Source organism: Netta rufina (assembly GCF_964035555.1).
Source record: "Netta rufina genome assembly, chromosome: 2".
In the NCBI taxonomy this organism is placed as follows: Eukaryota; Metazoa; Chordata; class Aves; order Anseriformes; family Anatidae; genus Netta; species Netta rufina.
In genome coordinates this window covers 73,931,272-74,075,450 of record NC_140124.1, presented here as the reverse complement: position 1 = coordinate 74,075,450, position 144,179 = coordinate 73,931,272, and positions in this window count along the sequence as shown.

Sequence of the window (144,179 nt, the reverse complement as noted above, 5' to 3'; positions counted from 1 at the left end):
GAACCATGCAAAACATTTCGTTCATTGACCTATGTGACATTAAACCAATGGAATTATTTTATCCATGCCAGAAACAGAACCATGGGCTTACAAAGCACAGCAGTGACTGTACTTGATGACTGATGATCACATGTACACAGCACCATATACACATGGACCCAGAAACACTCAATTTCCTTTCCTGGGGCAGTTAACTGAGAAGTAGTTGTAGTATTGTCTCCTTCGAACACAGGTGGTACCAGCCTGTAGACTCATCAGAACCGGTTCTGGTTTTGAGTGCCCCTCACACTGTTTCAGTTTGTCAAATGGGTATGAGTTCTGGAGTTTAGTTATCATAAAACAAACAGCCTAATTTAGATGGTGGTTGTTTTTTTTTTTTTTTTTTCTGAATATTTTGTGAGTTTTTGTTTTTGTTTTTCCCCTCATGTTATAGTGTGGTGGTTTTACCGTGCTGGGCAGCTAAACCCCACAACCGCTCTCTCACTCCCCCTCCTTATTTAAAGGAGGGGGAGAAGTAAAGCAAAGAACAACTCAAGGGTTGAGATAAGGATAATTTAATTAAAGGGAAATAATTATAATAATTAAATAAAGACTACCATGAACTAAACAATTTAACAAAGGGGAAATAAAAGGGAAAGGGGAAAAAGGGAGGAAAACAAACAAACAAAATAAATGAAAGCGATATGGAAGTGCAGAGGAAAGAAATTACTCTCTACTTCCCACAAATGAGCGATGATTGACCACGTCCTTGAAGCAAGGCCTCAACGCACGCAGCCGGTGTTCGAGAGGAGGACCGACGTCTTCTCAACGAGAGCCCACCCCTCCCCTCTTCTTCCTGTTTCCACCTTTTATTGCTGAGTGTGACACCACATGGTATGGAATATCCCTTTGATTGGTTTAGGTCAGCTGCCCTAGTGATGTTTCTCTCCTCACTTTTTTGCCCACCCCCTAGGAGGGTTAGAGAAAGGCCCAATGCTGTGCCACTGCTGCTCAGCAGTAGACACGACACTGGTGTGATAACACTGCTGTTCCAGCTACAAGTACAGAGTACGGCACTGAATGGGCTGCTGCCGGGAAAGTTAACATTCCAGCCAGACCCAGTACATATAGCAAAACATTTTACTATCTCAAATTTGCTGTTTTTCTTTATTTCCTGCCTTATAGCATCTTACATGCAAATCATCCAAAAGGATTAACCTTAAAGTTAGATGAATTTAATTAAAAATGTAGTCTTTTCTATTGGGAGAATCAGTTTTGAACATCCACATCTGTTTTAACATTTAAACTTTCCTTTAAAAATTTGAGATAATTAATTTTGGCTTAAATAAATAAATAAATAAATAAATAAATAAATAAATATAAAGATTTCTGAAACTTAGTAATAAACTGAAACTTAATACCCATGTACTTTTGTGCCCAGAGTAGATAAAAAGTGTGGCTACTTATAGTTAGTAAATCCTTAGGAGAAATTCCCGGGCAAGTCAATCATTTATTTATTCATAGTTGTAATGTTTTGTTTTTTGATAGAAGTGCAAAATTTTTTCAGCTCATAGCCCCAATCAAAGAATTCCTAGTTAGACATTACTCAGGAAAGGAACCTCTTACTGAAATATGCGGCGTTCTGAATACAGTTTAAGTACCGAAATTTGATTTGTTCATGTAGAAAGCAGCATTAGCTGAACATATAAATATTTATATTCAAGTTCTATAGATTTAATTGAAGGTAGAAATTCAGACTATGGTGGCTATTCATTTTCCGGGAAAGAAAACATGTTCCTGTACTAATGGTGCTTTGCATTCTTCCTTACAAGAATCGGTTCAGTTTTCTTTAACATACTAGATGCACTTTATGTGTTTGTTTGACTGATTGACTGATTGATTGTTGATGTTCTGATCCATTAGCAAGGGCTTTTAGTTGGAGACTGGAATCACTCTCTCCCCCAATGCTGTTTTTATATGTAATTATTTATGTTTTTAGTTTCTAAAGAAAGGGTTGCCCTAAAAATATTTTGCCACTGTCTAATAGATACAGTAAAACAGGTAAGAAGGATAGATAAAATTTGAATACTTTGTATACTTATCACATATCCAGCTTACAACAAACAATTTTCTCAAAGAAGGGATTTAATAGAGAAACATTATTGCATGACATTTTTATATTGTTTTAGCTACAGCTTTTGCAATGAGATAAATACCTTTAAAAACAAAAGCTGAAAGCATGAGTGAATTAGTAACACAACCTGTGATATCCCTGATCCAGATAAAAAGTCCAGCTGTTGAATGCACTTTAGACATTTAAAGATTGGCCATTTTAGAGTAATATTAGACATACAAATTCTCCCCATTTAAAATTTCCCTGTAAAAGAATTTTTCTGTCTTTCAAGATTTTTTTAAAGAAAGTCTAAGTAAAAACATCAGGATCACTGATGAAAAATACCTAGCTTGGCAGAGACTGTATATCGTGAAACAATTTAAAAGTCCTCCAGAAATAAGTTTTCCCTAGAAAGTCAATAGTAAAACACCATCTTTCTTATATTGCAAGCACTATTTCCTGATAATTTCAGCTGGTAGAAACAGAACTGTATGTATGGTGAATAATTACAGGAAACTAATTTAAGGGGTCGAAAAGAGTCAAATGCAGAGCTATTTCTGAAAAGTGAGAATCATTACCTGCTGAAAAATAAAAAATGACAATTAGACATGGCCCAAGTGAGTAAAGATAATAATCTAGATTTTCTCTCTGATCTTTGTGTAAGACTAGTAATAAATTAACTTGAGTGACAGGGTACAATGAGGCCAAAGTCAATACCCTAGATCTATCATTAGAATAAGAATTTGTTCTTATCTGCTAAATTGTCTTTTCGAACAATTAACCTTATCAAAACACCTTATTGAAAGATCTAGAAATTCTTTATTTATGATGACCTTCCTACCCCCCAGCTATGTGGAATATCTTGAAGGATTTCAGTAAAATTTTTATATTTCCATAAGTACTATAACATAACAACATAAAAAATTAGCGGATAAAACAGCTGTTGAATGTTTTCCACATAACAAAAATAAGACAACATAAAATGACAGTTTTAGGCAGGCTTAAAGAAAGCAAAAAGTTGATTTTTGTAAAGGTGTGAGATTAAAAGTACATCTGATTTCCCAAGAATGTTATCAAGGCTAAAAGTAAATGTATGTTTAGTAGTTGTATAGCAGTGACTAGTAACAGCATCTAACTAGAAACAGCTTTTTCTACACTGTTCATTCCTGCAGTGTCAGTTACCCCTCTCAGGATTTCAGGCTACACAGACTTTTCATGTGGGCCATTAAAGCCGTTTTCATGTGCACTTTATTCCAGCTCTGCTCTCTGCCTGATTTCATTCATCTCTGTGGAAATTCATTAGACCCTAAACATCCGTAATGTCGTTTCTCCTGGTTAGATTCAGTGTGTTCCTTCCCAAGTTGAGAGTGCAGTTACATCCTTGCCTATTTTCATATTTACATGATATTATGTCCTGAAAGTGACTTTACGTCCAACTTGTTCTCATTTCTTTCAATCTGTATAGGGGTGTAGCATGTGGGAATTACAACAAGGGCTTCCAAAGATGTCAGCTTAATGTTTCTGAATCGGGGGAGCTGCTAAAATACTGCAGTGTTTCAGGTTTGGTTAGGCACAGTAGTCCTTATACTTTGATACTTTAGTCTTATACTTTGATAGGGACTATCCTTGGGCAGAACAACTTCAGTCATTTCAGCCTCCTTGCTGAGCTAAGCATAGGCTCTGCAGTGGCATGGGGCTCTGTGGCAAATGGCAGCCACTAGCAGACCAGCAACCCAGTAGAAAATGCAGCTCCCAGAAAACAGCAACTACAAGAAAAGGTTCTGAATAGCCAAGGCTCAAAGTCTTTGTATGATCAGCAAAACCTGATACAAGTTATCAAACAAATGCAAATGCCATGTGAAGTACAAGACTATTTTTCAATTTAAGAGGTTGTACTTATCCTCAATAAATTATCTCAGCTCTTGTATGGTAGAAAATATGTAAACATGTAGCTATTAATCAGTAATCAGGAAAAACAAAACAAAACAAAAAAACAATATTGCTTTCTGAGTTTCTGTTTCTGAACCTTGAAAAATTTCTGAAGGCCAGGAAGTGTCATCCTTTTTTTTTTTTTTTTTTTTTTTTCAACAGACAGTAATTAAAACAATGGAATATAACAAGCTGCCGTATGTGAGTCATTTCTGAGGGGATTAGCAAGAATTTGAGTGCCCGGGGGTAGGACTTTTTGTTTTACACTATATTCCTGTACATGGTGCTTTCTTTACCCTTCTTCCCAAACCTAACAGTTCTTTGATTATTTTAGGTTGCCTGTTTTTAAAACAAAAGCTTCTGCAGTATTCAAACTTCCATGACCAAAAGTTGTTTTTAATGAATTTTGTCCATGATTGATTATTTTTATTTCCAAGATCTGGAGTATGTGTTGTGTTAACAAAGTAGGGAAATAGGCCAACGCAGACACACACACAATTTCTCATGCATATATTCTGTATGTAAAACAGGTAAGCCCTTGTGTAACGTCTTTTTATAGAATTTAATAAGGATTACATCAAATGCAAGCTCACTGGGATTCTTTAGTGATATACTCAAAACCTGTGGGATTTAATGAAGGATTGTAATAATTTATTTAAAGTTTTAAGCCACCTTTAGTCTATAACATTAAATTTGAGATTACAAAATGTTGTCAGTTGGTTTGAAAAAACCTATAGCAAGGCCATTCTCTATTAAGTTCCTAGCTTTTCTTTTTTCCAATTGTAAACATTTTGCCTTTCATATATGAGTGTTATTAGCTGATGTAACCCATGGCCTAGAGGTTCAGATGCCTGCGATGTCTAATCTTGGAGTGGCACAGCTGCATGACCTTAGTTCAGTTTTGAGAAAAAAATTACAGCTGAGCTTTTTTAAAGTATGTAAATTAAATCCATGCAAGACAGGCATAGTAAAAAACAGACCAAAGTGAGATGGTTCAGAGATGAATAACAGCTCAATAATTAAGGAGGAAATAATAGAAGCATGAGGAGATGCAGAACTATAAGAAAAATGCAGGGAACTAGAAGTCAGCAATACAGCAAAATCACAGATTTTGCAGGTCCAAGGAGCAAGAGAGGGCAACACTTCCTCAGCTGGTTGGTGACTACCTGACCAGCAGGCATTGAAGCAGCCCCAATGAGCATTGTAGTGCTTAGTCTATCAGTCCCTTGGTCCTAGCCACTGCATGTGTTGACCAATATTATCAAAAGTATTTTTGTTATGTACTTTCAAGTTATGTATATCCTGCTGGCCAAGTCTTGTCACACAGTAAAAGATATCTAAACAAAAGTTATGCAGTTAAAGTTACATTTACTTTACAGACAGGAGAGGGGAGAATGAGTGAAGTGACTAGATAAGCTTGGAATAAATTCAGTTGCTGACAGATTAAGTTAAAGAAGAAAACAATTATTGTCATAATTATATTTCTCTGTTTATTCCTCATCGATTTAAAGAGGAGTTATATATATTGCTATATAACAGCTAAAATGTGTATGGGTATTTGGAATACGTTGCCTTACAAAGAAAAGTGGTAGGATTTTATTTCTGTGGTGGACTTCAGAGAGAAAAACTGTGATTATTTTGTAAGCACAGGAAGAATCTTAGTTTCAATAAGCTAGTGGTTTTCCATCATGTACAATGCTATACCAGATTTCTTGTTGATTATTTTTGACAAATGTTTTCTATGCTAGGATTTGGGGAAGATGGTATGTGCATAACTGCTATCATCATGTTTACAGACAAGGAACTGAGGCAGTACAAGGAAAATTTGAAGAAACTTAAGTTTCATTTTCAATTAATCCATGTAAAAGCTGTTTGGGCTTTAAACAAGAATTAACTCGCTAAATTCTCTATATAATTTCCACTCATCTACCTGAAAGTATTCAAGACCTCCCATTCTGAATTCTTTGGAAAACAGGCACCTGAATAAAGAGCCCTGGGGGTGTGAACATCAGTTATTTGAAATACATTGTCCAGAACACATAGCATGGAATAAAACAGCATTAATTTTGACATTAAGAAGTTTGTTTTTCTACATGTTGAAGTATGCATGCCTGGTGGCTGTCTAAGCATTCTTTATCACCAGTGGAGATCTGCTCAATATCAGCAAAGGAAAACAAGAGTTACTGAGTTCTCCCCAGCATGAAGGTCTCCTGGCTGGTCAGCTGAGTAGCTGTCTCATATCCAGAGACATCTGGCCCACATGCTTGCACACATGTAGAAATCCAAATATAGTATATTACTCTTTTATTTCATCACGTCAAGCAATTTTTAAAAGATAGAAACACTGAATGTTGTGCAAAAGGTTACAATGTGCCTTTAAATTTTCTCTTTTTTGTCATCTGAATTTTCTGCAAATGGATTTTTGGGAAATGCAGATTGTGTCTAGGCTTTAGAAATTCCACCTAGAACAAAAATAAGAAGTTGTTCAATTGGATGAGTTTTGGCTGGAGGTAGAGATAGAAGAAAAGTTTAGGACAAAACTAAATGAAGAGCTCTGAGGTGGGAGTGGGGAGAAATGACTGGAGTGACGGGATGCAGGATGTGAATCTCAGACACCTTTGGGAAACCGATATTAGTATTTCATGGTTGGTGGTTGGGAGAAGAGAGTCATGGTCATTATTCCCTCTTCTCCCAGAGTCAGGATTTTTGTTAGGGCCTACGAGCAAAGTGAACACCTGCATGGGACTGCTGTCCTCTGTTCTCCCTCTCTCCCACTGTCTCCTTTTAAAAATTAAAGAACGTTAGCACACTTGATTAAGGTGTTTTCTGTTTCTATTCTGTCCTGGTTTCAGTTAGAACAGAGTTAATTTTCTTCCTGGTAGCTGGTAGAATGCTATGTTTTGGCTTAGGATGAGAAGAGTGCTGATAACACCCCGATGTTTTAATTGTTGCAGAGCAGTGCTTACACCAAGCCAAGGACGTCTCAGCTTCTTGCTCTGTCCTGCCAACGGGCATGCTGGGGGTGCAGCAAGAGCTGGGAGGGGACAGACCCAGGACAGGTGACCCAAACTAACCAAAGGGGTATTCCATACCATCCGACGTTATGCTGAACAATATATAGGGGTGGCTAGCCGGGGAAGGGGGGGCCAGACTGTTCGGGGTTAGGCTGGGCATCGGTCAGCAGGTGGTGAGCAATTGCACTGTGCATCACTTTTTTGTACATATTATTAGTGGTAGTACTACTATTATCACTGTTGTTATTATTGTTATTATTATTTTCCTGTCTTATTTAACTGTCTTTATCTTAACTCACGGGCTTCACTTTCCCGTTTCTCTCCCCCATCCCAGAGAGGGAGGGGGAGCAAATGGCTGTGTGGTGTTTAGCTGCCGGCCGGGTTAAACCACGACATATTCCTTTTGTGCTTTCATCACTTATGTTGATTTAACCTGAAGGTGAATTCTTTTTTCAAAGTCCTTTTTTCTTACACATTTTATTTAACACTGACCCAGAGGACCTAGTTTAGCCAGTTTTTAATCAGTTTTAGCCACGTAATCAGTTTGTAGATACAAACTGATTAACTGTAGCTACAAGTTTTTTGTTGTTGTTGTTGTGTTTTTTTTTTTTCCCCTCAGAAGTTGAAAATGAATAGGATTCTGATGCTGGTGTTCTAAACAACCAAATTTGTTCTGAGACAAATAAAGTACTTTCCAAAATCAGCCTGCAGATCAATTGTCAGCCTGTCATTACTTTCACATCTGCTGCTGCTGATAGAATCTGCTGCATTGGAAATGTTTGCTTGAAATGAGAGCTGCACACAAATGACAGGACATAAAGAATTACAATGAATGTAAAGGAACAATAAAAAAGCACTTTCAAGTGCCATTTATGGGCTCAATCCTGCAAGTTGCTTGGAGATTTCAGGAAGTAAAGGGCAACCTGTATCTCTTGAGTGTAACCTCTGGTTATCTTCTGCAAGGTTGAACTCTCTCTGGTCATTTGCTTCCCATGTGGTATCTTTGTTTAAAAATTGTATTCTTAACTGTGACATCTAGCCACAAGCACAGCTTATTTATATCTTTTATGTCATAGTACTATCTGGTTCATAAATCCCGGTAATATCAGTTAGGAGTATCAACATTCAATTTTGCACTGTCTTTTGTATCATAAGTCTTTGTTTTCATTTGTGGTTAGTATCAAAAGAATTTAGCTGGGGATAATATAGTCCCATGTTTTCTATCTGCTTAAGGTTTACTTTTAGTGTAACAAAATGCAAGATCTATTTATTTATCAATTTATTTATTTATTTATGCATCTGGGTGCTAGGAAATAGTATTTTCATCAGGCCAAATTCCAGGGTCTTTCAGCATGAAGATCCATGGAGACCACCATCATTTTTATCCAAAAGATAATATTTATCTCTGAAAATAATAATTTGAATATTGTTATTATCAACTTGATTATCATGAAATACCAGAAATTAGATGCTCTTGAGTGTTAACATTTCTACAGTCCTGTGCTAAGTAGTGTGCAGGTTCCATTTGTGTCCCATGTACAGTTGGGCACAGTTAGATTTCTGGCAGGAAGTAAGCATTGGGTGGCTTAGTAGTTTGTCAACCTTTGTTAGTCCAGCAGGAACTGTGTAAGAAGAAATAGGGTAATCAGACTGTATGTTTCAGTGCAGACTTCTCCATTGACTGGCAGATGTTGAAGGGTCTGTGTGATTTAGGTGCTTTTGAGTTCTGACTTTAGGAAGCTCTGAGTGTCATTTCAGTTGCTGATATTGGTTATCATATCAATTTTTCCAATGCCAGAGTTCCACAGATAATTTTTTGCAGAGATCTGTAATGTCATGTTGTTTTCACCCTCCCCCCCAAGTTTAATTAGCCTGCCTGAAGTTTAATTTATTCAGTGAGAAAGTTTTTCACTGTGATGTGATAAGCCTATGAATATGTCTCCACTGTCAATAACTGTAGACTATGCTTTCAAAGGATGGGAAAATTGTCTGGACGTTCTGGGGATCAGAAGTTCTCTGTGTGTGTTGCAAGCAGTTTTTTATACTGAAGTAAATGGTCTGGAATGCTTCATCTCTCGTCTGGATGCCAGAGCTCTTCCATACGGTATTGCTGCCATACAATATTTTTCAAATATTCAAATAGTGGAGATCTGCACAGGTTACCTAAAAAGTCTGCTGAGTGGAATAAGCTGGATATCAGGAGAATATGATGTTGAACCATGGAAATACATGAAAGGGCGATATGGGACAAAATGTGTTTTTCTGTGAATAGCACTCTGCTTTGGGCCAAATGCAGAGTCCCATCTTTGGGTCTTTTATTGAGCTACCAGCATCAGACCAGGCAACACAGAATAAACACACGTACAAAGGGACAAGGCTGCAGAAGCAACTTTGTCTGGTATTTCCATATTTCTGTAGTTTTGTTTTACCCTCTGCATTCTTTTAATATATCATTGAGTTTGGATGACTTCAAATGGAAGACTAGGTTCCATTTTATTAATAATAAAAGGCCTTGTTCAGGAGATGTGATACCTTGTTATTAAATTGTAAACAAAACAATGTGATTGAGCGGTCTGTGTTCTGTCCTTCTATCCTGTCCTTCTGTGTAACTGAAAATTTAGAAGTTCATTTAAAAGCAAAGTCAGCAGGAGCCAGACTGAGTTTATGTGGGCTTTAAATTACAACAAGCAAATAGAAAGAGAACAAAATAGGAAAAAAAAAAAAAAAAAAAAAAGCATTGGGGGGGGCTTTGTAAAAAGAATGAAGTCTCTCCATAGGCAGTGACAATATCTATAATTAGTAATATTGGTGATGGCACTTAGTCTCATGAAAAGGCTCAGGCTGGCAGGTGCTGCTTCTATCCTCATCCAGCATTATAAAGATAAGAAACTTGGGATTTTATTAGTCACTTGTTTGCAGTTGATCAAAATGATACATGGACACTATGCATTTGATAAGTGGGGGAGTATCAGTGGAAGGAAAAGACATTAGCATGTAGCTGGCAGGGAAAATCCTCCTCTTTATAAAGAACAGTAAATATGCATGAAAAATGTGTGCAAGCAACAGAAAAATGCACTCAGAAGTTCTTCCCAACAGCAAAGGGTTAGGCAACTTCTATTATTGCTCCTCTATACTTTCTCCTTCATGCCTCAGAACTGCCGGAGATTTCCAATGCAAATTTGGCTCTGTACCCTAACCCAAAGGTAGACACATTTGTTTCCTATGTATAAAATAATACATCATTCTTTAAATGACTTTTTGACTATGTTCTAGCTTAAAAAGTCTGAATTCAGGATACAGAGAGCATCTTACTCCTGGAATTCCTGGCTTCTCTATGCTAAATTCAAAATTTTGAAGTCCCAGTTTATTGTTGTACATTATCACAGAATCACAGAATTTCTAGGTTGGAAGAGACCTCAAGATCATCGAGTCCAACCTCTGACCTAACGCTAGCAGTCCCCACTAAACCATTTCCCTAAGCTCTACATCTAAACGTCTTTTGAAGACTTCCAGGGATGGTGACTCCACCACTTCCCTGGGCAGCCTGTTCCAATGCCTCACAACCCTTTCAGTAAAGAAGTTCTTCCTAACATCTAACCTAAAACTCCCCTGGCTCAACTTAAGCCCATTCCCCCTCGTCCTGTCACCAGGCACGTGGGAGAACAGACCAACCTCCACCTCGCTACAGCCTCCCTTGAGGTACCTATAGAGAGCGATAAGGTCGCCCCTGAGCCTCCTCTTCTCCAGGCTGAACAAGCCCAGCTCCCTCAGCCGCTCCTCATAGGACTTGTTCTCCAGGCCCTTCACCAGCTTCGTCGCCCTTCTCTGCACCCGCTCAAGCACCTCGATGTCCTTCTTGTAGCGAGGGGCCCAAAACTGAACACAGTACTCGAGGTGCGGCCTCACCAGAGCTGAGTACAGGGGGACGATCACCTCCCTAGCCCTGCTGGCCACACTGTTCCTAATACAAGCCAGGATGCCGTTGGCCTTCTTGGCCACCTGAGCACACTGCTGGCTCATATTCAGCCGACTATCCACCATCACTCCCAGGTCCTTCTCTGCCTGGCAGCTCTCCAACCATTCCTCTCCCAGCCTGTAGCTCTGCTTGGGGTTATTGTGCCCCTGGTGCAGGACCTGGCACTTGGCCTTGTTGAACTTCATGCAGTTGACCTCAGCCCATCGGTGCAGCCTATCCAGATCCTCCTGCAGAGCTTTCCTACCCTCAAGCAGATCGACACACGCACCTAACTTGGTGTCATCTGCAAACTTACTGAGGGTGCACTCAATGCCCTCGTCCAGACCATCAATGAAGATATTAAAGAGGACCGGCCCCAGCACCGAGCCCTGGGGGACGCCACTAGTGACTGGCCTCCAGCTGGATTTGACTCCATTCACCACAATTCTTTGGGCCTGGCTATCCAGCCAGTTTCTAACCCAACGAAGCGTGCGCCAGTCCAAGCCATGAGCAGCCAGCTTCTTGAGGAGAATGCTGTGGGAGACGGTGTCAAAAACCTTGCTGAAGTCAAGGTAGACCACATCCACAGCCTTTCCCTTATCCACCCAGCGCGTCACTTTGTCATAGAAGGAGATCAGGTTCGTCAAGCAGGATCTGCCTTTCATAAACCCATGCTGACTGGGCCTGATCGCCTGCTTGCCCTGCAAGTGCTGTGTGATGACTCTGAAGAGGATCTGCTCCATGAGCTTCCCTGGCACTGAGGTCAAACTGACAGGCCTATAGTTTCCCGGGTCTGCCCTTCGGCCCTTCTTGTAGATGGGCATCACATTTGCTAGCCGCCAGAAAGTTCCCAAACAGGAAACAAACAACCAAACGAACCCTGAGCAATCAGTAATTCTTTCAGAGTGAATTAAGCTGATTCACATTTAGCTGAACCAAAGAGTTCAGGCCATCAGATGTATAAAATAAGCTTTTTTTCCTGCATGCGTCAGTCTAGGCTGTTATGCAGACTGACCTCTGAACTGGTCAGCCATTAGATAGCCAAGAGGGAATTTAGGTAATAGCATTTGCAGTTTAGGATTACAGGCTCTCAGTCTTTATGGATTTCTGCGAGAAAATACATGTTGTTAATTATATATGCTTTCTCTTGCCCCTTCCCCCTGACTCTTTGCCTAATCTTTTGCTACCTATAGCTCTAATTCCCTCCCTTCTTCACCTTTAATCTGTACTATTGCATTTACAGTTCTTACTGGACTTTTGTGTCCACATCTGTTGCCTGCAATGAGGAGTACTGAGAAAAAAAAATAAAAAATAGTGTTATAGGCCAACATCTAGATATTCTTATTATTGTCAATATTTATTTAGCAGGAAGACTTAAATGTAAACAGTGCCTGGAAGGCTTTTATTTATAGCTTCACATCTATAGGATATAGGAGGATATAGGCTATAGAAGGTGCTACTGCAGAAATATCACAAAGTTGACTTTTATTATTGGCTTTATTGCTAGTCACATTTATGGAATGAACTCTGTTTCACTAAATACTGCACAGTCACATAATAAAACAGATTTTCCACAGAAAGTTTATCTGTGATATGTCTTACTGAGCATTTCAGACTGAAGAGTTTTGGAGATAATTAATGAAAACATTCGAAATCTAGAATGTCTTAATAAGGTACTGAACATTTTTCTTTGAACCTTACAAATTTGCAAATCGATTACTAGTAACATCATGATGCCTTCCCATTTCAAGGTCTATCTGTTATTCAAGTTTCATCTTTTTACATAGCTGTCCTCCTGCTAAAACTATGGCAACATCATATTCTTTCCTGGTTCTTTGATGGTAGGCATGGGCTTTAATTTCTAAAACCAAAAATTGTAAGTGCTTTTGAGTTTATACCAGACATTAGATAATGGAATAAACCACCATACCGCACAGGTTTGAGTCTGCTTACCTGAACTCCCTATATCTTTATTGCTTTTCTTTTTACATATTTTATAGAGGAAACTAACTTTCTTCATGCTTTCACATAGAACCTGAATTCACAGATACAATATTTCTTATTACTGCTGCTATCTATTACAACAAAAGCATTTTCATATATTTCCATTGAGAGCAAAGTGACAATATATATGTTTTTTCTTTTTCAGAAAAGTAAGATGCGGAGGTTGATTCGTAATTCAGAACGGTTAAGAATAAATTTCAATATACAGAGGTTTTACACTGACTAAAATAGTTGACTTTTCCAACTAATTCCAAACTGACGGTGCCTATTTAATCAGAAATGACCACAACAAGCTGCAATATTTATCTGTAATTCTGTGTTTAGCTAATTTGCTAACATATAACCTCCACAGATTTAAAAGCCTAGTTGGAGAAACAGTCAAGTCTGTTACAGTTCTTAGCATTTGATAGTCTATTCAGGCTACTGAATATTGATTAACAAAGCCCTTTAAAAAATATAAACAATTAAAAATACACGAGTCTTTTGCTTTATATCTTTTTCCTGCTCTTGTTAACAAGCAGATAGCAATCCTGACAGTATAGCAACATGCACTGTGTACATTTTGCAGTTGGAGGTACACCAGTGTATTTCAGCTAGGGGTCACATACGATATTGCTGTGGTTATCATGCATACACTTTAAATTTATTTTCTTTAGTTTAGTTTATTAGAACTCAGTTCAGTTCTGTTATGTTCAGTTTAGATTGGTTTGGATTTGATCTGATTGGGCTTTGTTTCCTCTGGGGCTTGCTTTCATTATAAGAGGAATAAACATACAGGCAACTTCAGATGAATAGTTCACTCCAAAGATATTAGAATTAAGCAGTAGATGGTGGGGAAAAAGGACAGATTAGTAAAGGCAAAACAGATATGAAATCTGTGTTTTAGAGCTCAGTAATGAATAAAGTAAGAACTGCTGAAAGTCAAGTTTGCAGAGGAATTAAAATGAAAAGCATGGTTTCACCAGTTATATGCAGAAAATAAGGAAAAAAATGAAAGAAGTAAAAAATGAGAGAAGCAGTGGGACTGCTATTTAGACAGAAATTAATGAAAATCCATGTTTGCCTTGATTTTCAGTAATAAAGGAGAGCATGGAACCAAAACAAAATGGCCTATAAGACTTAGCAAAGAAAGGCAAAAAAAGAGACATAAGACAAAATCAAAAATGAACAAATGAGTTTAAGGTGTTAAGGGGGTGGATGGAACAGGGGAAAACCAAACCAAACCAAACCAAAACAAACAAAGAAACAAAAAAGCAGTTCTGTTATTCTGTAAGAAGTGACATATTAAATTTCAGTTCTTGTTTCAAAGGAGACAACAAATGATCTTTTAATGTTTCTATAAGTGAACAATAGCATTACACGGTTGAAGAATATCAAATGTAATACTTATTTTGAAGTAAAAATGTGTCAATGTCTTGAGTTCCCTAATAAGCCTTAATATCCCTGACCAGCTCCATATGGGAGCCTCCACTAACACCAGTGGGCCCAGGAGCTCTATTTGAGCTCAGCCCTGGGTATTTAGCTCCAATCTCCAGCTTTGCCACCCCTATGCCTTATGGCACCACCTGATCTAGACATCAGACAATGGGCCGATAGCCTGGCCTTTGCCCTGCCTTGTCACTATGAATCTGCCCTGTGATCACTGGACTTGATCTTAATTGTGACCTACAAATTGATTTCCCAGATTGATCACCGAATAATAGAATGGTTTGAGTTAGAAAAGAACCTTAAAAATCATCCAGTTCCAAACCCCATTCCATGGGCCAGGACACCACCCACTAGGTCAGGTTGGCCAGGGCCCCACCAAACCTGGCGTTGAACACCTCCAGTGATGGGGTATCCACAGCTTCTCTTGGCAACCTGTTCCAGTGTCTCACCAACCTCTGGATGAATAATTCTCTCCTAACCTCTAATTTACATGTACCCTCTTTTAATTTAAAACTTTTCCCCCACATCCTATCACTGCCTGTCTGTGCAAAAAGCCCCTCTCCATCTTTTTTATAAGCCCCCTTAAGTACTGAAAAGCTGTGATGAGTTTTTCCTGGAGCCTTCTCTTCTCCAGGCTGAACATTTCTCAGCCTTCGTAGGAAGCTCACGTTGAGCTTTTCATCCACCAGCACCCCCAGTCCTTCTCTGCTCTCAATGAGTTTTTCTCCCAGCCTGTACTCATGTATGAGATTGTTCTGACCCAGGTGGAGCACCTTGCATTTGGACTTGTTGAGCCTAATTAGGTTCATGTGGGCCTACTTTTAAAGCTTGTCTAGGTCCCTTTGGATGGCATCCCTTCCTTCTGTTGTATCAACTGCACTACTCAGTTTGGTGTTGTCAGCAAAGTTGCTGAGGGTGCACTCGATCCTAAGGTCTTTGTCACTGATAAAGATATTAACCAGCACCAAGATATTAACCAAGACTGACACCTGAGGGATCCCACTCATCCCCAGCCTCCACCTGAAGATGGAGCCATTGATCTTCACTCTAGCTGCATCCACACAGACAATTCCTTATCCATTGAGTTGGTCCACCCTTCAAATCCATCTCTGTCCAATTTAGAGATCTAGGTGTCATGTAAGACCATGTCAAAGTCCCTTACAGAAGTCCAGGTAGATGACATCAGTCAGTTGCCTTGTCAGCTGATGCAGTCACTCCATCATAGAAGGCAACCAGATTGGCCAGGCACAATATGCCCTGGTGAAGCCATGATGGCTGTCTTAGATTATTTTGTCTTGCATGTGCCTTGACATTGCTTCCAGGAGGATTGGTTCCATGATCTTGCCAGGCACAGAGGTGAGGCTTACCAGTCTGTAGTTACCCAGGTCTTCCTTTCTACCTTTTCTAAAAATGGGAGCGATGTTTCCTTTATTCCACTCACTGGGTACTCTGCCTAACTGTTATGACTTATTAAGTTAATTATACTTAATTAAAAAAGTTAATTATACTTAATTATGACTCTGCCTAACTGTTATGACTATGATAGAGGGGATCCATCTTGGACCAGCCTCATTACCGTGATCTTGGACCTCATCATCATAATCTTCGACCCACCTCCTCACTGTGATATTATGATTCACTCTTTTTTGGACCTGGCCACCATCTCTTGGGCTGTCCTGCTCCTTTGCTAGGCCCTGGATGGTGAGGCCCCTGTCTTGCTGGCAGTGGGATCCCCCATCACCCCGGCTTGCCTCCACTTACAGAGCAGTCCTGCTCTTGCTGCTCTCTGCCATGAAATGAATTAAGCAGATACGGATCCAATAGTATGCAAAACCTTAAACTTTTAAGGAAAGCATAATTAAAGATATATGTGAAAAATGCAGTAGAATTGAATAGCATTTTATTGAGATAAACAATACTAATGGCTAACTTGATAGTTTTTTTTTTTCTTTCTTTCTTCTTTTTTTTTTTTTTCTAAGAATAGATCTCACCTGTTGGAACTTCAGTAGAGCATTTAGTTCAGCTTCGCATAGGAATCTACTAATTTAGCTGCACAGATGTAGAGAAAGTATTAATTGGGACTAAAATTCTGGCTAAATAGGAAGAAGCAATGGATGGTTTGGAAAAGTTGGGACCAGCCTGGCTATGAGCAGCTCTGCAGAAAGGGAGCTGTGAGTCTGGGCAGACATGAGCTGGACATGAGCCAGAAGCATGCCCTAGCTGCAGGAAGCAACCTGCAACTTAGTACCAGTGGAAGTGAAGTGAAAGTAAGGACTGAGAGTAGTCACTGCCTCTGCTCATACAATGTAGTGGGAGTAAACAGAAGGACACGTGGTAGAAAGCATTATTGGCCTAACAGCAAATAAATTTATATATATATATATAAATTTAAAGTGAATTCAGTCTGGAATTACAAGATTTGTAGCAACTAGAGACACAAAGTTTTTGGAACAACCTTCCAAATGACAGTAGTGAGGCCCAAAACTCAACTAGTTTCATCTTGGAACTTGACTATTTTATGGAAAGGATTATAGTGCTTGCCTGCTATAGCATATCAATTGAGTCCTGTGCCTGGACAGATCTTTGCAAGACACATTTTTTTTCCCCAAAAAATTATTTTGATGTGACTTAATCTTTCCTTCCCAGGGTTTTCTGCAGTTCTCTGTAAAAACAATGCAACAGGTTTGTACTGATTTCCCACCTTCTCTCCCTGTAGTTGGCCAATTGTGGATGTTATTAGGAGGTAGTTGATACATATATTTACCGAGAAAGGTAAATATTGTTTCTAACAGTCATCCTCACTTCATTCTCATCATAGTCAGTTCAGCAATATTGTGGGGTATAGGCTGCAAAGCTGTTTTGGAGCTACTGTTCAAGGGTTCAATCCTATTTGGTTGATATCATTACTTAATGATCCCTTGAAGAATAAAAACTAAGATTGTTTTTGTTAAATAAAGATTGGTTTTCATATCCTTCCCTTACCATTAGAAGTGAAGATGGTGATTTGTTGCATTTTTAAGAGTTCTTTCATAAAATTCAGACTTCTTTTCTTCTTGCTGAAAGAGGAAGAGAGACCTGCTTTCTAGGCTCTCAAATTCAGTTCTACAAAAAAAAAAAAAAAAAAAAGTTCTTTAAACTTTCCTAAAGAATTAAGTTCTAGATCTAGATCCTTTAAAGCAAGTTTTTTTGCTTTGCTTTGTTTTGTTTTTCCAGAATTTGAGATAATCAAAATATAAGTATATAAGGGAGAACGACTGAGATTTTCTGTAGAATTATTCTTTTCAGTACTCTTCTGTACTTATATGTGGAATAATTTTTTAAAGAACAATCCTAAACCATCTGGTAGCATAGTACTTGGTTTGTGCCTCATGTCTGTGTACTCGGTATACAGAAAAGCTTTGATTCACACAATGTCTTTCTGAAGCAAATGAGGTACACAATGCATAATTCATGATGGTATGTCTTGGCAGTGGATGGCAGTCTCAAATATGATGTTAGAACCATTTTATTTTTTTCAGAAGTTTATGACTCTGTAGGAGCATGATTACAGTTAAGAACACAGATGAATGTCAGATACGATGAGAGGTTGTATCTCTGTATCGTACGAATATGTTGTTTTAGATACCTGGCCAGCCATAAGCTGGCCCTCATGCCAGGTAATGAACTGTGGATAACTGACGTATCAGTGCAACTGCAGACAAGCAATGAAATTTAAGCGGGGTTTGTTCTGATACTTGGGACATATTACTGGAAAAAAAATAATTAAGTTAAAAAACAAAAAAACAAAAACAGGCAAACAAACAAAACAACCAACCAAAAACAAACAAAAAACAAAAAACAAAACAAAACAAAAAAAAAACACCATAGCTTTAGAAACCTTAGAAGATCATAGCATTTGAATGTAAGCCATATTAATTCAGAAGGGTTTTCCTGGTGCGCACCTGGTTCATGTCACTTATTAACCCTTACATTTCCTTTAGTCTGAGGAGCACATATAGGACTTGGAATGGTCAGAGAGGTGTTTTAGGGCTGGTGTGCTTTGCACTGGCACTGCCTCCTGGCTGACAGATCAGTACAGGGAATGATTTTTCCCTTATAAGTTGGGGATGATGCTAGGCTAACTAACATCAGTGACTGTCAACATAAGCACAGTAATGAAGGAGCACTTGTGAGGGTTGTCCCATCTGTTTCAAAAGTGTGGTGCCTTCCATTGTGAAGAGAAGAGAATGCTTTCTCCACACTTTTTTTTTTTTTTTTTCTTTCCAGTGAATCTCACCGTATTTCTTCTCCTGATTCCTCTCCTTTCTAGACACTTTTTTATATTGTCTGTTCACTCCAGTGATGGGAACACCTCCTGTATGTGCTGTTTATGCCTTTTCTTGGATTATTAATGTAGTTGTTACATAAAATAAATCCAGCCTCTGCAAAATGCAGTATTCTAGCAGATTAATATCCTGACTCATGATATTGTAATGCCCGTCAATATCTTTTGTCATCAGCTGCAATGATATAGTCTTTGTTACTTCCTAATTGTCCATAACATTTCCCCTTATTTTCCTTATTAAAGATAGCTTTAAAAAACAGCCCAATAGCTGAGATAGTTTAAGTAAAAGATTTACAGGGTTGTCATTGTGTGGCCTTTCATGAAGAAGGTTACGTTATTGATGATTCTGAACTAAGCAAAGCATGACACAGCCAGCACTGAACATGTTTTTTCCAAGTCCCCCCACAACCCTGAGGGGTGATTCCCCAGGCTTATTTAGTCTTTGGCTTCCCTTATGAAATTTCTTACAGGAGTGCAAATTAACTTGCTAATAGTAGTGAGGCAGACCACCTGTACATGAATTCATAAATAGCTTTCCTACTTCTTAATAGAAATTTTTGAAGTCATCAAAGTTAGCTAATAGAGTTAACATTGTATTTCTACAGTAACATTTTTGTATTAGATGTTTCCCTCTTAACTCTACTCAGATACCCTTGTGTATCCTGCTAATGTTCCCTTTTTATTTGGGAAAATTTGGGGGATCTGGTGGTTTACTATTTCCACTGCACCTAGAGAAAAGATTCTCAGAACACTGACTGGAGTTTCTGGTATCTTTTCTGGTAGCATAACAGATTTCACAGCATGCAACATGGCAAGTAATCACTTTCTTAAGATGCATCAAAGTAAAAAATAATCTTATGTTATGTGTCAAATACGAAAGAATAAGCCCAAGAGAGACCAACTTTTTCATCCTCTTGCCCCAACTGTTACTGACAGAGTAAATCCAAATCCTGCTAAATACCTCCAGTGATGAAAATCTCACAGTCTCAATCTAATTTAGTGCTTAACTGTCTTTATAGTTACAGATTTTCCGAATGTCTAATCAAACTTAAGGCTTTGATTTAAGTCTCTTACTCCGTGTTCTATCCCCACTGGATGTGAAGAACAATTTATGCACTCCCTGTGTGCAGCATCTATGTCAATGTACGAAGCAGTGCATCATCCTTTTGCTCTCACTGTGAGTCATTCAGTAACCTTTCTCTTCATTTATTGCTTGGCCTGTAATCAGTCTCTTCCCCTTCAAATGTAGATATATTTTGGACTCTGAAGACAGACTATCCTAAATTCTACATAAATGATTTTTCCTATATTTGGCCACTGAATGAACTTCTTATTCCAAAACAAATTCCTAAAAAGGAAATTCCTAACTTTCTTCTTATTCCTCAATTTTTATTTTATTTTTTAGCTTTTTAATAATGATTTCTAAATCTTGGATTTATAAATCATGGTTCATAAAGCTTAAATTTTCTTCCTTCTTGTACAATTCAGATTATGCTTTTTCTGAGTTTAAATTGTCTTGAAATTAGATTCTAGTTGTACAATTCTAGAAGTCAAACATTGCTAAATGACTTGAATTAGCAAATTTCTCTATTAGCTATGCTTCTGTACATCCTGTCCCACTGGTATGTTTATCTGTGTTTAACTGAGATCAGAATCTGGAATAGAATTTTACAAAAACAACTTTTTTACTTCAATTAATGTAAGTCAGCCATTGTAATGTGAAGTGAGTATTTGTCAATAAATCTGAATTTAGTAGAGTATGCTACTAAACATTAAACTCTTTGTAAAACAACAGCTTAATCTTGGTAGCCATGCATGCCACTTACATTAAATTCACTTGTCGCTTGCCCGGGATAAACATTAACTGAACTCAGGGTATCAAGTACTAAACTCATTTAAAAATATGTCTGTGTATAATGGGGCATTAATAGATCTGCTTATATCCCTGAAAATCTATAAATTTGAAATGTTTTCCTTGCATAGGACATTAATGAGGTACACGGAACAAATAGATCAATCTGACTGGTTTTGCTATGCAAAGAGTAGGCTGAATTATTTTCCTCACTCAAAGTTTAGAAAAATCAATATTAAATCAGTATGTACCAAGGGTAAATATTTACCAAGTTTCCTACCTTGCCAACCGGAGTGTTCATATGGTAAAATGACAGGTTTGTAGATGCTGCTTACCTTGGCCTTGTCTTTACAAATTCTTCTGTGTCTTCCTTGTATCCAAATTAGCATGTTATGGTCCAGATGGGTGGACAAGTGCAAACATTGCTGCACCCCAGAGACAGTGATTAATTCTATCCTACCTGGAGGACTGTGACAAGTAAAATACAACATGAGTATGTCCAGGAACCTTTACAAGTAGTAACATCATTATCATGATCTGGAGGAGGCAATGGAGGGCAGTCTTGTCAAGGTTGCAGATGATGCCAGACTAGAGGGAACAGTTGTTCTGGAGGGCAGTGCTGCCATCCATTGGGATCTAGGCAGGCTGGAAGAGGCGATCAACAGGAACCTTATGAAATGGAACAAGGATAATGTCGAGTGCTGGCCCTGGGTGCGAAGCACCAGAATGAGGACAAAGGCTGGGGCCAGCCTGGCTTTGTGAGAAGGGAGCTGGGGGCCTGGGCAGACATGAGTTGTGTATGAGCCAGCAGTACCCTGGCTGCAGGGAGGGCCTGCAGTGCGCTGGGGTCTGTATTCACAGTGCATGGCCAGAACAGTGGTGCTCAGTACTCATGAGGTTACATCTGGATACTGGAAACTACTACGCAGTTCTGGGCTCCCAGCGTAGGGAAGATGATGATAAATTGGAGTGATTTCAGCAGGGGGCCCCCTTCCTGGCAGGTGGCTGGAGTGTGTGCCTTGTGGGAAGAGGCTGAGCAACCAAGGCTTGTTGAGGACAAAGGAGGAATGGCTTCAGTGGGACCTAAAAGCAGGCTAAATCTACCTTTTTTTTCAGTTTAAAAACATTATGCCTTGTCTTATCACTCCACTCCCTGACAAAGAGTCCCTCTTCTGCTTTCTTGTAGGCCCCTTTTAGGTACTGGAAGGTTGCTGTAAGGTCCCCCTTCAGCCTTCATCCTTTGAGGTTTTCAAGGCACAAGTCGATAAAGCCCTGACCAACCTCATCTGACCTTGTATGTGCCCCTGCTAAGGGAAGAAGAGTAGACTAGAGACCTCCTGACACCCCTTCCAGCCTGAATGACTCTGTGAATACAAATGATGCAAAATTTAGTCACTGTCATTTCTGAACTTCCCGGAAAATGTAATGCAAATGCAGTTGCTTCTGTGTTTGCTTTGGGCATTTACTTCAGGCTCATTTCAATTTTTCTTACTTTTCAGAAATCTTTTAATTGAATTTTCACTTATTTTGGAAAATGAAAATTCCCACTGATGTGGCACCTTAAAAAAAATCATTAAGATAATCTATAATAACACAATCACTTTTATTTTTCCATAGATCTGGATTCTTCTCTAATGCACAGCATCAGCCATATTTAGAGATTAGTCAGATTTATGAAAGAGGTTAAGATGTTTATTGTGGCACCTCAGTATGTTTGCCTGAGATAGCAAATGATGAATTCTTAAGAACCTGAAGGCTATCATAAACAATTGTATAATCTTTCTGTCTCAGTCACTGATTTTCTGTGTAATTGTGAAAAAAACTTAGCTGAATGAGTCTTTGAACTGGATACTTACTTACTTTTGGATACTTAAAAAGACTGATTTGCAGAAGCCCTGATACATAAAAACTGAAGTTAACCAAAACTGTGTCTTAAACCTTTAGGACTATTATTATGAGAAGTGTTTTGAAAACTCATATGGCTGATATATATTGCTATATACATGTGACAATTTTGGCTTTATTTTGACATCTGTAGAACGGAACTCTATTTCCATGTCACATTACAGAATTGTTTATAGTAATGTTTCATGATTCAGTGAAAGTTTGGAGATTGTTTAGTAAATAAACTCTGAAGAAATGGTGCAAAAAAAGACATATGGAGTAAGTGCCCTAGTCATTAGACAAGGCAGGGACTGTGGAAAACAGATTTATGGGATAATGGTATACTCTGTGCAAAGTGGCAAATAATAAATGGAACAGTTGAACTCTTAATATTTCTTAAATGTGGAGTCTTAATAGTACTAGTTAATAATAATGCTATCTACTAAATGTTGAAGAATTATTATTTTAAAAAGAAATTATTAGAATTTGTTACATAGTTTTGATTAAAAAATCCATTATTTGATAAAATAATGGGAGCACCTAATTCCAGTTTAAGAAACTTGTATCCGGGTTGTGCAAGAGAGGCTTGCTTTATTGTGTCAGCATTGAAGAAAAGCTTCTTAAAATAACCAAACCTTAATTTTCCTTTGCTTTCTATGTTGGTCTCTTCTATGCAAGGGGGGATTCAGGTGCTCGCACCTTGTTCATATCTGCATCACTACTTCGCAAGTCAATTCACTGTATTATCTTTCACTTCAATGCACATTTCATATATTTCTCCAGTAGAATACACAGCTCTCTGCAAGGAGAAGAGCATATCAAAGGAAAAACAAACACAAGCAACAGAGGCCATCACTAGCCAGACATCACAGGTCATTAGTATTGCTGCTTTGCTCTCATCTTGTTTTTTTCCCTGTCTTGTCTCTCCTCCTGGGTGGAGAGAGAACATCTGGCTGTAAAAAACAAAAGGTTTTGTTTACAGAGAAAAACATTTCTATATTAGAAATTCTTGAGTCTTTTTTTCCCCACTGTCATCAGTCACCTACCATCTGTCCAACAATACCAAAAGGAATGCTTGAAACAGTATTCTGGAGGACACATAATTCACTTGAAGTTTTTTTCTAGAAATGACGAGCTAAAGAATAGATACCAAAGCACGTACATATAATCTGCCACCCCTCTCATACCAAACTCAGAAAATGATTGGTATAACTGAGCTATTCCTTGTTGCTTCATACCTCTGGTCAGATCACCCTTTTAATACTGGTAATTCTGTAGCAAAATAATGGATTTTTTTTTACATTGTTTATATAAGCAAACAGAAGTTAAGCACAGCATCTCTCAGTCTAGAAATTCATGTTAGTAAATGTGTGTTGAGATTGTGCTGTTAGATAAGAAGGGTGACACTTTGATTTCAAGTGTTGCCACCTAATGTAGCAGTCAAAACTTGTTTTCTATCAAATATTTGGTTTTTGTAGATTTACAAAATCTCTCTTGCTTTAAACCAACCAGAAACTGTATGCACAGTGTCCATTTACATTATGTCACCTTGAATCTTTTCTTCCTGACAATTTAATGTAATCTGCTTTTCAGTTTCATGTGGAAAGGAGTGCCATACAAAAATTCATCACCCTGTGACAGGTTTCACTGTAATGTTTACCCAGTATTAATACGCCCTCCAAAGTGCTATGCTAGTTTAACCTTTCTCCATTATTGAATTCACCAATTGCCTAGGAAGCAATTCAGGGTTAACATAACATATTAATACTGATGTTAATTTGAGTATATATTGATATGAATTTTGGACCTGACCCTACATCTATTCTGAGAAAAAAATATGGAAGTGCCAGATAAATTGCAGTTCATTAGCTTTACTGGGCTGTGAGTTTATCCCTTCTCAGTAGTTCTTTGAGCACAACCAATCTCAGGGAGGATGGGTAGAAGCGGAAAGGCTAGCCTTATTCTTCCTTATGCTGGACTGACATAAAGGCTGATGAAAGGCATGGAAATGGTCCTGTTCATCACCAGAAAACAAACAAACAAACTGATTATGGCAATTCTAAGTAAGAGGAAGAAATGGTCTTTCATTAAGGCATATGCATTTCGGATAAGTCAAGAGAAGATGTCAACTCATGTCCTCCAGGCCTAATGACATTCAGGTCATCTTTCTAATGCTGTGACCATAAAAATTCTTAGAGAGTCAGCAGCATGCAGCCAAATTTAAGTCATTACAGAGACAGCGTAAGAGGAAGGTACGAAGTGATTATAATACATTCTTCAACTGTTTTAGTTCAAGGTTGTCTTTTAATAAGGAAGCATATATGTCAACATATGTGACCCTGTATTCTTCCTGGCAGTCTTTACTCGACAGTGTTAAAAGTTTTGAAGGACAGCAGACTGTTTGCTATATACTCACATTGTTCTTCCCTTCAGGAGTTTTCTGTAGTTGTCTGCAACTACACCACTGAGATAATTCTCATGCTTTTCCATCCAGTCAAAATACAATTACAGAACTGCCTTCTTTGTTTCTGAAACATATTACAAACTGGTAAAATTTTTTGCATTCATATCTTCCCCTAGTCATTCTTCTTCACCAGCTCACTCCCATTATTTAAAGATCTCTTATCATGAAAGATATTATTCCATAAGGATCGAATAGGCTATATTCTTAGAAATAATATTTTATTTATTCATCAATTTTTATTTTCTTTCAAATGTTAATTTTATTTCACCTACAGTTGCTCACCTATATTTGATCATATTTCTGCCTAACTATTAACTATTTCTAAACCTTTATAGCTTTGTATAAATGTTATCATCTATGCTGAAGTCTTCATAATCACGTTGAAGAGAAACCAGGTTAGTATTATGCATAGAAGTTTCACAGTTTGATCCTGGAATAAAGTCCTTCTGGGAACACAATTTTTAATTTTCTGATGTTAAACCTGAATATATGTATATATTTATCAGCTATGGAATCAGAATCACTGTGATGGCAATAATAAGACTGATATCACTGTTTACCTTTAAATCTTAAAATTAAAATTTACTAAGTTCTTTCATTAACAGCAGACATCTTTCTAATGGTTAATTCATGCTTATTATTAGTTATTACTGCATATACAACACTGTTAACACTTAAATGTTAAATTAGCTCTAAGTACAATACTTTGAGCTGAAACAGTGTAGTGAGCTCTGATATTTGTGGCCCTTGGTGGCTCTTTTAGCACCAAGGTCCAGGTAAATGAGCTTGAGAGTTCATCAGATGTTCTCATGCAATTGCCCTGCTCCCAAAACCAGGGGAGTTTCCTATTCTCTTGATTCTGCTTATCTCATTTTCTTTTTTTCTTTGACAATTTTCTTGTGTACTCAGGAGGATGATGCGCTTATTTGTAGAACCATGTCCTTATCTTGTCCTCTTTATGGCAACTTTATGTTACTTGGATACTTCCTGTGAGCAGCTACACCTGTCTCTATCCCTTTGATGGTCACATTGCATCTGAAGTTACTATGTATGGTATGTCTTGCCTATGTCGTATGTTCCTTCTTTACTCCCTCTGGTACCCCTTAATTTGTTTTTGCCCATGTGCCAATGTTGCATTCTATTCATGGCCTGTAATGATCACTGATGAGTTGTTTATAACTTTTATCCTGTGCTCATATTCACAAGGCTTCTGCCCCCATCCTATGCTTCCACTCCACCATACTGTTATCCTAATGGGACAGTTTGTTCTACACAGAACAAACTATAACTACATACTATTACTATTTACTACCTATCAAAATATATCAAAGTTATTGCAATAACAAGCATAGCATACAGTTGCACAAAGCTAAGAAAAACTGAAATAAAAAATTATGCAATAATCACCTGATTACTGTTGCTAATTGAGCAAAATATGCTAAAGCAAAGATCCTGGGAAACCTGAGGAAGGCCAGAAAAAGTGAGATAGACAGGCCATGGTCCTGAGGCATTGCAGAGTTATTATAACATTACTACATTATTACTAGTGATGGCAATATTTTATTTGCTGAGCTAAAGGGTGACACATTTCTTAAAATATGGATTTCACTTTTTGCTTGTAGAAGCTGAACTGCATAACCAATAGGTAAAATAACAATATATTTAAGGCTAAATATTCATTTATTACAGGATATTTTTTAGAAAGGAGAAAGAAAATACATGTCAAGTATTCAGAACATTGACTACTTTTATGCTATTCTTATCTTAGTTTAAGATACAAAAACTAAAACTTGATTTCACCTTTGAGCAGAGGTTAGTTAAGAGGCTGGTCAAGCTCTACATGTACACACAGCTCTGGGAAAGGAATTTGTTTGTCCCTGTTGTAGGATCCCACACCCACAAGGGACCCTAGTGCTGCAGAAGCTTATAGGGACAATAAATACCACAGAAGGTAACCAAGAAAGAAACATAGCTGGAAATAGTGCAAACTGAGCTTTTGTTCATTGTATACATATTAGAAAGCCCCATACCGGGCAGTTCTTGAATCTTCCATCTCTTAGGCTCTGCCAAGGCACCACTTTAATTCTCCACTTCTCAGTTAATTGCATTTTTGTATTTTCTTCCAAGTTCATTAATTCTACTATGTATTCACATAATAATTGCTAAGGACTCAATGGTTAAGACATATATCTAACAAGTCTCTGTGCAGATTTAAGATACTTTCATATTGTGGAAAGTGTCATTTGGCTAGCTTAGATAATTTATTATAGTAGAGAGTAGATTTATGTGTTATTGTAACAGTGTTTTGTGGTCTTAGAAGCTGATTGATTTGGTACACTATATTCAAATTTAAAAAGTGAAATTATTTAGGTTTCTTAAAAATGTTAACACATTTGAAAAATTCTGATAAAACAGCTTAAAGTTCAAAGCTAGAATTTCAGCCAAGAACTGTATCTATCTTTAGATCTTAAAGAAGAAACTAAGTTACAGTGAATCTAAAGTAAAGGAGTCAAGCTTTAAGGTAAGATTTGTCTCAGCAAAGAAAATCTAGCTTTTTGCTACTGCTGATTCTGTTTGTCTCTCAATTCCCCTAAACTCTTCTTCCCAACAAAGTATTTATATATTAAAATTTACTGACTGTGTGAAAACAAGTGATCCTCAAAGGCTACAAGGTCTGAGGCTGATCATTTTACAGGTGGATTATTTAACAAATAGGACTTCTTATAAACAATTCACTGCCTTTGCATTGTTTCTGGGCATTGGTGCAGCTGTGTAATAGATGATTTCATTTACAACAATACTTGCCCTGAACACACACTGGAGTCTTCCGGCAGTACAGTGGCTCAGGTACTGACATGATCCAAATGAGTCTTTTATATGGAAGAAGTGCACAGAGTTGCTCTCAAGAACTGCCACTATGCTTGGGAGAATTGTTTGGGAAAATAAGAAAAAGCAATTTATAAAGTATTTTAAAATGGGCTCACTTGGGGAAGTGGAGAAACCTTCAGAAACACTGTATGGCAGCTGTGGCCCAGATTGGAGGCTGAGGTGTAGGACAGGGGGTGAGGGGAGAACAAGACAAAAAGGGAATCAGACAGTGGGGCAGGTAGCTCCCCACTGACCTAGAATCCAGCAGGGGCTCCCCTGCCACTTAGGAAGGGCTAGAAAAAAAGGGAAAAAATTGTATATTTTTTCCTCAGAGCAGTCAACTGGAGCTTTCACCGGACTAAGACTGAGATATTGTCTGTAGCAGTGGCTTCCACCTCAATGGACTGATACCTTGTCTCCTGTTATCCATCTCACTATGGTAACATTAGTCTATAAGAAAAGTGCTTAGATGGTGTTCGGAAAAGTTTCCTGCAGACTAAGAGTAAGAACAGAAAAAATATATGAAAGTATATTTTAAAAAGAATCTGAGAATTTCTCTTCAGACATCTTTTCAATTTTCTTTAGCATATTCTGAAAATAGGAATATTTGTATACACCTATTGCCTTCCAATAGATTGAAACTGGAGAACTGTGGAAAGGAGCCCCACTACTCCTTTTTTTCTAATTCTTCCTTGTCTGCTCTCTCAAGAGGAAAAAACAAAACAAAACAAAACAAAAACAAAACAAAACAAACAAACAAACAAAAAAACAAAACAAAACAACAAAAAAAAAAAACACTGAAAAGAGACAGAAATTAACTAATAGTCTGAAGTTTTTCAAGAAGCTGCATTACAGTCAGACACATGGAACTACAAATTAGAGTGATGTTGAATAACTTCAGTATCTTGTTGGAAGTGACTGTTGATTTTTTCTCCTGTATAAACTAGACCTAAGTATAGTGAATTCACATCATGGTATAGTATTATAAACATTTGCATTCTGACACATGGAGAATTTACAAGTAAAAAGGGTGGTTTCAAAATGTCAATGTTCTAGTTCTGTTTCACTCAGGTTATAACCCCTTCTTATTCTTCAGTTTCGTGTTAATTCCATAAAGGGAGAAGAAACATAAATTTATTTTATCCATAATGCTCAATTTCCTTTTTACATTGTTTAGGAAATGACAATTTAATAAGGTAGAACCAAGGACTTTGATTTTATAGCAATGAACTTTGGAGTGTTTTTGTTTTTTTCCATTTGTTTGTCTTTGTGATTTGTTCCATGTTCAAATGAAGTGCATGAATGGTGGAATTTCACTTATTTGCTTCAGGTTATTGCCTCTCTCACACCTTACTAGATTACATTCACACTAACCAAAGTCACTGTTTACACTTCTTTAACTTCAGTATTGACTGAAGTAACACTGAATCTCTCCCAGTGAGGGCAGATTTAGCTACAAATCATTGTTCCAGCACCAAGATCATTAATCAGCCTCAGGCTAGCTCCATTATGTGTATGTTCAGCATAGAAGAGATATTAGCTGCTCCACAGAAGAAATGTTACCATCATATTAGCTCTGACTCCCTGCTGGAGAAGCAAATTACTCTGAAGTAATAATTATAATACATTAGTAGAAGTTTAATTTCCAATAAGTGCTGTCTGTTTAAGGGATGGCAATCTCATCATGGCTCAGAGAACAACAGATCATATTATCAGCAAGAACAAACCTATATGGAATTAAAAAAAAATAATAAAAATCCTAGCTAAAGTTTTTTGGGCAAAACTATTTATGCAGTTTGCTAAACCCTTCCATTATTAATCTGGAGGCAAGGAAATATCTTTTACTTGTAAACAAGGCATAGCCATGCAAACTCTAACCTTCTTTTCAACACTCATTTCTGGAACAGGCTAACCTTTCTGTTTTAGGGTATATAAAGAGCAAGAAGAAATGAAGTTGTGCTACACCCTAATTATTTAGGCTGAATGAACATAGCCCATTGTTTTTAATGGAGTTACACCAGTTTACGATGACTGAGGGTTTGGGCTTTTATGTATAAAAGGATATGAAAGGGTTTGATTTGTCTATACAGAGCTGCTATGAAACTGCAACTTGGAGTTTTTTTTTTGAGAATCAGCTACAGCTAAAACAATTATTGTGGATTTTTTTTTCTGCTATATCTCTGTGTTGATATTCATCAATTTAAAAATTTTCAAGTCAAAAAGTCTGTGCTCAGAAATGTTTCAGTCCTCATCATGGTATTGTGGGGAAGTAATACAAACTTTTTGCACAGCATGGTGTCTTTGAAATATTCAGTACAGCTCAGATCCACACTATTTTTTGAAATGAGTTACAAGAAACTTTTGAAGAAATCAGTATCTGATAGTTTCTGTTCCAGCAGTGACCCAGTGCATTGGATTAATTTTCTCCACTCTACATTAGTTTCTTTGTCAGGTGTGGGGAAGGGACTTTTTTATGTGAAGATGAAAACATTTAGCTACTAGCTATTTACTACTGTAACTTCAGTTGCAAATGTCGTATTGTCCTGCAAATTGGTCATTACATAAGTCCCTTCAGAGAGAAAAAAATAAAGTTCTTGGGACCTGCGGTGGTGGAAAGCTGGTCACTGGATATTATTGTATTATGGAGTCAGGTTAAATAAACCTAAATGGCAGTCACAGGACCTGCCATCTCTCCTTCAGATGAGACCAGAAACAGGGACAGAGATAGCATTTCCTCTTCCACTGAAGACAGCTTGATAACTAGAGTCTGAGTTGCTGCTTCAGCAGAGGCAGCTCTCTGCTTCTCTGCACACAGGGACTGATGCCTGAAATGTGTTTCTAGACAGGGAAAAAAGGTAGACCAGCATGGAAAAAGCCATTGCAGGAGAGGTCCCACATGCTCATTCTAGAACAAGAATGACATGATTTATCTCACCCTACTGCAAAATGAGAAAACTCAAAAAAAAACACTGTTTTTTCGAAGCAAAAATGTAAGAATCCTTGTTCAGTAATACACAATCTACTTTAAATTTAAATCCTGTTTTACTCAGGCATATTTTTTCATGTAGACAAACAGGTTTTGAAGGTAAATTTGATGCATTCAAGGTTAGTGAGTTCAAGAACATTTTCTTCTTTCTCGCTCTAATTTCTACATTTACTTTTTACTTTTTAAAAAAAATATTATTACCTATATCCCATTGATGATTGTTCTCCAGGTTCATTCAAACCTTGATTTGTGGAATTCTTTGTGGTTCTAGTATAGCAGATTGTTATTTTTTAATCCTGAAGATTTCTCATTTGATTTATATCTTTCAAGAATGTATACATTTGAAGGTTTTTCCCCTTTTTTAATTTTGGAAAAGAAAAAAAAAAAAAGCCATATTGTTAGATACGGATTAAATAAAAACTGTAATGTCTGGATTTGAGCTTTTATGGCAGTCAGAGGTATAGATACTGTATTAAGAGCAGTTTGGGCACAGATCAGCTCTTCAGAGTCTGCATTACAGGACTGAATTCATTTATTTCAAAAAGGAATAGTCTTCGCAGTTCTGCTGAAACTGAACCTTCCGAGATACAAATAAAAATGCACATTTTCTTTTCCTTTTAGTACTGATACACTTTCAGACTAGGCAATGAACTGAAAGAGACTATTACAACACTTTAAGTCATGCTTCTCTCTTCATGTGTGTGGTCAAACCAAAATTATTCTTTGGACAGTTTATGCTCAGATTAATTCTTATACACATTAATAGCCCTGTTATATTAAAAGAAATTATTCTGCTTTAAAAGACACTCCAATCTGGAGATTTTGGCTTAAATCATCAAAACCACATTCACATTTCCATCTGTAATATATTCCCAAATGGAGGTTCTGTGAATTGCTAAAATATTAGAATAATCAGATTGTTCTATGATCTGAACAGAGATGAACAACCCTAGGAAAAAAAAAAATAATCCTAAAATCCAGTATGTATGTAGTAATTTGACATATCACTGCATGTACTTCTTCCAGCATGAATTCATCACTTCTGTTGTTGTATGTAGATATGAGTTTGACATTCAGATCAAAATAAATAGTAATTAAAGTTTCATTTTAATTAGATTAGAAAGAAGATAGTTACAAATTAAAAAAGCTTCACTTCTTCTCCTGTAATAGTGGAAAGCTAAAAAGTTCTGAATAACATACTGTGCACTTCAAATACTTGTCCAGAGAAGCCTATTTAACTCCTTGTAAGTCTCACCATATTTTAATAGAGGATTATAAACACGTTCAGTTATAGAAATCCATATCATTACATTTGTTCTAATGGGTAATTATACTTCAGAAGTATGTAATGTATAATGTATGTCATACTTTTTTTTTCTTTTCTTTTTTTTTTTTCTTTTTTTCCAAAATCATAGTTACTGCAAAGTGTGAGACATGGAATTCATGCAAATGTATAAACGACCAAGTATTTTACTGCCTAACCTACCTCAGGAAAACCATGTTTCATTTCTTTTAATAGTATGCTTTTTCTACCTGAATTGTGTTTTCTGAACTTACATGCTGTTTACACAAGTAGCTATTCTGTTGAATCCATGCAGGTAGTAATTTTCATGAACAGTGATCATAAATACTGAAGATATTAAGTAACAGGTGAGTCACTGTATTTTCTTTGCTGAGTCAATGAAAATTTTTATTACTATGTTTTTACCTAAAAATAGTTAGGATGATTTTCAAATTTTCTTTTTTTTTTTTTCTTTTTCTCTTGAAATGTACATTTTCTTAGAACAACTCCTTTCCTCTACAAACAAATAAACAAATAAATATAAGACCTTTAGATAGCTCTAATGAAAACTATTTATGAAACAGGAATATATCAGGAATGAAACAGGAATAGATCAGAAAATAACAAAAGATTTGATTTCAGCTGACTACCTTCAGTTCCATGCTCAAGAGCTGTAATTTCATGCCTCAGAATTGTCCCATATTGTTGTCACACAGTGTTTCAAAAGACATTAACTTCAGAACAAAAGAAATGTTCAGAGAATTCAAAATTAGCATTCACAACATTCAAAAACATTCAGACCAAAAAACTTCAATATGCTTGCTATTATTCAAAATAGGAGTTCATACATGCATTGGTTTATTAAACTTTTTGATGGAGGAGCTGCAATCCATTTTCGTGTTTACTAACTTAGGTTAGGACTGGTCTCTCTGTCCTCAGGTGAAAACCATCATCTGAATCATCAGCATTTTTTATCCTTTTAATCTTTTGGAAATATGTCAAAGACTGATTGCTTTTCAGGAGAATGATACAAAAATATACTTGATACATGATCTGTTCCAGCCACTGGGAATTGTCATTCATTTTGTTATTTTGGCCAATGAACAGGAAAAACAAGTGCTTGTGGGCCCCAAGGGATATATAGGCATGAATTTATCTCACCAAGACCTGAATGCTCCCCTAGAAGTGCCTTTTTCTGTCCACTGACTACAGACGAGAATTACAGTGATTACAGTCCTGTATAAGTCCTGTATAAATTGACATTACAGATGTATGTTCTAATGTCACAAGCCCCAAGCACATGGACAATCTTCCACATCAAGTCAAGGCAGTTAGGCTGCTGGCTGCAGCACTCCTGCCGTCACCAACTGCTGCACCTTCCAGCCCAGCGCTCACTGGACAACAAATTAAATCTTTCTGGGCAAATCAGTCAGCCCCTACATCCTCCTCCCCTCCCAAAAGCAAACAATCCTACATAAAGAATTTAATGTTTTATACACTCAGCACACTGCAGCTGCAGCCTTTGATTTCACAAAAGCAATCATAAGTGTTTAGTGTACTTATTTTTTTTTCTTTCTCTTTTTTCTTTCATTTACTGTAGGTGAGTAATGGATGTTTAATTTACCAGTGATAACAAAAACTGAGCAATTCATGACCATTTGATGACTGTGATTTGGGGGTCAGCCACTTTCCATACATATTTTAAATTTAGTTGGATTTAGCATACTAGCTTGACTATTGTCAGGAGCTAATCTGAATTACACTGTGTGGTCCTGTACCAAGGCTTAAGCTTCAAACCTCTGAATCTGGCAGAGTTATGAAATCCTCTCTTGATCTATCACTGTTGGTAACCAGCAGGGTTCCTGCCTTTCAAGAAGGGTCAGTTATTCCGTCAATCAGTCTATAAAAATGTGCCTGTGAAGGTAAATATTCCTCTCTAAAGGTGCTGGCTGGTTTTGTTATGTGCTCTAAGGTCTAAATACCTTTCTCTGAAGTTTATGCTCCTTCTCTCAAAAGAAATACTTGAAAGTCTTTTCTCTGTCCCACTGTTTAGCTAGTATCCCCTTGTGTTTTGGCAGATGTAGAGCGTTTCTGTTAAGGCATACTCTAGTGGTGAATTTTAAATCCACTGCATGCCATGATCCATACCCCATCCCTCTCTGAATCTATTCCATGCAGCACTTCCATTTCAGAGCTCTAGGAGGGGTGGGGTTGCTCCATGATCTCCGAGACTGTCTGAAGGTTATTTTTTTTATCAATAAATAGAAGAGATTATAAGGTTGAAGTATCATTTTTAGCATTATTTTTAAATTGTATTTTTCAGTGTCTTTGTTACCTCTGGTACATTTTCTTGGAAAACAGTGCCAAAATCAAGTAAGATATAAAGAGTAAGATATAAAGTGTAAAATAAAGTAAGAATACATTCTTCATAAAGTAATTGTACAACCACATCAAGGGCAGTGAAACAAAAACTATTCTATTTACAGTTTTTAGATTGCATTCTAATTCCTAGCCTTTCGGGGGTTTGCTGTCTTTGAATACTGCAATTACTTGATACATATTGATATGCTAAGAGAATGTGACAAGAAATTAGAAATATAACAGTTTTATTGTTAAAGGAAAATAAGAGGGAAATATATTGGAACTAAGGAGTTACCATACTACATTTTTTGTTTGTTTGTTTGTTTGTTTTTTGGTTTGGTTTGGTTTGGTTTGGTTCGGTTCAGTTCGGTTCGGTTCGGTTTGGTTCGTTTCTCCTTTAGGAAGGAAGAGAAGATAAAATAGGGAAGGATAGATCACCAACATCAGAATAGAAAAAAAAGTTCTGACACAAGGCAAACAATGAAGAGGCATACTTTTTTGTGTGTGGAATTTCTTATTATGTGAATGGATATGAGAAATTTATTAACAAGCAGGTAGTTCTAATTACATATGAAAAGAATACTGTATTTGTCTTTGGTTTGACTATGACTATTGCTCAACTGTCTGGAAGAAAAAGAAGAAGAAAAAAATGAGGCCCCTATCTGCTTTTTGAAATGACCATTGGAATAAGATTAGTTAGTCAATCCTAGTTCTACTTTTATCAGATTTAGTCTCTGAGAAAAATCATATGGAATTTTCTTTTATTGCAACCAACTGCTCATTGTGGCATATTGTGATACCAGAACATGTTTAAGTAAAACAGTCATATGAGGTCTTCACTGTAATATCTGATTGCATTTAAAATATAATATTTCATATTTATATAAATACTGAGGTTATAAAAAGGTTACTATCCTTATTGGAAGAATCAAAGTCAGTTTTAACAGTGTAGGAATGATATCCACAGCTCAAGCGCAACAGGTATGTGGTGAATAATAGAGAAGATGCAAAGTGATCTTGAGTGATAGCCTTTCTTTCATAACCCTCTTACCTGTTTTAATCTGCACATTCACTAGATGTGTTGTGTAGCTATAACCCATAGAAAACATGGAATACTGTATTTTTTTAGGTATTAAAACTTCATTCATATGCACATAATAGTGACATTAGGTGTTGCTTATTTAAGCTTTCTCTGTTTTTTTCTTTGCTTGAGGATTGAAAGGAAAGATTTCTAAGATGCTGGCATATCTAAGTTATGTTTTCACACTGTCTTATCTAAACTGCATGATTATGATTACCACTTGCCTTTATTTAGTCAAAACAAATTCTGATTTGGACCTTATGCAAAGCCAGCTTTTCCATTGCTATAGTCTCCAGTCTAATGAGGTCAATTAACGTTTTCCCTTTTGACCAAGTTGTTGTTCCTCATGTCCCTTCACCCAAACACTAGCTTTCACTTTCTAAATATCTCTTTCTTGTTTTGTTTTTCATTATAACTAGAATTCTTACAAACAGACAGCGTCACTGAGAACAAGGGCAAACAGTCATGCTCCCAGAGACAATTCCTTCCTGGATACCATCATTTTTCTTTCCATTTACTGAAAATCAGGTGGAAAAGGCATAACAAAAAGGTTTCACTGTGTAGATTAACAAATGAAAGTGGGCCATCTGATGCGCTGTGTCAAAGAGAAGTGATTACTTTTCATCTGCTGTTAACCAGCAGAGGGGGGAGCAGCTGTGGGCAATAGGAGGGGTAACACAGGTGATTTTGAGGAGGGTTGGATATGGGGGAGACTCTTCTGAGTCTTCCTTTGTAATGCTGGGTGCTTCCTGGGTGGAGGTGAGCTCTCTGTCTGTTTCTAAGGCCTTTTGCTTTCTTATGCAATGGTGTCATCTGGCCATGAGGTGAAGGGGATGGGGTCATTTGATGCTTGTGGTTTTGGTGTGAGGGTTTCTCCATAGAGAGCTATTTCAGAGCTGCTGCAAGGGCTATTACTGAACAGCTTGAGTGGGGCTGGCTTTGTCTGGCAGGCTTTCTGGAGGGTTTAACGAGGATTTTCTTGAGAGATTGATTCTCTAAGCTTCTGGTTGAAGGCTGTAAGCAAGGGGGACTTAAAAACCTGTCTGTAGTTCATATGAGGTGGCTGTGAGTTGTGTTTATAGCTTGAATTCTTTTGAGACTTTTTTTTCTGTTAAGCAACAGGTTCTATTCTGTGCTTTTACTTAGTTCTTTTAAGTAACTAAGTAAAAGTTACAAGTGTGGGCCTCAGATAATCATTGCACCTTCCATGAGTTGTGTTTAAGCGCATTGTTCTAGTGGCTTCAGTTTCTCCTTTTCTTATTTTTTGAATGTTCACATGGTTGGACTTCAGATCTGTTTAGCTTTATTCCTGTCATGGAGACTGTGTACCGCATATAGTGTCAATCATAGAGGCTGCTACTCTTTTAATGAAGTACATAAGCAATTTTTTGATGTTTGGCTTTTTTTCTTGAAAACATTTTGTTTAAAAAACCAAAACTTTCATTTACTGAAATACTACTCTAAACCTCCAGGTTTAATGCAATAACTCCGGTTTCTCTGTTTTGATATAGTATAAACTCACTTTAGGATAGAATAAAGCTTGTGGTTTGATATTGTATAAACTTACTTTAGGATAGAATAGAACTTGTGACTAAAAGTTAGCAAGGACAAAGTAAACAACATCTTGTTTGTAGACCCTCTGTTATGTTTAAGCATTTTGTTATTTGAAAACACCCCATTATCCGTTAACACTCAGTCAGGCTGAGACTTGAGATAACTTGAGTCAACTGTCTGTTATGTCTTGTTAACTGAGACATCCTGTTATCTGCCGACCCTCAGTTAAACCGAAAGACAACTCAGCATTCTTACAGCCTGGAAAACAACTGATTAAGAAAGTGCATTACGAGGAAGACCTACGGCCTTCCTCCCAAAGACCACTGCCCACATCCTGGAGACCCTGGCCCACAGTTCTTGGAAGGCTTTGCGCAAGCACAAGGACTGATAAGCTAATTAGCATACGAAGCGAGGGTAGGCGGGGTTAGGTAATGAATATGTATAGGTGCTAATTGAATATTCATTGTTTCGCTGTATAAATATGAGATAGTTTGTCACTTCGAACATGCACGATAGGCGGAAGGATCCCCCGTGCATCCAGCGCTGCAATAAAGAATATACCACTTAAAGAAATTTCGGCTTTGATCTTTAAATCAGTTTCTAGAGTATATATAGGATTCTCATTATGAAAGGATAATAATTCCACCAAATATTCAAATATGTGAAAAAGTCCTATTGATTTCAAAAGTAAATATGCCTAATTATCTTGATAATTAAAGCTTTAAAAAAAATACAACAAATATTTACAGTGTTAGTAGTTTGACTTCATTAATAGGATGGTACTTTTAAAATTAAGTATGTTCCCATGTGGCTGATTGGATATCTCAGAAATAGCTTCTTGCATGTGTTAAGTTCTTCGTTTTCTTTTTTGGTTTAATTTTGGGAAATGTTTTCATGTCAGTTTATTGGATGTTCTGGAAAGCAACTTTAGTTCTTTCTGAAAATCCAGGCTTCTATTGTGCATCTAGTTCTAGACTTTACTGTTTGATTTTACTGACTTTACTGTTTGAAAGGTGGTCTGCAAGATAAAACTCATGTTCTAATGCTGCAGAGTGCTGACAGAAAAATGCATTAGGAATACTTTCAAATCACTCTGCTTCTCTTTCTTCTAGTGTGCTTTCAGTACCTGCAAGAACATCTCAAAAACAGTAAATATTTTGACATACTTTCTTTACTTTTGCTTTTTGAATTGGAAAAGTATTCCAAATAATGAAGTTAGTTATAATATACAGGTATGCTATATGCTCAATTTTTATATTTAATTTCAGATAGTAAAAATGCAGCCAAGTTACTGTGGTGTTTGTTTGTTTGTTTCTCTGTTTCCATATCACTAATTTTTATTTTTATTTTTTAATCCATCTCATATTAGCACATCTTGGAGCTTTTGTTGTGTGTATGCTATGTCTTGTGGAACTGTCTGCTAGAATTTCTTGTCATCAAGTCAGGCTACTATTTAAATCAAACCTTTCTGGGTACTTAGGTGCTAGTTAAACTAAATGACTCTGCTTTGGTATCATGATCATTAATCTATCACTATCATGTTTTAGTTAACTAATGATTTGTTTTTTTTTACTGTTAATTGAGTTTTATATTACACAGTTTTGAACAAAACAGCCTGGTTCCTGTTGGTGATAGTGTAACCAAACTAGTTCAATCTAGAATGTTATTGGAAGAAAACAGGCCCTCTCACAGGTGTTTTAAATGTCATTAACAGCTTAATCATGGAGAGCATTAATCTCTGCTCATATGAGAATAGAGGGTATTTTGAGCAAGTTTGCTGATGACACCAAACTTGGAGGAGTTGTGGACTCAAATGAGGGCGTAAAGGCCTTACAGAGGGATCTGGACAGGTTGGAGAGCTGGGCGATCACCAACCGCATGAAGTTCAATAAGAGCAAGTGCCGGGTCCTGCACCTGGGACGGGGAAACCCTGGCTGCACGTACAGACTGGGCGATGAGACGCTGGAGAGCAGCCTAGAAGAGAGGGATCTGGGGGTCGTGGTAGACAGCAAGTTGAATATGAGCCAGCAATGTGCCCTGGCAGCCAGGAGGGCCAATCGTGTCCTGGGGTGCATCAAGCACGGCATCGCTAGTAGGTCAAGGGAGGTGATTGTCCCACTCTACTCTGCGCTGGTGCGGCCTCACCTCGAGTACTGTGTGCAGTTCTGGGCACCACAGTATAAAAAGGACATGAAACTGTTGGAAAGTGTCCAGAGGAGGGCTACGAAGATGGTGAAAGGCCTTGAGGGGAAGACGTACGAAGAACGGCTGAGGGCACTGGGCCTGTTCAGCCTGGAGAAGAGGAGGCTGAGGGGAGACCTCATCACAGTCTACAACTTCCTCGTAAGGGGGTGTCGAGAGGCAGGAGACCTTTTCTCCATTAACACTAGTGACAGGACCCGCGGGAACGGGGTTAAGCTGAGGCAGGGGAAATTTAGGCTGGACGTCAGGAGGGGGTTCTTCACAGAGAGGGTGGTTGCACACTGGAACAGGCTCCCCAGGGAAGTGGTCACTGCACCGAGCCTGTCTGAATTTAAGAAGAGATTGGACTGTGAACTTAGGCACATGGTCTGAACTTTTGGGTAGACCTGTGCGGTGTCAAGAGTTGGACTTGATGATCTTTAAGGGTCCCTTCCAACTCAGGATATTCTATGATTCTATGAGCCTTTGATTTAACTGGAATTTTTCTTGACTTGAGCTGTAGACAAGAATTTCTTGGATGACCACAATCTAAAAGATGTCATCTGAAATAAATACTTCTGAAAAGCATGATTAAGTGACCACATGTGAGAGAAATCTCAAATAATTTTATTCAGACAGGATCTTCTGTGAAGCTATTTTATTCGCAATCGCAATGGCAGGCATCCTGTCAATCAGGAGCGCATTTTAGTAAACAAATCATAACCTTTATTCCTGTGGTGGTTTTACCGTGCTGGGCAGCTAAACCCCACAACCGCTCTCTCACTCCCCCTCCTTTAGATAAGGAGGGGGAGAAGTAAAGCAAAGAACAACTCACGGGTTGAGATAAGGATAATTTAATTAAAGGGAAATAATTATAATAATTAAATAAAGACTACCATGAACTAAACAATTTAACTAAGGGGAAATAAAAGGGAAAGGGGAAAAAGGGAGGAAAACAAACAAACAAAATAAATGAAAGCTATATGGAAGTGCAGAGGAAAGAAATTACTCTCTACTTCCCACAAATGAGCGATGATTGACCACGTCCTTGAAGCAAGGCCTCAACGCACGCAGCCGGTGTTCGAGAGGAGGACCGACGTCTTCTCAACGAGAGCCCACCCCTCCCCTCTTCTTCCTGTTTCCACCTTTTATTGCTGAGTGTGACACCACATGGTATGGAATATCCCTTTGATTGGTTTAGGTCAGCTGCCCTAGTGATGTTTCTCTCCTCACTTTTTTGCCCACCCCCTAGGAGGGTTAGAGAAAGGCCCAATGCTGTGCCACTGCTGCTCAGCAGTAGACACAACACTGGTGTGATAACACTGCTGTTCCAGCTACAAGTACAGAGTACGGCACTGTATGGGCTGCTGCCGGGAAAGTTAACATTCCAGCCAGACCCAGTACAATTCCCTATTACCCGATGACTGATCACTTCCCCTGTTTCCTCAATGGCTGAGTACAACAGGTTCACAAGCTACTCGATGATCCTCTATACCATATATGTACAATTTTTCTTTTTTTTTTTTTATAAAAAAAAAAACTCCTATGCTAGAGTTTCATTTTATTTCTTAATTTGTTATCCTTGAAATGTCTGACCCTGTTGTACAGTCGTCAGGGCTTTGATGCAGACAGCTAAATTAGTAAGTGATTGGGACCAAACTTTAGAGCTGTACGTAAACAGGAATGGATAAATGTTTCATTAAATCTTTGCTATATTCCATCCCTGCTGACTAATACATGTAAAAGAAGAATAAAGAGGGAATTAGGAAGGATAAAAGAAATAGATATCCCAAGTTTTCATCCTTTGAAAATGAAACAACAGGAGGGGGAAAAAAAGATTATTTATATATATATATATGTATCTATATATAAATAATCTTAATGTTTTGTTTGTTTGTTTATTTGTTTTTGCATGTACAAAGAAAAACTCCAGACAGTTACTACAAGGCTTTCTTTTTTCATGGAACCTAGAAATGTAGCTTTAAATAGATACCTTGACACTCCCACATGTTTCCCAGACACTAGGGGAAGCAGAGACGTGTATGTCAATCATTAATTATTCTGACCACCTAGCTGGCAAACCTACATCTGAGACATCACCTATCTGTCTTCATTATCTCTGAGCTTTATGGTGTTTCCTGCTGATTGACTTTTACATTCAAGACCTGGCTTTTTCAGGAGAGACATTAAGAGGTTCTCCTGAGCGTGTTGTAAGGCAATTCCAATACATGCTCCAACACTAATCTGCTACACTTTACCATTACAGGAGGCTATAGATTTAAACAATACAACTTTTCACGGGCTTGTCTGGGCTACAATGCATATTAGTGTTTAGCTAATTTTCTAGACAATTCAGTTATTTAATGTCAAATTTACTGTAATACCATAGTGTTAGAAGGGCATATGTGCTATTATATGTTCTTCTTAAGGTTTTCAAATAATATAATCTTTTAATTGAATATATTGCAGAGAAACACAAGGAAAAAAATCTGCCATTTCACCTGTAATCAAATTCCTCAGGATGGTTTTGACGCGTAGTATGCTATGATAGAATCATAATACTTCCAAAATAAGAAACATTAAATACTGCTGATGCTTATAAATTTTCAGTGTCTCAGTGCCTAGTTAGATCAGCTGCACACTTAAGTACTGTTGTTGTACTGTGTGATGTTGCATAATCAGAATGTGATGCTGCTACAGCTATAGGTCTGTCTTTATGGTAACTGCTGAATGACGGCTTTCAGTGCTCTGTATTCCCCTCCAGTGAGTACTGCAGACGTGCTTTCTACTCTGCAGCCCTGTTTAAAAACACATGAATCTTCCTTGCATTCAGCGTGGGCTTTATTGTTTTGCATACATGAAGTTAGAAGCACCAAACAAAGAAATTTGATAGAGGTTCTGTTACTATGAATACGAACAATTTTGAAGAGGGAACAGAATGTATCAAAAATAAGAAAGTATCACTGACTTTTTTTTTGTGTGTGCTTATTTACCTTGTTTGGGATCAGAGGGAGGCTAAAAGGGAAATGAGCATAAAAAAGCAGTCATGTCTTCATTTCTATATGGTTGTTAGTTTAGGTGAAGCTGCTGACCATGAACAAACCTGTAGGATCAATTTAGCAATGGCCATGTCATGTGTTAACTCAACTGAGACCACAAACTCATTTCGTATGCAGTTGTCTGACTAATATCTATCAGAGGCAAATGACAGGTATTGTCCTTGCACCTGCCAAACTGGGATTCCTAGCCTAAGTGAAGAAGGATCCTGTGTCTCCCTGCTCTTAGTTTCTCTCAGGTTGATTCTATGATGTGAGGGGTAGATATGGGTTGTGGGGAACACAACTTAGTCTCCTTATCTTTTTTTTTTTTTTTTCCAGAATAATCTAGTGTCTAGTGATTGAAAAGTGTCAGTAACATCATAATTTAGAAGAGGATATGAAAGAAAACTGCATTCATCTTCCTAGGCTGTGATTTTTCCCTGTCCTCACCCAGACCCGTATTGCTGAATATTAAGAGGAACTGAGAAACAGCACTTTGGGAATACAGAATTGAATATTCTATTGGGAAAAAAAAAAAAAAAAAGTATTAAGTAAAGCAAAATTGTTTGCTGATGGCTAGATGTGTATTGTGGCCTGATACTGTGGGTGTTTTGGTAATTAAATTGAAACCAGCTAATGGGTTTATACACAAAATACAAACATAGCTAAAAGGTACATCTTATTTCCTAGACAAATGAGTAAGATATTTATTAGAAAGAGAGAAGAATCTGGTCACATGCATAGAAGGGAAAAAAATAAACACGTTAGTGTTTAAACAGGTTACTGTTTAGCTATACAATATTGAGGAAAATGAGAATGAGTAAATTAATGAGAAATTGAGGAAATAATGAAAAATAAAGGGACTAACTACTAGTTTCAGCGTGGATGAAGTTTGTTGTGGTATTGGTAAGTCCAATTCATCTTTCATTTATCTTGTTCATAAGTCTTATTAACAGGAGATCCCATTTGGAAGTTACCTAATCTGCAGTGAACTGGAGACTGAAGTTATATTGCATGTATAAAGCATAATCGTATAGTGGGTTTGCTCAGTGACACTGTTTAAAAAATAGCTTTTGGAAACATGTTAATATTCACATCTCAGAAAAGCCGCGATCCTTTAAAAGGGAAGTATTTAAGAGTTTTCAGAACAGAAGAACTTGCTCCCTAGAACGTGTCTGTACTGCAAAATAATGTGCTGTTCACTTACGTTGGCTAATTTAAGATAACTACTTGGTTGAGAACATCAGCTTTTAACTTGAGTTAGAGATACTTTTCTTACTGCTGCAAGCAAAACAAATAAATTGTTGTTTGCACTGAAGTTCATTATTCAAACCTTTTGCTACTAATAGGAGCAAACAAGGATAATCAGTTTTTATTTTTTCAATGACTTCAGTATAAGAAAAGATTAAATAACTAAAGTTTCAACTTGGGGAAGAGACAAATGTGCTATTGGCCTATAAAATTATGAATGACAGTGTGTTAATCATTTTATATTCACTTTTCATATCTCATGACACAAAAATGAAGCATATCAAAAAATAATCACACAGCTGATATAGAACAAAGAAACTACCTGTCATACAGAATACAATTAAAAATGTGGGATCTATCTCCCAATGATCATTTTGGAAGAGCAAAGTATAACTGTGCAGAATTGTTAGGCCAGTTAATAAAATAAGCCTTTCATCATGATTCTGATCTTCATTGTACAGTGAGTCGTTCTTTGGAGCTGGTTATTCCAGCTTCCTTCTTTTAGTTTTCCATCACTTGCTTGCCTTGTGCTTGCTTATTCCTGTGGCTATTACTTGTGGCTAGCATTTTCTTGACTTCTTAGGCATTGTGAGCCTCCATCTACCTCAGAGACCTTTATACCTCAGATGATTTTATTGAAGAAGGATGGAGTAAGGCTTAAAGTACCAGAAACTCAGTGTAAGTAAACTGAAAGGATGCAAGCTGGGTGCAAGCTTTTGGCATATAATGTAGTCATATGTGCAATTTAAATGTTTATTTCTAGGGAGCACTTTAAAACCTACCAATTATGTTCTTTCCTTTGTCCTCCTACAGTAATAGTAATGCTGTTTAGCCATATATGAGCTATTTTAAAATTTAGTAAACTGATAGAGCTAGCAATGGTAAACCAGTCTGCTGTTGTCTTCAGTATGCTGAATTTCTAACTGTGAAATAAAATAATATGATGATAAAATCTTCTATAAAATGATGTCAATACAGGAAGGAGAAAAGTTTAGTTTGTAAATCCTTGTCACAAGTGGAATATAGTGTGGGGACTGCTAAACTTTCTGTTCTTCAGATACTTAGTTTCCATATATTCAATGAGAATGGGTATTTTCAATTTCACCTACAACTCTGAATATATTGAATAACTGTTTCTTTATAATATCACAGAATCACAGAATTTCTAGGTTGGAAGAGACCTCAAGGTCATCGAGTCCAACCTCCAACCTAACGCTAACAGCCCTCCACTAAACCATATCCCTAAGCTCTACATCTAAACGTCTTTTGAAGACTTCCAGGGATGGTGACTCCACCACTTCCCTGGGCAGCCTGTTCCAGGGAATATGTTTCTTTAGCTTCCATTTGCCTATTTCTTTTAAATTGAAAAGGTTAGTTGTAAGGCTAGTTAATGTATTCAAGTGTTCTGTTTGCATTCCTTATATACAACACCTAACCTCATAAAGCTGTGATGAATGTCAAGTCTCTGAAGTAAAATAATTTTCAAGAATCGAGTGGGTCTGGATGTTTCTAATCCTCTATTTACTGGGCACATCTTTATATATTACAATAGATAAGTTGTATTTTATCTGCCACCATCTTGCTTATCCCCACATATATGCATGATTTTCTACCTTGGGTTTCTCCCAGATCACTATGATGTTCTGTAACAGAAACATCATGGTGTCACTGGGAAATTTAATCCACTTGCTAGCTGTTTCCTGTTCAAAATGGTTAAATGGATAGACACATGAGATTTCCTACTTAAAAATATGTAACAGTTTTGAGGGATAACTCCTAAACTTTAATTCCAATTGCTTAACTAGTTTATAAATCAATATATTTGCCCCTTAAAAAAAAAAAAAAAAAGTATATTACACAATTGGTGACAAAGCTGAATAATTAATGTTTTCTGTAATTAAAAATACTCCTGTATGTAATATCTAATTACACTATTTTGAAAACTGAAGTTAATTAAGCCCACCTTCATCTACTTCCCCCACCTTTGTTTGAATGTGTGTATTTGAAAAGGGTAACTCTACTGGGTGAGATAAATGACATTTCTATCCCACTGCCCCTTACAGGAGCCCTGCTGGCTTGAGCCTATCAAGTTACATTTATCCAACTGTTCTGGTATTCTTTCTTTAATTAGATTCTCTATCAGTTATTTCAGTAATGGGACAAATCTTACCAGGCTGTAAATTCTAGCTTTTTTTTTTTTTTTTTTCTTAGCAGCAGTATTTAAGGATGGGTATTGCATTATTATTTTACATGCTATTCAATAGTTTGATTGTAAGGACATTCTGTGCTCTTTCGTGATGTTTGGTACTGTAATTTGTTCTCAGCCTCTTTCTGAACATCACCAAGTGCTTAACCCTGTCTTCCTGTAGAATAAAATTCTTTGTTCTTAATTCTTTGTTCATAATTATTTAGTCGAGTAGCCTTATTGGCTAGTCTGAAGTTCAAATTGAAATGGACAGTTAGTGTAGTATTGTAGGCACATTGTGGGTCTGTACTCTGGAAAAATAGTCTAAAATAATTGTCGTCAGCAATTTCTCTCCTTTACTGGTCTTTGCACTTTTTCGGTAACTGTGCACTTACAGTATGCATTCATTTGGAAAACTAAATGCAATGTGAATACAGTCAGATAAAGATGAAATTGTGGGTAATTAGGTGCAAGGCCAAAATATTAACACTTTGGTACAAAAAGAGCGGGGTAAATGACCTGACAACTACTTTAGTCATATAAGGATTCATTTTTGTGTGTAGTAGGAAAAAATATTTTAGATTGCCTCAGAAGGGCTTCTACACTAGTTACTTATATATGTGAAGTATATATGTAAACTGTGTGTGTATATATATATACACACACACACAGTTTACATATATATATATATATACACACACTATATATATATATACGTAAAGTGAGTTTGTCAAATTAACTCTTAAAGCAAAACTTCCTGTTTGAGTGGGAAAGAAGTAAAATGGGATGATTTGGGGGAGTTAGTATTTACTTCATTGTGTTTTCAATGGAAGTAATTCCCCAGTCTCTCCCTCAAGCATCTCTTCACCAGCAATTGCATGCAAAAAAAATTAAGACTTAAACACAGTATCTTGCTGGAAATAAGTACACTTTCTAACTTAATGCTTTTGTAGGTTCTTAAACTCTGTCTCAATCATATTTGACTTTTGTATATAAAGACATTAATGTGTTCTGACAGTACCTGAGTACTTTGACAAAGGAAATTAACTGCAACTAAAGACAGATAATCTGAGGAATTAGTTGTTATACCTGTATGCTGATGAGAATTTATTGATCATCAGAATATCTCTATTCTGTCCTACAGTCCTGGAGGAAAAAGGGTGTTTTTTGGCTTGTAACCGTGACCTGCATCTGAATTTCCATTTGTGGGTCTGGCAGACAGTCCAGGTCAATCCACCACTCAGCAGCTCTTGCACTGCCCTTCCTCAGCATGGCGGGGGGAAGTAAGGTGGAAAAGCTTGTCGGCTGAGATAGGGATGGAACTTACCAGTTACTGTTACGGGCAAAAAGATCTGACTTGGAACAAACTAATTTACAGCCAATTAAAAATAGAATAGAATAGCAAGGGGGGGGGGGGGGGGGAGGGGGAAAGAAAGCTAAAACACCTTCCCACTGACTATCCCTCTCCCCTCCAGTACTGCTTCCTGCCCTGAGACCACAAGGGGTCCCTGCTCCGGCACCTGGAGCCCCTCCTGCCCTCCTCCTCTTCTCCCCCAGGTGCCAGCAGGGCTGTTTCTCCCCTTTCTGCCAGGTTCCAGGCAGCTCGGTGCCCTCCTTTCTTCCCCAGGCTGTCCCTGAGGCAAGGCGCCGCCATCTTGGATGCTGGGCCCAGCCATGCCCTGCAGTGGGGCTGTTGGGGCCAGCATGGGGCAGCTCCAGCATCACCACACTCAGCAACAATGCAGACACGCGCCCACACCAGCTACATACACCACTTGATTTTGTTCTTGTCCTGTGCACTCTGTGTGAGATGGGTCACGTGTCTTATTTCTTTCAGATGTTCAGTTATCTCTGTATTATGCTGGAGACTTTGTATGTCAGTGAAGAAGAAAGCAGTTGAGCTCTTCACCTGCATTACCACATTTTGATGCCAATTCTGCTCGTTGCAAGCAACTAAAAAGGGGGATTTGGTTTGCTGTGTTTGACTTCTGCCCCTTTAGAGTTTATTTTGTTTAACTTGGTTTATTTATTTTGGTCAATTCTTTTGACTTGATCAGTTTTAAAAACAACTCATGCTGCAATTATGCAGCTTTAAATTCAAGGTCTCTTAAATGAAAACAATATTTTTACTCAGTAGGTGATAAAGCTCTTTTCCATTCTTACAAAACCATTTCAATGCTAAAGAGCTTATATCAAATTGCAATTAGAGAAGTAAAAAACTAGATGTAGCCTAATGAGTTAATGAAGAGTTGGATAATGGTGATCCCTTGTAAGGGGTTTTAATGAGGAAAATGCTCTTTAATCATCTGGTGATTATGGAAGAAGAGCAGTAATCTGTGCCACTTTGGTGTCCTGGCAAGGTAATTTACTGTATTTTATCTTCTTACTCTGGAACTGAATAGCCTCACTCTGTGCCCACGCAGCAATCTGCAACATCTGGAGTTTGCTGTATGCACTAGGTTTTTAAGTGTTCAGACCAAACTGAGAGTTGAATTGAACAGAGAGTGTGCTTTCTACTGCTGACGCACAGAAATGCATGAGGAGATGTGGATGTAGTTAGGGAAAGGATTACTTGCGAGGTAAGTTTTGTAAGCACTTTTCAGAAAATCTTTATAATCATATCTGAAAACTGCTTTTTCTAAGGAGCTATATAAAAGCTGCAACTGGTTGTCTCACACACACACACACACACACACAAAGAAAAAGCTGCTTATCTGCTGCATAAGTGCATGAACATGCCTTGAAGTATCTTATGAGGAATGCTGCTGGATTGTCAAGTTTGTAAGCTGTCCCTTCCTCATCTAGGTTACGTACCTGTAACTTAGTAACAAAACACTGTTGTCAAAAGTTGCACAGAAATTCAAATGCTTTCAGTTGACTTACAAGTACTTCAAAGTTTTTCCTGGGTTCATTTTTTGGAGCTGTTCTTTTTGCAGGATTCAGTTTTGGTGTTGCCTGAGTGCTTGCCTTAAAGGGCTACATCCTTCCAGTGAAAAGGGACAAGTGTCACCCACTGATAGCACATATTTTTGATGGTCTTTGTTGGTATCCAGAGGCATACTGACCTCACGAGGACAGGCAAAGCACAAGTCTAAATGTGCTCAACACTTTCCTTATGGAGAGAAGGAAAAAGAAATTTCTCCTTTGTTATTACTTGCAGATTCTGTTCTACAGGGCTTGGGCAGAAGCAGCTTCCGGGACTGAACCTAAGAGCAGACTGCTGCTGAAGTTTACTTCCCAAACTTGTCTGGGACCACTTCTGTACCCTGGCATTTACATCCCTAAGAACACTTATTTACATTTTTGGGATGTAATGGGTATTACGGCAGTGAGTTAGGAACATCAAATCAATAAACTTCACATTAATCTATGAAGTAAAATATTTTCATCAACTCTTATTTTTAAGTTCTGATAGTATAAAACCTTTTTTTTTTTGATCGTTTAGTAACTTGTATCAGAAAAACACTGAACATAAATGAGTATGTACAGGTACTACTGCTATATAAACTATTTAATGTCTATAGTACTAAATACTCACAGATGCTAACTTTTATTGTAGAATCCTTGTAATCATAGTAGAAAAATCCTTCACCTTTCAGACAGCCTGATACATTCTTAATACCTGTGAAGGATAACTTTATTTTGTAGTGATTAGATCAAGTCAAGTAAGACTTGGCCTTTCAGAGCTGGATCACTTTTTCTGTAATGAAAGCGGAAGTAGGTGGTAATACATGAGCAGTTACTGTATATGTCAAGTCAAAAGAAGTAATTTGATGCATTAACTGTGGTCAGAGAAAGCATAGAAGATGCAATGGGGGGAAAAAAACAAAAACAACAGAATCAAATACTCTATTAAGCTTTACTATTAACTGTTAGTGCAGGATTTAGATGGTGGATTTGTTGCAGCACTCTTTTTTTCTATTTTTATATTGTAAAAATGGGAATGCACAAAGCTATGGATGCAAACACCTGGGATTTTTTTCATTTTGCCTCATGTGCTTTAAGGAAAAGGAAAACATTGGCCATGCAGAGTTTGGGTTGAAAAAGCAAAAGCTGTGGAATGTGATTACTGCAGCATCACAGTGTGATTCCATTGTACTGCTATGTCCATGTCCCACTTCTCCAGAAATTCATAATAACCAGCTGACAATGCAAATATCACAGCATGCTGTCTGGGAATTATTTTGATTAGTTTGTAACTTGCAAAGGCTCCCGTTGCTGTTGAGCAATGAGTCCTTCTCCTATGGCTGTTACTTCTTCCAGACACTGTTGTGAGAGAGGCTGAGATTGCAGTGGCCGTAATTCTGGCTCAAAAGTGCTTGTATGAGCTTGTGTTTGTTACCTTTCAGGGCTCCAGGCAGTATGCTATTAGTGGAAGAATGTTTTTTCCAATACTCTCTTGCTGAATACATATAACGAAATTTGAACCACCCTATATAAAGCTTTGGTTTTAAATCTTGCACAAAGGTGAACCACATTTAAACCAGTTTAGAAGCACACAGTCTGCATGTGTTGTCAATAATGCATCTGGAATGTAATTGTCTTTGTAGAGGCAAAAACATTCTTAAGCCATAATCATCGTATTTTTTTTCCTCACAGAAATAACAAACCTGTTCTTGAAATCAGATATTTAACCTGTAGTAATATTTTCTTATCTCTTAATGGAATAATGTTGGCTGTGTCATAAATCATGGCTTTCTTTTCAAGCTATTAATTCTTCTACTATTTGCTGAAAGTCTGTTCATATTCTGTGGTGTGATAAAAGTGGGATACTGACTCCAAAATTAAACTTGACAGTGTTCTAAACTTGTGGAAAATTCAATTGAGATAAAAGCATGTAAGTGTTTGACTTTATTTTCATATTGTCACTAACTTAAAATTTAACAAGAATAAGTACATTTGAAGTCCGAAGTCTAGCCTAAGGCTGTCTTACTGGGCTACCAGAATTAAGGGCCTATTTCTAGCATCCTTGCCTATTGTGAAAAAATCAGAGTTTCAAGATACAGTAGCTAGCTTTTGTATATATAGTATTCATATTAACTTTCTGGCCTAATCCTACTTAAATATTTGCTATGACTATTGAAAGTGCTGAAACACCCAAGTTTTCAAAAATAGTTCATTCATTTAAGCTTATACTTTTGAGGGTCTTGAGTACTTAATTTTTTTTTCAGTACGTACTTTACTAGCTGGTGATCCAGCTTGAAAACTTAAACTCAGTTCCTGGCTTTGCCACAAACTTCCCAGGTGGCCATGGGTAAGTCATCCATCTAGCTTTCCTGTATCTTGATTTGTAATCTACTTAATAGAGTGAATATTAGTCCTCCAACTGTGAGAATAGTGAGAGAATACTCACCATGACTGTGGAAATAAATTCATAATGGATTTTGAAATCTCATGTAGTGTGAGAAGAATCTATATACTTAAAATGGATGTGGAAAGTAGTAGTTATTCCCCAGTGTAATAAAACAGTGTGGAAATAAACAGAAATAACCTAACAGCCTGGTCCTGGAGTGTTCTGGACATGTATATGTGCTTTGGAGTAGAGGGCAAACAAAGTTCCTTAAGATTATGGAAATTAATGGGAAGCTGTGCTGAACTCATCACTATATTGCAAGTCATCATGATGTGTTCTACTGGAAATGTGTTTGGTTTGCTAATGTGGACAAGGGACAATTATTGCGTGGTTTATTAAAGGAAAAGTAAATGACTGTTTACCAGACAACAGGATTTTTCCTTCTCATACTTTCCTCAAGGTACATTCCTGCCAATATGTAGATAAATTTGTTTGAAAAATCTACAAAGAGCAAATGCTTCTCTATCGAAATATACAAAGAGGCTCAAGCGATTTCATTGAGAGAAAACGAGGGATAAAAGGACTGGTAAGAAGCCCCCATGCTTCAAGCCATGTCTCTGAAGAGCTATGCATAGAAAAACCCTATTTTATAGAAAACATTATGGGCATATCTGAAACCTTTTAAGATAAATGTTTATTGGCTGAATCCCATTCCAGTGGTGCATGCTGGCAGCAGAGGTTATGCCTGAACTACAGCAAATGCCAAGATTCAGTTAACAACATTTCAGAATCACTGGGCTGGACTGTAATTACCTACTGTAAAAATAGGAAATCGTCATGCCTTAGTAACACTGGAAGCAGCATCAGCAGGAATTTGTCCCATGAATGCAGCAGAGAATCAGGCTTGTGTATAGGCAGCCTCTGCTGCTGCTCCTCTCTGATAACACAGCATGTAGCCTTGTTGAAGGGCAGGCCCTCGTTCTAAAATAGGCCACTAGGAGCAAGGAAATACATTGGTACTTCTGTGTAGATAGTTATCATTGACTATTAGAAGGCTTTCTGGGTGACGAATGTCTTCTGCACATCTAAATTTTGTTTTTTTTTTTTTTTTTTTTTGTTTTTTTTTTTGTCTGTTATATTGCTAGATTTGTTGAGGCTAATGTTAGGGTAGACATTTTGTATCTTATTTCATTTCCAGGGCACCTTCATCTGTCAGTCTGTGCATCTGTCCCCTGTTGGGTGCTGTGAATCCTGGTGGAAGAGTGAGGGATAGGGACAGTAATCACCATCTTCCAGGGTGTTGAATCCCCAGCACCCACCTGTGTTTTAGCTGGTAATCCCCTGAGCTGGGTAGAAGCCACAGCTTTTTTCAATGTAGCCTCTCTATCCTGAAGACGCGCATCTTTCGTCTTAAGAGTCATCCTGAAGAAGTACCTGCTGTTGCTGCAGCCAAGAAATCAGTTAAAGACTGCTTGAATTGCCTGTTAGTTGCTGTTTAGCTGAACTCTAAGACGTTTCAGAAATTTTCTGACTTCTCAAAGAAAGTTACCTTGAAAGCTACCTTCACTGCTGAATTGAGAGAAGGGAGGCCAGGGAGACTGCTAAGTTTGAAGCCTGTTCTCACTGCTCTGGAGAAGAGGAGGCTGAGAGGTGACCCCGTGGCTCTCTGCAACTCCCTGAGGAGGGGAAGCACAAAGGGAGGTGCCAGTCTCTGCTCCTGGTCACCAATGGCAGGACAGGCAGGATCTGCAGAAAGCTGTGCTAAGGGAGGGTCAGACTGGACATAGAAAATGTCTTTACTGTGAGGGTGGTCAAACACTGGAACAAGCTTCCTAGCAAGGTGGTTGATGCCCCATGCCTGTCAGTGTTCATAAGAAATTTGGACAGTGTCATCAATAATTTCCTTTACTTTTGATTAACCCTGAAGAGGTCAGGCATTCAGACTAGATGTTATTTGAACATTCCTTCCAACAGAACTATTCTATTTCTGATGACATAAGCCTATATATCAATAATAATAATAAAGTATTCTTATGACTGTAGTATGTTATTCAATAGCTAATAAAGTATCTGCTCACAACTGTCTACATGATAATGCATAGCAAACCTTAACACAGTATAGATTTGTCCTCGATTCATGACAACTAAAGTTGTATTTACTTTAGTTAATTAAGTACCAACTTAATTTGAAAGTAGCAGAGTGGTCCTTGAAAAAAATGAAACTCCTTTCAGCTGGGATGAAATAACTTCAGAATTTGAATTGGAACATTTGGAGATAAAAATTGGCAGCTGAAATTTCATATTTTGAGGCTTAATGTCTTTAGAAAGAAGTCTTCAAGCCATACCAGCATCTTGCTTCCATCATGCTGGATGGTGTTGTACATGAACACAGTAAAAGGTAGCTTCTGTTATGTAGAACCTTTGGTTTTAATTGGCAAAAAATAAAAAAAAAATAAAGTTAGAGGCTTGCTCTTCTAAGCACTTTTTTGCTGAACTACCCACTGTGTTATGCTTTCTCAAATGAGAGCACATGCAAAACCCAGGGAATCAAGTTGGTGTTGTGTATCATCTTACTAAGGGTGTTATGTATTCTTGTGAAGCACAGCATCTAGATGTTCATAAAGCTAAATGGCTCTTCAAAGTAAAAGTGCATTGCCTTTTCACTCTGGGCAAATGTTAGAATAAATCCTAAGACTTGGGGATAGTTTCCTTCTTGCTCCTCATCGGTCACATTAGGATAGACTTCCTGTTGTAAATATTCCTGTACTCTAGGATGTTAGATAATGTAAAGACTTCCCCAAGTGGCTTGTGCTTCCATATTTTTGAGCTGATGAAAACTCTTATTTATATTTATATAGGACCACAGAATATCCCGAGTTTGAAGAGATCCACAAGGATCAAGTCTAACTCCTGGGTCTATACAGGACCACCCAAAAATAACTGAGAATTGTGTTGTTATTTAATACATCTATAATATATGTGTAAGCTTTATTTTACTAAAAACTATTACTTTTAAATGGAACTTCAGGAGATCTTCAGATAGGTGTTAGTGTGCTCTAATATTGCCAGTATTAGTGTGTGGGTGAGTCCTTTTGTGGTTAAGGAATGACATCCATGATCTACAGTAGCCGAAAGCACTGAGTAAAACAGAAGCTTTGCATGTTACCAGCCAAACCTACACCTTCAGTAAGGCATGTACTGAACAGTGCTGCTTTTTCAGGGAGGAGTTGTTCTCCTAGGAACATTAAGCTTAGGGATATGGTTTAGTGGGGACTGCTAGCGTTAGGTCAGAGGTTGGACTCGATGATCTTGAGGTCTCTTCTAACCTAGAAATTCTGTGATTCTGTGATTCTGATTACAATGTGTTCTTCCTGGAGATCGTGTCACTTAACCAATCTTGGACATTAACACAAGTGCTCTACAGTGGTGTTTAACACCAGTATTAGTATAGTAACTTTCTTCCAATTTCTAGATGTGACAGTTTGGCAAAGCACCCCTATCTTTATCATGAACTTCATGAGGTGCTTAGTAATTCCAAAGGAAGCATCCGAGAGAGAACTGTTAGAGGAAGACATATACCACATCCAACTGCCTGCACAAAGTAAGGCTGCTGCTGCTGCCCCACAAGGGCAAGGCTAGAGCTGTATTCCCAGCAGGCATGCACATCTGTGCACTGGTACAGCTGGGCATGTGGGGTACTCAGAGCACCCTCACAAAGAGACAGTGCAAAGGGCCTCATCCCACTCCCCTTTCTGGCCAAGCAGGATGGAAGTCCACTGGTGAGAAGATCTGTAGGCACATGTACAAGGTGGATCCCTCCAGTAGCTGGGCTGAGGTACTCAGGCTGCCTAGTAGCTGCCCCTGGATCCCAGTCTCCCTGTCTTCTGGACCGTGGACATCCAAGCCCCCAAGGCAGCAGCCCTGCTGCAGCTGTTGGTCAGGCCATGGCTTAGACACAACCAGCTGGACAGGAGCCCCCTGGTCCCACATCTGCCCCCTTTGCTCTCACAGAGGGAGCTGCCCCAAGGACCTTCTTGCCCCGTGGCCCCCAGGCCCTCACCCAACCACCAGCTGCTCCTGCTTGGCCTTGGCTGGGGATCATGCCCTCACTCATGCACCCATGCCCAGGCAGAGGGGCTGCTCCTCAGGAGCTCTGCAATGGGGCTTCCCATGAGCCCCAGTGGGTCCTGTGCTCCTCTGGACTGGTGGAGATGGGATGCTGATGCTCCCTGTGGTGGAGCTGGGAGCAGCCAGGATGGGGATTATTTGGGCTCCCCCTGCTGCCATTGTCTCTCTGAGTTCTTTTGTGGGTGTGTGGATGGGCTTTGTCACATAACCTGGCAGTAATGAATGCAGTATTCTGTCTCATGTATTCACAGGCTGCATTCACTGATTCTTAGTTGAAACTGAAAATACTAATTCCCAATTATAATGTGTACAAGTCTCCAAAGAGAAGGTGACCTGACTTGAAATAATTGGAAGAGTTGCTCTTGGATTGCATTGTTGAGAATATTGCAGGTATATCATGTTCACCTTTTCTTTGTCCTTAAAATACTCTTCATAACTGATCTTTCTGACTCCTGTTTTCAATGAATCATTCTTCAGAAGGCTCAGACTGCAGCAGGCTCGTGTGAAACAGCTGACAGCGTGTTCATGTCTTTCATAGACAAGCATGGAAGAGAGGAATTTAAATTTACTTTGTTAAACCTCTTTATTCCTCTCTCACTATCTGTCGTGTTGATTATTTACAAGGTCGTGCAGTGTTTCCTGAGTCGTTGAGTTATTCCGACATGACGGTATTGTTTTATAGAGAAGATTTGCCTGGGATAATGTCAGCAGGAGAATGCATTTAGACAGCCCTGTGAATCAGAGCTTGCAAGGGATCAGTCTCCAGTGCACAAAACTGCCTGTCACTGTCTGAGTAGGATGAAGCTGAACAGGCTGTGAGGGAGGGATGGATAGATGTTCTTTACCAGGGAATTTAGACCTTTCAGGAAGGTGTCAGCCAGTTGAGGGAACCTGGCAGGAAGCCATCTGCCCTGGAGGTGGTGGGGCTCTTCTCGCTTTGTTGTGTGTGGCCTCTGAGGTCAGGGACAGGCCAATAGTCACTGGAAAAGGAGCTCATTAGCCAAATACCCTTCCGGCAATTGCAATTTTATTTTATTTTTTTTTAATGGTGAGTGCAAATTCAGGAGAGTTCAAATAGCTGTTGTGCTAACACATTGTTTTAACTGTAATTGTTTACCTATCTTTTTATCTTCTCTCATCTTTTTGGTGATGGGCTTAAGAATTTACCTGGTGGTTGATGAACATGCTGACCCCCATGAGGTAGCACATAATTTATAAGTGTAAGCCAAAGTAAACCCTTAAGAAGTACTCACTGGAAACCCTTTATGTGTTGAGATTGAGTAATGGGATTTAGCTTCTGGAGAGAAGCAGAGGTTTTTCTTGTGAAGTTTTTCCAGTGGGTGCTGGGTCTCTGGGATGTACGTTTTGGTAGCTCTGGTGCCAGTGCTGCTGCCTTTGTTTGAGCGGCATCCACACTGCACCATTGGTGAGAGTGCTGAGGAAAAACAGCCTGCATGTGAATGAAATCCCTTTATAATTGTATTTCCTGAGTTTGGCTGAGGTCTCCTAGGAGGTCTGCTAGGAGGCATTCTGGAGTTTTTACAGAGGGAGGAAGAAAGTTTTTAGACTAGCTCCTGTTTATCCTATTTAAATCCTCCCAGATGATAAAAGTGCATACTGTCGTGGTGTTATGAAGTCTCATGAAAACAACAAAACTGGAGTCTTGGTGTTAGTTTTAACTGAGCAGCAACCAGAACATATGAAGTCTCCAGCTTAATAAGGGGCTACTTCTTAGCTGTCCTTTACCAGTTTGTCAACAAGTGGGGATGAAGTGCTGAGTGTTGCACAATGGGGATATGGGCAAAGAGCATGATATTCAATTCAAAGGATTTTTATGGCCATGCTTTTTCTACAATGTTATGGAAGCAAAATGTATGTCTTTCAGGCTTAACTGACAACAAATTAGCCATTATTCCAGCATCTTTATAGTTTGTCTTCATATTGTTTTAGCTCATAAATAGACAATCAGTGTCTACCACGCAGTATACAGGTCATTATTTTTCCTCAACTTGATGTCTGTTGTCTTCTAAAAAAGTTAACAAACTGTCTTTTAAAGTTGGTTTTAATTAACTGAGTTCAGCTGCACCAAAATGTCTTTCAGAGTTGGGTTGAAAGCTGTTTCTGTATGACTAGAGGAAATAATTCACTCAACAGAACATGCTTCCATATTCAAGTGTTAATGAACTTTAAACTGACCTGAGAAATAATTCATTCTATAATAGATAGATATATCCAGAACCATTTATACAGGTACATCTGTTATATCTATTACACAAGTTACACTGTATCTATGGTTATAACTGCTAATAGTGGTTTTGTGTGCCAATGCTGGATTTTCAGGAACATAGCATATAGGAAGACAGTGCTGCCACTTTCAAGGCTTAAATGAGTAAGAAACTCCATCATTCAAGAACGGGGTTGAGTAAGGCTAAAAACTTACCTTCAGAATATATTCTAGCCACCAGAGGTTTTATTGAAATCAGGAGCTGTAAGACATGGCACTTAATTTTGCAGTGGATGTTATTATAATGTTTAAAAGATTTGTTAGAATTTTCTGGAAATTATGGTTAAATCAGAACACATTACACAATTTAGTACTGTACCCCCTAAAAATACCTTCTTTTTTGCTTCTTGCACTTCATTAATACTTTGAAAATGTTTTCCAAAATATATTTTAAGAAGATACACATTTTAATAATAAAAAGAGAAAGTAAGGGTAGTTGAAAGATGCCTTGAAGAGATCTCAGAAGGCCATACTATTAATCTTTGCTCAATCATTCAACTCTGAGGCATATTACACTTAGATTTTCAAACAGCTGCTTGCAGCATATCTGTTTTGCAGTTAAAACCTTGGATTAGCTATGTGTTATAGCATTCAAACTCCAATGATAACTACTAATATTTGAAAGGTTAGAGTATGGGCAAGTGTGTAGTACAAACTGTACTTTTTAGTGACAGGGCAAAAATATGTATGTGCTTTATGTTGTTTTCCGCTTTGATTTTTGTATGGGGGTCTCCAGAGATTCCTGCCTCTCTTCGCTATGGGACCACACCTCATACCCAGTATGGGATTTTTTAATTCTCCCAATATTTGCTGTCCTTTTGCTATGAGCTTTACTCCTGTAAAAATTTATGCCTGACATGCTGAGAACAAACAGTTGTGGCTATTAACTGTTTTTCTGTGCATGTTATGTGTTGTGAATAGCTCGTCTATCCAGCACTAGCGTTGTTTTCAGAAATAAGCCATGCTCTGGCTCTGAGGGATAGCTGCATGTGCCAGTGTTTGCTGCTTACAGTGGGTGCTGGGGAAAAAGCATTTTTCCTTCCTTCCCAGAGGTAAACTGGCTGGTGAAACATTGTTGTGTTTTGATGCAAAGTAGTCATGTGAGGCAATCCTCTGCACACAATAAGATTCACGTTATCAGCCCATGAAAAGCTCTTGTATTAACATTTAGTTACTATACTGGCAAAACTGAAGTATACTTATCTGTTTCAGTGCTGGGGAACATACAGAAATGCGCAGGATGATCTCTTAGGACTTGTCCAGCCTTTCATATCTGTAGTTATACAAAATTTCCCCTTTGTCATTAGCAACAGAAACTCATCTGCTGAGAAGGCTGGTGTCAAAGTGGTACAAAATACAAATATATATATATAAGTTCCTATGACGTTGGCTTGAATTTAGAAACAAGGCAAGGGTATTAACATAACGCACAAGTAGTTAAAATGTGGATTTCTTATGCACAATTTCTTTAGCAACACTAATCCATCTCAAGGTTGTGGAGGATGCCAGACAAAAAAATTATGCTTTCTTAAAGTATTGGTCTAAAAATTGGAAGGTCTTTCTACTGCAGTTCATGCAACAATTATTTTCCTAAGAACTCGTCAACGAAAACAGTTTTTATCTTTTGTGTTCTTAGCCTTACCAGAGACTTGAGCAGCTACCTGTTGTGTACCTAGTTTTCCTCTAATGCTTTATAGAATTTCCAGTGAAAGGCTAGCTTTTGGGAAGTGCATTGTTACTCTTCATCACTTAGGTCATAAGTTACTACTTGACTAATGGCATCCAGAAGTACCAAAAAGAAACAGTGATTCTTGTAATGGGCTGCTAGATATCTTCCAAAGCAAAGCTCAGGCAGCTTATAAATTGTATAAATCAGCTCACATGGGTAGTTTTCCAAATGTATTGTTAACATGTCAGTACATTGTAATGGACTGGTTACTCTCTATTGCACTTATAATTTTTAAAATAGTGGAGTAGTCTAGAAAACTGATACCAAACTCTTGCAAACAAATACTTTGTCAACCAATTCTTCCAACAAACCAGTTGATACAGGGGGCAGCAACAAACCATGATTTTTCAATTGCTTTGCTTTTGGGATTGCTTTTGTTTTGCAAGTTCTTATGACACTTTCATTAGAAATAATTCATGTAAGAATAGCTTTTCTGCTTTGCTGATATTATGTCTGTTTTCTTAAAGCTAGATATTAAACATAAAAAGAAACGCTTTTCTGGAGAATGTGGAATTTTTATTTTTGCCTCTCACTTCCTTTCTTTGTTGCCATGCAACAGTCCATGGTCTGTAAACATAATGAATGGCAAGCAAAGGAAACTAATATGTGATAGACTCTGAAATAACCCTAGCTGGCAAGATGAAAAGTACAAACTAAAATATGTTACGGATCAATATTTTTTTTAACTCTGTTTTCCATTAGCATGGTCATATCTGTGCAGTAAGAAAACATCCATAAGTTTCCAAGCCGAGGAAAGATCTGGAAGAGCAGCTGTATGCACCTAAGAGAAAACTCTTGTGTAAAAAGATAACCATATGATAATGAAGAGCCTATGCCAAGCATATATGATAAATTATGTAAAGAAAGAATGGGAGTTCCATGGAAATGAGTGAGGACTATTAATGGACGTGTACCCAGAAAAGTACAGAAATAAATTTAAGATGGTACAAAGATGACTTTATGCTAAATTGGAGAGAACCTCTTTAAAAGAAATTAGCAATTTTCTAGTGCTCAATTTATGCCTGAGGTAATATTGAGTTTTCTTTATTTTCTTTTCAGATATTATTTTGGACTTTTTTTTTTTCTGTAGTGACTAGTGAGGCAAGATAGATGGGTTTGACTTCCTGACAAATCAGTGCTGCTTCTCACAAATCTGTTTTGTTGTTTCTTTGCTGAAATCTGTGACATCTCTGTCTAGTTAGTGTCAGGATGAGGTGCTAGCAACAGCTTTAGGGAGATTTACTGTCAGCTGCTTTCTTGACTTATAACTTGCTCACAATACTTTATTCTGACTGTAAATGAGAATAAGGTAGCTCCTCAATTTCAATTCACACAATAGAAAATGGAAGAAATCAGATTTGGGGTTTCTTATATTTCTAGACTTAGATAAACCTGGCAATGATCCCTCATCATACAGCAGAGAAATCTTATGGTATAAAAGAAAACAATGCACTGTTCATGTCTTTCATCTGCCAGTAATAGTTTGTTATTGCTTAAGTAGGCTTGATTGGACTACTTTATTCGGTGTCTTCTGTGTACAATTGTCCTATAACAAGGACTTCTTCTGAACTGGCTTACTGAACTTCACAGAGCTCTTGTAGCATGTATCTTACAGTTTCACAATCAGGATGGCAAACGGTCCAGTTTTTCTGCTGAGTGTCCATCCTTGATGTTGGTGAGGATGCTTACCAATTAAATCAAAACTCAATGCAAGTTAGCGTTCTCACACATAGTAGCATCCTTGCTGCTACTGTCTGCTAATGACCCATTTCTGTGGAGGATGAAATGTTGTATTTACCAGGACTTCAAAGGGAGTTAAATAAGCTTGTACTTGTACTACGGTATGCTTCCTATGAACTCTATTCTACATAAATGTCCTGTTTAACTACAGAATTTCCTATAACTTCTCATGAATGCAGAGATGAAAGAACACCTAAACTAGTATTTTTTCTTTTCTATGGTATGAAAATTATATCTCGTGTAGAAAAGTGTGTTTTTGTGAGTCTCGTGTTTGCAGCATAATCTGGAATTTGAGACTGGAACAGATTGTATCAAAAGTATCTCAGGTCTCAGCTTTAGGGCTGAACATCATCTCTTTAAAGCAAGCTGATGGATTAAGCTCATATTAATGACAGTACTGCAAACAGACTGATGAAGTGCCAGGTTCATCAATATATTCATTCCTGTTAGTGAGGGAGAAGTAGCACGGCTACACTGCTCTATCCCTATTGTGGGTGATAATAAACTTGAACACATGCAATAGTGTCCATGTGCACAAATATAAAGGAAATGGCCAAACTGAGAAACCCACAAAAGCCACTGTAGTTTAGTAGTACTGCACAGGGAGTTGGTGGAGATTCCTGTCACACATGCTGCTTGCCCTGAAGAAGTTATTCTGTTCTCTATACTTCCGGAGTAGAGAGTGTACATGCACTCTGTCTGTTAAAGTGAACGTTCAGAATAGTTAAGATAACCACCGAAATACAGAAGGCACTATTTCTGTCAAAGTACATGCCTATAATTCTGTTACAATTGTAGAATAATTTAGGTTAGAAGGGCCCTGGGAGGTTGCCTCGTTGAACTTCTTGCTCAAAGCAGGGTCAACAGAGAATTCAGACCAGGTGTTGAAAAGCTCCATGAATGGAAACTGTTCAGCTTCTCTGGGAAACTGGTTCTATCACTTAGTTATCCACATAGTGATTTTTTTTTCCTTATATCAAATCCCAGTATTTTTTTTTTTCAGTTCAAGCTTATTGTCTCTCAGCTTCCAGCTGTGTACAGAAGCAGAGAGCTCCCTCCCACAGGGCAAGAGGTCAGCTTAATCTTCCCCAACTGAGCCTGACCCAGTTGTTGAGCATCGGTCTTGTACTGAGGGTCCAAAAATGGACATGGTGTTGTAGAAGTTGTCCCACCGGGGCTCAGCTTTCTGGCTCTGCTCTCACAAACACAGCCTTTGCTGCTTTTGGTGGTGTTTGCTGCCTGGTCATGCTGCTAGCTAGGACCAGAGTTTAATCACACTTCCTTGGTAGCCTTTTGGGAATAAAAAGTTTGCCATGCTGGGTAAGAATCCTTCCTTTGGAATTAATCAGCTTGAAGTATTTCAGACGAAAGTGGGGAAGGAAAAACAAAAAACAAAAACCAGTGCTCTAAATTAGAGTACAATAAGTTCTTTGATCAGCTTGCTGCCTGATGCATGGGTGTTCTGGGTACTCCGTACATTTTTCTTTAAAGAGAAAAGCCCTTTTTGGTTATGTTATCATTGACCTTCAAAGCTACTTTATGAAGGACAAAATGATTCTGGTTTGCATAAACTGAATCTTTAATTTTTTTCATCACAACAACAATATTGCACTTTTTACCTCAAATGTTAAATACAATAAGCATATGTCCTGAATTCTTTTTTTCCTTTAACAAAAACAAACAAACAAACAAACAAACAAAAAAAACACTGGACAAGTATCTATCTTTTTAGGTTAAGTTATATCTTTAGGGAGATGACACATCTCCTTTTGAAGTTATATTCATACTTGGAAATATTTATTTGAAGTTGCTTCATGCTTGTGGAAAAGTCCTTGTAGATTGAATCAGAGGTAAATTTGAAGTTCTTTGCTTTAGGAATCTAACAGAAAATGAGATTATTCCTGAAGATTTTTTAATTACTTTGGTAAAGAATAGAGAACAATACTGTGCAGTGACAATCTGTAAAACATGCTAAAAACAAAGTGTTATTTAAAGACTTTGTTTCCATAGACCATGTTCAGAACAGAAAAGAATCCACCAGTAAGATTTTTTTGCTACTGTTGAGGTTGCTTAGCCTCTTCCAGGTTTTACTTTAAATATGTTTCATCTGTTAAAATAATAATAATAATAAATCTAATAAAATAATTGTTTCATCTGTTACTGTACATATTCAGGGAGAATACTTATAAATAGGGTTTTACGGTGTCTTGTCAGCTCAATCAATAAATGTTCTGTCAACAGAATTTTTGTCAGAAACTTCTTGAGCCCAAAACAACCAGTGCAATTATAATGATATGGAAATTAGAAGGAATTAGTTAGAGAAATTTAAAAGTTTATTACTCTTATCTATTCACTAAAGTATATAGTTGTATATGTAAATATACAGTATATATTATATGTAAATAAAGTATATAATTGTATATGTAAATATACAATTTTATTGAACCAGCTGTTCAATCTGGCAAGCATTTTTCTAGTGGTTGTTGAGCCAGGTATGATGTTTTAATCAGTGATAAAAATCATGATTCCCTAAATCTATTTGTAAAAAACTGTTTTCACTTTGCTTTTAATTTCTCTTCATAAATCCATATGTCCACATTTACTTTTCTTTCTTTTGACAGTTGCATTAATGCTAGTGTACCTCATTCTCCCTGTTCATTTATTCCATATTCAACTTCTGATGGTTCTTCTTCCTACTAATAATAAAGTAGAGGAAAACCTACTTGAAAAACTGCTATTCTTTATCAGGGAGCTAACTGGTTTTATAAAACCATGGTTAAATAGCAGCCTGTAAACCTTGGCCTTTTGAAAGGAATTAAAAACGTTCACAACTGATTCTGATTCTTGAATCTGTAATTTTTGGATTTCCTTTGTTTTGTGCTAAATGGGAGGATGCTCTTATAATTAGAGCAAGAGAAGTAAATAAAACAATCTCAAATGATCTCCTGTAATACTTCGCCTTTTGTAGAAATTAATTTTAAGATCCTGCTGTAATTTTACTGTAGTTTGTCTAAAACTTTGAATGTAGGTGACCTAAAATTAGGTTTCAAATGGAAGGAAGAGAAGTAGCAATATTGTCTATACACGCGTTTTACTGTATCTATGCAGCATTTTATTTTGAGTATTTTTAGCCTTGTGATCTGCTTGCATTTCTTTCTGACTCATTCTGTCAAGACTTATGCTGGAGGAAAGCAAGCCTGATCTGGCTACCTTCCTGTTTTGAAGAGGCAAATAGATCACGTTAATAACTTCTTCATTAAACATTAAAATAAATAGTAAAATTTCGGTGTGTATCATAGAATATAATCATGCTCCTATATAAAAGGAGCTTAGTTTGTTGTATCATTTTCTCTTTCCTTTGCTTGTTGTTAACATAGAACAGTATTGAAATACTCTTCAACTTGCAAAAAAAAATATAAATAAAAAAATAAAATAGTTTATTAGTTTAGGAATATTGAAATTGAAATGGGTAATACAGCAATTTAGACTACTTTCTAGGTTTTATGTTTACAGTAACTATGTGAGGATTTTTTTTCTTTTTATCCCTCAATGGGAGATTTGGAAAATAGTGAGCTTATTTTATTTTATTTTTTTTTTTTTTTGAGATGATTTTACCAATGGCATTAGTACCGAATCAATTTTCTTTGCAAAAAGCTAAATTATATTTAACTCTTAAGGTTAGCGTCTGAGCTTAACTGTTCAAGCGCAATTTATATTCTTTGCAATGCCTAATAAAATGGATAAAAAATAACATGACTGAGAGAACGTGTTTGCAAAGTATGTGTTGCAGTGTGATTCCAAACGACAGCCCATGGTGGCTTGAATAGAGACAGATTCTGATTCAGAAAGTTCCCTTATCTCCAGGTACTAGTGTTTCTGGATGGCATCTCATCCAAAAGTATTGGGCCAATGCTAAACTGGATGCTCCTAGTCTTAGAGTTTTAACACTTAGTTTTCGTATAACTGTCTTCTCACTTTTTCTGCAGTAGCATATGTTTTCTGCTCATAATCCTAGGCTGTAGAGGGTTTTCTTCTGTGTTTCTTTGTTACAAGCTGCTTTGTGTTCCTCCTGGTGGTGGTCAAATGTCGCTGACAGATGACTAATATGACTGAGAAGAGTAAATGCCACTCTGCTACCCATCTCAGTGGGAGGCAGTGATTTGCTCTGTGAAGTAAAAAAGAAAAGTTTAGTTGACAAACCAGATGAATATTTTTTTGTTGTTGTTAAAAAATTGCTCATTTATTCTCATAGTCTATGCGCTAATTAATAGATGTCTGATTAAGGAAGCTTTATGCTATAGGCTTAAGTATCAGCATACTTGGTTGTATGTATAGATTCAATATCATATATCGAACTGTGTAGGTCATAGTTCAAAATACAGAACTCTGTTCTCTACACACACAAAAAAAGCTAGAGGAAAAAGGGTTAAACTCACTTCTTTACTTTTCATTGGACTTATATAATTATTGTCAAACCGCTACTAATTATACAGAGCCAAAAGCGTTGCCTCACGAAGTTTAACAGGAAGAATAAGTAATACTTTGTCACCATAATAATTGATATAAATGTGTTGAATTTCCTGTTTATGAAGTAATTGACTTGCAGTAAACACGGGGTACACTGATAGCTGCTGGAATGAACACAAATAACTGGAAAATGAATATTTCTGTAGACAGAGTTTAAATATTCCTGTTCCTGCCTAATAATAGGAGTTAAGATTAATCTCCTTGTAGAAAGGAAATTCTGTTAATTTGCATGGTCATCGCCATGCCTGGATTATCCACCTACAGGTGCTATGTATATGCTAATATACATAAGAGCATAAACATTCTTAAAAACATGTCCTTATACTCGTATTATAAAATGCACATATATCAAAGAATACAGATACTTTTTTCAAGATGCGCAGTAGGTAAAAATTAAATGCCATATGTTTCATTTCAGAAGGAAAAATCACATCCTGTGATATTTTCAGTGTGTGCCTACGTGCTTCATGACAACCTTGTGAAATATACAGCCCAAGAAAAAAAATTTGTCATCAGCTCTCTACCAGGGGTACAAATATGAAGAAAACAAACTGCCCTGTTTTATCACTTAAAAAGATTGCTTTAGAGTGGGTGGAATTTTTCAGACCTATTAGCAAAGAAAAAATTATTCAGATTCTAAATTGTGTAAACGTATTTGCAGATTTGGCAGAAATTAAGGTAGAAATAACTGCTGATCTTCAAGATCATGTGATCAGTGTTCAGCCAATACACGTAGGTGTTGTGGTTTTTGTTTTTTTTTTAATGCTATGGAAAGCAGACCCTTAAGATACATTTAGTGAAAATATCAGCTTTCTCCTGTGGATGGCTTCCTATGAACATATGTGCATTTATCCTCAACACTGCCACTGAACACCAACTTAAAAACATCACTTCAGATTCCTTTATTTCTCTTAAACTTACAGTAGGAATTAGCTTTGGTAAGTCATTCTCTACTGTGCAGAAACCAGAAGGGAAAGTAATTTTTTTGAATAACCTTGGAATAGTTCTCAAGAAAGACGTAGTGGATGATTGTAGTGAAAGATGCTGTGGCTGAGTAGCTATATGCACCTCACAGGAGAAATAGCTCCTTGATGCTTGCTTCTGTGTCCTGAACCTTTCCTACAGTTCATAGGCAGACTTGTAATATATATATATATATATATATATATATATATAAGTGATTACATCACTTTCACTCACATGAAATGTATCAAGGCCTATCCAAAACCTGCCTTTGACATACCTTAATATTAACGTGTACACCAAATATACCTAAGATATCTTAATACTAGTAGGGTATGTATTAAGGTGTATGCCTATCACTTTTGTGTGCATGTTGCTCAGGATGACAGCCTTCATCATTCATTTATTATGCTTGGATTTCCTATAAGTACTTCTGCATGTTGTCTCATGCTTTTCAGTGATAATACTTGAAAGATCACCTTTTTTGAAAAATCTTCCCCACAAGACATGTGATTTTGTATAGGATCCGTCCCACTGCTTCCCTGATTTATCAAAGACTGGTTTTAGCATGGGAATATTATGAAATATATGAAACGTGCATAATACACAGCTGGTAGTTGTTCAGAGGGGATGGTTATACTGTGCTTATAGTACAGAATCATGCCATTTGAGCAAGCTATTATGTAGTGTGGGTGATTGTAACCTGCTCTGTTGTTCTTGTGTTTGGTGGTGTTAAAAAGATAAGAAAGGTGTGTTTACCTTAGGATAACTCAGAACTATGCTTACCACAATACCCATGTAGCTTCATTTCTAATAGTATCATTGGCATTTTTATGCTGAATAACTGATGCAAAAAGGATTTGTTGCCTGTCAGGATTCCCAGCCAGAATTATACCTGTGTGTATATACTTCATTGTGCATACATTTTTATGTGAGAGTATGTATCGTACATATATATATATATATATATTTTATATATATATATATGTAAAACTCTTCTCATATGTTGTACGTAAAACACCAGGCATTATTGTGCTAGTTGGTGTTGCAGACACCTAATTTCTAGAAAAGACTAACTTTTTTTTCCTTTTTTTTTTTTTTTTTTTGAATTTGCAAGCTGATGAGGAAGGCAATATCGTATCCCTAGACAATGCATCTATGCTGGTAGCTCATAAGACTGTATATTTGGCCATTTGTGAGGGAAGATTTGTTGAAGGCTGTGGAAGAGCTCTGAACAAAAGGAAAAAAAACCTCTGCAGGAAAGTACATGACAAAGTGGAAGGACTGAGTACTGAATCAATGATTGGTTGCTCTTGCTTGGCTTTCCTTCATAAGTACCCTCATCACTTTCTCAAGTAGTTCAGTGTGATTGTGTTCCCCCTCCCTCTTGGCCACAGTGTATACACCGGTTCAGTAGGCTCTGACAATGTCTTCAGTGTCACATAAATCTAATCTTTCTGAAGCTGAGCTCATGTGGCTGAGCAATGTGATGGTGCAGATCTCTGAATCTAACAGCATGACATTATAGCTGCTGGTTCTCCACGTCCTCACAAAAGCGTGGCAGAGACTGCATTCTTATTTGGCTGTGGCATGTCGGGTTGTTGTCTTGTACTATGCCACAGCCATAAAGCAGGTGTCTGACAGAAGAACATGCTAGCAATTGTCATGTACACATGCATACACTCTCCCTATCTCTCATATGATGATGATGTGTGTCCTTTTGTTGTTCAGATAAAAAACAGGTTAAAACTCTTCCAGTTTTAGGTGTGATATCTCAAAGAGAAGAATCAATGATTTGACTTAACGTTATATTTTTACTCTATATTATATGATATTATTAAAAATAGGAGACAATACAATACATAGTTTGGAGTATCATTAGGATTAATTAAGTTTAAAAGGTGTAATTCAAGCTGCGCCCCCTGACTTTTGCATCTGTGGCCTTTCAGGACATGAAATCTCTGTGTAGTAGATAGTATTGTTGTCTCTCTGATCTGACTGACAACTTTAGAAAGTTGTTCAGAGATCTGTCGTGGATTTAGAGTGCTGTGTTAAAGTTCCCAGGGATAAGGATGAATGGCCTATACCCACAAAAAGTACCCAGATTTGAAGGCTCTTTAAGGTTAGAAAAGACCTCCAAGGTCAGCTGGTCCAACCATCCTCCTACCACCAATCACCCACTAAACCATGTCCCTAAATCACAAAATCAGAGACTTGTAGGAGTTGGAATGGACCTTGAGATCTGCCAGCATGTACTGACACATGCAGTTGTTCCTTCCCAGGGGCAGGACTCCACACTTGCTTTTGTTAAACATCATCTGGTTTCTTCCTGCCCATCTCTTCAGCTGGTGCAGGTCTCGCTGAATGGCAGCACAGCTTTCTGGCATGTCAGCCATTCCTCCCAACATTGTGTCATCCACATACTTGCTGAGGGTGGACACTACTCCCTCATCAAGGTCATCAATGAAGATGTTGAACAGGACCGGACCCAGCACCAACCCCTGGGGAACACTGCTGGTCACAGGTCACCAGCTGGACTCTGCGCCACCACTCACCACCCTCTGAGCTCAGCCAATCAGCCAGTTCTCCACCCACCTTACTGTCCACTCCTCTATCCCACACTTTCTCAGCTTTGCCAACATGATGTCATGGGAGACAGTATCAAAATACCACATCCAACTAAGTACCACTTCCTTCCCTTCACCTTGCTCCTGTTTAATCAGCTTGACATACAGCTGTCCGGCTGCTGGCCACATAGGGAGAAGCTGATGAGAAAACCCTAGACTTCCTAATGGAAAAAGACTCGTCTTGCTCTCTTTATTGTTATACACTGTATTTCCCTCTCACTTGACGCTGGTAGCCTAAATGTTCATGTCTAATATAAATTCTATATCTAAGCTTTCCCTTAAGTTGAATGTGCTGTGATAAGGACTGTCAGAAGCCCATCTGCCTTACAGTAGGAACTTGCCTTTTTGGAGATGTTTCTCTTTCTCCAGGTGTAAATGACCAACCTGGGGTCTGTTAGGTACACACCCAGCTCTCGCTGCCCTGCTGACTTCAGCTTGTTTTGCAGGTAGGGCCTGGATGCAACCCCATCAGCTGGATGGGGGGTTGTGTCAGATACCAGAGTTAACTGCTGCGAGGAGAAACTTGTGAGTTAACCCACTGTAATTCTCCCACCAAACCAGGGAGAGCACCCTGCTGGACTCTTGCTTCCTTTGCTTGTAGCACCTTCTGCCAATGCAATAGAACAAAATTCTGCCAGCAGACACTGCGTAGGCATAAAATACAAGTAGCACTTTTAAAGCTGTATCTTTTTAACCTTTTTCTTTTAAAAATGTAATTACTTGCTTTACCACCTGCTGTTAGGCCTAAAGATACAAGCTACTGCGTTAGGATATCCAGATTGCACACTTCATGAGGGTTCATGAGGGTGTGCACTTACCCAGGGGTGCTGTGATCTGTTTGTGTGGAACTTTGTGTGGAACAGCTGGTGAGACTGGAGTCCAAGGGGAGAAGGCTGAAAGCAAAAATCCTCAAGTGGGGCTATTGCTCTTGCACTCCACAAACCGCTTCCATTAGCACCAGAGGTTTCTTCTGAGGCTGTTATTGTCTGTGCCTTATGGTGTTAGAGACAGAACTAGCAAAGAATTAATGATCATTGGCATGATCCTTCCTGACTTCTGTTTCTTTTAACTTGTGCTGTCTCAGCCCAAGCCAAAGTGGAGACTCTGTCCGTTGTGTTTCTTTGATTTCTCCTGCTGCAATTGGTTATTGACCCTGCTTAGCTGTAAGCCAGGAGTTTCTAATGAGTGATAAAATTTCAGAGAATTGTAGAATCGTTTAGGTTGGAAATGACCTGCAAGGTCATCTGGTCCAACCTTTGACCTAACACTGCCAAGTCCACCATTAAACCACATCCCTAAGTACCACATGTACAATTCTTTTGAATACATCCAAGGATGGTGACAACTATTTCTCTGGGTAGCCTGTTCTAATACTTAATAACCCTTTCAGTCAAGATTTTTTTCCTAATATTCCACCTAGCTTCATGAAATTAATACAGTCTCTGACAAAAGAAATTCACTAAAAAAAAAAAAAGAAATGATTAAGTGGTTTTAATTTTGAGGTATTGCTGCTGAAATTTTATGTATATACAGCCTTTCAACATAGAAAATCAATAGTAATCCAAGTAATCAAAAATTAGCTAAATAAGACTAATTAAAACAGCTGAACCTGTAATAACCCAATCACAAAATGGAAATGTTGTATGTTGCATAATGCAATGCAGTACATAGAGTTTCTTTGAGCCAAGAAATGATAGTTGCTATCTTACTGAAAACTTACAGTAATATTAGCATTGGTGATTTCACTGGACACCTTTCCAAGCCTATCATTAGATTCATGTAATTGGCTCTAGAGATAGAATTAAAACAATGTAGAAAATGTTTTTCAAACACAAACATGTTGTGAAACAATTGTATTTTGAGAAATTATGAAGTTTGGAGGTTTCTTCAGATTATGTAGTAAGCTTTTACACTACAGAGTCTTGTAAGTAGAACAGATGCAAGTTGGGGAGCTCAATGTTAAAATATAAAGTCTCCTTAATTTGCATGAGTCATCTCTATGTCAACTGTAATGCTATAAAAAGAAGTCAGAGCAATACTCCGTGTACTTCTAAGCAAGAAAAAAGAAAAATGTTAGCATAGTAGAGCATCAAATAGGAACTATCTCATTTGAAATTAGTTCATCCTAGTCTTTCTGAAGGTTTGTTCTCCTTCGTTTTGTCTGTCTACATTTTAATACCATGTTTAAAATATTTCTCAAATTAATATTACATTAACTAAGGCTGCTAGATTCATTTTTAAATTGTACTTATGTGAGTGTTGTGAGATTATTGTTTTTGGCAATTGTCTTGTTCTGTGTCTTCTACTAGTAAACCTATGTCTACTCATTGAGAAGAAATTCCAATTCTGAAGAGATCGGCAAAAGATAAAATAAAGCTAGCACTTGTGTTGTTTTTTGTTTTTTGTTTTTTTTTTTTTTTTGGTCATAATTACATCAGCATATCTTAATGTGTATTTCAAAGATGCATTGCCGTCCAGTGAAATGACCTGTCACTGCATTGTGGCCTGAACAGCAGTTGGAACACGGTAGATAGACTTGAACAGTATAACAATAATGAACATATATTTTAGTGGTTGCTTAGGTAAAACATGAAGCCAAAGTGAGACAACTATTTCTGATGCCACTGACTTTATTAAAATAGTTCTAAGAAACCTTGGGGTGTGCTCACTGCACTGAGGTTGAGAGAAAAGCAGCTGAGGCAGTCTTGGCTCAGGTGTTACCAACCTCATTGCCTTCTATGATGGCATCACCGGCTTGGTAGATGAGGGGAGAGCAGTAGATGTCATTTACCTTGACTTTAGCAAGGTAGCTTTTGATACTGTCTCCCATGACATCATGTTGGCAAAGCTGAGAAAGTGTGGGATAGAGGAGTGGACAGTAAAATGGGTGGAGAACTGGCTGATTGGCTGAGCTAAGAGGGTGGTGAGTGGTGGCGCAGAGTCCAGCTGGAGACCTGTGACCAGCAGTGTTCCCCAGGGGTCGGTGCTGGGTCCAGTCCTGTTCAACATCTTCATTGATGACCTTGATGAGGGAGTAGTGTCCACCCTCAGCAAGTATGTGGATGACACAGTGCTGGGAGGAATGGCTGACACGCCAGAAAGCTGTGCTGCCATTCGGCGAGACCTGGACCAGCTGAAGAGATGGGCAGGAAGAAACCAGATGATGTTTAACAAAAGCAAGTGTGGAGTCCTGCCCCTGGGAAGGAACAACTGCATGTATCAGTACAGGCTGGGGGACCACCTGCAGGAGAGGAGCTCTGGGGAGAAGGACCTGGGGGTCCTGATGGATGACAGGTTGACCATGAGGCAGCAGTGTGCCCTCATGGCCAAGAAGGCCAATGGGATCCTGGAGTGCATTAAGACAAGTGTGGCCAGCAGGTCAAGGGAGGTGATCCTTCCCCTCTACTCTGCCCTGGTCAGGCCTCACCTGGAGTACTGTGTCCAGTTCTGGACTCCCTAGTACAAAAAAGACAGGAATCTCCTGGAAAGAGTCCAGCGGAGGGCCACAAAGATGATACGGGGCCTGGAGCATCTTCGTTATGAGGAAAGGCTGAGATAACTGGGTCTATTCACCTTGGAGAAAAGAAGACTGAGAGAGGATCTCATCAACGTGTATAAATACCTGAGGTGTGGGAGACAGAGGGATTTGGCCAACCTCTTTTCAGTGGTTTGCAGGGACAGGACAAAGGGTAATGGCCACAAGATGGAGCACAGGAAGTTCTGCACCAACATGCCAAAGAACTTCTTCACAGTGAGGGTGATGGAGCACTGGAACAGGCTGCCCGGAGAGGCTGGGGAGTCTCCTCTGGAGATATTCAAGGCCCATCTGGATGCCTACCTGGGCAGCCTGCTCTAAGGAACCTGCTTTGGCAAGGAGGTTGGACCTGATGATCTTTCGAGGTCCCTTCCAACTCCTTCAGTTCTGTGATTCTGTGATTGTTACCTTCCCTGTATATCTTTATATTCTTGTTATATCTATATTCCCTGAATCAGTCTCTTGCTTTCATGATAGCATTCTGACTCTGGAATTAATTTAGTAATTGATCCACATAACCTTAATTACAGCATGAACTAATGGAACTTGCTAGTACATAAATTAGGCTATAATCAGTGATGCATGTGGCTTGGGCAAAATATCCTGGCTGAGGTGAACGTCCTTTGTGGGCTGTGAGTATTTGAAGTTGACAGAAACACAGGAATGAACAATCTTGCCACTTCTGTGAGTAACAGAAATTCCATTTGAGTGAATTTGGTCGTATGTGTATGTAAGGAAATCCTGTTTTGGTGTAATTTTATGTGATGTACTGGCTTCCTGCTACAGTCCACTGTCAGTCTCTGACAGTTGCCTGCAACATGTTTTTCATCTGCCAGCCAATTTCTCCCAAGTTTGCCAGGCAGCGGAAGCCAGAAGGTAATGGAAATGTTTCTGCACCCCCATGAAGCTCTCTCCATAGCAGGCCATGGGTGCAGCATTGCTGGGGCAGGCAGATGAGTGCAGCTGTCTGGGAATTCTCAGGATGGATTGTGTACTGAGATTTGCCTGATTGTAAGCCCTCATGCCTGGTCTGGAGCTGTGTGCATCAGACATCCCCCCTATCTGGGGCAAACTCACACAGGAGAATGTATTTCCAGTGTTCATTTGTGACAATTCGCATTGGTTGCCTGAGGGAGGGTTGTTTACAGAAGATGGATAACTGCTGAGAGTGTGATACACACAAATGTTGTTTTTACCTGTGGTAGCTTTAGGAGATAAATGGGTATGGCGTTTAGACCTGGCCTACTTCCGACCTCTCCACCAACTTGTTTGAATATCCTACAGGGTAAAAAGTATCTGTCTCTGTCTGTCCTGCCTCTCAGCAGCTCTAGGAAGTATATGTGAAATGTGAACTGTGCAGGTGCTGGAGGCAATCTGAAAAAGTATCCATGTATATTGAAGCACTGGCACCACTCGAGAGAATGAAAAGCAGTGTTAACAATATGTTAATCTCAGTCCTGTTACAAATTCAGTTTTATTAAGTACTGCTTAATGTAACTCATTAAAGATTTTAAACCCGTTTACTTCCCATAAAACTAATGCCCAAAGGAAAAAAATAAAAATAAAAAATAATAAAAAATAATAATTAAAAAAAAAAGAAAAAAAAAAGAACACATAGAAAAATAACTGGTTCCAGGAAGTTTATTTCTGCTTCATGATTGCATAGCACATATGAAATCTCTATATGACTTGTGTATTCAAGGCTAATTTTTATATTCAAGAAAAAGATAATATGCCATGTTTTAGAAAGATGGTACTAGTCACCCTGGCAGTAGAGGTTACAATGCCAGAATTACTGTGTTGTTATTGGCAACATCTGTGTTAAACACCTTTAATTTATCTCCAGCTTTGAAGCTTATTGCTCTCAACAGTGCTTGCTGACATTTGGAGAAAACAGGCTGGATCGTCACTGCAGTTAGAAGGCAGCTAGTCATGGCCCTGCACCTGCTGCAAGGCCCTGGCTTCGGGTGGGTCCATCCTCAAACACACAAGTGCATTCATGACTTACCTCCAATGTAATGACCTATTAATGAACTGCTTTTAAAATGGAAGCCCAGTGAGCTTGTGCTGGTCTCTCTCTTCCTCCTGTGCTTACAAAAGTATATGCTTTTCATACTGTCCTCTTCCACAGAGTTCAGTTTGGTTCATTGTTTGAGGCTGTCCTGGCTTCCAGATGCTGGAAACAGAAAAGGTTTTGAAAATCCTTAATGTTAGCAAATGGAAGTCCCATTTTAGCTGACACCTGCTATACTATTCACTTATACAGGTTGGTCAAAATACTTTGTTACTACTAGAACCAAGATGTTAGATTAGGCTGTTCTATGGTGCCCTATTTCCAGGGAGAACCTGTTGGTAAATTCAGGTAAAATGCTTTGGGGTCTTGGTTTTGTTTGTGGACTTGAATGTCTGTGGTTTTTTCATTTGTTTGTTTGCATGTGGGGTTTGAAGCTTGTTGGATTTACTCAGGTTTCAAAGAGAGCCTGTTTAGGCATGTATTTATGTATTTTTTCCAAGTTGAGAATTGTCTTTTTGCCTTTCATTGTCCTAAATTGTCTGTTTGTAAACTGTGTACAGATTTAAACTTTTACCTGATTTGTGTGCAGGTATCAGCAGTGCTGAATGAATGTTTAGTGAAATGCAAGATGGAAACTTTTTCATCTCCAGATGGAGACATTTCCTGTTCCATTCTCTGCATTAATATTTGTGCTGGGACTGGGGAGGGAGGGGAGATAGCACTCTTGCTATAGGTCAACTGTAACATCTTCCAGTTTGAGGTGTATTTAGCTGAAGCTTGGAAATTACATTTTTTTACTGCAGTCCCTGAGGCTTGTGAATTAGATGCAAAGGCAAAACACCTGTTACCAGAGTCACAAACCAATGAAGTAAAAAATCCTGCAGCTTACACCCCATGCATAGTCTGCATGTCATTTGTAAGCCTGTGTAATTCTCCTTTTTCATGGAAACCCAGGTGCTGGAGGCCTGGGCTCAGCAGCCTGACAGTGGTAATAAGGCTGGTGCAGCTCAGAATCACAGAATTTCTAGGTTGGAAGAGACCTAAGATCATCGAGTCCAACCTCTGACCTAACACTAACAAGTCCTCCACTAAACCATATCCCTAAGCTCTACATCTAAATATCTTTTAAAGACCTCCAGGGATGGTGACTCCACCACTTCCCTGGGCAGCCTATTCCAATGCCTAACAACCCTTTCAGTAAAGAAGTTCTTCCTAACATCCAACCTAAAACTCCTCTGGTGCAATTTTAGCCCATTCCCCTTTGTCCTGTCACCAGGCACGTGGGAGAACAGAGCAACCCCCACCTCGCTACAGCCTCCTTTAAGGCACCTGTAGAGAGTGATAAGGTCACCCCTAAGCCTCCTCTTCTCCAGGCTGAACAAACCCAGCTCCCTCAGCCGCTCCTCGTAGGACTTGTTCTCCAGGCCCCTCACCAGCTTCGTCGCCCTTCTCTGGACTCTCTCAAGCACCTCCATGTCCTTCTTTTAGTGAGGGACCCAAAACTGAACACAGTCCAAACAACAGTGAGTACGGGTGTGTGGACACATGTGCATGCAGACCGTGTGCATGCACATAGACGTTTGGCCATGTAGGTCATCACAAGTGTTATAAATGGCTCAGTCTTCGAAATAGGATTATAATCAAAGTTTACAATTTATTAAAAGAATAGAGGTAAGCAAACAGCACTGGGTGCACCGGGAGTCTCCACTCCACCAGGATGCACACCAGTCACATCAAGTAGCTGATTTTTATGCTCCTAGACTAATACATATTCATTACTACTTCTAAAAAAAATAGGTTATTATAATTAGCTTCCGGGATCCAGTCCCTCCTACTGGAGCATGCACATCAGTCTCCGGTGGTCCCCCTGGGGGTCTCTAGGGGCCTTTCATGCTGAAGGCTCGTAGTCTTCCTCTCCAAGTTTTTTTCTTGTCCTTCCCCTTTGTACTCCTTGGCAGCGTGTCAAGTTTACACAGCATCCCCTGCAGGTCTTGTCTCCTAGACATCCTTCAGCTTCTTTTTTTTCTTAATCTCCTGGCCACCTGGCCAGATATCAGGGGCTTGCATAGTGTCCCATTCAGAAGCCATAACAGTCACTAGTTGTTAGCAGTTGTTCTGAAACCCCTAGACTTCAAAGAAAGAACATATAAACACAAATAGCTCTCTTATTGGCACTTCACGAGTAGTTAAAACATTCCTCACAGGCCATTCACAGGGACACTCCAGTCACATCTATAGCAGTGCTAAATCAACCACAAATAAGGCAAAAAGGCTGTAACTGTTAGGAATAAGAGTTCAGAATAACAAAAGCAAATAGGCTCGTGGATTTGAGGAATATTTCTGAAGATTTGATAATTTGACTATAATGAGGGGGAGACTGGGACATACTGGGAGGAAAGGGAAGAAATGTTCCATACTGACACAAATCAGATGAACATATATAACACAAGCACACTCACACTGGCTCAAAGAGTGTGTTGGTGGGTACAAGGGGACCACACATGCCACTGGTACTGAGACTGAGTGGGATGGACAGAGGTCCGTGATCGTAGTGCATGTGCTGATGTACAGTGTGAACCCCTGCAGCAGCTGCCCCTGGGTCCCTGCCTCCCCAGTTTCTGTCACCAGCATGGACAAGCCCCTGAGGCTGTAGCCCTTGTACCAGTGTCACATGTGGTCCCCTTGTACCTGCTAATACACATTCTTGTACGGGGACCTAGTACACATATCCACCATATGGTCGTGGTTCCCGGCTCCTTCCCAGCTGCCTCTTCTGAAAGAAGGAGAGGAAATGTGCACAAATATATGTGCACACCAAAAATAGAGTGTCTGTTTGCTGGCTCCATGGGTGCTTGGGTCTTTGACCCTAGATGTCACCCCAGTGGCTGCTTTCAGCCCCTCACGCGTGCATGTGTAAGCATGGTGGGTCCCACACCCAGGAGAACAGTTAGAAATACAGTTTAAGAAGATTTAATTTAACTAAAATTAAATGATTCTGAGCATCAGTTATCTCTGTGCTGGATGTCTTTAAGATATCTCAAGCTAGACATTAAAATTTTCTTGACCACTTTGGAAAATTTTTGGTCATATGCTGTAGTCTTCCTTCCCCCTCCCAGCAGCATTCATGGATCAGAATGATGAATTAAAAAGTTTGGATTCTCTAGAAGGGATTTTTCTTAGGATTAGAAGTAAATATCATGTAAAATTCTCATCTACTTTATCAAAATATATTTTTAAATAATAAACTGTCTTATGGTTTCTCGTAAGGAAAAAAAAATAAGTAAAGAAACACTTGTAAACAAGAGCACCATCTGTTGTAATTTCCACTATTAAACACTGATCAATGCTTTCTATATCTTGACTTTTACAGATGGGATGTATCAACTGAATCATTCTGTGATATTAACTTTTTAAAATATTATGATGCATGAATATTATTAAATAGTAAGTAACTCATGTTTATAATACTTTAGGAAGATTGCTTCAGCAATAGGTTTTGTCCTGGTGAATTTCCATATGCAGCAGGTAGCTTTTGCTTTTCAGCAGTGAGTCTGCTTTTCACTTTCTAAGTGGCAGATACATGCTGGATGTTTTAACTTAAAAAATAAATAAATAAATAAATAAATAAGGTGCATAAGATGAGAATAAAATTAATATTATTCCCTTATAAAAGAAACTGCAAAAATAAATACTAGAAATTATAACTTTGGACTGGAGAAGTAAATTGATGTAGTGTGTGTAAGAGGCTTTCAATTTACTCCCAAATTTGTGTAATGGAGATGTAGAGCACCCTGTCACTTTTCTACACAGCATAGTGCAGTTCACCAAAGGCAAAACGGGGAGGTTGCAGAATATTACTCCAGCTGTTATGTGGTTGCTGGTAGCGAGACTTGTAGTATAAGAATGAGGCTAATTCAGACCAACATGTGAGATGTTCACAGCCATCTCTACAGTTTTATTTGTTCTTTTCTGACATGTGTTGAGTAAATGTGGTATGGAGAATATTAAGGAAGTATACTGTAAGTTTGTAAATGTCAAAAGCTATTCTTAGGTATGCTTGCTAATTTTTTATTTTTTTTTTACCTCAATATTGTTGTGTTTTCCTGTTTGTTTTTGTTTTTACAACTCTTGATCATTAAGGCAGATTTAAATCTTTTTTTTTTTTTTTTTTTTTTTTTTTTTTTTTTTTTACCAATATGTAGCCTGTTAAGTCTCCCCTGGGACTACTCCAAAACAAAATGCATGTACAGCCAGAAATGGATTATGCAACAGTATTGTTCAGTAATAAAATGCCTTTAATGCCCGTCTCCATTATGCTCTAACAAATGCATTTTCCACACATGAAATGCAAGACCAATTCTTTTACTTTGTTTGCTTGGATGTCTTGTAAAAATAATGGTTATTAGAAAACAGTCCAACTTTTTTTGTTATTATTTTTTAATTAAAACAATTACATGGTATATATTTCTGTTCTTAGGGAAAAATAAAATAACTTAATTTGCCTATTCATGTTTTTGTTGCTGGATTAGTGAAGGAAATGAACAGAGATATAAAAGTCTGTGTATAATTCTTGAAGGCAGAACTAAGATGATGATCAAAAAATTCTGTGGGAAATCCTAAAATAACTTCTAAGGGGAAAAAAATAAATAAAAAAATAAAAAATAAAAATTAAAATTAAAAAAAAACACTATCACCTGAGGCAGGTGGAAGCAATATTTTTAAATGTGGAATGAGCCGTTTCATTACTGGACTCCTGAAACATTAGCTTTCCTTTAGTAGATATATTGTGGACATTCTTTGGAGAAGACCTGTTTGAAACAGAATAGATGTACTTTGTTCTGAAGCTGCCAAGATTATAGTAGGTACTAGTGCAAGTCATTAGTTTAATGGCTGAAACTCCAAATTCCAGGTGTTAAAACTTGTCATACACATGCTCAGTTGGTGCTGCAGCAGGATAAAACAGGCTTCTTGAAGGTACCTGACGTTGGAGTGTTTGTGCAGGTGCTCTTGGGAGCGCTGTATGTCAGCCAGGTCAGTAACTTGGTCTTTGAACGTACCACATTTCTGAGCAGCCATAACTGCCAAGTGCTGTGCAGTCCCAAGGCACTCCTCATCCATTTGTCTACCTGCAGGCGAGAGTCTGTAGGGCTTGTTGAGAGGTGTGTGTGATCAGCAGCTGTTTTAGTGTGATGTATGGTAATGGTTTATCAATGAAATGGAAGTAAACCAAGTCAATAATCTATATAAGGCAAATTTATTGTAATGACTTTAAGAGTTGGATAATCAGTTTAAAGAAAAAAAAAAATCCTCGTTTTTATTAAGTCTTGATAACTGCTCTCTTTGGTGTGTTTACTGTCCATTTGATAAATACTAAATATTGAACAGGGTAAGTTATACATCCATGAAACATCCAAATGCGAAATGTCTTTAAGTTAAGCTAAATACTGTAGATCACAAAATGCACATGAATTTCCAGCAGAAGATAGACACCACCAAGAGCTCAGAACTGCATTTCACTGCCTATGCATGCCAAGGGCTGACCAGAGGACTTTGGCACTACTGGGAGTTCTCCTTCCTCCTCTGCTGGAGCCAGGGGACCTCCCCTCCCAGCAGAGGTGAGACCTTGTTTCCAGAAAGGTTTCCAGTGCTTGCCCTTCAGCTATTTGTGAAGCATGGTTGTTTTTCCCACAACTCTACTTCACACTGTGAAATCCAGACCTTCTTTCTGGCAATGTTTGTAACTGTGTTTAAGTCTGTGCTCTGGTGTCATATTCAGCAGTTTCTCACGTGACAGGAAGGACTTCCTCTTGCTCTGCCCAGGTAGCTTAAACACATGCCAGGCTCCAGTTACCTGCCTCCATGCATCAGTGTTGTATTGCTTATCTTTAATTCCAGAAAAGGTGAGCTGTAGCCTCACAGAATCACACAGAATTTCTAGGTTGGAAGAGACCTCAAGATCATCAAGTCCAACCTCTGACCTAACACTAACAAGTCCTCTGACCTAACACTAACAAGTCCTACACTAAACCATATCACTAAGATCACTATCACTATAGACCATATCATTAAGCCTCCTTGGGCTCAGTTTCACTTTTGAATTGAAAGCACTTAAATGAGCTGTGTTGACCTGTCCTTAGGCACACGGAGACAATCAGTCTCTTATTCAGTGGTGACGTTTTTATTTCCTCAAAATTTTATATTAAGTGGTCATAGTATCACAGAATCACAGAATCGTCTACGTTGGAAGAGACCTCCAAGATCACCTAGTCCAACCTCTGGCCTAACACTAACAAGTCCTCCACTAAACCATATCCCTAAGCTCTACATCTAAACATCTTTTAAAGACCTCCAGGGATGGTGACTCAACCACTTCCCTGGGCAGTCCATTCCAATGCCTAACAACCCTCTCGGTAAAGAAGTTCTTCCTAATATCCAACCTAAGGCTCCCCTGGAGCAACTTTAGCCCATTCCCCCTCATCCTGTTGCCAGGCACGTGGGAGAATAGACCAACCCCCACCTCAGTACAGCCTCCTTTAATGTACCTATAGAGAGCAATAAGGTCACATCAAGTGTCTTCATACGAAGTGAGATTTTGCTGTTCTTCTCAGCTGCTGAATGTGAGTGCAGGTGAGCTGGTGATAAGGTGAGGTGTGATAGGATGTCTGCCTGTGCAGGAAGGAAACAGATGCAGGTAGTGGTTTCTGTGAGTGCTTGGGAGACAGATCACTTTTTGTTCACAGGTGTGAACATGATGAACTTCCCCTGTAAGTCATTATTCTTGTCAGCTCTCATGAATTCCTCAGAAATAACAGGAAATCTATTAATGTTAGTGGAGACCAGCAATACCACTAAGTGTTCTAGATATTTCTGGAATTCTAATTTTGCATGGAAAAAAATGTTGGTTGACTTTGCTTGCCTGCTTCTTAATTTTGATAAATTCAAATAAAATGTTTAAGAAATAGCTACTCCTGTAGCCATTCAGCAGCTTTATCGTACATTATCAATAAACAGAGGAAAAACTGAGTATCTAGAAAGATGTAACAGATTATCCCTATTCTTTTCTTGAACCATCACCCAGAACTGCAGAATTTCTGAAGAAATATTCAAGACCAGCCTCTGTGACTTTTACATCATTCAGTTCCTACCAGATAGTGTGACATTCTTAGGGAAGACTTGAACTCCTTTGCTGTATCACAGTCTTCCATCTTCCAGTCTTCCATATACTGTCACCAGTATAATCCAGATGGAAGAGCTCTTTCTATATCAAGGCAGTACCCGGCCTTTCTGGTATATGATAAATAGTGCTGTCATACTGGCAGAAATGACTGAAAACTAAAACGAGAGTGACGAACTCTTTCACACAACACCCAGCTAATCCTCTCGGGTAACGATTGTCAGTTGCCACTTACTTAGGCTGCACTTGATTTTATGCTTTTAGGTAACATTTTTTTCCCCTTGTTCCTCACAACTTCTACTCTCCCATGTGTTCTTATTCAGCTCTGCAGCCATTCTTCCTCAGAAGGTGCAGCCCTGATTCATTTCTAAATTAATCTAACAATTGAAAGAAGGGAACAGTTCTTTCCCTAGATGCTTCTCATGGGGTCTCAGATGTTTTCTGAATGTTTTATTCTAATTTGCACTGTTACATATTTTACTGTTTTTTCTTGTGCTTGTGTTTTATTCAGTCTGTGATATAATTTACCACTAAATAAATAAAAATAGGAGTTATATGGTAGCTGAAGAATTTGAGTGACAATACAATAAACTACTAATTTAGAGTATTTTGTGCACTTGTAGCTGGTAGAAAATCAGTGATACAGAGTTCACAAAGCAACACAACCATGACATGCAAAACTTCTTGCAAAGTTCATTCTTAGAATTATCAACCCATGAATGATAACAGTATTTAACACAACTCATGAAAGATAATAGTATTTAACAGTGTGATTTTCATTAGCATTGAAGCTAACAATTTGCTTAGTTCAGCATTAACCTCAGCCATGATCCACCAGCCAGGAATCCCCCGAGAGGAGTGACAGTTGCCCTCTTCTTATTTATTTATTTATTTATTTTGAGAACTTAATCTTTTGGTAAAACTTAAAATTTTGGTAATACTGGCAATGAATGATAGTGGAAAGGAAATAGGATTGTTAAAATCAGTCAATACACAGACTGAGCTTAACTAGTGTTAGTGCCTGATGTTAGGAGCTACAGATTACATTAGCAAATAAAATACTGAAGCAAGTTGGCTATTGACAGTCTGTGTAGGCAGAAGAGTAGGAAGATTAGGCATCAAAACATGAGAGGTAAAAGGTATTTCACAGTTCTACTTCAGTCCTTGGAAGTGCAGTAATGGAATTTGTGTTTTTGACTTGCTTAAAAGCTCACAGGACAACGCAAATACTAAGTGCTTCAATTACATTCAAATTATTTTATGCACAAAAGGAATACACCATAGATACACGTATAGACGCATATAGCTATGAATTTAGTATTAGTCTATTTATCTTAATCTAAATACAAAACCAGCTTCTTAATCTATTTGCAATAATAATACTTGTAATCCAAAGTGAGACAGGAATGTCTCATTAATACTACCTCTGGAAAGGCTGCTTGAGAACTTACTGGGATCTTCCCCATTCTTGGTGTCATGCTTGCCCTTCCTGTGCTACCGTGCCTTAACAAGGTGGCTGCCTGCAGCAGTGTGGTGGTGGGATGGCAGAGCATGTCCTCAGCACCAAGCAGGCTTTTGGTGCTGGTAGTGAGGGTCACCTTCTCCTTAATCTTGAGGGGCTATTCTGGTAATGGAGGAATGGCATTTGCTTCTCCTGGACAGGGAGCTGAAACATCCCTTTTGATGTTTCTGCATGTCCGCATCCCCACATCCATGTGAAAGGAGAAGTGTTAAAGGAGATCTGGAAGAACAGTGAGATTTAAAAGCTCAGGTTCTTATCAGGCACTTGTTTCTTGTTTCTGTTTTACTTGTCGAGAGGGAATATGGTAGTGAAACTTTTTATCCAGGGTTATCTTCACAGCTCAAACCTTTGTATTTAGGACCATTGTTGTCTCTTCTATATGAGATGAACTTTATATGTTTTACCGCTGGTAGCAAAGTGAAAACGAACTCACAAATCATTATTAGAATCTTAATTAGGAGTTTGAAGAGAGTCTTCATAGTTGCAGTCTTCAGGACTTCTTGCTTGAACCAGCTCCTTCTGTGTATCTTCTGTGAAGTTTTAGCTAGTCTTGAGTTATAAGAACTCTGAAAGGGGATTCAAAGAAAGAAGTGACTGTCACTTCTTTTTCTCATGATTATTCTTCAAATTAAAACTTTTCTTTTTAATTTCCCTTTGCACTGTTGGTGGTAGCCTGTTGGATCCAGACTGCATTTTAGTAAAAAAAAAAAAAAAAAAAAAAAAAAAAAAAAAAAAAAAAAAAAAAAAAAAAAAAAAAAAAAGATCTATTTCTCTAACAATGGAAATCAACATTTTTTTGTGACTTCATCAAAATTTTCACACTACTAAAAATTTGTTACAGTTTGTCACAATATTGAAAAGTTTAAAGTATTGCACAAAGAAGGTTTTTCACACTTTTATTCTTAAAAGCAGCTTCTTTGGGACTTTGGTATTGCAAAGGTCATCACATCTGATGATTTTAATTGTAAGTTTCGCTATATACTGTAAACTTTTTCTGAAACCCTGGCTCCTGAAATAAAAGAGCAAAAGGATCTTAGGTTTCATTAAAAAAGAGCATTCTTCTGATGTCTCTGGTTGAGGACAAAAGTTTTTAAACATTCTCTGTACTGGAGAACTGCAAAGACAGTGTGAGAAGAAAGTCTTCACTCTTCCAGTCTTTTGAAAATACTGTCTCTTAACACACAGGCCCTACAACATTCCTGTTTTGGAAATTCTTTACTGTGATATCTGTACCTTACTGTGGTATTTGTGTTTGACTGTTGCTATCCTTTTCATATAATTAGTGGGTGAAACTTGTTTTGTACTTGAAAGTGATTAGCTTTCTATTTCATGTATTTTCTTTTTTCTTAGGACTGTGATTGTACTAAAATATTGAAAACTACCCTGCTTTTCAAAATACCTGTCTTTTGAAATACACATGTATAAAACTGCTTTATATATTCCTGTTTATAAGCAATTCTATGGCACCTTTTAAAAGTCGGTTTTAATATTGGTAAAGATCCTTGGTAAAGGCCCTTGCAAGGCCTGTATTCATAGCAGTATCCATGGAGTTGGCTTGTGCTGTGCTGGTTTTGCGAGACGAATGGAAAGTTCACTTTTCCATGCCCATGACTTTTTTCATATGTTAATTGCTACTCTACATATATATTGGTGACAAGGTCCAAGTCAGTCAGAATCTTGGAGTATGTCTGCCTGCACCTTTTAGTTAAAGTAAATGCACAGGGAATACTAAAGAGCTTCCAACTGAGGCTTAATAAAACACCAACTAGAGGAAGGTGTAGCTTTTCAAACAAATTAAAATTCAACTTGTGACAGCTGGAAATGAAAGAACTGGCATCAGTTCCTTTCCTTGCTCATTCTGCCCTTGTAGAACAGTTTTTTTTTTGTTTGTTTGTTTGTTTTGTTTTGTTTTTATCCCGTGGCCTTGCTCACCCAATGATTTCAAGTGACATCCTCAGATGCAGCAAACTTCACACATCCAGCTCTAGATCCTTAGGAGAATCAATTTGTCTGCCACCTCTGAAAACTTGGCTGTACATCTGCTCCCTGCATCTTCTCAGGAGTCTCCCAGCCTGCACCACTTCTGCAAATTCCTTATGTGCTATGTTGCTGTTTCTGCCTACCTTGTCTTGCACTCCAGAAAGCTCCCCAGCTGAGCACCTTCACCTATTGTCAGAGCAATCTCTGCCCAGCCTGGGGGTCCCTCCTGACATACTGCAAAAACATGGCAGTACTTGAAGAGTACACACACCCTTTCAAAACAAAATTTGACTGTGCGTTACATTATGAACAACCAGAAAAAGGATACTATTCTTCACAACATCTAAAATGGACAACAGACAACTATGTCTAAAGATTCATTGTTCACCGTCACTTCCCAAGTTTTCTCAAGTGTTGGTTCATTTGGTTTTTTTTTTTGTTTTTTTTTTTTTTCTAAACCTTTATATCATTTGGCATAGCTTACCCTATCTGGCAAAGTCTCTTGTGTTGAAATGTGGAGTTGCATCCTGCATTTTAATATCTGTTTGGACAAAAAGAAATGCTGAGAGGAGAAACATCTCACAATACTATCTGTTACAGGAAAAAAAAAAAAAGTGTTTAAATTAGGTTTTTCATAAATGTTTATTGAGCTTACCACCTTTCTTAGAACTTTTTTTTTTTTTTACACTTGTGAAGACAAGTGCTTTGGCCTCATATGGCTATGCATTTTGTTCTAAAAATTCTTTTTATTGTTGTAAGTATACTCTCCATTTTAACTATATATATCCAGTTTACTTAGAAATGTAGTCTAACTATGCCTGCTGGCAAGCATTGGCAAATGCCTGGCAAATGTGTGAAAATGTGTGCACATTCTTGTGTTGTGCTCAATTTTAAAGGTAGGTAGAGACTATCTTCTGATGTTTTATGGCCTAACAGTATCCTTTGACCACATATTGTGTCCTTGTTATAATTCACTAACGCTGTGCTACACAGAATGTAAATATTCAAGGCAGAATGTTTCAACACTGCAAGTCCCTTGAAAATAAGGTTATGATCTTAGGCTATGATTAGAGTTCAGTGTTTTCCTTCAGAAAAGAACATGACAACAGGCAAGATTTTCCAGTCTGTCTGCACTGAAGTTTCTTATCTGTTTTTCTGGTTCCATATGTTACTGTCCCTCAGTCAGGATAGTCACAGAATCACAGAATTTCTAGGTTGGAAGAGACCTAAGATCATCGAGTCCAACCTCTGACCTAACACTAACAAGTCCTCCACTAAACCATATCCCTAAGCTCAACATCTAAACATCTTTTAAAGACCTCCAGGGATGGTGACTCAACCACTTCCCTGGGCAGCCTGTTCCAATGTCTAACAACCCTTTCAGTAAAGAAGTTCTTCCTAACATCTAACCTAAAACTCCCCGGGTGCAACTTTAGCCCATTCCCCCCTCGTCCTGTCACCAGGCACGTGGGAGAATAGACCAACCCCCACCTCTCTACAGCCTCCTTTAAGGTACCTATAGAGAGTGATAAGGTCGCCCCTGAGCCTCCTTTTCTCCAGGCTAAACAATCCCAGCTCCCTCAGCCGCTCCTCGTAAGACTTGTTCTCCAGACCCCTCACCAGCTTCGTCGCCCTTCTCTGGACTCTCTCAAGCACCTCCATGTCCTTCTTTTAGCGAGGGGCCCAAAACTGAACACAGTACTCGAGGTGCGGCCTCACCAGAGCCGAGTACAGGGGGACAATCACTTCCCTAGCCCTGCTGGCCACATTGATTCTTATGCAAGCCAGGATGCTGTTGGCCTTCTTGGCCACCTGAGCACACTGCTGGCTCATATTCAGCTGACTATCAACCGTCACTCCCAGGTCCTTCTCCACCAGACAACTTTCCAACCACTCCTCTCCCAGCCTGTAGCTCTGCTTGGGGCTATTTCACCCCAGGAGGAGGACCCGGCACTTGGCCTTGTTAAACTTCATGCAGTTGACCTCAGTCCATCGGTGCAGCCTATCCAGATCCCCCTGCAGAGCCTTCCTACCCTCAAGCAGATTGACACACACACCTAACTTGGTGTCATCTGCGAACTTACTGAGGGTGCACTTGATCCCCTCATCCAGATCATCAATGAAGATATTAAAGAGGACCGGCCCCAGGACCGAGCCCTGAGGAACGCCACTAGTGACCGGCCTCCAGCTGGATTTGACTCCATTCACCACGACTCTTTGGGCCCGGCTATCCAGCCAGTTTCTAACCCAACGAAGCGTACGCCAGTCCAAGCCATGAGCAGCCAGTTTCTTGAGGAGAATGCTGTGGGAAACGGTGTCAAAAACCTTGCTGAAGTCAAGGTAGACCACATCCACAGCCTTTCCCTCATCCACCCAGTGTGTCACTTTGTCATAGAAGGAGATCAGGTTTGTCAAGCAGGACCTGCCTTTCATAAACCCATGCTGACTGGGCCTGATCGCCTGCTTGCCCTGCAAGTGCTGCATGATGACTCTCAAGATAATCTGCTCCATGAGCTTCCCTGGCGCTGGGGTCAAACTGACAGGCCTGTAGTTCCCCGGGTCTGCCCTCCGGCCCATCTTGTAGATGGGCGTCACATTTGCTAGCCGCCAGTCAACTGGGACCTCCCCCGATAGCCAGGACTGCTGATAAATGATGGAAAGCGGCTTGGCCAGCTCCTCCGCCAGTTCTCTCAGTACCCTTGGGTGGATCCCATCTGGCCCCATCAACATGAGCATATCCAAGTGCTGTACCAGGTCACCAACCATTTCTTCGTGGATAGTGAGAGCCGCATCCTGCTCCCCATCCCCTTCCACCAGCTCAGGGTACTGGGTATCCAGAGAACAACCGGTATTGCCGCTAAAGACTGAGGCAAAGAAGGCATTAAGCAACTCTGCCTTTTCCTCATCTTTTGTAACAAGGTTTCCCCCCGCATCCAGTAAAGGATGGAGATTCTCCTTAGTCCTCTGTTTTGCGTTGATGTATTTGTAAAAAAGATTTTTTGTTGTCTTTAATGGCAGTAGCCAGATTGAGCTCCAGATGAGCTTTGGCCTTTCTAATTTTGTCCTTGCACAGCCTCGCAACATCCTTATAGTCCTCCTCAGTGGCCCGCCCTTTTTTCCAAAGATTATAAACCCTCTTTTTTCTCCTAAGCTCAAGCTGCAACTCTCTGTTGAGCCAGACCGGTCTTCTTCCCCACCGGCTTGTCTTTGGGCACGTGGGGACAGACTGCTCCTGCGCCATTAAGATTTCCTTCTTGAAGAGCGCCCAGCCTTCCTGCATTGTTCTGCCCTTCAGAACCACCTCCCAAGGGACTCCACCAACTAGTATCCTGAGCAGCTCAAAGTCAGCCCTCTGGAAGTCCAATACAGCGGTTTTACTGGTCCCCTTCGTGGCCTCACCAAGAATAGAGAACTCCACCATTTCGTGGTCACTCTGCCCAAGACAGCTCCCAACAATCACATCCTCCACCAGTCCTTCTCTGTTTGTGAAGAGAAGGTCTAGCGGGGCACCACCCCTGGTAGGTTCACTAACCAGCTGTGTCAGGAAGCTATCTTCCACGCTCTCCAGAAACCTCCTAGACTGCTTTCTCTGGGCTGTGTTGTGCTTCCAGGATATGTCAGGGAAGCTGAAGTCCCCCACAAGAACAAGTACCGATGATTTCACAACTTCTGTCAGCTGCCTGTAGAACTCTTCATCCATCTCCTCATCCCGGTTCGGCGGTCTATAATAGACCCCAACCAGGACGCTAGCCTTGTTGGCCTTCCCTCTGATCCTAACCCAAAGGGACCCTTGTCATTCCCAGCCTCAAGTTCCATAACATCGAAAGATTCTCTAATATAGAGAGCCACACCACCACCCCTTCTGTGCTGCCTGTCCCTTCTGAAGAGCTTATAGCCAGGCATTGCAGCACTCCAGTCATGAGAGTGGTCCCACCACGTCTCCATGATGGCAACCAAGTCGTAGCCTGCCTGCTGCATGATGGCTTCCAGCTCCTCCTGTTTGTTACCCATGCTGTGTACATTGGTGTAGATGTACTTCAGCTGGGCCATTGCCTTATCCCACGGCCTTGCCATTGTTCCCCCTGGCACAGCTCCAAAAAGCCTTATTTCAGCCCCATCCCCCTTCATACCTAGTTTAAAGCTCTCTCAATGAGCCCCGCCAGCTCCTGGCCCAGGATCCATTTGCCCCTTATAGACAGGGACCCGTCTGCGGCCATCAGGCTGGGTGCTGAGTAAAGCGCCCCATGGTCAAAAAAAAACAAGGTTTCTGTGCTGGCACCAGCCCCTGAGCCATGTGTTCATCAGGTGGGCTTTTCATGTCCTGTCAGTATCCCTCCCTGCCACCGTAGGGATGGACAAAAACACCACCTGTACTCCTGCTCCCTCCACTAATCGCTCCAGCCCCCTAAAGTCCCGTTTGATAGCCTTCAGGCTTCTCTCTTCAGTGTCATCACTGCCCGCCTGGACTATCAAAAGAGGATAATAGTCAGAGGGGCGAACCAGGTTGGGAAGCTTCCTGGCAACGTCCCTGACCCCGGCCCCAGGGAGGCAGCAGACTTCCCTACAGGTAGGATCAGGCCGACAAATAGGGCCCTCTGTTCCCCTGAGAAGAGATTCTCCCACAACAATCACCCTTCTTTCTGTCTTCATGGAGGCAGTCCTGAGGCGTGGAGTTGACTTCCTCACCCTAGGCATCCTCCTGGGTAGACTTTCTACCTCTTCCTCAGCTACCGGTCTCTCAGTCTCCAGGGCCTCAAACCTGTTGCGTAAGGGCACCTGGGAAAGTGAGGCTGGAAGGGGAGGACATCGCCTGCGATGTCAAGCAGGGACCTGTCTGCATTCCACCTCAACTCCCTGGTCCCCTCCCTCTGCCCGACGGCAGCAGGGCAGGGGGTCCACCCCCATTTGGGGTGTCTCACCCTGGTACCTCTCCTTGAGGCCCTGCAGGGAGTTGCTCCACCAGTTTATCTCCCGCTCACACTCCCTGATATCCCTCAACCTCTCCACCTCGTCCTTGAGCTCCGCCACCATGCGGACCAGGTCATCCACCTGCTCACACCTCACACACGCAGTTTCTCTGCCTCCCACTGATGGCAGCAACAGGCTCAGACACTCCCCGCATCCAGTGACTGCTGCATTTTTGAACGGGCAGTCGGTCTGTGTGTGTACCGTCTTCCTGGAGAGCGCACCGTGCCTGGTGCAGACCATTGCAGCCTAGCTAACGGGAGGCTGTCGTTACAGGAGATGTTCTTATGGGTGGGAGAGAGCACTCTGCCCTGCCTGCTCGCCCTGCTGCGCCACTCCCTTCTGACGCACCACGCCCTGTTTGCCCACGCTGGTCGCCCACGCTCCTGGTCATCCACACTCCCTAGGGGCAGCTTTTGAACGGCCGGGGAGGGGGTGCTGCTGGCTCTGCCTACGCCTTGTCAGCCTCCCTCACGAGGGCTGCTGAGTCCTGGCAGCTCCCTCAAGTAGACTCGATGCTGGAAAAATCAGCCCTGCCTGGCCCAATCCCCCGCTCCGCTGCAGAACGCATCTGCCCCGGAGCCGACCACCTCGGCAAAATGCAGTCACAGTATCCCTCTGGACAAGTTGTCCAATTGTGACATGAACAGGTACATGTTACACTGGGTGATGACCTGTCTGTGAGTGGTAGAGCTCAAAGGGTGGTAGTGAACGTGGTTCATCTGGCTGGTGACCAGTCATTTGCAGCATTTGCAAGGGCTCAGTGCTGGGGCCAGTTCCACTCAATGCTTTTATCAACGATCTGGATGCAAGGGTTGAATGCATGCTTAGTAAATATGCTAATTATATGAAAGTGGGAGGTGCTCTGGACCCTCTTGAGGGACAAGAGGCTTTGCAGAAGTATTTAGATAGTTGGGACATTGGGCAATCAGCAACAGCATGACATTTAACAAGAACAAATGCTGGATTCTGCAGCTGGGACAGAGTAATGACAGACACAGGTACAGCTTGGAAGATGTGTGACTGGGAAGCCACAATGTAAAAAAGGATGTTAAGGACCTAGAAAATCTCCAGAGGAGGGCAACAAAGCTGGTAAAAGGGCTGGAATGTCCTGTGAGGAGAGGCTGAGGACACTTGGGTTGACTCGTCTGGAGAAGAGGAGGCTGAGAGGTGACCCCATGGCTCTCTGCAACTCCCTGAGAAGGGGAAGCGCAGAGGGAGGTACCAATCTCTGCTGCCGGTCACTGATGGTAGGATGGGAATGGCAAAAAGCTGTGCCAGGGGAGGGTCAGGCTAGACATAGGAAAAATATCTTTCCTTGAGGGTCGTCAAACGCTGGAACAGGCTTCCTGGTGTGGTAGTTGATGCCCTGTGCATGTCAGTGTTCAGGGGCATTGGGATAACATTCTTAATATGCTTTAAATTTGGGTCAGCCCTTAAGCAGTCTGACAGTTGGACTCAACTTTGTGGGACCCTCCTCACTGCAACTATTTTACATTTCCTGCTTGCATGTTGGAAGGGGACAGTATTTTTAGAAGTTAGGCCTTCAGCGTGAGGTGCATTAGATGCTGTGTATCTGCTATGTATTTGAGACAGACACGGACCCTGTGACAGCTTATGTCATTGCATTAGTGTAGTTTTAGGCTTTTCCTAGTTAGTTTGGATGATAGTCAGGTTGGAAAGGCAGCAAGGACCAAGTTGTGCCACAAGGTACCACCAGCTGCCCTAGTTGCAACACTGCCAAGCAATAGGAGATTCAACCTATTTCTTATCTAGGGGCCTTAAGCAAAGCAGCAAAGCTTGTTAATGTGGTCAAATAACATAAGTACTGCTGTGAACTACATGAACACTCTGATTTTGCTACTGCCAGTTACAACATTAGCAAAGCAAAAATGAGATGTTTGTACAAACAGGCTGACTCAGACAATGAGACAAAGTCCCAGGTACCATATGCAAACTGATGACTCTCCTGTGACAGCCACTAAAGCCAAACTATTTCTAATAGGTTTCCAATCCCTATGCTCACCATCCTAACTGCTGATTAAATGCAGAGGTCTGATGTGGTCAGAGGTCCAAAGCAAGAACAGGTATGCTTTGCTCTTGTTATAATGGAAGAGTTTCTACCTGAAAGCAAAACAAGAGAAAAAATATTTAATATTTACTGGAATGCTAAAAATAATAATTCTGTTTTATGTTCTTAGGTTAATTAGAGTTTCAGATGTAGTTTCTTAATGCTTAGTTCAGCTAAGCATTATTCATCCAGTAGAATGAATAAAACTTTAGTGAAATGTGATTGTTTTAAATAAAATTTAAAATTCTGTTGCTGCTGCATATTGCTTGTTACTTTTAGAGATATTTGCAAATATGCATGCAGAGAAGATAAGAACTTGAAATCCAATCAGGCATGTGATTGCATGAGGAAAAAAAATAATGAGCGAATAATTACAGATTTAATTTTCAAATTTGTATTATGCAGTAATGTTTTATTTCTACATTCTAGATGGCTATTTAGGGTTATACTGAAGTACTCTATGCTCACATGTCCTAATTCTGCAATTACTGTATGGAGATCATATAAGTAAATTAGTTCTATAGAAGTTTAACTCTCAAGCTATAGAGAGATTATTAAGACCTTAGGCCATGATGGAATGGGAGTTTCTTGAGTTTCAAAGACTTTAAACTAAATTTCTTTGCTAGGTAAAGTACTTCTCTTGCAAGCAATTATTTTTTTTTTATGAATATATAATGGTAACTGGAAAGTGAACTGTCTCACTAACATGGAAATCCCACCCTAGATGCTCCTAAACCATTTACATAAAGAATTGCTGATAAGTACTCAACAGCAGAATTGAATCAGCACAGGAGAATGGCATTAAAGTAGTACCAGCACTTGGGTGAACATGTGAGCAGTAAGATCTTGAAGAATAAAAAGATAAAAGCTCGGTGTTCTTAACAAATTTTGAGATGGTATCATTTTCCACTCTGTCCAATTTTTCAATCTTAATTTGAAATGTCAAATACAGTTTAGGAAAGCAGAAATATTCCAAGACAATATTAATCTCTAATATTGTACGCTACTCTAACAAGAAAGTGTACTAATGCATGAAATATAAACTGCACTCTGCAAGCCTCTGGCTGTCAATGTGTGGTATATGTTATACAGCTGTCCACTCTTGGGGAATCCAGCCATGAATCACTCCTTATTTTACGGTTTGGTGATAGAAAAACAATGATTTTTTATGTTAAATGTTTCCTTTCTCATCATCATAACTTTGGGTTACTCAATATAATTAACACAGCATTTATTTTAAATTAACACTAAAAGTACTTAAGGTTATGTCTTTATTTAAAGCACTGTACAGCTCATATACAGCCCCATGTTTTGGTAACAGATGTACTTCGGTTTAACAAGGAGCTAATTTTATAAAAATGTCATTCAAATGCACAAAAGAACCTCAAAAACATTTCCTTTGCTTCCTGAAAACATTATAGTACCCTGCTATTTTCCAGGCTTAAAAAAAAATAAAATAAAATAAAAATCCACATTTTGTTTTGGGATAAATTCATTTCTAAGGAGAAAGAATTCCTGTAATGGTAGCATAAATATACATTGAGCTACCTTATTATTGTAATCTTTCTAGAACTTCTAATTCTGTGACATTAGAGCAGAATCATAAAGACTATGGCAAAATAACACAGTTTTACATTTAAGTGTACTGGAACGTTTCTCGGTGTTTGTTGGACCTGAAATGCTGTGTCATCTGGATTACGTACATGTTTGTCATTGTCACAGGCAATAAAATATATGGAGTTCTCAGCATTCCTGCCTTTTTTACTTTCATGGTTTTGCATAGAAGAGTTTGTTTCTGATTTTTGTCTCTAATGTTAGCGTTGATCTCTCTTGGATCTATTCCCAAAAAGTTTCTCCTCTTCATGGTTATGAACTGTAAAATGTTTTCAGCTGTAACTGGATGAAGTATTTTATTGCTGAGCACAGCACCATGTGGTATGGAATATCCTTTCAGAAAAATTAGGTCAGCTGAACTTCAATCTGTTATGGTGGTGGCTCAAGACAGAAGTGGTGTGTTGTTTTATTGAGTTATTGGGTGCTAAAACCAGTTCAGACTAGGTCCCTATGGCACGTGTCCTGGTTCCAGTGAGACATCTTCCCTTGTTTTGCGTGGTTCGTGCAAGGTTCTGTAACATACAACTCAAACTACAGGTTAAATCTCCTTGAGGTGCACACTGGATTTCCCCATCCTTCTGCACTACTTACTGACTTCACCCATGTGCTTTCCTTGAGTGAAGGCAATCCCATGAATGGGTCTGCATTTTCCTGGGGCAGGAGCAACCCATGCTGACTGTCCCAGTCAGATCCATATGTACACTATCAGGACCTTATCTTCTTCCACAAGATGTAGGGGCTGTTTGGTTAGGGCCAGGTCTGGTAGATCTTCCAGTGTTAACCAGCAAAGTGGATCCTACTAAATTTGCTAAACTTACTTAAAGATCTCGATGGCAGGCAAATACATTTAGCTTGGATTTAATTCTGGTGTGTTCTTTTGAATCTGGAGACAGATCAGGTGATCATTTACAGTGCTTATCTTTGCCCATTTAACTACATATGCTTTGTGATTCCTTCTGGGTATTGCAATTATTCGCTTAATCTTGTGAAAGGAAGAATTCTGTGAAGAAAGATATTTCATTTTTTTTTTTTTAAGCAGTTAATAGAGTTCTGTGTAGGTTTCAGGGCTGAATAAAGTGACTGAGAATGCATGCAGCCACGTCCTCTGCCTTGGCATGTGACACAGCACACTTGTTTGTGTGCTTCTTCTAGATCCCTCTGATAAACCCCAAAATTCATTTAATTATTTTAAAATCTTTTTTTTTTTTTTCAAATTAAAGTTTTTTTGGCAATGGGCTTTGACCACAGTAAGTTTTTGTAACATTTAAAAAGAAAAAAAAAAAAAAAAACAGAAAAAAAAGAAAAAAAAACAACAACACAAAACAAAACAAAACAAAACAAAACAAAAAAAAAAAAAAAAAAAAACAAACAAACAAAAGAAAAAGAAAACACCACACATCCAGGCACTCCGGGCATTTTTCTATATGGAGGACTTGATGATGAACTTCCTTTCATGTATTTTTCACCACAGAGACACTTGGCCTCTTAAATGAAATCTTACTACTGCTGGCATTCTTACTGTTTACCCAGTACAAGCTTGATTCTTCTGTTCACCATTTTCAGTAAAACTTTTCACAAGAAGTGTGACCTGGGTGGAATGGCAAAATTGTTCAAGAGAACTTGATAAATCTTCTTGCAAGTCATGAAGCAGAGGAGCAGCTCTCAGCAGCTGCCATTTTGGATTTTGCAGTTTCTGAGGACTTAACACCCGGCCATATTATTACATCTCAGTTTTGAATTTATTAGAGTTATGAAAAAAAAGATTGCTGGAATTCTGCCAGCAAATTGAATGCGCATGTTTCTGACTTTCAGCAATAGCCAGTAGGTGGCACAAGTGTAGAAGAAATTTGTAGAATTCTTTTCTTATCGGAGTTCTTTTATGTTTGATTAATCCCAAGGATCGTAATTCAAATTTAGTCCAGATTGTTAAAGTGTTCTCACTTCTTTATATGTGTCTGTCTCTAAATTGTATCTGTAATAGGTATGTGTGTGTTAGTTTTCTTTTTATGCTCTTCTGGTATTGCTTGTATACCAGTTGGATTCTGTGACAGGCTGTTGAGAGAGAAACAAAATGTTTTCTCTGTCTGCGTTCATAAGAGGTTTGTCGGTGCATCCCTGAGGAACAGTGGCAGGTAATCCTCTCACACATTGCCTTATACTAGGATCATAAAGTAAACAAATGTTTTCTGTCTAAAGAGATAATTGTCTTTCATGAGGAAACAAATTTTATTTTAACTCTCTACTCTGTGTCTTTTTTGTAGATCACTTGGTTGTTTATATTAAAAAGGTTTACCTTCTCACTTTCTTCACTTTGCTATGAAACATACCACTATAATTTTCAGGTCACAGTTTCTATTTTGTAACAGCAGGAAGTTATTCTTTTTTAATGCACAACAAAGAGTTGTCCTTAGTCACAGCAGAACCCTAGAAATCTCATCCAGATTTAAAGCACAGGTGAGACTAATCTGAGATTTAAGAATGGTGGGAGGCTTCCTCTTCCACTTTTACTGTCATCTGATCTTTAGAAGTGGAATGTCCATGTATCAAATACATACTTTTTTTACTGTATTCCTTGTTAGCTTTCCTGAGAAAACTAAAATACTGGGAGTATAAAAAGAGCCTTTGGATCATAATTTACTTTCCATGGAGCTGAGCACAGAGACATTTCTTAATTATGAGTAACAGAGAAATATCTGTCAGGACTTATTGCTAATATACGCTAATGGCACGTTAGCTGTCTACTGATTTCATAGTTATGCTATTTGTATAATTGTTTATACCTTTTCTGATTACCAAAATATGAAAAAAAATAGTTCTCTTACTGGAATTCAGCTGATAATGTTTGAAAGTCTATAACAAAATGCACTGAAAATAAACTGAAAACAAAAACAAAAACCCCAAAACTGTACTTTTAAATTAGAGTGTCTCTACTTTAGCTGCATTGTAGTTGCATTTTATTTACGCTATTCTTATCCAGGCCTACTTGCTTAAAAAAATTTATTTATTTCACTGTATTAACATTCTTCATGTCAAGACGTGTGGCATGTGAAATATGAAATACGGTAGCCATATTTCCTTCTTTTACATAAGGAAAGATAGTTAATATAATTTTAAGGAAGCCAGTCATTAGGAGAGAATAAATGGGAGGTCACTGAGGAGCTATCATGAAACTAACCGTTAAACCTCTCTGTAAAAACTTATGCTATGGCTAAACTTCACAGACAAACCTTCAGAAACTAAGCCATAGATGTGATTTGCACTGCCTCCTTGGGTAGTATCAGGCTTGTAAAAATGTGTTGCCAAAACAGACCCCAATCTCAAGTATCATGTTGCTTGGCTTGTAAAAATGTGCAGACAGCTATCATACTGTTTTTAATTTACTCCCTTGGCCTGTAACTATGATAGTTGCTGTAGCATCATGTCAGAAATGCTTTCCTTCAGAATACCAATGTGAGATACCACGATGTCTGCTGCAGCATTTTTCCTTTCTTTTCTTTAACATACATCTTGGTGTCAAGTGATGGTTCCTTGGACAAATGCAGCTAAAATCCTACCTATGTTTTAATTTACGTTATTACATAAATGCTCTGCCATTAACAATTAAGCAACATGTTTTGTTTGTGAAAATGAGGCATTGTATAAATAAATGCAAGTGAATGCAGTGGTTTTTTTGTTTGTTTGTTTGTTTGTTTGTTTGTTTGTTTGTTTGTTTGTTTTTGTTGTTGTTGTTGGTTTTTTTTGTTGTTTTTGGGTTTTTTTGTTTGTTTTTTTTTTGTTTGTTTGTTTGTTTGTTTTTGTAATATAGCTCCTTTAGTAATTACAAAGTTTATCCAGGTGATCAAGGAATCACGTTAACAGATTTTTACCTTCAACTTTGGTTTCTTCCTACTTTTTCTTTTAAATAAGGAAAGTTACACAATTGATTACAATAGGTTTTCTGTATAATTTGTGTTTTCCTTAAACTTGTAACAAAACCACAAGTAAAATAAAAACAAAAAGAGACAGGTGATCTGTGCCTTAGGAATAATAAACATTGAAGTTTCAGCAAAACAAAATAATACAACAGCATCTAATCACTTTAATTTCTTTCATAGTACTTGCAAGGCTAATGAAGTTAGGTCATAGCTTGTCTACTCAAATAATATCAAAAATGAAGCACTTTTATAATAAGAAACAAGGTTCGTTGTGTAGTTTTTGGTCTAAAATACTTAAAGACAAAAAATTATCTGAACCTTAGCTACAGAACAACACAATATTTCAATTTAATATTAGGATATTAAGTGTTCCTTGATATATCTTCTGTATGAAAAGCTTGTAATATGGGAAGATTTCTTACTACTATGAAGAACTTTAATCTAAAGCTGTGTTTAAAATGGCAATTTTGTACTTTCAATGTATCCTATACTCAAAGATAAAAACGCAACTAGAACAGAAGTTCAGTGAACTCAGCCTTGTTATATCGATCACTTTCATATCAAGTATGTGTAAAATTGCAAGGTCATTACTTAAATATGTTTTTAACCCCCTTTTTTCATGCACTTGTTGCAGCTGCTCCCAAAATTACACAATGTTTGCCAAGAGCATGTGAAAGAAAAACACGTCCATTATCCATCTTCATCAATCCTCCAGGAATTAGGTAGCTGCTGTTTTTTTACAGATTCTAAGAAAGGGTTTTCAGCAGTCACTAACAAAGCTTCAAGATAATTCTTTTCCTGACACAAGGATTAATTACTGCTAACTTACCTACTAACCCTTCCAAAATTACACATCGTGTGGTGCACAAACAATGGTGTAAGGCATTAGGCTGACAGTTTTCTTTGTCATGCAACATAATGTATTTGCAGCCACTTTACACACCTTTTTTTTTTTTTTTTTTTTTTTTTTCCCTCTTTTTCCCTCTTATTTTCTTATGTATTTATCTGTGCTGTGGATAAGAACATTTCAAAAATTCCTTGTTCAGCCATTCTTCTCCTGGGTGCATTCATGTTTTTAGTACTGTAACACATTGCTGTTGTGGATAGCGTCTGTCTGAAAGTATCAAGGCAGTCCTAGGGAAATCATTCTTTTTAGGGTCTGTTGCATGCCATCTTAGATATATGGGCCAAATCCAATTCCGATGGTAAGATGTAAATACTAAGACATGTTAATTAAACCTCTTAGAGATAGTAGACCTTAATCTAATGTGTAGCTGAGATGTATGTTGTGCATAAACAGAGGATTCTGAAGTTGAAATGTCAATAAGGAGTTCTGAATTACTAGCTTCATTTGTATTACAGAAAATGTCTGTCAAATAGGTTATTTTGTAATAAATGTGCTTTTAACTGAGTTTTCTCTACTGCCATCTTAATGCAATATAGATAAAACGAGTGCTCTCCAGAAATGCCCTACCAGTGTGCTGAAAAAGACAATGTTAATGTTTCAGTGTGTATTAATTTACAGTGTCCTTGTCACCACACAAACTAGCTAAGATGAGTGTTAGCCCAGGAGAGCTGGGTGTAGGTAGTCTTTGCTCTTTCCTTTTGCTTGTGTTCAGCCATAGGAATTGCCTCAGGAACTGCTGAGCTGGTTACTACTACAGGAGAGCCCTCCTGTAGTGCCTGAATGCTGCTGGCCAGGCATAACCCTGGATGGTGGCAGCACCATCCTTTCACACCAGCTGTGGCTCTCGCTATCTATTCTGGTGTATTGCTTCCCTTCAGGTCAGTGGCAGAGACTTCAAGCAGAGTCAGGTTTTTATTGGTGTTCTGGTGCTAAACTAAGAGAAGGAAATTTTTAAAAATACAAAAGCTAAATGGAAAAGATTTATGGTTGTGGCCAAATTAAATCCTTGCTAATGTAAATTTATCTTTTAGCAGATGAAACAGTGAAACGTTCTTCTTGAATGTGAACTTTATAAAATTCAAAGAAAAAAATCCATGTTTGATATAGAAATGCTGTAATGCACTTCTAAAATCCTGTCTAGAAGTGACACGATACAAAAAGATCCAGGTGATTTCACAGAATTACAGAATGGAATACATTCCAACTCATACAGAGTTGGAAGAGACCTTAAACACCATCTCATTCCAACCCCTCTGCCATGGGCAGGGACATATCCCACCAGGCCAGGTTGCTCAAAGCTCCATCCAGCCTGGCCTTGAACACTTCCAGTTTTGTCAGTTTTGAGTAGACTTTTGTTCAAGTGCTAACAAAGTAAAGATAGTTTTTTATTCCCAAAGCTCATTTAATATGACATGTATCATAGATATCAACACCTGTCTTCACTCATCACTCCTAATAGGATCACTCCCAACAGGAAATGATGATAAAATAAAAATATGGAGACAAAATTACTGTGTTCAGGTTGAAATCCAATGCATTAACCTTTCTTGTTGTGAAGGGATGCAATTTCCATTTAACAGATATTTAAAACTTCTATTTACTTTAACAGGGTGCTTTGTAGAATAAGCAGCCTTGATGGGCAACTGCTACAAGATGACATGAGTATGTCAGCTTGGTTACACAGGACCAAACCTCAGTCATACCAATGGTTTTATCCTGTTTTTGAATCTCTGATGCTAAGGTTTGTAGTGAATCACATGTTAATAAAATGCGTAGGTTTTTCCTTTTTGTGTTAGCATGTTAAAGTTGTGTGTGTGTGTGTGTGTGTTTGTGTTGTGTGGTTAGATTACACCAAAATTTGCCTATTCCTGTACTGGGAACAAGATTACCATACTGATAAGTAGCTAACCAAAGAAAAATAGAGCTTGTACTCACTGCAGTAAAAGCTGTTAGCGAGCAATACAAGCTGCTGTCTTTGAAATTACCTGGATGCACCAAGGGGCAGAGGGAAGGTGGCTTAGGATTCCCTGTTACCAAAGACAGAGCAACTGCTAGTGCCCTGCTGGGCAGTCATGTGGTTACCTATAACTCATGTAAGCATCATGCATGCCTCCTATACATCTTTCTAATGTGAAAGTGAAGGTCACATTTAGCTCCAAACTGGAAGTAGCAGCTAGAAACCTTAATTGTGTTCCCAGATAATCAACAATTGCCTGCCCAGAGTTGGCCAAAATGCACCAGTTCCTGGATCATGATGTGTTCTCCATCATCAGGGAACAGTGGACTTGGTTACCAGTCTGAGTGGCAAAGGGGCAGTGCTGTTGCTCTCTGGGTGGGAGGCTTGGTTTGGCAGAACAAAATATAGCATTGTGGAGCTGGGAGAAGACAGGGCAATCCGAAACACAGTTGTTCTCTTGTTCTTTGTTCTGTCTCAGATCCATTCTGCAGAAGATAAAACATTAAAGGCCCATCACCCTCTCCCCCTATCAAGGATGCTGTGAGCATTACTAATGGGTGCATTGCTCAGAGCCGAGAGGAAACTTGGGTTGGTAGCTACGTTTTTAATAGAACTGCAAGACTTGCCTAGTGTCTCATTAAACACTTCTGTTTGACTTCCTAGCCTCAGACTGTGCTATTACAGGCAGTGATGCTTGGAAACAAGTGAACTAGGAAAATACAGAGATGAGCGTGATTTGCTTTGTTTGTTTGTTCTTCTACTCCAGCTGGATTAAGTTAAATTATTCTCATTTCAGTGACTTGCTACAGACATAAAAGAACTGTGGTTCTTACTCCAGTGAGAAACAAGAACATTACCTCTGCTCCAGGCTCTCACTTTTTTTCTCCTATGCATAGCGTGTTCCTCCAATGTTTGGTAGTTAAGTGCATCATAAAGTTTTCATGCTCTGCAGTGGGTATATTCATATGTATAACTACTACTATGCTTGTCGTGAAATTGTAATAGGACACAGCATTTACCACAGCTGTGGACTTTATCCCAGCCATCTGAATCTCCAGGTGCACCCTTGAGTTGACAATAACAAGGTGATGTGCTATTGTTATGTCTTTTTACTGTATTTTCTAATCTCACTATCTGGGAAAATTATTTTATAGGTAGGAATTAATATAGATAATTGTTTGTACCTTTTGTAAAATTTATGTGGTTTTACATGTTAGGAGTTTGATGTGAAAAGGTATAAAGTATAGGAATACAGATTAAATTATAGGAATTAAATTAATTAATTAAATTAAATTAAATACAGTTTAAAGTATAGGAATACAGATAAAGCTCTGTTAACTTTACGGATTAAAATGGTAAATTTACAGGCAAGTAATAAGATCTTTTATAGTTCAGATTAATAATAATATTCTATAAAATTCTAAGCAAAGCTTTTATATCACTGAACTGAGTTTCTGGCTGCTTAGTTATGTCTATGTTAGTATAAATAATAATAGCCTGTAATTAGAACACTTACATTTTCAAGAAGGAGAAGAGTGGAAAATGTCATAACTTTTCTGCCTTATGGAAAACTTGGATATTTTTAACTGGGAAAAAACAAACAAAACAAAACAAACAAACAAACAAACAAACACAACAACAACAACAAAAAACATGCAATTCCATTATCTTAGTTAATGTATTTCAGTGGAAAATAGTCATCAACAGTGAATTTCACCTTATACAGAAGATGAGTAGAAAGCCCTTTATTGCCACTCTGTTTTTAATATAGTTGGAGGAGGAAGGCAGGCAAAAGGAATCTTGTGTTGTGTTTAGGACTGTAGCTATTCCCTCTTTGCTACATCTGTGGAGTTGTTGCTTTTGGCATCACAGTTGTATGGACTCCTGCTGCCACTTTTTGAGGTCCTCCAGAGAATATTTGGGCTATTCTACTTCATTCCATTGCTCAGTGGCTTCCAAATCCAACCATTTTGTAGGAATAGCTACATAGGATTTTTATCTTCACAGGTGGTTATTTACGGGATGTTATATCTAATAAACTCTAAAATAGAAAGAAAAATAAATTAATTTGAAAAAAAAAAATTACCGTATTTTGGAGTGTATCTTTTTGCCTGATTCCTGTTAGTCTGCTTAGGTGCTGGATGTTTTTGGAAGGTTTGATAGTTTTTCTTCATATTGTCCACTCATATTGCAAACAATACAGTGAAACTGTTTTTTAATTGTACAGATTGAATGTGTTTTTTTTTTTCTGTATCCACAGTACAGTTGTACAAATCCTGTGGGATCTTTGTTGTTATTTTGTTTTCAATTTTTTAAAGAAAATTAATCCTAAGAGATTTATTGGTTTTCAATATAGACATCTTGAGGTGAAAAGGCACTTTCTAGCGATGTTAACATTTTCTAATGAGAAAAAAATCGTTTTTCTCTTTTTTTTTTTTTTTTTTTTTTCCTTCATGTGTACATATTCATCTACAGTCTGTCAAGAGTTGAGAGTGGAAATGTGGTGTTAATTAGTAAACTAGTGTCCTTCCTGTAGTTGCCATTCCTGTCCTTTATGTTAAAAGCCTTCATTTGTGAGACCATGTTTAGCTACTGAGTCTGCCTAATTTTGGTTCCTTCCTTATGTCCACTAGATTCTTGAAACATTTAGACTTCACCACAAGACTTCTGTGCACAGCCTTTTCCCAAAAAAAAAAAAAAGTCTTCTCATATTGTAAATGTTACTGTGTACTAGTGATTTTTAATATTAAAATGTGTATTGCATGTATATCTTGGATTTAGCTTTTATTTTGAGATCATAAATTTTTTACTTAAATTACTACAAAACTTATCTGTTAGAGCAACCAGTACCACAACCATATAAGAGCTGAATCTCATAGACAATGTTGTGAATCACTGATGCTCAATAAAGTGAAATTGTTTGTGAACATGGGATTTCAAACTCTGAAAGTCAGTGACACTTTTTTTTTGTCTTTTAAATGATGTAATTTTAAGACTATTGAACTGCCAATATATCTTGCTAATTTGAGATAGTCTTTTTTTTATATTTATGATTTCATAATTCCTTAGCAGCAAAGTTGTTCTTTTAAAACTCAAAAATCACAATTGCTAGCTACTTATAATGTCTGAAGTTGGCTTCCTGCTCTGCTTGGTGAGCACAGTGGTTTCTTCATATTTAACTTTTATGATGTTAAAAAAAACTGCTGTTTCTGAGCTACTCCAACGAAGCAGTAAGCTGATTCCTTTGAGAATCTATAGCTTGTTTATTGCAAAATCTGAGTTTTAACTAGACCATCGTTTTGAAAAATCACATATAGTCCAGAAATTGTCACAATCGTGTACTAATCATCTTTCAACCAGAAACAACAGGACAGTATTATTACTAAGGGCCACCACAATCAATATCCAGATAATAACACCAGAAAGTCACCCACTGGTCTCTGCTCTGCTACCGTGTGTGAAATTCTACTCGCCCACAGCAACCACATAAAAAAAATTAAGCTGGACTGCCTATTGGGAAAAGGCATACAAAACAAAAATGAGGCCTAGCACCTCCAGGACCAGTTGTAGCCAAAGAAGCTGTGTGTATAATTGCAGAGTAAAGCACTATTAACACTGTCACTAGCTTTACATAGAAGTGCTAGAACAGTTCTTACCCCAGAGATGACAGAAATTTTAACCTAGTTGCAAGATATAACTAATAACTGAATATTTTGTGTTTTTATTTTTTCAATTTTAAAATGAACTTTGTAGTGAGTTTGTGTCCCAATAACACTAAATTATTTTGTGTGTGTGTGTCATTGAGAAATGAAGTTGTGAAGCTTGAAAAGTAAATTAATACATAATGTTATATACAAATTAAAGCATCTGTTGTTATTTACAGTTGCACAAAGTCATTACATAGGAATCATAATGCTGTTAGATGAGTTTTTGTTTTGTTTTGTTTTTTAGAACAGGTCATCAGTGAGCGATGGTTTTTCACGGATAAGCACTTTGTGAACATTGAATGATACACTCCACCTCATTCCATCACTGGACATACCATATAGCCATACTCAACAGTTGATATCTGATTCAGGGCAAGGGATTGTATTTGCATTATTTAACTTACTAGCCACATATCTTGTCTCAAGTGTCTTTTAGCACCTTAGCAAGATTGACTTACTGTAGCTATGATCAATACCCAAAGGCTTCGTGAAAAACATGTTCTTCACAGTTCTGGGTTGTTCTTTGGTACTCCTCCTACTCATGGCTCCAGCTCTGCAGTGTATTCCACAGCTGGCTAAGTTACCAGCAGTGCAGGCAACTCAGCACCCTGCAAGTCGACAGGTCATTCATCTGTCTTGGACCTCCTGGAAGGATTCAGGTGCTTTGCTGGGGGAAACCCCTGGGCTACTGATGTCAGAGAAATCCCATTGCTAGCAAGATATGAAAGTGAAATGTAATGCACTGTAAAAAACCTACTCATGTTTTGCAAATCTTCTCAGAAGGTAGTAATTTTGGTTCTTTCAGACTTCATTGTGGTGATAAAAATTATCTCGGATCCCAGGGAGTTCATAAAATACAACACGAAGTTGCCGTTGAATAGGTGGTGTTTAACTTCTGTTGTGAGAGCTTGTTCCTCTGCATGACCAGCAGTGGTATTACAGCTTCAACCACCCTGCTGAAGCCAACCCTGGCTGTTTGCTTGATTGTTTCAACTTCTGCCGGATAGTTCTGAGGAAGGTACAGAATTGCATTGTCATCTTGTTTTCAAAATGGTGTTTGCTACTCTTAGTGAAAAATTAATTTTGGGGGTGGAAAGTATTTGTGTTAGATAATGGCTATCTTACAAATTCATCTGGAATACATTATATTACAATAATAGGACTGTCAAAAGTGCAGTAATGTCTAATACTGAATAAGAACAGATGGCTCCGGTATATTACATTTCTTTAATACTATTCAATCTTTATATAGCCCATGTACTCAGTGGAAATACCGTTAGAGGGAAAGCAGAGACAATTTTCCTTTTTTATTTTGTTTCAGGCTATATATGTATTGATATCAATATATATATATTGATATATATATATCAATATATATATATAAATAAAATATATAAATTATTATTACTAAAAGTCAATAAAAGAAAATAGCAATGATAAATGTGCTAAATTTGAAATAAATATTTAATAAAAATCTGTTCTTTTGTAGGAAAAAAAAGTGCACATTTAAAAGTGCGTATGAGTAGGTGTATACAGAGGGAAGAGACTACGGAAATACCCATTTGTTTTTCCACTTAGACAAATTATGTTCTTAAAGCCATTAACCAAGTAGACATATGGCATCATTTCACAGAGGAATTTATGTATAGTAAATTCTTCATCATCAGTTCCCTGTTGTTCCTGAAAAATGTTTTCAGGACAAGTGTTCTGTGAGCTATTCCAAAAGTAATATACTGAAAAATATTTTGATGCCATGATGGTTTATTTTGAGAAATAAGCTAGATATATTTAGAAGTCATCTTGAATTTCTCCTTTTTTCTCTTTTTTTTTTTTTTTCTCTTTTTTTTTTTCTTTTTTTTTTTCACTTGAGTAGAATGCTTAAATTAACTCACATGCATGTGATATGAAGGTGGGTGAGGAAGAGCAAAAACCATCCAAGTAAACCTTGATATTCTGGATCTGGAGATAGCAAGAAACTGCTGGCTAGCTTTGCAACTGGTCCAGAACCAGCTAGTTAAGTTTAACCATCCTTACTGTTCTATTAGTATCATCTTTATGGGGGAGAGAAATGAAGGACAGACAGCCTGGAGTCCAGACTATGATACACAGAAGGCCAGCTATGAATCCTGTACACATATGCCAGTGATTCTTTGGAAATATTGAATGCCTGCACGTTAAGACAACACTTGTTACATGCCATTTGGGGCTCTGGATTTTTGAAACCACATGAATTCCTTTCTGAAAATTCAGATTTAAGTGGTTCAGATGTTTAAGAGACCTCTGAAAGTACTCAGTGTAGTGATAAAGTTCTATGTCTTAATTCCTAAATAAATCTTGGACAGTCAATATTTAATTGCAAGAGATATTTATAGAAGTTATTTTATTATGGTTTTCTTGCTCATCTCTGTGAAGAAGCATCTGTAGGATGGAAGTAAATGTCAGATCTAGAGGCTTATTTGATTAAACTATGGCAACAACATTAATCTTGCAAAGGAAATCAAAATAATAGAAGGGGCTGGATGGACCAGGAGATTGATAATTGGTAAGAAAGCTTTTGACCTTTGGGCCAGTAGTTCAGATTCAAGCCAAGTCAGTAGTGACTGAAAATCATTACTCTCTGATAGCAGTGCAATTGCCATGTGCAATGGGTGATTGGTTTCACTCCAGTTTCTACTGAACTGGGAGGCTCATTGCAAAAATTACTACTCCCAGTGGTCGTGTTTAAGGCAGAGTTTAAGGAAGGAGAGCAGAAGGGAACGTCTTTACTTTCTCACCCTCAGAAGCATTTTGGGAGGTGGGAGAGAAGACATGCTGCAGTTCTTTTTCTGCCAGTGCATGGGGAGCATCACAGCTACCATCAGGCTTCTGTTAAGACACTAAGACTTCTATTGATACTAATAAAAGTGGAAGTGTTATGTGCAATGCCACTCCAAATGTCTTCATAATGACCTTTCTCATTTATAATAAATTGGATTGTTTTCACTTTTTTCAGCTGGAAAAAAAAAAAAAAATAGTGATTTCTTTATTTTTAATCAGTTTGCAATTCATTGAAAGCTGTTCAGCATAGTGCTTTGTATGAATCTATTTGACCTTGGAATTGTGTGTGAGCTGTGTTGTCAATGGATGATTCATACCTGGGATGAGTAACTGAAGATTTACAACTGCCTGTCTGTGTCACATTGTGTTTTTCCCTCCTTAATTGGATGACCTGAACTTAATAATTAATGTGGCCTGAACCAATATAATTTAATCCTATAAGGAAAAAAAGAAAAAAGAAAAAAGGAAAAAAAAAAAAAAAAAGACCTGCTAGCAATCTCAGAACCACAAAGACTCTTATTAAAATGATTGAGCATTACATTTGTCCTCTTTCTCTTTTGAATACAATTTGGTTATCATCTCCTTCACCATCGGTTTCCTTTCATTCTTTTCACTTATACCCATAAAGAATAAAGCAACATTACTCACACACACACATATCCTGACTTAAAAAAAAATAATAAATAGAGAGAGAAAAAAGTTTTCCTCTTTCTTCAATCTGTTACCTAAGATTTCTGCAAACCAGGGGAAGGTTCAGCACACTCATTGTCATGTCTTTTATATGGTGTGTCGTTAAATAAGTGGTGCTTACTTTACTTTTGCCTATTTTACTATCTTTATTTTCTTAAATCATTTTAAGTTATGATTTTGATCATCTTCCATGTGTTGTCACTGTAAAAGATTAGGTTCCTTGTCTTTAGATAAATAAATAAATAAAAAGTATTTAAAGTATAACCTCTGTGTCATTGAACTATGTAGCTAGTCCAGCTGTTTGCTAGTAGAGTTGCTTAAGTGTACTTTTTGGTTGAAGACCAGACAAAACAGGAGAGAATAAAAACAACATTGGACTATTTAAAACTCAGGCTATGTTCATATTATTATTTTTTTTTCGCATTCTAAATAGATGCAGATTTAGAGGTTGCTGCATTTTTTTCTCCATGAGGAGAAACCTGCTTTAGACACCTACTGGATTTGTATTGGGTCTTTCTTGATACACATGTATCTTTTCAGTTATGTTTGTGCTCATCAAGTGCTAAAATGGTGAACAAATATGGGTATTTTATGATATGTGCCATTTCAGTGCAACTGATGCATCTCCCTTAGACTTCTGGCAATGACAGGAAATAGCCTCCATCTACTGCAGAGAGAAGAAACGGGAAAATACAGGGATGGAGCCTGTGAGCAGTGCACACAGAGACTTAACATGTGTCCCTGCAGTCCATGGAAGTGCTTTTTCTGAATTCAATCACAGGAATCTCGAGCTGCAGCAAAGGAGTTAGTACTGGTTGTTTTAATATTGATTTGTGAATGAGTAAACATGACAGAATTATTAGCTGTGGCTTGTTGCATATTTGTGTTCGAGAGCATATTTATAAAATAAGCCCTGATGGGAATGTTCTTCTTTGCAAAATTGGCTATTACGGTTTTAAAGAAAGGTTAAAAATTACAAGGCGTTCCTGTTTTTCCAGTGCATGTTTGACTGCCAAATGTCTGTGAACACTCTGTTGTAGTAAAATGTCAGAATGATAAGAGAGGAAAGTAAGACGAGAAGCGAGGGATAAAAAAACCCTTCAATCTGTGCTCAAGCTCTTTCTAAATGACCTTGCACGTGACAGGCACAAATTTGTATTTTGCATGAAAACCTTTCATTTATGAAGAAGAGATGCTGGTGGGAAGGGAATGTGAAAAGAAAGGCAGGCCTGCATGACAGATTTTCAAATGGCACACTATGACTGAGTGCATCTACAAAGAAAGAGAAGTGAATTTCTCAATAAATAGCTACCCCAAACAGAATGTCAAATATTTATATGTATCTATAATAACAATGTGAGGTCCTTCTAAGCCGTGTGGTTTATATTTTGAGCAAATAATACTTTTATGCATTCCACTTGATTTTTTTTCCTACAGTGGTCCTATTTATTTTCTGCTTCCATAGTAGATTGCAAGATCATGCTTGCTAGTTGTACTTTTTGGCTTTCCCTTTCAGCTTAGCAAGGTTGTAAATAGTTGTTTGTTGTTGTTCCTTATTTAAGGAGAGAAACACAAGGAGGTTGAGATCATGTTCCCAAATGAAAGTGGCTGTGAGCAAGCTGTATGGAAGTTTGTAAATCTTGCAGGAAAGTACTTTGCCTGATGGGGTGTGCAGGGAGGGCGCCTGTCCCCGGCTTGCTGCCTGCCAGAAGTAATGGGCTTTGAGCTGGTGAGGCACACTCAGCGCCCACAGGGCTGGCAGTAACGGCAGAGTGAAACATGTTTGGAGGCCACTCAGTGCCTCATCCTTCTGCAAATGCACCCTTTGCCCCCTTGATACACCACTGACAGCTTGCAAGGAAAGTTGCAAGCACGTGCAAGGGGGTACCAACAGAAAAGGGCTGTGACACTCAGTCCAGACACAAAAACAGAAAGGAACAAGGAACCGTAATTTCATGCAGTAAAGGTTAGATGACTTCCATTTAATTGTTCCACTTTGAAAAATATCTGTATGTCAAACTGAATGATATTTTATCAAGTAGTCAGGTTCTGTATCATTTGTTGCTTCCTACAGCTACATGGCTGAGAGCAAATCTGACAGCTTGAACTTTGGTTTGTGAATGTGTTGAAAAACTTTTGTGAACACTAGTGCACCTGAATGACCCAATAGTTCCCAGCAGTCTCCCCAGGCTACATGATTAATCCTAACCATATATTATAGCTCTTGTGCTGTAGTTTTCCTCCAGCTAAGTAAGCTGGGTATTTGCAAAAAAGATTTTTCAAACGTAATCAATGTAACAAAGAAAAAATCAATCAGGTTTACAGAACCACTCCAGTCCTTATTTGCATTAAGACTCATTGTAATGTCTTTCTTGTTGCTGATGCTTTCTGTGAGAGTTCCAAGCAGAAAGCAACTCAAGCTGTATGCTGCAGGTTAAGATGATTTTTAAGGAAATGGGAATTCAAACTATTAACACCAAAGCAGCTTGATTTTTTTTTCATTGCCTTTCCTCATTTCTTAATTTTAAATTTCACTTAAAATATCTAGTTGGTTTTTTGTTTGTTTGTTTGTTTTTTACGTCAGTGAACTCCAGACTCCTGCAATGTGTTTAGTTCTAGATGCATGCTTCAGTTGCTGTTTTTAACAGATATCAAGTGTTATTGAAGTTAATATTTTGCTAACAAATCCAGTTCAGTGACATTAAGAATCAATACTGAAGGAAGAACAGTTTTTTGTTTGCTATTAGAAAGCTGTTTCTGAGACTCAGAAAGCTTGTGCAGTGTTGGAATTCTTCTCTCCTTAGCTCTTTGTTCTTTTTTTCTTTTCTTTCTCCCTCCTGTAGGTACATTTATATTTTAATGTAAAAGCTACAAGGAAAATCTTGAAAAGAAAATCAAAGACGGTTGCTTTGCTAAACTTGGAGTAATGTGGGTGATTCAAATCCATCTTGTCTTACCAAAAAGTCAGAAGGACTGTCCTTCTTCATGGATAGGTCTAGTTCTGGTGCTGTCTTCCTCTAGAATATGAGAAATTTAAAAGGTGAGGGTGCAACGTACATCTGATCTATTTGATTATTACCAGCTTTGGCACTGTAGTCAGTTTTTCCTGCAATAAACTCATTCTCAGTGAAGGAAATTATTTAGGATAACAAATTATGTTGAATGCTAGTAATAATCTCAAAATTAAATACAAATATTTTTAAGAAATACTACTTCTATTGAAGTTAAAGGAAATTTCATGAATTTTTTTTAAATAGATGTAGATTTCTAAGTTGCTGAAAGTGACTGCGTGTTAAGCCAGTGTGGGGGGAGCAGAGGTGCTGCAAAACAAGTTACATGGTTATAAACATACTGCTCACGTTGCATGATGCTTTTAGCTTTTATGCCAGTGCCTACTTCAAGCATGGCAAGCATGGAAGCCTGGTTTCTTAATATCTGTATAAATGGCTTACTCCTCTTTGCACACACAATTCATCTGTAATTTTTGTGTTTTTTAATTTCTAAAAGCCTGCATTTAATATAATCTGATGTTTTGGTGCAGAGTGGTATCATATGTAAAATATTTATATATATATTCAAACGGTTATTTTCCAGTTCTGCTGTTGGTCTTCCTTTGGATTTTTCTGCTTTTTTAGTTTTTACTATATCTGGATGCCGTCTCTACTTCAGTATTCTTTCAGCCTCTGGTTTGGACTCGCTTGTTTTTTTAATTTCCTTTTTCTCCTTTGTCCTATTCATTTCTCTAGATGTTCATCTGTATTGAGAAATTCCAATATACAAACTGCTGATTTCAAAGTAAAACAAAGAAGCCCCCTAGTTTTAGTTCTATTGAAGTAATAGAAAACATTTCTGGCCTTTTTTGGCTTTTTTTTTTCCCTGTAAGTGCAAAGCTAACATTAGATCAAGGTTTAAACAAAAATGTATCATGGAGTTGGAATAGGAGCCAACTCATGAAGGAGTTGTTGTGGAAGTTGCTCCTGTGTGTTATAGCCCTGGCACTGAAAAGAAAAGTAACCATTCCACCATATATGAAACTGATTTGAGCCATTAGGGTAGTGACAAAATTGGCTGCAAAACCACTGTGAAAAGAGCAAAACATTATATGCAATGCCACTATCTCATGTTATCACTCCTCCATCCTTTTCAATGAAATCATTGCGTGTTTATTTTCCCACTGTGTTGAATGATAGCTGACACAAAGGGAACCCAGTCATGGCAATGCATACAAATCACACCCATAATAGGATGTTCTGCAGTAATGCCTACTGTCAGTAAAAATCTCACAGGTTTTAGGCAGCTATAAGGAATGTGAGCAGTTTCGTTCTGCTCAATGTTTGGTCAACAGGAGCCATCCATTCAAGGGGTGTCTGTCCTGCTCCTTGCCTTGCCATGTTCACTTAAAAGGCACAGAAAAAGTGATGTTTGGTGACTTGCTCATTTTTTTATGCTAGATTGGGTTCCTTAATAATGCATTCTCTGTTGTTTTTTGTTGTTGTTGTTTGTTTGTCTTGTTTTGTTTTTTGGTTGGTTGGTTTGGTTTGGTTTGGATGCTCTTGAGAAACAGCTGTTGACAGTGACAATTTAATTTTTATATGTTTTGCAGACTGTAGTGACCCAGTAAGTTGAGAATTGTAGTGAAGGAGGCCAGTGAAGGTCTGAACCCCTCACTTCTGCAAGATCTTGGAAGATGTGGCATCTTATTCACAGGTAGACTTTTTAAGCACTCTGTTTTTCTTCATTATCTTCAAGAAACTTGTCATAATTGCAGTCAACTCATCCTGTAAGATATAATGGATTCAGTTCTCACTTTTTAGTTGCTTTATTATTATTATTATTATTTTTTTTTTATTATTTTGCTACTTATGTAATAAACATAAATTAGTTTTAGGACCAAGAAATTGGGATGGAGAAATCCAGGAATCTAGTGTCTTCATTGAATATCTCAACAAAAATACTTGATGCAATCCAGGGCTTGCAGTAATATTGACCAACTATTTACAAATGCCTGTTCTGTATGATACCTTTTTCAGGCTATTTCAATTTACATGCAGATTGGAGAAAATAAAAGTACCTTTACAGTCTGTATTGCACCTCTTAAAGGACAGAAATCCATTTTCTCTTTGAGCTTTATTTTTACAATGCTTTCTTCTTGTAATTGCAGGGTGCTATTTTTGTCAAATGGTATTTGTCTCATTTCAAAGGCATACCTTAACAGAACCTCTTACCCAGGGGAAAAAAGACAATGTCATAGGCTTCCTCATGTTTATTAATGTGCCATTGTCTACTTCAGTTGTTGCTTATGGAATCTACTATAAACTGGTTTTACTATACTCTTGACAAGAATCCAATGATGGGGATAATGAAACACTGGTTGTATTTTGTCCATATTAAAAATAAATTAATAATAATAATAAAAGAGGCAGATACTAAATTTCTAATTTTGTGAAGTTAATTGTGTTGTATTTTGAGCTAAGAGCCTAAATAAGTTTGAAACATCCTTCAGAAGATGACAGGTTTTTTGTTTTAGTTTAACAGTTTGTCGTGGTTTAACCTGTCCGGCAGCTAAATACCGCACAGCCGTTCGCTCACCCTCCCTCCTCCCTCTCTGGGACGGGGGAGAGAAATGGAAAGCGAAGCCCATGAGTTGAGATAAAGACAGTTTAATAAGACAGGAAAATAATAATAACAATAATAATAATAATACAATGATGATAATAGTACTACTACTAATAATGTGTACAAACAAGTGATGCACAATGCAATTGCTCACCACCCGCTGACCGATGCCCAGCCTAACCCCGAGCAGTCCAGCCCCCCTTCCCTGGCTAGCCACCCCTATATATTGTTTAGCATGACGTCAGATGGTATGGAATACCCGTTTGGCTAGTTTGGGTCACCTGTCCTGGGTCTGTCCCCTCCCAGCTCTTGCTGCATCCCCAGCCTGCCCATTGGCAGGACAGAGCAAGAAGTTGAGACATCCTTGGCTTGGTGTAAGCACTGCTCTGCAATAATCAAAACATCAGGGTGTTATCAGCCAAAACATAGCATTCTACCAACTACTAGGAAGCAAATTAACTCTGTTCTAACTGAAACCAGGACACAGTTTTGGTCTGTAAAGCATTGTATGCTGGAGAAGACAATTGACATGGTGACATGGAATGATTAAATTCAGTAAAAGCTTCTATATTACGACTTTGTTGAATGCTTGCTTATGAACACTCATGTGCAGGCAGACGTAGAGGGAGAAAGATCTGAATGTTGATTGTCCTGTGATGAAGTTATACAGAAAAGGCAAACGGCTATAGAGAGTAGTTTGGGGCTCACCAATGTTTAATTTCAGTGGAATTTAAAATAAAATTTTGAATATATTGTGCTTGTTAAAAAAAAATGTATTTATATTTTCTTATAGTAAGAAATTGTCCTGCCTGAATTCCATTTTATGTAATCCTTGATTTCAATGTATAGCGCACATTTAACCTGCCCAATGATGTTGTGTTGCTGATGCTGAAGACAGATTCACTTTTATGCATGGCTTCATTTGGGTAATTGAGTGATGTATCTTATGTAAATACTTAAAAGTTAGAGATGTATTCTGCCATGAAATTCTAATGAAAACTATACATACAATGTTGGAAGTGTTTGGCTCCTAGTTTTTGAGTCAGGCAGGCCTGTCTTTACTGGTTGTATTTAGGATAAATAATATAATTTTCAGTTATGTATCTCCTCTTTCCAAGCTGTGTGCATATGACATAGTTGAAAGGAGTTAGGAAACTGAGATTTTATCTCTGCCAAATGTGTAAAAAGAGCTTCTGGGATGTCAACACTATCAGCACTTGTTATCTTGACTAGGCTCACTGGAATTTAGCCAAAGGAGTATTGGATGCTAATGTCACAAAAACATACAACTTCTGCTTTCTTAAATGTTTTTTGAATGATACCTTGCCATGCACTTTACCTTTATTTATTTATTTATTGACACATAGATTTAGTCAAAACTGTATATTTTTTCCAGGCATTCAAGTAAACAGGTAATGAGACAGGTATTAGAGAGCAAGTATTTCAATTAGAGAGCAATAATTCCATTAAGTTTAATCTGAAACTTGATAAGATCAACACTTGTAGAACACCTTCTAAGAACACCAGTGTGCAGACAGAAGGGGAGCTTGGCATGCTTTGTTTTTAAAATACAAGATTGTAAAATTAGGTGCATAGTTAAAAATTTGGCTTAAAATTCTGAGCAGGTTAAGGGATCTAATTCTCACTGTTATGATGTAAACTCCAACAATTCCACTGCTATTTTAGATGCTGAAATGTACTTCTATACCACACAAGAGCTCAGCTTCTCTTATGGGTTAGGTAAGCTTATATGGATTTGATATGTTTATATCAATATATACACATATAAGTAGAGATGCAGAAATCAGTATATTAATGAACTTGTAATAAGACAGTATTAGAGAAATAGAAAGTTATATACTCACCCCATTCACAATGAGTTTAAGTGTTCAAGTATTTTTTTAGCTACATAGATTTCTGTTAAGATGAGGAAAATCAGCCCTAGATCTGTGAACCCTGAAGAGCTCAGCACACAAAATTAGCATTATTCAGCTGTCTGTTCCGTCCCTCACAAGTCTATACTCTCCCTTCCTTTTCACTGTGGGTTTTTGCAGCTGAACATGTTGTTTGAAAGCATGCATGGCAGGCAGTAATCCAGGTCATCATAGTATCACCCAGTCTGGCAAAACAAAAGTGATAAACAAGGAAAAAGAAATACCTTTTCTTGTTTTCAAAGAAATGCTACAGAGAGATGAAGAGGCAGCTTAGTTGTGGGACAGCAATCCATAATTTACTTTGCAGATGTCTCTGTAATTTAAGCAGCAGGCAGAACAACCGTTCAGTTGTAGATGCTCTGGGGAAATGATACACAGAGCCTCGTGAATCATTGTAAGGATTAAAAGCAATGAACATTCATCTTTTTAACCTCATAAACTGATACTGCAAAGCCAAGGATTACAACTTACTGTGCATGTAATCTTTGCTCAGGGATAAAGGGTGTCAACTTCTTAAAACTTCTCTCAATTAACAGTGGCACCTACCTTTTGGGGAGGGAGAAAAGCCAATCTTAAAACTGACTTTGAAAGAATTCCTTCTATTAAATTAATACTTGACATTTTCCACAAAAGAAGGAAAGAAAAATTCTTGGATGAGCTTTTGTTCATTTCTAAGAAAGGAGATAGTTTGCTTCTAAGCCCTGATTTGGTATTAACATTAATATTAATGATTGTATTTCAAAACTTTGCTTAATAGACACAACTCAGAAAAAACCCTTTCCTTTTCCCATTATAAATATGTGGAGTCTTGAACTTTGTCTTGTTTTACTTCATCTTCTTTTTAAAATACGATGAGTTTTTGAATCAATTGTTCATTGCCATTAAAGAATATTGTCATGACCATGGACCTGTTGGAGCAAGTCCAGAGGAGAGATGCAAAGATGACAGGGCTGGAGCACCACTCTTATGTGGAAAGGCTGAGAGAGATAGGGCTGGAGAAGAGAAGGCTCCAGGGAGACCTTATATTGGCCTGCCAGTACCTAAAGGGGGCCTACAGGAAAGCTTGGGAGGGATTCTTTTTCAGGAAGGGTAGACATAGGACAAGAGGGATTGGCTTTAAACTAGAAAAAGGTAGGTTTAGATTAAATATTTGGAAGAAGTTCTTGACTCAGGGGGTGGTGAGGCACTGGCACAGGCTGCCCAGAGAAGCTGTGAATTCCCAATCCCTGGAAATGTTCAAGTCCAGGTTGGATGGGGCTTTGGGCAGCCTGGTCTGGCGGGAGGTGTCCCTGCCCTGCAGGGGGGTTGGAATTCAGTGGTCTTTAAGGTCCCTTTCAACCCAAACTTTTCTGTTATTCTGTGATTATGAAAAAAAAAGACTGTGCATTCAGTCTGTTAAATAAGCACTGTAAAACTTGAATTTATCTATATGCTTTGGAAATATTTGTCTCAAGAGTGTAATTTTTCCCTTTTACACAAGAAGAAAACATAGAATCTTTGTAATCTAAATTATGACATGTAAATTGGCAGTTTCCCTGTGAATAGAATCATGGAATATCCTTAGTTGGAAAGGACCCCCAAGGATCATCTGGTTCAACTTCTGGTCCAGGACCACCCAAAATTCAGACCACATGTCTGAGAGCGTTTTCCAAATGCTTCCTGAACTCTGTCAGGCTTGGTGCTCTGACCACTTCCCTGGGGAGCCTGTCCCAATGCCCAACCACCCTCTGGGTGCAGAACCTTTTCCTAACACCCAGCCTGACCCTCCCCTGTCCCAGCTCCATGCCATTCCCTCGGGTCCTGTCACTGTCCCCAGAGAGCAGAGCTCAGCACCTGCCTCTCCGCTCCCCTCATGAGGGAGCTGAAGGCCACCATGAGGCTTCCCTTCTGTCTGCTCTGCTCTGGGCTGAGCAAACAAAGGGACCTCATTTGTTCCTCATACATAACAGCCTTCGTTTGGACACTCTCTAGTAGTTTTATGTTCTTTTTATTCTGTAAATTCTAACTTCTAATAACTTCCAACTTACCCACTAAGGTATTCAAAATAGCTTAAATACTGAATACTTCCACATTCAGAATCCCTGATTTTAGAGGGCCTGAAGGAATCTAAAAATCTTTGAAAGGGAGAAGAGTCTGGGCAATATCATGATGTGGAGCTTCCTTCATAGACCAGCAAACCAGGAAAATCAGAGAATCAGGACTTTCTGCAAGCAACTCATGGTATTATCTAAAGTATTATCTAAACTATTCTTTTTGTGATATATGACTACTATATATTTCTGGGGAATGCAATACAAGAAAACACTGTTCAGTAGGGTAGTGTACTGCATAAGTGACAATGATAATGCTCAGCTTTTGATACAGATGGCAAAGCAAAAGGTAAGTTTCTTGTAGGTTTGATCCAAACTAATGAAGAGGATCTGAGATGCATGCGAATGGAGGGCAACTTGGGTGAGGCTGTTTATGAAGCCATAGGATTCAGGAGAAGGAAAACAGCAATGGTAAAACAATCTACTCTGTGGAAGCAGATTTCACTGAGCTCAGATCATTGATAAGATCCTAAGGAAGATAAATGTAAGGAGTCAGAAGAATCAGTAGTGCTTTTGATAAGTATTTTAATAGTAAGAAGAAAGTACTGAGGAGAAGAAAACCTGTCATCAGAAGTGTTTATGGTTTTTGTTTCTTTCAGCTTTTTTCTTCGTCTGTAATTAGGTGAACATCAGTTAATACCAGTGACAATGGTATGAGATCTCAGATTATATAGCTCACTTATCTAAACAATTTATTTTCATGTAGTTAGAATGTGATGAAACTTATCCCAGGTTACTTACCAAACCAACTGAATCTTTCTCAAACATAATATCTCAAATATATCTCAGGGCTGTTTCACAGAACATGAGCAAGATGGATGAAGTACCAGAAATTTTAGAACAGCAAATATAGCAAGAACAGAGTGCAAAAAGTAAAGAAATGAAGAATTATAAATTAATCACCTTAGCAGTAATTCCAGGGAAAAAATAAACAATCTAGGAGGCATAAAAGAAAGAGCAATATTAAATATGGATGTGTCTATAACAAAATGTATTCTTTTACAACAGGGTAATTGCACTGTTGGTTAGTAAAAGAGTAGATATAATCTACCATACAGTTAGTAAGATTTCTCATAAGTTATCACATAATGTAGCCTAGACAAAACTATACAGTGTATATGCAAAGATGGTGGGAGAATAATGCATGGAGAGAAGTTATCAATTCTGGGCAGTCTGAAAGGATTTGGGGGACACCAATTTTTATTAACTTGCTTGTGAGTTGAATGACTTGTATATGACATTTGGCTAGTAGGCAGTGTAACATTATCTGCTGGTATATTTACATACCTCAGCCCAAATCATGCTGTTGTTATCCTCAATGGAACTGTCTTCTCAGTTCCAACTAATTGATATATTTTGGAACCATTGTTGTTTCTTGTTCTCTTTTGCAGTTTTTTTTCAGAAAGCCTAATATAATAATAATAATAAGCCTGTGTTTTTTGGAGTTTCTTGCATTCCCTTGATTACAAATATTTAGTCTGTCATTTATTTCAGGCTCTTACATGTTTTTAGGGAAGGTCAGGCATGTATTGTATGAGGTATAAATGATTTAGAAAACTGTTTCTTTTATTTTCAAGTCTATCCCATTATTACTCCAAAATACAACTGCTTAAAGACCTTACCTTTCAGATTTCAGATCGTGCAGTCACACTACAGACTCTAGGAATCTATTTTTTAATGATGGAATTGGAAAGGGGTGTCTAAGCAGTCTAAGCTTAGACTGCTTTGGGACCTATGCATTATAGCTTTAAAGAAAGAGATGCTAAAAGAAGGCATGCTAAGTCTTTGAGAATAGTTATGGAAAACCTTTTGTCTATTTTCTTCTGTCTTAGAAAGATAACTTTGAAACCTCAAAATATTTGAGTCCATTGTATAGGTCTGCACTGTAAACCAAATTAATCCTTGGTTTAACTTCATATTTTCCAGTGCTGTTCTCATGGTTCAATGCTTTGAACATGTGACTTTGGCCCCTAAGAGTAATCTAATTTTTGAATATCAGTAGAATTCATCAACTTTTTAAACAAGCAACAATAGATATCTATGTCAGAACAGGCAGGTCTGAAGACTATTATGAGAGTTGCAATATAAACACTGACTTTACTTTGGTAGCTAGCATGATTAATTATACGTGAATTTTGTGTGAATTTAATGCTTTACTTATTTCACTCATTTGCTTTGTTGCCTGTCCCTTTGTAATTCAGCAAAATATTTCTAATGACATCAGGCAAGCGGATGAAAAGGCCACTATCCTGAGAAGGACTGTGTTGCTGAAGCAGCTATTCTGTTATGATGAGGTGGGAGACACTACTCTTTCAGCCTTCTATTTACTGTTAAATACCCACTCATGAAATAATTTAATATTTATTAATCAGCTTTAAAGTTGAATGGATATTTCTATAGAACTGCTCTAATGTTGAGGAATGGTATTCCAGAGACGTGTCCTTCAAAAACATATATTTTCACTTTGTTCTTTAGGCGTGTCATTACCACTGTCATACAGCATCTTTAAATGAAAGAGTTGATCTATATTGTGATCACCATACTTTTCTCCTAGATTATTATTATTTTTTAATAAATGGTGTGACACTACAAATAAAAGGTAATTCATATCTTGGGATTGTCTACAGATTCAAACAGACATGATGGTCATGATGTTGTAATATTTATATTCAGTCATTCTTTATAGGGAGTCTTTTACAGAGAGGCCTTCCTAAGTACTGACAGGAGATCATAATCGTGAAAATATATATATATTTTTTTTTTTTTCAGCTGCTCGAGGCCAGACCATTTGATATCTGCTTAAAACAATACTGTAAAGTTTTACAGGCCTCAGGCAAGACTTTCTGTTATCTTTTCAGGATAGCTGTATCCTCTGATTATCTCATGATGATTTTACTTGAAATGTCTTGCTGGATATTATTGAAATGTCTTGCCTTTTCTGTGGTGATTTCACTTCTAATTTGACCATTTTGCTGTCTCTGCTTATTTTGAATATATGAAAGTTCATTTAATTTTTAGTAGCCCATTGGGATGTTGGTCTCTATAGAAATCTAGCCAATACAACAGAGGACGCAAGGAGAAAATGTGCTTGTACACCTGCTATGATTCAGATGCTACAAAACTAAATACTGGGCTTGGATACTATTTGTACACAGACCTTTTTCTTCTTATAATTTCAAGTAAACTTGAAGATGATTTCTTTCACTTCAGTGTTCTTTTTTCATACCATAAATGTGAGCCAAATGCACAGTTTTTCATCCTCATAAAACACATGTTACTGCATTTGTGAATTCTGGAATGAATTACTGGCTAAAGACTCATTATTCATGAAAACCATTAAAGTAAAAGTGAAGAAAACAGCTGGTTATTCAGTGAATGGGCAAAAAGTGTTTCATTTATTTAGGAATGTTAATTTTGCTAATGTGAATGTCTTTTCAATATTTTTAATATAGTCTTCTATAAATTGTAAGAGGTATGATGTACATATGTCACGGATTAAATTTTTACGTGCTATTTTAATTAAGTAAACAAGGTGATCAGGTGCTGGTTACAGCTGCACAGCTAAGTGAGATTTTTGTAATTAGCTCATGCACACACACATACACCTTTCAAAACTAGGCACTAATTTGGGATTCTTCAGATTTTAGTGCCAACTTGAGATAGCTTTAAAAGACAATAATAATCTGAGGGTCAGTTTTTACCCTTTCTAACAAGCTGATTGAACAACAATTCAAGTTTCAAAGCCTGCATTTGATTGAATTATGACTGCTGTCAACTCTAAAACTAATCCAAGAAAATCAAGTTCTTAAAAAAAGTTCCAACTTTGCTTTACTGGAAATTAAAATCCTTTTTAATGAGTTTAATTTTTTATTTAAAGAATTAAATTAAACTATACCCATGAAACATATTTATTCAACTCAAACAAATAATAGTAGAAAATGGCAAATTGATGGTGCAATACCACCTTAAATGGAATAGCTTCTTAAAGAAATTGCTTATAAAAATTTGCAAGGAAAATAGTATGTTCTGGAGCTGTTTTTTTTTTTTTTTGTTTTGTTTTGGTTTGGTTTGGTTGGTTGTTTTTTTTTTTTCAGAAGGAAGGCTGAAGTCACAAAAAAAAAAGTTTTATTTTTGTTTGTTATTAGTAATAAATAATTGCTTAAATGTGTTCATGCTACTAATGATTCTTGATATTTTGAGTGTGTTTGAAACATGCTTGTGTCTTTAAATACCAGGATGAGTGGGTAGGGCAAAGCAGAAAAATCTATCAGATAAAAATAGGACTAGAAAAGTAAAATCTTTGTAAGGATGTAACTATTTCAGAAAGTGGTTTACGGAGAGTCATGAGCCGTTGCACTTGGAAGCAATTTATGCTATCTTACCAATAGAGTACTGTGCAAAACTAATTAGTTTTGATGAGATGATTTATTTGCAATGGGGCAACTGGGCTGTCACAACAATTCCTCTTCAAATTCTTACTTAGTGTCCTTCCCATGGTACTGTACTGCATTAGGTGAGTATCGCCTTTCATCCTGCTCATTGCAGCAAGCATACTTTAAGAATAAGGAAATGGAGAAGAGGAACCTACAAACCAGTGAGATTTAGAGGATAAAAATATGGGATCCATCCTAAGAGCCAAAATATCAAGCCCAGCATCTTGCAAACGTGTTAAAAGAGCTAGTGGAATTGACTTAGAAATTTTTCAATTTGTAACACTTGCTTTACTCAACACTTGGTGCAGTCAAAATTAGCACAGGTTCTTCCCAGTCTTATTCCTAAATGTAGACAAATGCAATCAGGAATAAAATGGTATTTCCGTATATGTTTCACACACACAATTTTTGCCTCTCCAAGAGGACTGTCATTAATCAGGAGCTGTACTGATGCAGTTTTCTTCATCCTTGCTATTGAAATGTCCTTGTTTGCCAGGTGGCAAAGGAATAATGTGTCTGGTAAAATTACTTTGCTATGCTGTTTGCATATGCTGCAAACAAGGAACTTGTTCAGAGTGGATAGTAAATCACAAAAATAAGACAAGATCAGTTTATGTATCTCTGCCTACTCTTCTGTGCTGTCAGCTCTTAGGTTCAGATCTTCTGTGACCATGGAGGGCCACAGTGTGTTCTATATTTCTGGATAACCCTTGCAGGGCTTATAAGGGTAATATGAGTATGTCAATACCCTGTTATTTTGTGTATGTGAGAATCTATAAAGGTTGCTTTAAAGGTGTTTCCAGATCACTATTATTATTATTATTATTATTTTTACTGCAGAATATTTCTTACCTAGGGAGTATGCTTGATCATGTAGGCCAAGGCTGTGTTTATTTATCTGATATGGACGTCAGTAATACACACACGGGTTCTATGAAGCTTTATTTGTGTTGGTAAGCCTGACATTGATCTCACAGTGCTTAGTGGTATTACTCACAAAAGTATGAGCTTTGGAGGGAACAGAGCTGAGGTTTTCAATTATAACACGTTATATCCTTTTAAGAATTACTTAAATATGCATTTCCAGGATGGGCTATTAAAGAAATTCAGATTGTTACAGACTATTGGGTCCATAAAACGTGGTATAAAAATTTCAGTCAAGCTTCATGGAGGAAAAAATAGATGTGTAAAAAATGCTGTAAAATAAAATGCATATTGTACAAAATCAGGTATATATGTCTCCTGAAATATTTTTCTAAGTAAAATCTATCAAAAAAATATTTCACTAGAAGAAGAAATAAGCCCACAGAGCCCGTTTCATACACTGTGCATGACTTGTATTCCTAAAATAAAGGAATTTTAATCAATGTAGATTAAAAATCAATGGCAACAGTTTAGGATTTTTCACTTTCACTACACCTGGAGGAAACAGATATTTTTCTGATGTCTATGTGAGTTTTAGGTGAAGTAAGACAGGATAAGTCATTTGAATGTGAAAGTCCAATGAAAATATAGTTGAGTTGCGTTAGTTTGGTAGTTTTTAGATCAAAACATGTAATCGTATAATGCAGTGACTCAAAATGTTATACTTATGAATATATAATATATATTTGTTGAAAACACTAAAAAAAATAGCAATGAAAAATTGAAGTGCTATGGACAGGTTACATGCACCCTCTTTCAGAAAGATAGTTCAGTTACCTCTTATTGCAATATAGGCCTATTGAACATGTTTCACAATGAGCATTTAAAAATCCAGGCAATCTAAATTCACTGATGTGTAAAAGCAGTAATAACAACAACAAAATCCCTCAATTGCTTTCTTGTATATTCTAGGCAATCACCTAAGCGGACCCAAAATCTGTGTTTTAAGGCTGCTGTTGTAAAAGAGATGGATGGAATCAATGTGATCTGTTACGTGTTGCAATAACAATAGACAGTGGCTCCAGCTTGTTGATGAGTAACTTGTAGCATTTTCAGTTCTAAAAATTAAAAATGAGAGCTAAAAAATAAATTATGGTAGAAATACACAGATCATGAATAAATTATGTAAAAGCTCTCTAATAATCAGTAGTCTTACAGATAGAGAAGAAATAGTAGGTGTCATAAATACTGATTAAATAAGGATTTGGGTACTCTTTCATATGCTATTTTAATCTGCATTTGATCTAGATGGATCAACAAAGAGTGAGCACAGAACTGAATGCAGAACTGTTCTGCATAATGACAAAATGGCTCACATTTGGAGTGGTAGTGTGTGTCATAAGGACTTTGCTCTGGCCATAGACCCAGCTCTACTCAGTGTTATCATTAACCCTAAGGGCGATCAAATAGAAATACATAGTGTTCATGGGGTTTATAGATAAATTTGCTATCTACACAACAGATGAGAATTAAGAGTGTTTAAGAGACTAGCATCAGTATTCAAAATAACAATGAAAATCAGAAAAATAATCACTAAATGGTGTGATAAAACTGAGACAAAAGAAATCACTTTGCACAGAAATCACTGAGCACTAAGCAGACCGGGGAACACCTGGCTAGGTAACTACTCAAGGAGGAATGGGGGAAGAGAAGGTGGGATTGCAAACTGCTTATGACTGTAAAATCACATTGGGATAGAAAGGTGTACAGTTTGGGTTACGATTTGAAGAATGGAGAAAAGCAAAGCTTTCACACATTGTCAAAAATGTCAAAAAGATGATACGGGGAACTACGGTATGGATGTGGCTCTTTAGCTTCTGGGGAAAATCATAAAGTCATGGAGGCCAGTTCTGGGCACGTGAAGGAAATGGTAGTGATGGGGAACAACCAGCATAGATTTATCGAGAGGAATAAATGTCTGACCAACCCGATTGCTTTCTGTGATGAAATGAATGAATTGGTGAACAAGGGAAAAGCAATGGCTGGAAGAGATTTCCCCTCACTCCCAGAGATACTCAAGGCAGAACTGGCAAAAGCCCTGAGCAGCCTGGCCCGACCTCACAGCTTACCCTGCTGTGAGCAGGATGTTGAAGAAGACACTTGATGGTGTATTTTCAGCCTCAATTATTCTGTGAGTCTATATAGGGCTAGTGAGACAATCTTTTATCGCTGTTCAGCTTCATTAATATTTTTGTAATGTTTTGGAAATTACACTGCAAGAAAAACAGGAGGAGTTTCCCTAGAAGAATAACATTTCTAATTGGTTAAAAAAACAACCAACCAGCCAAAAAACAACAACAACAAAAATAAACAAAAAACACATCTTACAAGAGAACCTTTGAGTGGCTTTAAATTCAAAAGAAGAGAAAATGAGGAGACTCATATGAAGACTGAGGAATCTTCCTTTGAAGTTAAAGTTCCTGCAAGTGGGGGAGAATAACATATTGTCCATATCCAGGACAAGCAGGGCAAGAATTAAGTGCTTTCTTTATAGCAAGAAAAAGTTGGGTTACATATTATTAAAAAACTTATAATGGCATAGATACCAATGAAACAGTCTGTATAGAGAAGCGTGAAGTCTTCATGATTAGAGACATTTAAGAACAGAAGCATTTGACAAAGTGATTTCTGAGAGCAGAAAAAGAACATTTGAATATATTTCATGTTGTGCATGCTTAGACTATGTGAAAATGATTTAAAGCTTTCCTGACTTCAAGCCCCTATTGTTTGCAGTATAACTGGGAGGTAATTTTTTTAAAAAAACCTTCAGACAGTGAGTGTGTCAGGATTTGTTCAAAGACAGTCTTAGCTGTCAGTTTCACTACTTTTTTTTCTGTAAGATTTATGTCAAAGCATGTTAAAATTTAACAATACATTTTTACACATGTCTTCATACAAAACACAGTCTTTTTTGAATTACATCAACCCAAATTCTAACATTCAGTGTATACCTTTTAGATACTTCCAAGAAAGCAGTGATATGATGCCATTATTTTCAGCAGTTCATTAAGAGAGCAAAAAGCAAGCCTTTATCAATTTTCTCAGTTCTGTTATCTGAAAAAGAAAAAAAGAAAAAAAAAAAGAAAAAAAAAAGAAAAAGGAAAAAAAAAAGAAAAAAGAAAAAAGAAAAAAAAAAAAGGTGTACTTGTAAGGGAGTTCATCCTCTGCTTTCTTTCACAAAGAGCAAATATTTCTGTTACCTTTGTGTGAAGGTGGCGACAATGTTTTTCTCTGATGCATATGGATTTGCAGGAATGTGGTTTAATCTCTCCTCCTTCTCTTTTGGGCACAAGAAGCTCCAGACATTGCTCTGATACAGTATGCTCCCTTGTCTCCTCTGCTGCATTGGCTGGTACACTGACAGCGAAGTCGTTTAAGACAAGATCATACCTTGCAGTTTATTTGTACTTTAGGAAAGGCAGTACTTTGCTATTAATTGTTGTTGGTTTTGTTTGTCTGTTTGTTTGTTTTCATGACAAGGTGTGTTTTATACTGAGAACTTAATGCAGAACTCGTCGCCGGCCCAGGAATAAGTGGTCCTTCTAATTTTGCTTGTTTCACTCAAACTGCTCTTTTCCACCGTGCAGCATTGCCTGAACTGGGGGTTTCTGATTCTTGCTTTTCAGGACCTTTTGACTCTCTTTTTGTTTGCTTGTTTGTTTCCTGGAATGCAGACAAGTTAGAGATGAGATTTAGGGCAGACTGCAAGTCAGCCTATATGGAGATGAGGTAGAAGTCTGATTCTTGCAAGGTTAAAGGCTTTAAATAAATGGAATTATAAAGGGAATAATCTATCTCTTATCTTGTCAAGGACGATAACTACTCAACTACTCTACAGGTCAAGCCTCAGTTTTAGTCAGAATGGATCTTGATATATCATATAAAGCACGAACTGAATTATTTGAACCAAGTAATTTTGGAGCAGGGAACAAAGTAAAGAAGCTGAATTTTGTCACATTATCACAGAATCACAGAATCAGAATTTCTAGGTTGGAAGAGACCTCAAGATCATTGAGTCCAATCTCTGACCTAACACTAACAGTCCTCACTAAACCATATCCCTAAGCTCTACATCTAAACGTCCCTCTATACTCTTTTTCAGTGTGCTGTTTTATACCTTAGTCCTGTGGTATCTTTTGCTTTCAGTTGTGCTTCACAGACCCTATTGCAAGCAACAGAAACTCTCTTTAAATATAGACTATGCAAGTTACAGTGACATTTCATTTGGTCAGGAGGCAAAAGAATAAGAGGAAAAAAAATACAATTTTATTTTGTTTTAATCTTCTATTAGATAACTGTCATCAAACATAATGGAAGTGTGTCTGAAACCCGATCCCTCTAAGATGATTTTTCTGTGAAAATACAAGTCTGTTCTGGGAAAAGACCTGAATATTTCTATGCCACCAGACAGCTGCCACTTCTCTCACAACTAGGCATGGGAATGCAGCCCATGGGGTGGCTCCTTGTGCTTAATGTCTGGTGACATCAGAAGAGAATTGTTTTGATTGACTTGTTTTTATCCAAAGTGTCAGTAATTGTACTTAAATTGTACTCATATGAGATCCTACTATATGAGTTTTCCTACTAGCTGAGGTACTGACAGTATTATGCGCATCCAGTCGTCAGGGAGCTTCACACTTCAAAACTCAACCATTAAAAAAACCAACCAGTTTTCACTTGCTAGAACCTTTCTATTCTAATTGCCATGAAGAATGTTCTTTTAGCACCTTTGAAAAACATGTTTTATCTATCATGGGCTTTTCCATTTTATTGAAGTCTCTTGTATTAATTCTCTCTTCCAACATGTATTGTTGGACACAGGGCTTGAGCCATTAATCATTTAGATTTATCACTTGTTTGATTTAAGTGGTGTTTTACATTGGTTTACTTCCATTCTTGAATAAATGGCTTTATAAATTTAATTATATTATATATCATTATATAAAACACTATCATATTATGCAATTTGTAAGTTTTGCAACTAAGATCACTGATAGTAAGGTAAAAAATATGTTTCAAAGAATTGATAATATTAACTAGCCAGAAAAGATGATGCTAGTTTCCATGAATTCTGGTCATAATCCCACCTAGCAAGAACTTTGAAATCTGCAACTCATTTTGTATTTCATAATTTACCATATTAAGATCATATGGGCCTGTTGACTTTGAGCTATACAAGTGGAGTATGATGAAATACTAACTGAAGCTCGCATAACTTATCCTGACATAGAGTAATTTGTGTAAGTTCTTCTATGCTGAACTGGGCACTTCTGTAGTAAATGTTTCATCATATTGTTTGCTGGTTTTCCTGTTAATGAAATTTGTTGTTTCTTTCTGAAAGCTAAAATATCTGTGCCATGCTGAGCAAAGCATGTGCTTGCAACTGCTACAGGTCTTTGCAAGAATTGAAGAATAGTGTCTCAGCGAGGTTTTGGGTATTCCTAGTGAGAAGAATTATCTGATGCTTTCCCATGGCTCTGCCTCTCCTAAAGCTTTTTATACCTTCCTCAAAAATAAATAATAAAAACTCTGAAAGACCTTAGTTGGCAATATCTTGTACAAAATGTCAGTGTAGAATCATATAAAGTGCTTTGAATCTGGGGGAGGAGTAAAATGTTACTTAGATTCAGAGGTCGTATACAATTTCAGGATTGCAGATCAGACTGGGAGGGGAAAATCTTGAATAAATCAAAATTGTCACAGTAGGAAAATTCATCTTTTTGGAGTCTGTGTTAAGTCTTATATACCTCCATGGTGTTGTCATCTTTCAGTGGCACTCAGACAATAATGTAATGACTGATACCAAAATAAACTGAAAGATTATTAAATTGGACAATAGAATGTAGAAGTGCTAAATGATATAATAGTGTTCTGTTAACCCAGTGGTTTCCCTTAGCTGGTGACAAGGAATATAGTGGTGAGGCACTATGAACAAGCAATAAGATATAATGTATCTTCCTGCCACAGAGTTTTTGATGAGGCATTAAAGTTCTCTGTTGACTAGGGCAAGGAGTGGGCTAAAAAAGGTAAATACAGAACTATGTGAAGTCACTAATAATCTGAGGTGGAAGCACTATGTGGAAATCTGAATAGGGGGGAAATAACATTACATAAGCAATATGATAAATGCCAGTTCTGAATCTATTTCTGGGTCCTACCAAGTGGATCAGTAAGAAGATTAAAAAGTTTTGGGAAGAAACATGTTCTTAAGCTTTAGGAAAAGTTATGCCTATTTTTAGTTCAACTGCCAGTATGAGAAGAATAATAAAACTCTTTGGATAGAAATGGGATATCACACACATGAAAATTAGGCCATATGATAGCCTGCAATAGCAGTGCTTTATTCTCTGTTTTAGGGAAGCAACACTCCTCTTACAGTATTATGTATTTTTCTCTCAAATGTACATTTCTGCTGTCCTCCCCCTAACCTATAATGATCAATTATAAGAAGCTCCAAGCTTACAGTTGAGCTTTTGATGTATTTAAATATAATTTTTAGTTAATTTATTACATTTCATATTTTGTTTGTAGGGTGTCAGCTGTTTATGTTGCATGTTGCAGGTGATCAGCTCCAGGGCAGACGTGTTCTGCAGTGGAGCAGGGAATCGAGGCGGGCAGGGCTTTTTTTTCAGCATCAAGGCCACTCAAAGCAGCCGAGGAAGCCGCTGGGACCCAGCAGCCCTCGCAAGGGAGGCTGATGAGGCGTGGGTGGAGCCAGCAGCACCCTCCCCCCCGAAGTTCAAAGGCAGCCCCTGGGGAGCAAGGTGACCAGGACAGGCAAACAAGGTGAGGCATGGCAGTTTGCTCAGGCAGGATGAGCAGGGAGGGCCCCTCACCACTCTTTTGCAGCAGTCTTTTCCCAACAGTGTTTGTAACATGCTTGCGAGGACCCGACCATGATATCCACCAGGCAGAAAACCATAGTCTCTGCGTCTCTTGTAGCCTCTCCAGCCACAGTCACTGATGTGGCTACTCAGACAGAGGGCTCAGGGAAACACGCAGACATCCAGGTCTTGGGCTGTAGGGTGTGCCCAAGTCTTCTGTCGGTATCCGACAACAGCAGCAGTGGGTACGCCTGTGGGAGGTGTGCCCAGGTTGAAGAGCTGTTCAGCCAGGCAGCTGAGCTTCGGGAGGAGGTGAGCAGGCTCAGGAGCATCAGGGAGTCAGGGAAACTGACCAGTGGAAGTGTAGTCTACCCTCTTTGAGACAGACTCAGAAGCCTGCACAGGTGCCCCCTGCTACGCAGAAGACAAAAGTTCCCTCATCCCGCCAGGCAGTAGGAGGAGACCTAGGCCACTGGGGGGAATGGAGGCAGGTTCCTGTTTGGGGTGGTAGGCAAGCCCTGTCCCTGACCAACTCACCTTCCCATCTACCCTTACGTAACAGACATGAAGATCTAGAACGTGACAGTCAAAACAATGATGTAGATGAAAGCCTGTCCCAGTTACCCCCTGCATCGCTACATCTTCTGTCAAGAAAGAAAGAAGGATTATCATCATGGGGGACTCCCTTCTGAAAGGGACAGAGGGCCCAATATGCCAACCGGACCCAACCCACAGGGAAATCTGTTGCCTCCCTGGGGCTCGGGTGAGAGACTTCGCTAAGAAAGTCACTCGCCTGGTACGGCCCACCGACTACTACCCGGTACTGTTTTTTCAGGCTTATAATGACAAAGTAGCAATGAGAAGTCCGAGAGCAATGAAAAGGGGCTTTAGGGTGACTACTTAAAGGTTCAGGGGCACAGGCTGTGTTTGCCTCTGTCCTTCCAGTAGGGGGGATAAATGTTAACAAGCAGATTCGTCACATTAATACGTGGCTTTAGGACTGGTGCAACCAGCAGAACTTTGGGTTTGTTGATCATGGGAAGGTCTACATGACACCACGCCTGCTGGCACCTCTCTCAGAGGGGAAAAAGGATTTTTGCTCAGAAGTTGGCAGGGCTGATAGGGCTTTAAATTAGAGTCGAAGGGGGAAAGGCATAAAACCAGGCATGCCGGTGATGAGCTAAGGGATGGTGCGCTAGAATCAGAGGGACTGTGTGCTAGTAAGATCCTTTGGTCTGCTCCATAAGGTGCTGCATGAAGGGAAGCACATTTGAAGTGCTTCTACACAAACACACACAGTATGAGGAATAAAATGGATGAGCTAGATGTCTTGGCTTAGTCCCACAGCTACATCATCGGCATAAGCGAAACCTGGTGGGATGAGTCTTGTGACTGGTGTGTCACAATAGATGGTTGTAGGCTCCTCAGGAGGGACAGGCAGGGCAGGCAAGGTGGAGTTGGGGGGGGGGGGAAGGTGGCAATGTACGCGAAGCAGGGGCCGGACTGTGTGGAACTTCAAGTTGGTGACAGCAAAGTTGAGAGCCTCTGGGTAAGGATTAAGGGACAAACAAATAAAGGGGATGTCATTGTGGGAGTCTATTACAGACCACCCATCCAGGACAACAACGCCGATGAATTATTTTCTGCAGAACTAAGAAATGCTTCGAGATCAACTCCCCTTGTCCTTATGGGGGACTTCAACTTGCCAGACGTCAACTGGGATCACCACACGGCTGATACGAGCAAGTCCAGGAGGTTCATAAAGCACCTAGATGATAAATTCTTGGTACAGGTGCTAAGGGGCTAAGGGAGCCAACTAGGAAAGGTGCCCTCCTAGATCCATTGCTGGAGAACAGAGAGGGTCTTGTGGGGGATGTGGCACTTGGTGGCCATCTTGGCCATAGTGACCATGAAGTGGTTGAGTTTAGAATTTATGGCGACAGGAGGAAAACTGCCACCAAAACTGCAGCCCTGGATATGGGGAAAGCAGACTTCAGGCTGCTCAGAGAACTAGTCAGCAAGGTCCCCTGGGAAGCTGCTTTTGAAGGCATTGGTGTCCATCAGTGCTGGTCAGTCTTTAAGCACTGCCTCCTAAAAGCACAGGATCAGGCAATTCCAAAATATTAGAAGTCAGGCAGGTAGAGCAGAAGGCCAGCCTGGCTGACCAGGGATCTTCTACTGGAGCTTAAGCGAAAAAAAAAAAATAAATAAATATGGCTGCTGGAAGGAGGGTCAGGCAACATGGAAGGAATACAGGAACACTGTTCACGCTTGCAGGGAGAAAATTCATGTGGCCAAAGCCCAACTAGTGTTGAAGCTGGTTAAGTTTGTGGCAGACAATAAAAAGTTGGTTTTTTTTAGATATGTGAACAGAAAAAAGAGGACCAAAGAAAACATAGGTTCGCTACTTGATGGGGAAGGTCACCTCACAGACAAGGACATAGGCAAAGCAGAGACATTTAATGCCTTCTTTGCCTCCGTCTTCAGCGCTGATGGGCTTCGAGACCTCGGGTGCCCTGAGCTGGAGGACCATGATGATGGGAATGATGAACTCCCAACCGACCCTGAAAGTGTGAGGGATTTGCTACTCCACCTGGATCCATACAAGTCCATGGGTCCAGATGGGAGTCATCCCAGGGTGCTTAAAGAACTGGCTGACTTCATCACAGGACCTCTCTCAGTTACTTTTCAATGGTCTTGGGAATCTGGAGAGGTCCCAGTAGACTGGAAGCTGGTAAATGTTGTGCCAATTTTCAAGAAGGACAAGAAAGAAAACCCTAGCAATTACAGGCCTGTCAGTCTCACATCAGTGCCTAGTAAAATTACGGAGAAGATAATCCTTGAAGTTATTGAAGCATACCTGGGGACAATGCAGTCATTGGTCCCAGCCAACATGGGTTGTTGAGGGGCAGATCCTGCCTAACAAATTTGATTTCCTTTTATGATAAGATCACCCATACAGCTGACCAAGGGAAACGAGCTGATGTGATCTTTTTGGACTTCAGCAAGGCTTTTGACAGTTTCCCATAGGATCCTACTGGACAAAATGTCCACCATACAGTTAAACCAAAACATCATTGCATGGGTGAGCAATTGGCTGATGGGCAGAGCTCAAAGGGTTGTGGTTAATGGGGCCACATCTGGCTGGCGGATGGTAACTAGTGGGTCCCTCAAGGCTCCATTTTAGGGCCAGTCCTCTTCAATGTTTTTATAAATGATTTGGATGTAGGACTAGAAAGTGTTCTGAGCAAATTTGCCAACACCAAACTTCGAGGAGTTGTAGACACGGCTGAGGGTGGAAAGGCCTTGAAGAGAGATCTGGACAGATTGGAGAGCTGGGCAATCACCAACCACATGAATTTTAACAAGAGCAAGTTCCAGGTCCTGTACCTGGGATGGGGAAACCTTGGCAATACGTACAGACTGGGTGAAGCGACGCTGGAGAGCAGCCATGCAGAGAGGCATCTGGGGGTTGTGGTTGACAGCAAATTGAATATGAGCCAGCACTGTGCCCTGGCAGCCAGGAGGGCCAACCTGGGGTGTATCAAGCATGGCATCGCTAGTCAGTCAAGGGAAGTGATTGTCCCACTCTACTCTGCGCTGGTGCAGCCTCACCTTGAGTACTGTGTGCAGTTCTGGGCACCACAGTACAACAAGGACATTAAACTATTGGAGAGTGCCCAGAGGAGGGCAACAAAGATGGTGAAGGGACTAGAGAGGAAGACATATGAGGAGCAGCTGAAGTCACTTAGCCTGTTAAGACTGTAAGAAGAGGAGGCTGATAGAAGAGACCTCATTGCAGTCTACAGCTTCCTTGCGAGGGGGAGTGGAGGGGCAGGCTCTGACCTATTCTCTTTAATCACCAGTGATAGGACCCATGGGAATGGTGTCAAGCTGAGGCAAAGGAGGTTTAGGCTAGATATCAGGAAGAGGTTCTTCACCAAGGGGGTTATTGCACGCTGGAACAGGCTCCCCAGGGAAGTAGTCACTGCACCAAGCCTGTCTGAATTTAAGAAGCATTTGGGCTGTGCACTTAGTGATATGGTCTAAAATTTTGGGTAGACCTGTGCGGTGCCAGAAGCTGGACTCAATGATCCTTATGGGTCCCTTCCAATGCAGGATATTCTATGATTCTATGATTCTATGTTTATGGTTGGACCAGATGATCTTTTAGGTCTTTTCCAACCCTAATGATTCTAGGATTCTGTGATTTTTGTTGCAGATCTCTTTGTGGTAGTAATGGAGATAGTAATTTTGAACAAGTTTGTAGAAATTGAAATGACTTGGATTTTAAGATAGGTATCAAAGGTCTAGATTATACTGGGCTTCCAGAGCATGCGTGTGCATCTTGCTGAATCTCTGAACACTTTTACAAATGATCTCTGAAAGCTTTGTGTGAATTTTTAAGCCAGTTGTATTTGAAAACTTGATTATTTTTATTTTTTAAGAGACTTAGTAATGAAATTAAGGTAAACTTGTTCCTTGAAATCAAAACATGAGATACAGTTTTGCTACATTTGAAATGTTTCCCTTAAGTTTTTGATACAATGTATTTTAGACAAGCCACATTTCTGATCAGTTTATCAATACATTGTTATAATTGGTCCTCCATAGAACATTTTGTGACAAATTTTCCCACATATTCTACAGTGTTTTGCATTTAAGACTGTGATAGATAAATCGTTGATGCTTGTTGGGGTTCTGTGGGATCTGGCAGCTACCCCGGTCCTGGAGCACAAGTTGTCCCCAGGTGGGCCAGGCAGGGCCCGGCAGGCAAGGCACATCCCAACGAAGCACCAGGAGTGGGGCACCAGGAGCACCTCCATGGGGCCAGGACCAGGCCAAGGCTGGGCAGGGTCATGAGCCTGCAGATGGGCCCAGCTGGGCAGGGGCCATGACCGGGCAGGGCAGGGCTGTGGGGAGCTGGAGCCCAGCCTTGCTGTGGCCCCAGTGAGGCAGGGCCTGGTCTGGCTCTGTGCTGTACTATCCCTGTCACTTCTTTGGTATCTTTAAAAGGGCTTAAATGCTGCAGCAGGGCAATCTGTAGCTAGTCTTATATGAACAACTCCTTTCAGTAACAGGCTACAGAGATAACAATAAGCCGATGTTTTAATATATATTCAGGACTGACAAATAGAAATATTTCCTCTAAATAAGAGAGAGGTATCTTTTGTCAATTTGTCATGAAAGGGGTTAAACAGTTGTCTTGTACAAGTTTCAAGATCACATAGTGACTTACCTGTGTTGTTCTTTGCTATCTTACCTAGTAAGTGAACTGGAGAATTGGCTAGAAGCAGGTATTTATTCTTATTTTTTAATTTGTCAGGCAAAGTGATGTCTCTACAAATTAACACTTGCATTAACAGTTGTAAATGATTATATGTTGTCAAAATTCAAGCAACATGCATGTAGTACTCATTTTAAAATACAATTCCAGCGTCATCTTGAAAATCATGTAGACAATAACAAATTGTCTTTTATCTGTAGAGTAGTGAGCAACCACCAGAAACTATTCAGTTTCCCCGTGCTTTACAGAAGCAGAGGCTACAGTAAAAAAAATGGCTCTTCCAACCAAGGTTTTAATTTTTGTCTCGATTGAAGGGTAGCAATATACTGGCTATGTATGGGAGCTTTTGGCCAACAGTGAAGCATTTTTTGTTGATAATTAATTGTCTATATGGTTAACTGTGGATATTATTATGCTTCACTTTCACTGTTTTTGCAGTAGCAAGCTTGTTTTCTGTAGTTGCACTTTTAAAATAATATTTTTCAAACATTTCTTAAAGCTGTTGGAAGTTTTTGTGTCTCTTTTGTTAATATGATTTTTTATACCTGTCAGTTTACTGTGAGAATCTGAAGAGCTACTGCTACACAAAATATATGTTTTGTTGCAATTAATGCTACATAATGCAAAATCATTTCTCTAAAAAACCTGCAGAGTGCCAAGCTATTTTTCTTTTCAGTGGCTTTGTTACTGTCATTGTCATGATCCATATAAAGAAAGAAACTGATATATTAAATTTGCATAAGTAATACTTAGATTATGATCGCTGTATTATTTTTTTTCTTAGTGCATGATGACATTAAGTTCCAGAATAGACAGGTTGTGGTCAGTATTTAGCACCAGCTAAAATAAGATAAAGTCATCTTGACATGTAGATGGAACTAAATACCATAACGCTGACTGTAGAAAATGCCTTTAATAAGGAATCTTACGAGTACAGTTCAGATACACTTTTCTATTTTAGTAGCAGCTGAAGGGGCTTGTGGAAGTCACTTAGACCAATCTCCTGCTCAAAACCAGAGATAACTTCAAAGGATGCTATGGCAGTCTTTGTTGAAACCCTTGTTAAAGTTGAGGAAAATGATATCACGGTTTTCCTGTTCCTCCACAAAGCCAGTCATTTCATTGCAAAAGTCAGTCACCTTCGTAAGGCACAGTTCACTTGGAGACAAGCCAGCTTAGATTCATATTTCTAGAAGTAGTTTTCTTGAGTATTTGCTCCTTAATTTTCCAAGACTGAAAAAAGCCCATGAAGCCTGAATATCCTGAATATTCCTTATTCCTTTTCTGCATAAGTTGGTCATAACCCTTTTCAGTCATTGGGAAGCACCTTCCATTAATTTCAAAGATGATAGAGTGCAGCCTTTCTGTGATGTAGGCTTCCTCCCTCAACACTCTTGAAAACCCAGTCCCAGGAATTTATCTATGTTTATCTAAGTGGTCATTTATCATGTTATCTAAGTGGTCTCTAATTTGGTCCTTCTCTGCTGAGGACCATAATTCTCTCCTCTAAGACTCAACCATTGGATGCAGGGGTCTACAAGACACAAGATTTGCCAGTGAAGTTTGAGGTGAAGAAGGCATTGAATACCTCACCTTTTTCCAAGTTCTTTCTTACAGGGTCATCTGGCCTATTCAGCAGAATGTCTTCAATTTCCTTTTCTTTTTCTGCTGACATACTTGTAGAAGTCTATCTCTTTGTTTTTTCTATTCCTTGTCAATTTAAACTCCAGCAAGTTTTAACTCTCCTAATATGCACTGTATATGACCAGGCAGTGTTTTGGTATTCCTACTCAGTTCTCTTTCTCTGCTTCAAATTTATATATTCTTCCTTTTGTGTTTAAGCTTAGTCAGAAATTCAGGAAAGCTGACTTTTTGTCATGCCTGCTCCTATTTTTGTATGTTCTCATGCTTTGAGAAGGATATCCCCGAAAAACAGTCATCTCTCCTGTTTTCCTCCAACCCTCATGATGGTCTCTGTTTGTGAACTTGATTATCAGTTTCCTAATCAGGCTGAAGTTTTCTCTTGTGAAGTCCAGGGCTGTGTTTCTGTGTTTACATTACACACTTTTCTCAGAACCTTAAACTCCATCATCTCATGGTTGCTGCTGTCAAGTCTTCTGTGACTTTCATATCCATGAGAAGTTCTTTATTTGTGAGTATCAGGTCCTCTGATAATCCTGGGTATCCTCCAGCTCTTCTGACTGTCCCATCCAGCAGCTCTATTAAAAACAGTCAATCAAAGTCTTCTACTGTCTCCAGAAATCTGACTATGTGGGGCCTTCCTCTTGCATTGAGCTCAGCAGGTATCGATAATCAAAATCCCTTAGCATCTGCAATTGTGAAGTTTCTTCCAGTTGTCTGAAGAAGCCTTTGGCTACCTGCTCCTATTAATCATGCAGTCTGCAGCATTTGCCAACCATGATGTCATCTTTGTTGGCCCATTCTTCTAATCCTGTCACACTAGGTCTCCCTGGGCCTGCCACCTCCCCCATAGCTGGTCTCTGTGCATTTTTTTTCAGCTGCCTCCCTCTACATGCAGACACATTCCCAAGCAGAGAGAGAGCAGCCCCTTCCTCTTCCATCCTGCCTGTCTTTGCTAAGAGTTTTTCTCCATTTACACGTATGTAGCTTTGCAGTTGTGTGGGCTGTCCCACAATGTGATGTGTAACTTTGGTAAGGGCATAATTCTGCAACTACTTTTAGTTCCTATGTTTACATGGGTAGTGTAAGAGCTACCTTCACTGCCACATACGCTTTTACCTCCATGCCTACATTTACCTGAGGGCTTTGGTCTGCATCCCCTGATCAATGTAGGTTGAAGACTTCGTGATTGCTGGTAGCTTGCTGGCAAAGATGCTGTTGCCTCCTTCCAATATGTGGCTTTCATTTCTTCCTAGAAGTCTGTGCTCTGTCGTGAAGATTCTGTTTTTGTCTAAGTTGAAACTGTAACAGCAGCATTGGCCATTCAGCCAAGCATTGATTTGTAGAATATGTCCCGTTCTACCCAGGTTGTATGTGTACAGGGTGTAAACTCTGATACTAGAGGTGGCTGAGATAAATGAAAAAAAAAAAATGAGGGTTTTCTCTGAAACCCTCATTCTATAACAAGTTCTAAAGAAGGCCTTTTTTCTCCTCTTCCATTACCTGACTGAAAATACCCTCTAGTTTCCTCAGTAGCTTAAGAAACATCAACACAACATGGAAAGCAAGAGCTGAAATCCTGTTTTATTCACTGAGCCTGGATGAAATTTTCAAGGTAGGTCTGGTAAGGCTTCCATGCCTTAACTTCTAGGTTATATCAGAACAAACTGTACTGATACATATTTTAAAGACATGATCTCCACTTAATGCTCCTAGAACCCTTTCATTAGAATAAGCTGTTGCATATTCTACATGCATTTTCTGTCCATGTAATTGATGATGGAACTAGTTAAAAATTGTTTTTCTTATGTCACTTTCTGTATGTGGGTTACAATTATAAATCAGACAGCCAGAGTGCACAGGAAGAATCAAATCATAAATATTATTTCATATTTTTTATGTGTTCTATTTAGGGAAGACTTGGATAAACCTGTTCTCCACCTTTCTGTTTATTTCTTTTTTAATGGCTACATTTTTTCATATGCTCTGTAGCAAATAAAAGTTCAACTAGTAGTAATACTGCTTTGTGGTGTTCAGCAATAGTTGACTTTTTTCCATACTTCTGTGTAAAAGAATTGAGATTTTTTTTTTCTCAGCTGAAGAGTTTTGGCATCCTCCCACAACACTCTTTTCTGATGAAGCTGATTGTTATATGCAGAAGGAAGAGTTTCTCAAGCCATAATTTGACAATCATTTCATTAAGTCACCATTGCAGTATAAGTATCTTTCATCCTTCTGGGGAGAGGGGGTTTATTTTTTCGTTGATTGTAATGTGGGCATAGAGAGAAAGAGTGCTGGAGGATGTTTTGGAGGGAGGAGAACTAAGTCCATGTATACTGCTTCCATACTGGAAGAACTATGTGTTGTTATCATAGTATTTTTTAGTTCAGTATCTGTTGCAGGAAGCACGGCCGAAAGCATGACAGACACCAGTATGGTCAGATCATGCTCCATTTTATTGCCTGAATAGCCTAACTTCTATAGTGAACTTAACAGGGGTGGATAGTGTTTCACACAAGATTATTGGTCAAAAGCACTCAGACAAACAACTAAACGAAAACAACCCCACCTGCAAGAAAACAACTCCCTTGTGATTAGCAGTCATGTAGACCTTGTCCTTGAAGTCAGCTACTGGTAACAATATTTTTCTAAATTCCTCAATTGGGCGATGTGGGAACACTGTCATGGGAACTTCTCATAGTTGCCCTGGTAGCTTGGTTTGCTCAGCTACAGCAAGACATGGGATCTTTGCTGTTTCAAAAAATCCCTCAACAAGTATCACCTGAATAGGTGTTCTGGAATGAAGTAGAAGTCATCCGACTTAAAGATTAAAGACTTCTTAAATTCTAAATGCACATATACTGGAGAGGACAAAAGCTAAGGGAGGAAAAGAAAAATATAGAAGTCTCTCTCTTTACGTGAAATCTGTATGTCATGTTGTACACTAATAATAAAAAACAGTTGGTTAAAGGTCAATGCCTTTTATCACAAGCTTTTGTGGGTGATGTGGGGTGGTTGTTAGATGTGGGGGTTATGTATGCTGTCTGTATATTGCTAACTTTTCTGATAGTAGCTCCTTGGTTGTCAAAATCTGGTATCAAAGAAAATTATTATGCAGCTCACTGAGCTAGCATAGGCTTAGGGAGACAACACCAAGTTATGAGGGTCTGGAAATAAAATTATATGCAAGTAATTGGTAATACAATTTTAAACTGAACTTTTATTTGGTAGTCTTTACATGAAAGTATTTTCAGAAAATATATTTTAAAAGTTGACAACTGTTACTATTGGATATCTACAATAGTATTGGCAAACTGAATATTTTGTCTGAGATTTTTTTCTGCGCTAGTTCCCAGGGAAAACTCGAGAAATGCAGAGTAGGTATAAACAGCACTCTATGCCCAAGCCCAGTGATTTTACCAAATATTGTATGTTACTCAGCACATAAACAGCCCTGAGAAGGTCTCCATTACTGTAAGTGCTTCTCTAAGTCTTATTTGTTCTATATCCCTCTCTTAATGAATAAATAAATTTGCAGTATTTTGTGGAATATAAAATCCAAGAACACTTGAAAGCTTTTCTTATAGTGTATCTTATAGCCTGAATATGAGACTTTCTGTTGGACTGAAACCTCTCAGGCAAAAGCTGTTAAAGCCATCCTTCCCCTCTCACATGCAAATTCTTTATCCATTAGCTTGGTATATAGAAGGGCAGCACTACTTTGGTTCTTGTAACAATGACTCTAAATGAAAGCTGGCATCATTGCTACATTTGTGTAGAGCTCAAGTGTGAGTAAATCTAGTCTTCTCAAGGAGTTTTTGGATGAAGATAGACACTAAGTGGCCTAGAGCAATGGAGGAAATTCTGTGAGTGCAGAGGAACTTGGGAGACTTTACCGTTAAAAATACACATGCTTTCTCACTTTGTGTATTTATGGGCTTATGGTTGGATTTGAGGATAAGACAGTTCACCTTGAGAATTCTTTCTAAATGCTGTCTTGCTTTTTTGTTGTTGGTGGTGTTTTTTTGTTTGGTTGGTTGTTTTTTTTTGTTTTTTTTTTTGTTTTTTTTTTTTTTTTGGCTAATCTTCTTGATATCCAGTTCTCTGTTTCTAAAAGGGAGATGGTAGAGTTATTCACCTCAATGTCACCAGTCTATGCAGTTAAGGTTCATAGGAGTGATGTTTGTGAAGGGAAATCAAAACTGAGTACATAGTTGCAAGAAGCTATGATTCTAAGCACCCTTATTAACTTTGTCAGTCACTTCATGTAAAGTTTAGTTTAGCAATTGCTACTGACATCTTGTGATTTACATATTTTTTCTTATTCAGAATTTCAAGTTTCTTATTGCAGTACTTGTTCTCAGCTGCTCATTTGGCTTGTACGCTGTACTCAGTCAAGTATAATTTTTAGCTGTTCTTGGAGCCCACTTTCTGTCATGCTGTAAGGACATGTATTCATATGACACCTATCTGTTCTGCCTGTTGTATCTGATTTTTATTATTGCCTCAAAGGAAGTTACACTTAAGATGTGTTAGACAAAGAAGAAAAGAGAAGGCAAGGTAAAAGAGAAGCAAGAGAAGTGCCAGGAGCAAAAGGGAAAGTGAAGGATTGGATGAACCATAAAAACACCAGATTTTGATGGGTGAGAAGGCACATCACAGAAGAAGAAAGGCACACCCAACACTTAACAGAGCGTTAGTTTTGTCTTTTATACTTGGAAATGTTCTGTTCGAGTAATCTCAAGCATGAAATCACAGCTCAAGGAATGCTGTAAATGGTATTTCCAGGCTGTAATCATCATCCTGTTGCAATCTGTGACTCACAGGGACTCTTTTAATTATTGGTAAAGAGAATTTTCTTTTCTCTTTGACTTGATACCATGAAACACCCTAAACATTATAGGAGAAGTAAACAGATGTTTTCAGTCTCTTTCCTTTATTTATAGGTGCTTGAATGATGCAATCCTTTCTCTGTGGTTGGCAATATGGAGGAAACGATAAGGGTGTTCCATATATATGCATGCCTTCAAAAGCAAGTAGGATTTTTAAGATTTCTATGTCGGGGCTCTATTTTAATGTAGTAAATGCTTTATTTCAGAAAAGATAACAGAGTGAAAGTGTTAAAAAGATTAACTGACCTGCAATTGCTGATGATGGTGTTTTTAGTTTTAAAACTGGAAAAACAAAACAACAACAACAACAAAAAAAAAAACATTAAAACAGTTAAATTTAGTATATGTGTTCAGATATTTTTCTGCTGCTTTTGCAATTATTGAAGCTCTGTTTGCTTCCCAGCCCCCTGCCCTCTCCTAGAAAATGTTAAACTTCATATTATTGCAATTTGCTGCGAAAACAGTTGTCACGTCACAATGCCCATATTAAAACATCAGAGCAGGAAACAAATCTGTTCAATAACAACTGATAAACATATACACTAAAACTGCATACCAGACATTGAATGGTCTCGTCATTCCACTTTTTCTGGTCCATAAAGAAACAAATTTTCTCTTGTCTCTCATTATTTCACTATTTATGAGCATACACCCATACTGTTTTTCTAGTAAACATAAAAGTTTTCTTATGTCTGTCATTGTAGCTAATCTAGAGATCCAGATGTCCTACCAGATGCCATTTTTAGCTAGTAATATGGAAAAGGCAAAGACTACCTGGAGCTGAATCTGGGAAACAATGAAACAAGAACAGATTCTACAAGTACTTAAGCTACAAAAGGAAGACTAGAGAAAATATGGACCCTGCTGAGCGTAAAAGACTGCTGGTGACAACAGACATGGATAAGGCTAAAATATTTAACACTTCTTTGCCTCAGTCTTTGCTGATAAGATTCAGGAACCCCAGGCTACAGAAATCAGAGGGAAAATTCTGGAGCAAGGCAGACAATCGAGGTGGAAGAGGTCCAGGCTAGGGAGCGTATAAACAAACTGGACACAGTCAAGGGGGGCTGATGGTTGCACCAAAGAATGCTGAGGGAACTGGATGTCATTGCAAGGCCACTCTCAATTAGACCTTCTCTTTGGAAGGTCATGGCAATCAGGAGAGATCTCTGAAGACTGGAAGAAAGTAGCTTTCATTGCTATATTCTGAAAGGCCGTGAAGGAAGATCTGGGCAACTATGGTCCAGTCAGCCTTATCTCAGTCCATGGGAGAGTAATGCAGCAATTAATTGTGGAAACCACATATAAATATATGAAAGACAAGCAGGTGGTCAGGAGTAGTCAACATTGGCTTATGAAACAGTAACAATGATTAATCAACCTTTGTTTAGTCTGGAGAAAAGGAGGCTGAGCGGAGATTTTATTGCTCTCTACAACCACCTGAAAGGAGGTTGCAGCCAGAATGGTGTTGATCTCTTTTCTCAGGTGACAAATGATTGGGATGTGAGGCAGTGGCCTCAAGTTGTGCCAGAGGAGGTTTATATTGGATATTAGGAAGAATTTCTTCATGGAAAGGGTGGAGAGGCATTGGAACAGACTGCCCAGGGAGGTGGTGGAGTTGCCACCCCTAGAGGTGCTTCAGAGACATGTTAATGTGGTGGGTTTGGTGGTGGACTTAGAATGTTATGTGGATAGTTGTACTTGATGGTCTCAAAGGTCTGAGATGACTAGTTTAGTGGACAAAGGGTAGTGAGTGTTGTTTACTTCAGCTTTGGTAAAGCTTTTGACACTTCCTTCCATAACATCATCACAGACAAACTGACTGACTGGTTAGATAAGTGGACATCAAGGTGGATCAAAAACTTGCAGAACGGCTAGGTCCAGAGGGTGATGATCAGTGGCACAGAGTCCCACTGAAGGAAAATTGCTAGTAGAGAAATCCACAGTTCAACAATGGGGCTAATATCGGTAAATGTTTTCATTAATGATCTGGATGATGGGGCAGACTACATGCCTGGCAAGTTCACGGGTGTTAAAAAAAAAGTGGGAGGAGTGTCTGATATACCAGACAGTTATGCTGTCATTCAGAGGGACCTCAACAGACTGGAGAAATTGTCAGATAAAAAACTCATTAGGTTCCCTCAGCAGATGGAAATAGCAGGTCCTACATCAGGGGAGGAATAACCCCAAGCACCAGTACACACTAGGACTGTCCAGCTGGAAAGCAGGTCTGCAGAGAAGAACCTGGGGAATGTGTTAGAAAAGTTGACTATGAGTCTTTTTGGAAAAGAAGGCAACAGCATCACAGACTGCATGTGGAAGATTGTTGCCAGCAGGTTGAGGGAAGTAATCCTTCCTCTATGCTTACCACTGGTTGGACCACATTGGGAGTGATGGGTCCAGTTCTGGGCTCTCAAGTGCAAGAAAGATACAGACTCACTGGAACAAGTCCATTGAAGGGCCAAAAAGATGTATAAGGGACAGAGCATCTGGCATACAAGGAGAGGCTGAGAGAAGGGGCTGTTCAGGCCAAAGCACAGAGGCTCAGGGGAGATCTTATTAATGTGTGGAAATACCTGATGGGAGTGAATGAAGAAGACTGAGCCAGAGTCAGAGCCTCAGTGGTACCAAATAACAGGACAAGAAT